Source organism: Mytilus galloprovincialis, chromosome 7, assembly GCF_965363235.1.
Source record: "Mytilus galloprovincialis chromosome 7, xbMytGall1.hap1.1, whole genome shotgun sequence".
NCBI classification, from domain to species: Eukaryota; Metazoa; Mollusca; class Bivalvia; order Mytilida; family Mytilidae; genus Mytilus; species Mytilus galloprovincialis.
The window spans coordinates 82,714,788-82,851,095 of record NC_134844.1 but is presented as its reverse complement, the minus strand read 5'-3'; the positions used below and the strand labels follow the sequence as shown (position 1 = coordinate 82,851,095).

The 136,308-nt window shown below is 31.7% G+C and overlaps 3 protein-coding genes and 1 long non-coding RNA gene across 10 annotated transcripts; 2 read left to right on the top strand and 2 right to left on the bottom strand.

The window, feature by feature from the left end:
• Positions 1 to 6,718: 6,718 nt before the first annotated feature.
• On the bottom strand, positions 6,719 to 8,281 carry LOC143083815 (chitin deacetylase 7-like). The gene has a single exon (XM_076260188.1). It carries the CDS (start codon positions 7,871 to 7,873, stop codon positions 6,737 to 6,739), a length of 1,137 nt encoding a protein of 378 aa, XP_076116303.1. The 5' UTR covers positions 7,874 to 8,281; the 3' UTR covers positions 6,719 to 6,736.
• A 59,783-nt stretch (positions 8,282 to 68,064) lies between these two features.
• Positions 68,065 to 96,437, bottom strand: LOC143083806 (tectonic-1-like). 4 transcript variants are annotated; one of them, XM_076260176.1, is made up of 15 exons: positions 96,163 to 96,437; positions 94,405 to 94,525; positions 92,196 to 92,302; positions 83,503 to 83,639; positions 82,227 to 82,326; positions 80,766 to 80,884; positions 79,746 to 79,839; positions 78,574 to 78,645; positions 77,357 to 77,410; positions 74,252 to 74,427; positions 73,715 to 73,840; positions 72,703 to 72,938; positions 71,468 to 71,678; positions 70,694 to 70,840; positions 68,065 to 70,278 (listed from the first exon to the last, which is right to left on the bottom strand). In XM_076260176.1, the coding sequence occupies exons 1-15, from the start codon at positions 96,413 to 96,415 to the stop codon at positions 70,024 to 70,026; spliced, it is 2,208 nt and encodes a 735-aa protein (XP_076116291.1). In that variant the 5' UTR covers positions 96,416 to 96,437; the 3' UTR covers positions 68,065 to 70,023. The 4 variants fall into 4 exon arrangements, with proteins under 4 accessions (XP_076116291.1, XP_076116292.1, XP_076116293.1 ...); XM_076260177.1 differs by lacking the exon at positions 77,357 to 77,410; XM_076260178.1 differs by lacking the exon at positions 78,574 to 78,645.
• A 208-nt stretch (positions 96,438 to 96,645) lies between these two features.
• On the top strand, positions 96,646 to 110,885 carry LOC143083804 (uncharacterized). 3 transcript variants are annotated; one of them, XM_076260175.1, is made up of 7 exons: positions 96,737 to 96,876; positions 101,869 to 101,961; positions 102,831 to 102,947; positions 103,490 to 103,807; positions 104,778 to 104,914; positions 107,521 to 107,549; positions 109,764 to 110,885. In XM_076260175.1, the coding sequence occupies exons 1-6, from the start codon at positions 96,874 to 96,876 to the stop codon at positions 107,531 to 107,533; spliced, it is 681 nt and encodes a 226-aa protein (XP_076116290.1). In that variant the 5' UTR covers positions 96,737 to 96,873; the 3' UTR covers positions 107,534 to 107,549; positions 109,764 to 110,885. The 3 variants fall into 3 exon arrangements, with proteins under 3 accessions (XP_076116289.1, XP_076116290.1, XP_076116288.1); XM_076260174.1 differs by lacking the exons at positions 96,737 to 96,876; positions 107,521 to 107,549 and adding an exon at positions 96,646 to 96,729; XM_076260173.1 differs by lacking the exon at positions 107,521 to 107,549.
• A 7,529-nt stretch (positions 110,886 to 118,414) lies between these two features.
• LOC143083814 (uncharacterized) lies at positions 118,415 to 133,223 on the top strand. 2 transcript variants are annotated; one of them, XR_012980884.1, is made up of 3 exons: positions 118,415 to 118,517; positions 129,680 to 129,780; positions 132,300 to 133,223. It is a non-coding gene; the product is annotated as an uncharacterized LOC143083814 (long non-coding RNA). The 2 variants fall into 2 exon arrangements; XR_012980885.1 differs by lacking the exon at positions 118,415 to 118,517 and adding an exon at positions 119,394 to 119,513.
• Positions 133,224 to 136,308: the final 3,085 nt, after the last annotated feature.

Here is a 136,308-nt window from a genome sequence, read left to right as displayed (position 1 = left end):
AAAGACAACATTTTCTACAGTAATTCACACTACTTTGATTTGTCTCAATTATAGTGTTAGGAATTATTCTGTAATTGCATGTACCCTCGTTCGCCGACCAAAATATTTCATTTATCTCAATCTGCAAAATTAGTTGGTAAATAGGAAGATAGATGGATAGGTAGAAACGTTGCCCATGGTTAGATCTGTTTTGTTTTCTTTGTCCACACGGTTGTTGTTTTATTGAGAATTCGCCGGTTTGTTGCTGATTGGTGGTGTCAATTGGCACTGTTCAATGTTTTTGGAAATTCTTGTGATCTCCTTTGCTGTACGTAGAATGCGTTTCAGAGTTTAATTTCTAAATGTAAGAAAAAAGAGTGATAGAAGAGAGCTGTAGAGAGAAGTACTTATAATTAATTTTTACTAACCTATTATAATAAAAGCATTCAAATATAAAATTGAAAGCGACACAAATTAGATAATTGTGTTTATGTAAATGCATTTCATAGCACGTGTTTATCTCAATTTTTACACAATGAAGCAGTAAACGAGAAAACTTAAAGTGTTTAAGAGTTTTTCCTGTCACTTTATCAATATTCTGGTGTTTGTCAAAGTAATCCTGATAATTGTATATTGCAGTTACTACTAGGCATGTGCCAAAAAGTCGAAAAAATACAAAGGGAAAATCAAAAGTCATAAGTCGAAGTGATTCAGACATAATCATGGCATCATTAGAATTCAATAGTCTTCAAAACACCACGTAAAAAGATTGGACAATGCACGTACATCATGCACTCAAACTGCAGCAGTCAAAGTCACACGTGTTTTCCTAATTTTTGCACAGTAGACACAAATAAATTAAGCTACTTCAGTAAAAATATCCAATCGTAGTTCTAACTTATCGTAAAACATGTAGAAAACCGTCCGTTTGGAACAAATCTTAACATAAGATATATGCACACGGTCCCTGTATCATAGGTAGATATACGAATATCGTGTAAATATGTCAGTTAAAATATCAAAATGGAAAGGAAAACAGATGGAAAAGCAAGCATTTCAAGCATATTTGAAAAGATATACAACAGTCTACAAAAGACTGGGCAACACGAACATCACTCAACCAGCAGAAGTCTATATAGCAAGTGTTTCCCTATGTTTTGTGCAGCAGACAGCTGTATCATAGATATATAGATTATATGGAGACTGTGTATCGGTGTTAGTTTAAAAAATATTAAAGTGGAAAGGAAAACAGTTCAAACAATAAGCAAGAATTCCAAACATACGGTGAGGTACACGTATTCCATGATACATGTAACCCCCGTCATGAAATTTTAAAGTCACATTTCCTATTTTTCGCTTATTTCATTGATATGATTGCCAATGCGACAACTCTCCATCAGGGACCAAATGACACAAAAATTAACAACTTTAGATCACTGTACGGTATAAGTCGCCCATCACTTCATTTTCAATAATATTTTCTAAATATGAAGTGCACTATATTGCCTAATACTTCAAGTTCGTCTACATATCAACTTGATACAATTTGTGTTGTGAATTATATTGTAACTGTACAATTTGGATTGTGAATTCAATAATAAACTCGTTAAAAAAAATTCAAGTAAATAAATATAGCCAATAAATCTGGAAAAAAAAACTAAACGATTTTGTTATAGGTGCAATTATGTCTTTACGGCCACGGTAAGTAGGATGTCTTCCTCCATCTTGGATTTAGAAAGAGCAGATAACAATCGGTCTAGATCTTTAGTGCAATGTGCAAATTTCGAGATAAGTATGTAATTCATGCTTATAATTTTCATGTGCAAAAATAAAATTGTGTGCATTATCATTTTTACCCGCTGAATGCGTCGATTTATAGGAGTGCGTAATTAGTACCCATTGAATTGCCAACTATACATCTGCTCAATAAGAATTCAATCACTCTCCACAAATTGTTGTCGATTATACGGTTTACTGATTTATTTTCTACTTCGACACCATTTGCAATTTGAATAATGTACAAAGAATAATGTCTTTCCGCTTCGATTTCTTTCTGCCTAAGGTCAACCAACTGATATCTGAGTTCTTCATCTTCTTCCGGTAAGCAGCCATCGTCAACTGGTTGACCATTCTGCTAAATTTTGGAGTGAGCGCAAGAATTTAATAAACAAATATTGGTGCAATTTAATATTTATACAGGTACAATAAAACATGTCATTTAAATTTAATGACGGAGCAGGCCTTGTAAGATTCAGGACTCGGGGCAGAGACAGTACAGTTGGGCAAGGTATTCCACTCTCTAATTGTTCTAGGAAAGAACGACTTCTTCCGTACATGCAGTTGTTTTCATGATGGAATTCTAAGTGCCTTTCGTTGTTTTTTCTAGAAGGCCGTTTATTTGGTATAGCTTACTGGCTGTATCAATTTTGACATTGTTGTTCTGTAGCTTATACATCATTAATAAGTTTACAATTCATAAGAGAAAACACTCGTAACGAATAAGATGTAGACTATCATGTACTTTCTAATGAAAAATAAATGTCGACTGTCAAAAAAATGTCAAACGTTTAATAATTAGGACAAACTTTAGTGACTATGATTGATAACTTTCGAGAAAATCTGTAGACTGCATATCGCGTTTTAATCACTGGTTCTCTAAACTATCAACTTTTTTTATATTTGTGTAGGTCTTTTTTGGCTTGTTAGTAATGTTGTAGATTTTTTAGGGTGTGTGATTTCCTTATATATGCAACATTCTTTAGATAAATATAGATATACAGATATAGATAAAATTTTGTATATTATTTTTATCAGTAGATTGGTTGATACTTAACCGTCTACTAACAGGCACTCGTCTAAGATTTTCCCTGCTATATACCTTTAGCTATATATAAAGGTATATAGGAGATTTTTTTTCTGAGACGAGTGCCTGCGCGTCTACTCATGAAAATAAACCGAACTGAATTTTTCAAACAAATACATTTTGTACAAAAAAATACAGATGATATTTATACAATTGAAAGTGACACAAATTATATCATATTGACGATTGTATATTTTAATGCATTCTCAAAGCATGTGTTTCTCTTAACTTTTAAATAATTCTGCAGCAACTGGGAAAACTGAGTGTTTGAGAGGTTTTTATGCCAGATTATCACTTACTGTGGGGTCTGGTAAATGTCAAATTATAATGAAGTGAATTCTCAAATCAAAGTTTGTCATCATATATATACATTGTATCATTGAACTTCTACTGAACTTATTGTAGAAAAATCGAACAATTCTGTGGTATATTATCTAAAACTTACTTATATATAGATGTAGATGTTCAATAATCTGTTACAATTAGTCACAACATTTTAAGACGCCCGTCATATTTCGTTTTATAAAGATGTTATTTTTTGTGTGTCGTTGAGTTGCTGTCTCATTGACGTCCACTTTACAGCTACTGTTATTCAAAGCAAAATCGTTAAATCGTTACGATTAAATCTTACGAAACGAAATCATTAATATTGTAATCTGCATGTTTTATCCATCAATATAGATATGAATGGAACCATGGATGATACGAACATAATCAAAGCGGTATATCACCTACTAGGTTTTTGTAAATATACATTTAACATTTCAATATGAACCTCCGTTTCACTTTGTCTTTTAATCAGTATAAAAACAGTGGTATATGTTTTGTAAATGACTGACTGCTTTTCCATTCATGAGTAAGATCCGGACATAGGAATTGTTGAATGTAACATATATGCAGTTGCATCCGGTAAAATACACGGAAATACACGAGGAGTTTCCGTAGATTAATAGAGGTTCTATGTTCTAAGACTTTTCTGGTCGTACCAAGTGTATATACATTTAGTTTTTTGTGTACAATTTGGAGTTTAGTATGGCGTTCATTATCACTAAACTAGTATATAGTATATATTTGTTTAGGGACCAGATGAAGGACGCCTCCGGGTTCGGGAATTTCTCGCTGCATTGAAGACCTATTGGTGACCTTCTGCTGTTGTCTGATCTATGTTTGGGTTGTTGTCTCTTTGGCACATTCCCCATTTCCATTCTCAATTTTAGTAGTATCCTTGTTTGTAGTGAGTCTTAATTAATACCTTTCTCAATTTTCATCCGTTTTCGATATATATATATTAACCGACCATGATTAGCCAATGAACAACGAATATACATGAAATATTAGCCACTGGACCTATACAACGCCAATAATCAATCAATCAGAAATCCATCAGCAAGACCAATGTCCAAGAACGTACGTTTACAATATTTTTGGAGTAATGCAAGTTCCGAAATTATACTCGTTCATAATTCTAAATAACTTAAAAATGTTCATCGTTAAAAAGAAGTGTTTGTGTATACAAATAGTTATCAAAGGTACAACGGTACCAGGCTTATTATTTGATACGCCGGACGTGCGTTTCGTCTTCATAAGACCAATCAGTTGAATTCAAAGTTGAAGAGCATGGAGGACCAGAAAAAAGTTGTGCCAAATACAAACACCGTCTATTGAAATGTGAATAAAATTAATATATATGCTTAAGCTTAATTCAGAACTAAGAAAAAGTTTTTAAAAAATAGTACACAAGATAGGAAATCGTTAAAAAATGTATTATCATGTCGCTTGTTTTTTTTTCTGACTGGACATTTCAACCATCGACCGCGGGGCACACGAAAAGTGTCGATGAGCATGTGACCTCGCTATAAATTATAATCATAAATATCAAACAGGTACTAAGCTCATGCAGCAGTAAAAACGGTAAAATGTAATTTTTCTTAGTTCTGTCTTGTCGCCTTTGATTGATAAAAATAAATAAATTAAATGCAAATGATCCCCTCATAACCTGAATGTAGAAGACCGATCTTTTGCAGGTCGTTTCAATCATCACAATCGATCTCTCAGCTGAGCACACGTACATCCATACTTCATCAAATGTTAGGCGCAAGAGTCACCAATACATCAGTGGTGTGTTTAGATGTAGTTTGACAAAATTGAACTGACTGCAAATAGCGAAATATTATTTCAATTTTCCACATTTATATAGATGATTGAAAGAAGCAAATCATTTTTTTTTTTTGTCTTCGATTGCCCTTTTAAAAGTCCTCCCAGATAGAGATAAGTCAGGTTTAAAAGTACCATAGAAAATTGGTTTTGTTTCTGTTTCACCCTCAACTAAACTTTGATTATATTCCAGGCTACTTGTTCAGTATATGTCGAGCAAATTTGAATGACACGTTTTTCTCATAAAATGAACATATGTCAAATAATTATTGACAATAAAAACTTACCCAACCCTTATCTGGAGACATATGGCTAGAAGTACAACCACATGCAATCAACTTACAATGGCATTTTTAAGCGAAGTGTATATATGTTTTGTTAGTTTAAATAATGTCGTTGTATTGGGAATAATCGACCAAACAGAAATCTCTCCTCTATAATGATTGCTATTTCATGAACTATGTAAATAACTAAATAAAAATCAACAGTGACTGCTATATATTTAAATGTTTCGAGAAAAAAATGCCAGTACTCTAAGTTTTTTTCTTTTTGTTTTATTCAAAATCCTTATCTTATTTTTTTTAAATTGTATTTTTCCTCGAGTTAAAATGAACGCCACAAAAGCCAATTTAATTCCGTTTTATTCTAGCTTGTCCGAAATGTAAAGAATTTAGAGCAAAATGCAGTAATCTGTTGAAGTCATTGTAAAACTATTGCACTTTTGAGCATTAAAAATATCATTTTTTTTTAATGTATCTAAAATCAAAGACAGTGTTATAATATGCACGAACATTCAATCGTTCTGTTTACTTGTTTACTTGTTTACTTGTGAAATTTTATATTGATACTAACGAACTGTAATGGTTTAAGGTAATCTCGAGAAGGTAATACAGAATATGAAAGTTAGAATACTCCTCTTTGTTAAATAGTTTTTACAGGGTAAATAGTTTGTTAATTGTATCTGGTAAAAAATCTTGGACGTTAATTTTATCAGTTAATGAATATGTTGATAAAGGATTGACTTTTTAACGCAGTAACGTCATTTGTGACATAATACATACGAACGAATAAGATCTCAGTATAGAAGTTTAACAGTAACTTTTGTTTACTTATAATATACATCGAAACCATCGTACACCTTGCAGCAGACTTTCTGTTTGAAAGTATTGGTATTGATCATGACAACAATTTTGAATATGAAAAAAAAAACTTTTTAATTTGATTCCCAAACTAAAAATGTAGTTCAAATGATATCTATCATGTCTATGCGTGAACTAAATGTGCAGTGTTGGTCCCTCCATTTTTTTTTTTAAAGTTCAAAGTACTGGTGAAAGTGTACTATCTGTTTAGTTCAGATGAAAAGACAAAAAATTATATTTGTATCGTTTGTATAGTTCAAAATAAAAAAAAAGAAGTTATACTTGTATTGCTTTTGCTGATTGCAAATGATTGTATGTCACACACCCTACACATGCATTTCAAGATATTAGAAAGACGGAAGCAAAGATGATAAGAAAAATGTCCATACTACCGGATAGCGATGACAATTGTGTTTACCACATAAATAACGTGCCCCCTTATAATATAAAGCAATAAGAAGTGTATGTATTATTGTATATGATTGTAATTGACATTTAGGACAATGCAGAATGTGTTGATTCGATTGTCCAGTTACTTGCCATGGGCGTGATACAGTGACCAGAGAAATAAGAAAATACTTACTATAGAAAACAATTTATATCACAAAAACACAATCAATAACAAACTCAATAAAAATGGAATTCTGATGAAATCATTAGCAGCACTATTGTTAACATTGTTAACATTGTTCGTATCAACAAAAGGTTGCACAAAATTCAAATATCGTTTTGGACAGTGCCATCCTTTAAAGTTGTTTATATCTACAAGCTTCGTTGGGTTTTGCATCCATTCAATTAACTGTTGGTAACTTATTATAAAAACATCAGAATAATAATGTAAAATAGTTAAAAGAAAGTAATTCATTGCGTCGTAATTGTGCTTTTCCCTGAGCCAAGACGAGTGCATAGTGTAAAATAACGGGGCTCTAGAACCTTTGTAAAAACTATGAAAGTTTACCCAGAACAATTGGAATGCTTCTTCTTTATTCTCTGGACGACATGAGTCAAGGTAGAGACAACCTATCGGTGCGAATGGTTTCTCTAACATCATGACTGGTACTTCCCATAATCCCGAATAACTTCCTTTGGGACATGGGCGAACGTTGCAGTCTAGCTGCCATCCAAAGTCTAGTGTGTTTGGCCAGAATTTACTGCTGAATCCGTTTTCGGTAGCTACAGTCATTGTTGAATCGTACTGAAAGTTTTCCTCTTGTAAAATTGAATAAAGCTTGTCCCCTGCTGATTGTAAAAAAGGACTTCTCCATCCTGTAATATTCTGTATTGGAATTCCCGTTTTCTGGGCCAAGTTTTTTCGTTGTTGGACAATTTCGTATCGAAGCTGTTCTGTTGATGCATCTTTCCAGAAGTCTGTCGGTGTTCTGTGGGTGACGCTGTGGACAGCAACCTCCATTCCCTTGCTATAAAGGTCCCGCACCAAATTGTACTCTGTATAATTATGCGAAACAAACATCGTCATAGAAATTGGACATCCATTTGGATTAAAACGATTATTTAGGAATAATTTTTCATACATCTGGTAATTTTCCGAATTCACTGCATCATCAAAAGAAAACACAATTATTTGTGGAATTTCTGAGGGTAAAAGATTTCCTGGGGTATCCCTGCCCCCACAGTAACAATTCGGCAATCGACAATTGTTGTCTTGTAAACATATTTCCGCGCCAACCATTAAGACACATATTAGTAAAATATATTGTAAAATATCAGGCGAAAACATGTCCTTTCTGGTAAAATATGGCAAATGACAAATTTTTGTAATAACCACTAATTAATATAATCCCACGGAATGTAATCTCATACAAACGACTGCTTTTGTTTTTTATGGGTCCGTCCTAAGGCCAATTAGTTTTTGTCCTTTTTTATGAAACATTTGTCATATCACACGCAGTCTGTAGTATACATTGTATAGCAAAACGTAATATATAAGTTAACATCCATTTATAAATTTCTGATCATGTTCACGTATTTCCAGTGTTTTGTATCAGACGCTATTATAGTATGCATCTTAAGTTATCATCTATTTTCTATTGATAACATATGGGATATTATTACCAGCGATAAAAGACGAGAAATTTCACAATAAAATTGCAGTCACTATAAATTTCCCAGTATTGTAGTCGACTGTGTTATCTCTAGTTAATCTTACAAGTTAGCCATTGGCTCAACAAGATAACAACAATCACGCCTCCGTCAAAGTTTTATATATACAATTTATACTATCAAAGGCATTTATCTCCTCAGTACTTTGTGTGTGTCCGTCAATTAGTCAATTTTTGTCAGTTAAATGACGCCCCTTTTCTTCAGAAACATTAATGCATCTACACTGCTTGAAATGCAGAATCCAAGTAAATGTATTGAAGCACGTGATGGGATAAGCTGGTATTGCACAGCGGTTTACTTGTGTTGAATTAATTAGTTTCCTCGCTGACATTTCTTCTCAATTTCAAACGAAATTGACGAACAGCATGAATATTTTTCATTTTAATGTATTTTAATATAAATATTCATACAGATAAACGGCGAAAAGGTTGAAAGTTTTGATAGAAATATTTTATAGAACATGACAGGGCATATTGATTTTGTAACATCGCTAGAAAAATGATACTTGAAAAAGATCTATAAGATCAGTGAAATGAAAATAAATTCAGTGTGTAATAAAGTCGATTTCTGAGAGGTGGATTCTATTAGCATTTCAAGAAAGAAAAAACTAAGATCATTTTTACCAATCATGTAATTTTGCATTGTTTATAGGTTCTACTATTACAAGGATCAGATATATATTCATACAGGTTGGTTCGTTTGCAACGGTGTGTCCAGTAAGACGTGGTGCCCCGGTCTTGTACATGCGAATGAAAAAAAAAGCAAAAGATACCAGAGGGACGTCACAGTCAAACTCATAGATCGAAAATAAACTGACAACACCATGGATAAAATTAAAAAGACATACAGACAAATAATAGTACACAGGACACAACATAGAAAAGTAAAGACTACGCGTCACGAACCCCACCAAAAACTGGGGGTGATCTCAGGTGCTACTGAAGTGTAAGGAATAATCAAACTCACAAGTCGAAAATGAACTTACAATACTACGGAAGTACTTAAATGACAAGAAGCACATATGCGAACTGAACTTATACTACTTAAAATTTTAGTATCATTTATAAATTGAATTTCTTTGCCCTTAAGGATTCATCATTTCAATTTTTTTTTACCGTGGTGAAGTTTTGTAATGTGCCTTTATACTTTATTCTATTTTCATGCTACCCTTGTGCATTGTGATTGGTTCCTTGCTTTTAAAATACTTGTTCTGTCATGTTGCATTCAACAGTTCATAACAGCAATTGTCTTCCAATACAACAAAATTTTCGTATTTTTTTTTATGAATTTTTTTTTAACTAAGTTCCAGTAGTTTACTTAGCTTTTTATGTGACTCATTTAGAAGCTTAAAACATAAAGTTTTTATTGCTTTATAGATTTATAAACTATAATACATGTAAAAGATATAATTGATTTTACAACCTTACAGGATTAAATGCAGTGGCGGATCCAGAGGGGGACGTAGAGGGCGTACGCCCCCCTATGCTTGCACTTTTTTGCCATTTGAAACCAAAATTTTTTTTAGAATTAAATGAACATGATGATTAATAAACGGGCGAAATATTTGGTGGCCTGGGTTTTGCATATCTGACTGGAATGTATGTTCCGCCGAACTGATTTATTGAATACTTTGTTCAAGGCCCGACTGCAACCTGCCTGATGAATGTTGCCTTAATGTCTCCCTTTTTCGACCGTCATTCATAAATTCGTTGTCATTTCAGACTCATTCGTAGCCTTTGGTTGATTTGGAAACCCCTCACTTCCCTTGTTGGCGGAAACATTTCTACCAAACATTTAGATAAAAATTGTCTGTTTGTTTCTTAACTCGTGTCGGTCGTATTGTAAATTTCATCCGGAATAGCCCGGCGTATATCTTGATACTAACTAAACATACAACAAACGAGAATTTTCCATGTCAATTTTTAACTGGCAAGTCCCACATCAAATATATTAGTACATAGCTTTGGATCATCCCATCATTTTACAATAGACAATTAATGTGGAGAATACAGCATAAGAAATGTCCAACCAGTACACTTTACAGCAACCATAGAATATACATGCCCGAAGTCAAGAACCGTTCAAAAAGTGCATTTTACACTTATTTTATGTTTTTAGTCTAAAAAAGGTTCCAAAATTTTTTCGCCTCGCTCCGCTCTGCGATTTTTAGTTACTTTGCCCCCCTTTCCAAAATCCTGGATCCGCCCCAGGATTAAATGACATGCCATGGTGTGTCTCATCAATGTCAGTAGTCTTAGATGTATCAGAAACTTCATTAATACAGTATCAAACCTTCTAAAACATTCTAAAAAGTGATGGTGATCACAATTTCGCTTTACTTCAACTGCGTCCAGTGGAGCTTATTTGGTGAATTTATTTTCAAAGTAAAGTAACAAAATTCATAGTCAAAGAATTTCCAATGCATTTTGGGTAGAAAATTATAATAAATGAATGAAATCTACCCTGTGATTTAATTATAATAGCCACATCTTCTAGGTGTGTGCACAAGTTTTTACTTTAATCTATAGTCTTGTTAATCGGCTTCTGCTCGACATTAATTATTCCGCTGTTATACTCAGCACATATTTATTATAGATAAATGAACAAATAATCCTCTGATTCCATAATTAGTTTTAAGTAAGGAAACACAGACCTGGTATACTCCGCCTTATCCTATACATTTGTTTTAATTGATTAAAGGATTCGTGAAATACTTGCTACTGGAAGTCGATCAATCAATCAATCAATGGATAGTTTGGAATCTTAAAGCGTAACATTGATACGTGTATATGCCAATGGTTTCACATTTCTATACAGTTTATTGTTACAGTATTTAAGTTTCCCTGTTAAGTAACCTTCTATTTTTCTACCCTGTAATTTTTCCCATCTTTTCAAAAGATTAATTACTTTATACGACTTAAAGGTGACGAAGGTCAACGTGCTGTAAAATTTTATTACATAGTTGAAAATAAACTAAGGAGTACTTCAACATTTTCACATACGTGACAATCATTTTCGAACCCCCTCAAAAACAAAACTTTAACGACGCACTTTATTGCAATTCAACATATTTTACAGTCACAAAATTTATTTCTATATGGGACACTAAAAAAAATTTTAGTTTGTCTATACTTAAATCTTTGTAAATAGATACATGCATGATCAAATCACATGTTACACAAAAAGCATTGATTACTATAAAAAAAAAACAAAGAAATTCATCTTTATATCAGTTATGATTTTTTGACGTCTCAGAACTGTTAGACCAAAATGGCTATGCAATACACAGTTTAATTACTTTATAATTTGACTTGATGTATATCTTGGCCGTTCCGTAATCTAACATGCTACATAAGACTTCATTTTTATACTGAACACCATAGACCGTTCACATGTATATTGTTTCTAAACTAAACGACTATCCTACAAATTGGAGGCTTTTAAATTAAGGTAGATCATAAGTATATATTTCTTGAGATAGAATTTTCTTATACTTCGGCAAAATCAAGAATTTACTATGTGTGGCACCGTTAAAGTCCACAATTCCTCTAAAGTCCACAACACCGCTAAAGTCCACAACAAATTTCCGCTAAAGTCCACAACGCCGCTAAAGTCCACAAACTTTCCGCTAAAGTCCACAAAATTACCTCCGCTAAAGTCCACAAGAAAACGCCGTTAAAGTCCACAATAACAAGTTCCGCTAAAGTCCACAAAAAAGCACCGTTAAAGTCCACACCAATTTTTGTATTGTTAAAAACATCTTATTCGTTATTTTTATCCCGTTAGTACAATACAAAGCATTAGCCTTTCTTCTCGATCGGTAGTATATTTTTTTTTATCAGTTTGATACATGAAAAAAGTACAGTATATGATTTTGTTCTATCAATTTTGATCTTGATGGCCAATTTGGACATCATTTCTAAAAAGTTTGTAAAATTCGTTATTTATTATTACTGCATTCAACAAGTAATTTTTTCTCTTATTCTTTGCATATAATCACTTTTTTGACATAATTAATGTACAAAGCAATGTGCCTCCTAATCTATAACATTTGAACGGCATGCAACAATCTTGATTATATCATTAAACAAAAAAATTACTCAGTTTATGAATTCCCAAAGGTCTCCTGTCGCAAAACTTTTAACCAACGTTTAACGTTATTAATTTCTGTTATGATTTTCAGAACGGAAAAATGAAGCCAGTATGATAAATTCCAAATAAAAAAGAAAATAGTCTATGCTTTAAGTTATATTTTTATCAATTAGTATCAGATATCGATGCGTTGAATGGGTTTCTACCAAAATGTCACAACAAAACCTGATTTGATCGATATAGGAAGATGTGGTATGAGTCACAGTGCCAATAAGACAACTCTCTATCCAAGTTAAAATTTATAAAAGACCATTATAGGTCAAGGTACGGTCTTCAACAGGAACCTTGGCTCACACGGAACAGCAAGCTATAAAAGTCCCCAACAATTACAAGTGTAAAACCATTCAAAAGGAAAAACCAATGCCCATAAATGGGGCTTAAGAAAATATACATATACTAGTTGTTTATCTTGATAAAGTGTTTTAATCACATGTAAAATTACTCACAAGATTAATTTCTATAAACTCACAAAACGCTAAATCTGTTTTACAGTATTAAACCAATAAAATTGTATTGAAAAGAACAGAAACATTCTTTGATATTATATAATTCGTAAAAGTTTCAGCTTAAAACTTCATACTAGTCTTCCATTTAGCCTTTTCAAAATACTAAAAAAAAAATATCTTTAAAAGAGAATAAAGAAACGAAATTAACTCTGAAAGCGATACCGTGAACTTTGATGTGACGTACATTTTATCAATCAATATGACTATAGGATAGTTCAACAATTGTTGGTGTTCGGGCTCAATGCAAGATGAATGTTCCTATCGCCTTTATTCTATATCCACATCCTGTCTTTATCCTATATCCACACCCTCCAATGCTCATATTAGTTCTGGATTTCTCAACACACAAATACGTCGGCAAGTTTTTTTTTTATTTGGTCATACTTTTCTTCGATTAGTTTTGTTTTTCATTTTTGGTGTAAATCAAATTTTTGGATAAGATATAAACTTTGTGTTATATCATCAGAAATTGAGAATTAACGCTTCAAAATAGATAAATTACCAAATAAACAAATAAACCTATGAGAGGTCTGCTTCTATTGGTACTAATTTTGATTAAAATCTTACATGAAATAGTTCCTAAATATTTGTTATGAAAAATATCCGTAGATTTCATGATATATATAACAACTAATTATAGGTGACAAATACTTCTGACCATTTTACTCTACTGGCTTATCGGTTTTTGAAGTACAACGTTCCTAAATGTTCTAAAAACTTATCTTCCAAAATATACATGTATGTACTTCCATAACTTCAATTGCAATTTGAGCATTTGAACTTAATTTCATACTAAAAAATGTAGCGTCACTTTTTAGCTCACCTGGCCCGAAGGGCCAAGTGAGCTTTTCTCATCCCTTTGCGTTCGGCGTCGTCCGGCGTCGTCGTCGTCGTCGTTAACTTTTACAAAAATCTTCTCCTCTGAAATTACTTAAACAAAGTGTAACTAAACTTATCCACAATCATCATAAGAGTATATAGTTTAAAAAATGTGTCCGATGACCCTGCCCGCGAACGAAGATGGCAGACATGGCTAAAAATAGAACATTTGGTAAAATCCGTTTTTGGTTAATATCTCTGAAACTGAAGCATTTAGAGCAAATCTGACGGTGGCAAAAATGTTCATTAGATTTAGATATATCTGCCCTGAAATTTTCAGACAACCAGTTGTTGGGTTGCTGTCCCTGAGTTCTTTGCTATTATCTTAGATATTATTACAGTATCTAAATATAAATGATATCTTATACTATAAATTATGATTTTAACCTTATTTTACATGATTTCCAAAGGATCAGTAAATACAGGTGAGCGACACAGGCTCTTTAGAGACTCTATAGTTTATTTGGTTGAAGTTTTTATTTCATTTTCTGACTTTTGATAAATTTGACAAATGCACATGTATGGTCGACCTCATACTAAACCATACGAGTATACTCATACGGTACGAGTATACGTTCAGGTATACTTATATGGTCCACATTGTACGCGTAAGGGTTCAAATCAGATACACTCATATTGTCTGGAACATATATATATATATATACATGTAGCATTGTTGAAAAAAAACTTATACTTGTACTCATCATGGATAATACACGATACAGAACCACATCCGCGTATAATTTATTCAATTCATCTTTCATTCGGAAACAAATTCATTTTCCTTTTTGAAAACAAAACAAACAGTTGTTTATAATGTCTGTGTCATTTTGGTCTCTTGTGGACAGTTGTCTCATTGGCAATCATACCATATCTTTTTTTTTTATATGCAAACCAAAGAGTGATGGAAATCTGCTGAGCACCACAAAATGCATGAATGTGTGGTATTCTTTATCATTATTTTGATTTCAAAAAAGAACATGATGGATCCAAGTCTATTTTTGAGATTTACGGACCGTTTTGGCTGCTGTGGAACCTAACAGACACTGAATGGATATCTTACTTATGTTTTATAGATATTGCAAAGGAAATTTAAATATCAAATATAGGCTCCAAATTATGTCTCCAGCATATACATAAAGAGAACGCTATGTTGGAGTTTCTTGTGGATGAACAAATATTTACTAAAGAATAAAAACAGTATAATAGTTAGATAACTTTTCAGAAATGTTGTCTGTTTGATTGATAGAAAATCGCATAAAAATCGATAAAGCAAATACTATAATTTTTTCATTCATCAAAATAGAATTTATGCTGACAAGAAATACTTTCTAAGAACAAAAGTCCGTGCTTTTAATTAGATCTATAATATCGGGTGTAAAAAACAGAAAATTGTCTTTTGATAATGAAAAAAAAATGTTTGGACTTTAACGGTGCTTTTTTGTGGACTTTAGCGGAACTTGTTGTTGTGGACTTTAACGGTGTTTTCTTGTGGACTTTAGCGGAGGTCATTTTGTGGACTTTAGCGGAAATTTTGTGGACTTTAGCGGCGTTGTGGACTTTAGCGGAAAATTGTTGTGGACTTTAGCGGTGTTGTGGACTTTAGAGGAATTGTGGACTTTAACGGTGCCACAACTATGCTTTTTTCAAAAATTTATTCATGAAAAAGTATGGGTCACCGTGCTATTTTCAGAACAATGAGTCGTTGAAACTTGCCTATATATATTGGTAAGTTTGTTCATGCAAAAAAATTATTCTAAAAACATTTGATTCTTGTATAAATATTTCGAGTTACAAAATTGAGTGAACCAAGTTTTCTATATAAGTCAACAGTCTAACCAATAAATTGCAAATCAGTCTCCAAAATTGCAGATTTGGGAAAATAATAAGGCCGATTTTGTACTGAGATTGTATACTCCATGATGACTGTATACCACGAATTTACCTTAAACCTGGTTGAATACATGTCTTTTCCGTTGAAAATGTCTCTTCAAAGTAAAAAAAACCATAACAACTATACCGCTGTTTCCTCGTATTTTTCGCTGTTCAAATTTGATTATTCCCGTGTTTAAGTTACTTTGAAAATTGCTTTCCATTGACGCTTTACTTTGAATTGAATTAAAAAAGACTATTTTTCCTGACATATTTAACATTTCAAATGACAGCAGAAAAATCATCTAGGATACGAAATTATTGATTATATATTCTTAAAATTTGCAAAATGCCAACAATTGTCTAAATAAATACAAATCGAAGAATGATAAATGTATGATAGAAATCTTATCATATATAATTTTGCTATTTTTTTATTTACCTAAATGCTACCATCTATACATTAACAGAGATGAGCGGTACGGATATGAGACATATGTTTATCTCGAATCAATACAAATAGTTCGCTATTGGCCTCGATCTGATAAGGACATACAAACTTCCCCTCGGAGCTAGAATACCATAATGGTGATCGTTGTCAAAATTATTTAACATATTATTGTATTGGCCAGCGGCTAATGTTTGTGCATTTCGGTAAAAATATTTTTTTGTGGTGACATCTGGTGGCTGTCAGTACGAGGATTCATAGATTGTTATACTTATAGGTTAAACTTTTCAGGGCAATTGGATTCCGTTTGTCAGCATACAGGTCCATGATGATCATATATCTTGATCTTTTTACTTTTTATTATTAAAATCACGAAAAGAACGTCATGTGTCATAGAAACACTCTATTACATCATTTATATATAGCTTATGATATTAAAGTCAAATCTAAACAAAAACTTTGTATTGACATTGGCTATTTAATTCAATTTAGTCGTTCTTTTATATCATTTTAAAACGTCTCAAAAAAATGTCCACACGTTACACATTTCTGCTGTAAAAATTATATGCATACTGCATCTGTTCAAGTTTAGATATAAAACTTTAATATACAACCATTGTCGAAAATACAAAATGTGTAAGAAAGCTCCAGTTAAGCATCGAGCACACTTAAATATATTTCTGACAATATCGTTTTTCTAGTCTCAGTCTGATATTTTTGACAGAAATCTACTCGAATAACGTGTAACGTAAACACCTACAGTTTATACAACTGTTTGCTCAAAACAGAAGATGGTTAATTACTATAGGAGACACTATTTTTTTTACTAAATGTAAAGGTGAATATCCTAAAACAATTTTATTTATAATAGATATATATTCTAAATACGGGTATAATCTATTTTCAAAATGTGTCAACTTAAAGTTAACCCAATGGGTTGAGTGGAATAATATGGTAAATCCCTAAAAATTCTCCTGTTCGGCAGTAAAACTGTCTACAGAAAAGAAGTTTTCATGTAGAACTACAAAGCAACATCCGGTCAGAATGAGAACATTTAGGCTTATACGCATCGCGAAAAGACAGTACCTCGCACTGCGCATGTTGAAGCAACAACTCTTTGGGTTCAGCAGGTGGCATGGTGCAAGAAAAAAATGTGTAATCTTGCATAACCTACCTGTAACAATAAACAAGAATAACACTGCATGCATGGACGTTAAGCAAATATCAATCAATTAATTTATATTGTAAAGCATGTGTCCGTCTTATGCGTATAGTTCTGGATGTCGTAGCCGTCAATAGATCAACCTTATAAAAAATTATAATTCATTTAGTTGAATTTTATAAAATGTGCACATGACAGCACGTCAGTTGAGTGAAATTACTTGATTAAATCCATACTCTTAGCCTTACATCGTTCGAAAACTAATTTCACATGATTTCTGTGTCTTGACACATCCTTCAAAGGGCATTGTTCAAGCTTGAGTGACTTTTCAATCTTCATCCTTTTAGAAACTGTCCACGAAAACCCTGTTTAATCCGATCTGACGACCGATGTTCGAAGTTGAAGTAAATTTACATTAGTATGTTCAATAGGCCGATACTGTGAGGTTCTATCGTTTGATAATGAAATAATTCTAATAGAAACCTATCTAATTAATTCCCTCGGTTAGAGCGGAAGCCTTTTAGTTTTTCCAGAGTGCAAATATTGAGTGGCTGTCGCATGTTGTATTGTTCCTCTCTGTATTCAAATCCCGCAAACCAGCCGCGGACGTTGTTATTGAATGGAGTGACCGCAATCAGATATAGATTGTTAATAATGGCATTTTCATTGAATGTAACAGAAAAATCGGTATCATCGGATTCATATGATCAATACAGAGAATACAGATGAGTTGCGTTCTCTGTATTATTTCCATTAACTTAAATGCGTTAAAAGCATTTCCTTTACAAAAAAATATTCCTAATATCAAAAATCACAACAGTCCGTAAAGTTTGTTTTCTTCAAAGAATTTATTTTTTCTAATATATATTGTTCATTAAAACAGTTATTTCGAAGGTAAAGCATATCGCCGTTATCGACTAGAATTCCGATACAATGTATGAAGGATTAATGTGCTAATGAAATGATTTAAAATCCACCCATTTCAATCACAAATCTACACCACTTAAATTTCTAAAACTACTTAAATTTCTAAAACTGGTACGGTTTTAACAACGATTTAATTCCGCATATCCAGGTATTTCTATATCTTGGTTTAAGATTTAGATGGTTTGCATGACAGTTATAACTTCAAATATGGCCTGCGTTTGCTCAATTCATTATAATTTCCTGTTTTGAAGTAAGAATTATATCATAAATTAATTTTTTGTTCGAATCATCCTGTATTTCGTCAGTTTTACCTTCATATAATTTTCAGTTTGTACCAATATGATTGGTATTACAGTACAAGTGAGCAATGGCTTTTCTCATTTTTCAATAATATACAACAACTATATTATTGCACTGTGTTTGTTTTTCAAATGTTTGTTTTAATTTAGAATTACTTGATTAATATTTTAATTGAACCCATTTTATTGTTCTCCGCAATTTTGTTATTGATAGAGCCTAATAGCGATGTCCAAGTAAAACGCCAAGTGGACAAAATAGCTACACACAAGACTCCTGGTCAAGTGGCGCTGTGCAACCAATACGACAATTACAGCCATGCATATCCCTTTTTCATACTGGTGTTTTGGTCACTTGGAATTTTATTTGAAATACAACGTCAAAACAGCTACCTAATTTGTTCAGAGAAAAACATAAACTAGTTCGTGGACGTAATAATTTAGCGAATTGAGAAATAAAACAATTTTCAAGTGTAATAATAACAACATGCCAAATATGACCAATGATAACTTATACATATTTCTATATCATTCCTTAATATCCATTGACACTGGAAATGAGGGATAATTAAACATTTTACTAACTTCACACGGTTGACTAGAGATAATCCATAAGTTCAAGTTATACTTAATAGTGTATTGAATTTTTATCAAGTGACCACATTGAAAATTGTGTATTAAAGATATGATACCATCAGGTGGCGGACAATAATCTTTTATATTACACGATAAGCAGCAATAACTATCACCTCTTATCATATGTAAACAAAAAGTTGGGCTTATGTTATTAAATAAATGCCAACTTACATTAAAATGACACGGCATGTAAAGATAATACACAGTATACTATAATACTTTCCAGAATATAGATATCGGAAAAATATAAATATGCTAAAAATTGCAGTAAAGTGTTTTTGTATGGTCTTAAATATTTTATGATTTGACTTGGGATCAATTTCTTTCAATTGCATGTCCTGTTGGATTGCTGAAAGAAATGAAAGAAAAATATTTTCTGGATTTGTGGTTTTGTCTCCATTTATTTTTATATATACTTTATTGAAAAGCTCTTTACGGCCATATGGCCCAATGGCTTAAAACATTATACATGATTTCAAGACTACGGAAAAAGCTTTTTCAAATATATTAATTGACATGGATCGTCTTGAAGATGCTTAAAATATTTTGTCACTGGACTTTAAGCAGCAAACAACTATTGATCAGCACATTCGTTAATCAGAACCTTCGCCGGCATACCTCTACCTCTAACGCTATTTGTTGAAAAATTGTATCGAAATCGCTAGATTATCCATTGAAGCAACATTGCTTGTAACAATATGCCCTTTAATCAGATAATCGTTACTAAACAAGTAGTGTCAGCAAGTATGAACTAAACACACTCGGCACGTGCGTAACATGAATGCATGAAATCGATGTCCTTCGGAATTTATCTCGTTACTAAAACATCTGCACGTGATACAGATCGAAATATCGTAATGACAATAACATATAACACACTTGATCTAGCGTGCAGTATACGCAGACCATTGCCTGATTGATTGTTGATTGTTTAACATCCAGTGGCAAATATTTCATGCATATTTAAGATGACAACAAATTAACAACAAATCCAAACTGCAGATGCAGTACAATGAGTCGAGCGAGATGAACATTTTTACTATCATTGAGAAAATATGCCTTGTTATCATTTAAGCCCATTCACGTATAGAGTCTCGATATAAATATATCGTCACTGTATTTTGTTACTGCATCACAACAGTTTATGGTCGATATTTTTTGTATGATAATAGGGTCCATAGAGGTGACCCGGGGACAGAAAGTCTGTAACGTAACGGTACCCAAATTGCACCGAGTACCCAAATTGCACCTATTTAGCAAAACTAGCAGCGAAAATCTTACAAGATTTTCTAGAGACTAAACAATTTGTTTTTTTATGATTTGATACTAAGCACATCTTTCAACATAGGTAAAACTATTTAGATATGCACAAAACGTTCACAGTATCTATCAACAGATGAAGTATTTACTGAAAAAGCAAAATGTATAGAAACGTCGCCATGCGACGTCATCAAAACGTCATCTTTTTAAAATGAGCAAATACAATATGTTACAAGTATCCATTTAAAAAATAATGAAGAGTAAGCATGGACTAATATCCAATTGTTCAAAATATTTAAAGAAATTAAACAAAAGCTCTGTTATTAGACTTTTGACTATGTGAATTTAAGCATGGAAGCAATTTGGGTACTCCTAATTTCAGAATCATATAATTGATGGTTTGGAGGTCAGTTTAGACCAATTTTTCTATGATTCCATATGGAATAAAAATCAAGTTGGTGTACCTTTATAATAAAGAAGGATAGGGCTACAAAATAAACACAGAATGGACATTTTTGTCTTCATCATAAAAAAACGTAGATGAAAAAACTGTCAAAATAGGTGCAATTTGGGTACCGTCACGTTATATAGGCAACATTTTGTTTATGTCCAACTGTTTCTAAGTATAGTCCTTAAAAAACGAAATGTACATAATACCATATACATACACATGCATGTTCACTCAGTTTTTGCGATTAATTGTATTGTATGGCTGCTATGTTTCTCTATGCATGGTGTAGTATAAATAAAGTAACATGCATCAATTATACTCGACTACCATATCTTGTGATCAGATAACGCAAATTTCAACATGAATTAAAACTTTTAAATAAATGCTAAGGCATGTTGTTCAGAATTTACAACCAAACAGATAATCTAAATTCTGAAATTTCCACTTTGTATAAGTTTTAAGCATACACAAATATAAATTAGCCCAGTATAGTCAAGTCCTTCTATACACTTCGTAAATTTTGATTGATTTGCAAATTAATAAAAAGAAACTGTCACACAGCTACTTTTGCATAGGTACTATTTCTGTACTAAAAAAATACAGTACTGGAAATTTACTTTTAATATTTTGTACTATTTCTTTACTTTAAAACTATTGTAATATTTAGGTACTTGTATTTTACAGTACTTGATTTGTACTAAATATTTTGGTACAGAAATAATACAACATTCCATGTTTCAAAATCATAACTTTAAGAGATTTGAAATAGAAAAACTTTCAAAATGTTGAAAATGTAACGGTAGTAACCAAAAATCTGTAGTACCTAAATTTCAAGTACAAATAAAGTACTGTAAAATACAGGTACCTAAATATTACAATAATTTTAGAGTAAAAAACAAGTACTCAATATTAAAAGTAGATTTCCAGTACTACAAATTTTTAGTACAGAAATAGTACCTATGCAAATTAAGTAGCTGTGTAAGGATCCAATTCCCTCAGGCAAAATTACCATCAAGACGGTTTTTGTTAATCTGTGTATATATATGTATCTGTGACCATAAAGCTCCCTGAGCTTGCCGCATCTCCTGATATCAGTTTATAGATATAGGAAGATGTGGTATGAGTGCCAATGAGACAACTCTACATCCAATAGATATAGGAAGATGTGGTATGAGTGCCAATGAGACAACTCTACATCCAAACGACAATTTAAAAAAAGTAAACCATTATAGGTCAAGATACGGCCGTCAAGACGTAGCCTTGGCTCACACCGAACAGCAAGCTATAAAGGGCACCAAAAATTACTAATCTAAAACCATTCAAACGGGGAAATCAACTGTAAATATGTTGTAAAGCGTTCCCATGCAAGAAGGCTGACAAGGAGAAGCGATGCACCAAATGTACTGTTTGGCATCATTTGCTTTTCATCTCAGTGCGAAGCTATAAGTTGCAGCTAATATAAACGTTATCTTGCAATTCTCACAAAAGCTAGTTCTGTTTGGTTGCGTAATGATGGGACAACAATTCTATTAGCATGAATGAGTTATAAATATATGATCATTTCAGGAAGGGGAGAACAAAATTACACACTGGTGATCAGGAATCCTTATTCAGTTTAAATACAATTTATATTACCACCCTTTTTCAAAACCAAAAATAAATAATATAAAACATGGTAAAATTTATTTTATTATTAATCGTGAATTATTAGTTGATACAACAATATACATCAAACTGGTACAATCAATAGCCTATTTCATTGAAGAAATGAAAAGAAAACGCAAGCATCCTAGTCCCCTGTGCTATATGACAACCGTATCCTTCGGATTCTAAACAGACTAATTACAGCGGATTCCATCGAGTGTGTAGCGAAAGGTAATATCTTTGGTTAGCTTGCTTGTTAGCTGAACCGTGAAGTCATTAGAATGAAATTCAAAACAGTGTGGCTGTGGCCATTGATTGACACATTAAATTTATCCATTGACTGGGGCAATTTACGTGAACGTTTGTCTGTAACGACCACTGTTCACGATGTACCTACGATAGACATTTAAACTGTGGGGTCACCAAAGGTTTCTTAACGCCTTTAATTATAAAATAATTCGAAAAATTAATCAGGAATAACCTTTATGTTTTGATTTATATAATTGATATAAATCAAAACATCGTGTTATTTCTGATTAATTTTTCGAATTACTTTATTAAGGTGTTGAGAACCTTTGGTGACCCCATAGTTTAAGTGTCTTTAAAAAGTACATAGTGAGCATTGGTCGTTACATACAAACGTTCACCTAAATTGTCCTAGTCAATGGATGAATAAAATGTGTCAATCAATGGCCACAGCCACACTGTTTTGAATTTCATTCTATTTGGTCAGGTAAAATACCCTCTTTTCGAAGTAGCATAGTCCAACAGACAGATCGATTGGTTTTCTGTCGGACTAGTCTATTTCTAAAATAGGGTAGTTTACCTAATCAACAATGACTTCATGGTTCAGCTAACAAGCAAGCTAACTAAAGATAATGACGCAACGTCAGATATTGCTACCATTTAGTGTAACAGAAAAATGACGTTAAATTGAAAACGCACACTATCTAATTCTTCCTGCTTTCCTTTTTTGGTAAATGCAAAGTATAACACACAAGTGTAAATGCCGTGAGAATCCGATCCAATATGATTTTATAATCAACATAGGAAATGCAATTTTACTGCTAGTAATCATGTGTTTTTGGAGGAATATTGCTGCATTATATATTCAACCCAAGTATGATTTTATTCAACCAGCAATGTACAATAGCTTATAATACTGAAGTTTTCTTACTTTTTGATCGTCTTATAGATGTGTATTTTTGTAATGTGTGCATCATTTCGTCTTGTTGAAAGCAGGACATTTATTATATTTAGTGGAGGAAGGAACACGCGAATGCAGTTTATGCCGTCCCTATAGCTAGCATAACGCTTCTGGCGACGTCAAATTATGATAACGGACAGACTTGCAAGACATTTTCATTAATCCGTATTTTTTATAGATAACCCTGTAATGTTAATGCTATTTGGTGTACCAACTTCAACTTTAAAAGTACTTTTTATTGGTATTGTTATAAAAGCCGAAAAATAATCTTCACAAAATCAAATCTCTGTGTTTTTGGCCATAAAAGTTTTGTGAAGGCATAAAAGTTTAACTCGGACATTTCCGCAAGACATTGCAAATCTATTGTTTTGAATTGAACATGTAGCTCAATTTATTTTTCAATTCGAATTTTGGAAGCTTACACTTAGTACAAAACGATCGTGCTTACAATTTAATGAATTTTCTGTCAAAATTTTATTTTTGAACTGAAATGTTTGAAGTTTCCAAATTAAATTTCCGATGGGACATTTCCGTACATCATATTCTTTAGAAAATATGTATGCATATTTTAAATGGAGACAGCCATGTTGACCAATACTGAAATATATCACGTCATAGAATGTCCATGCACAATTTCGAAGGGTTGCGTAAATATTTCGTGAATTGTGCGAGTTTTATGTCCCGAGTTTGTTACATGGGACAACGCTAAGTAAACGTTTTTCGGATAATCTGTGTCTTCCTAAGCCTATGAATATTATATTTTTATTCTTTCTCTATCATAATGTGAAAATTTAAGAATCAATCTTTATTTTCATGTATAATTTGAAATATTTATTTCAGCATTTCTATAAAAATTTTCCGGTCAAATATTTACTTAACGCTATTTTTCGTGATAGTAGCAATATCTAACGTTGCGTCATTACCTTTGGCTACACACTCAATGGAATCCGCGGTAAATCAGATGTACGTTTTGATTTGTCAGTAGATTCAGAACAACATGACAACATTTGAAAATGTCTGAATAAAATTAATTATATATAGAGAAAAGAGTTAATGATGTCACAAATCTGCATAGATATATCTTAGGGCTTGTTTTGAGCTAAATGTAGACCGGATATTCTCAGTAGTGAGATTTACCACAAATCGTTTGATTCAACGTCAGGACTGTTTACATTGTGACTAGATAAAAAGACGATATTGTCTTGCATGCAGTGATCAGAAATATGTCAGCAGTTCTATTGATGTTATTGATGTCTGTTTATTTGACGAGAGAGTAAAATCTTAATCGATCTGATGATTCTATTAACAAGGTTGTGTAAAATGTCTCTTTGCGCACAACACGAGTTTCTACAATAATCTTCAAATGTCAACTCAAAACTAGGAAGCCAAACACATTCAGGTTATCTAAATCATGCATTGTCCGTTCTTGCTTGTTTTATATCTTCATATACCGAAACTACTTGAAACGTCTCGAAAAAAATAGTTTAAAAAACATCAAACTGAAAATTAACTTATAAATATCATTGAAATCATGGCAATACTGATGCAGCGGCTACTGTACGATTGGTGCTCTCGGGGGACTGATAGTCCATCACCAGCAGCACCAACCTGCATTATAGAAGTATTTACATTCATGCTCCAGTAAAAAAGTTGGACCAATTCTACTGTTCGTTCTAGATGCAAACTGTGCTCCCTAAACCACCTACAGAGTGTCACGAACACCTTTAGGTTACTTCTTCAAGCTATTACTTCTGAAGTAAACATTGCTCAGGAATTTTAAAAGGATATCCAATATTCTTGTTAAACTTAATGCTTTGTTTTATGGTTTGTTAAGAAATGGTGAAAATGTGAACAATTTACGACAGTCGATAAAACCAGGTGTTAGAACCCATTATGATGTGCTGTTACATCAGAGAAACAAAACATTAAAAATAATAATGTAACGTTATTAAGATGTTTCATGTGATACACGTTTTTGAAGTATGAACTCAATCAACTTCTTCCTAAAACAGGAAAGATTAAAGAAAATGCTGATTCTCCAATATTACTTCAACGGGTTCATTATATAGCAAATGCCTGATCGAATAGCAATTAAGGCTATTTCGAAGAGACGAATGAGGAAGTAAAGAACCTTATACCGCATAAATAACGTATCAAACAGGCAGGGATTTACATTTCTGTGACTGTAATAGAACTTACTGTCGTTCTTGTGCAGTATGTATAATGGGTAGTATATAGGGGTTTTTTTTGTTAATTTTTATCAAAGGTACCAGGATTATAATTTAATACGCCAGACGCGCGTTTCGTCTACATAACACTCATCAGTGATGATCAAATTCCAAAAAGTTATGCCAAATACGACTAAGGTAATCTATTCCTGGGATAAAAACATCCTTATTTTTTCGAAAATTAAACGTTTCCATGCTGAAACCAGCTGATAATTGAATATTTCAATATATACATTGAATGTCTCTTCATATATGGTAAAGATATTATTTTGCACCTATAGTTAGACTTTTATGTGATGCCAAGAATTTACACAAGCCACGAACGTTAAATAGCAATGAAATCTCTCTGTGTAATTGTACTTCTCTGATTTCAATTAAGCACTTTCGTTCAGCTGTATCACTTACAGTAAAAATAGTATATTCCATTCTCATAATTTGGAAATCAATTATAAAACATGGCTCAATTATAGCCTTCAAGTTTATTAACATGCATAACGATATTTTTTTAATTATAAAATGTATATATTGCGTATGACATTCATATAGAACATATATATAGTGTTTGCTTCTGGATTAAATTTAAAGCAGAAGTATTTTTGCCTTGAACACCAAATGCATTGTCACTTTTAAATGCTTTAATTTATAATTTGTCTACCGGATTGTTCGGACAAAAACACTTTCTAATTTCATTTGTTTTACATCTTTTTTATATTTGACAGACTTTTGCTGTTACAGACATTCTCGTAAGTTTAGACATGTGTGTTTTACACATCTTAGAATTGTCATAATCCTTGACAAAGGACTATAATAGTTTGATAATTTTACTCATTGAATTATTTATCATATGTGGGTAATAATTCACAGATAATTTATATAGATGTGATAATGTAATTCGAAACTAAGTATATAGTTATGAAATGATGTAAATTATTGTGTTTAAATTAGTTATTTGTTTAATGGTCAGTCATAATTTTGAACATGTATGCAACATTTGCGACAAGACGTTGAGCAACCACCAATCAATGAACTAATTTATGTTGTAAAGTGATGAGACTTTGACATTATATTGAATATGAATCCATATATATACTGGTATAATATTGCAATTGGCACTGATTATTTATAAATGGAATCCGTTACTTTTTCCCAAGCCAAATCCTTTAATCATATATTTTGTCGCTTCTGTTCTGTTGCTCACTCTTGTCGGACTGTTGAAATAACATTTATCGAAGCATTATACATATATTTTATTTTAGATAGCCGGTACGCCAATACTAATATTTAAATATTTTCATACAATAGGAACGGAACTGATGTCTTCCGCATAATAAGCGGTTACATGGTTATAGTATTTAATATTCATGAGCTGAAATTCTTCAGATAAAAATTGCATTATTATCTTATTTCATAAGATAACAATAATTATATATTTCATGTACGAAATTGTCCATTCGACTTAGTCAAGGAGACTTTGATAGGCTACGAAAACCTTTCTCCGTGTAAGATTAGATATAAGCACATGCAAGTCAAACAACAAGTTCACGCCTGGTGGGTCGTACAAAATTGGTTTACATTGTAAATCCAAATTCGACTTAAAAATCGAAAATATGACTCGACTATAGTGGGAAGATTGTTTTAACTTTAAACAAAAATAAAACGATGAATAATTTAACCACTAAGATATACACTTAAACGGCTACACTGCTTATCACTTTTTAAAATGATTCATCTGTATATATATATATATATATATATAGGGAGAGAGAGAGAGAGAATTCATAAAACATAACCAAACACGAACTTTTGATACATCCTTTCTCTGCATTAAATAAAATCAGGTCTATGAAGAATTAAAACAATAAACAAGTCGTGCAATGGATTAACTCATAGGAGAATTTTGAAATGCGTTTATTAGCAAGCAAATCGAAATACAAAATTCTGTGTAAATTTTGTAAATGTTTTTGGTTTTATATCATATAAACTTCAAATTGTTACAAAAAACAAAAGTCACGACTATAACACTAATACTGATGCATCAACCTTATCTTTCATGGTTAATTTACATGTATCTATTGGCATATAATAACTGTTGTTTGTCATCTATATGCATGGTTACTGGTGGTTGTCATATTTGGTTGGCTGAACAAATAGCCTTCTTTAAGCTGAAGTGTTTGGTCCGAGACCACCATTGTCGTCCCTTGATTTTCGTTGTTCCAAATATAGTCCCTAGTGTTGACAGTGGGTTACTTGCCATTAATTTTTATACCCCTTCCAAATTTATTTTTCCATGTTTAATGCCTCAAATTGCAAGTAGGGGGTGAAATTAGACTGTAAAAAAATTTGGGTCCAGAATTTTAAAGGAAAGTAGTGATTTGGTCCAGCTGAAAAAGGCTTAAAATTAGCACTTCGGAAACTGTCAAAAGATTTCAAGACGCCCTAAACATAAAATTGTCCATATTTTGAGTTAGAGACGATGAAGTTTTCTATAATTTTGATATGATTTGTCCCAAAAGTAGTACAACACACTGTAAAAGTTTCTTTGAGAAAGCGCAGGTGGGATTTTTTTTTTATTTTCATTTAGGGAGCTACCATTTGATTTTTATGGGGGGGGGGGGGGGGGGCTAGGATGAAATTTGAAAAAAATAGGCAGGACAGGAATTTTGAGTAAAAAAAAAAGGCAGGATGAGACACTTGCAAAAAAAAAAAGTCAGGATGACAATTTAGGTAAAAAAAAGTGAGGATAAACTAAAAAAAAAAAAGGCAGGACCGAATAGAGTGAAAAATAAAAAGGCAGGACAGAGATTACAATTAAAAAAAAATGCAGGACAAAATTTTTCATCCTAGCCCCCCATAAAAATCAAATGGTAGCTCCCTTATGTTCTAAAAGAAATGCACTACGAAATAATTGTGGTCTCGGACCATTTGTCAACACAATTTTATAACATTATCTTTGTATATTTCCATCATATATATAAGTACAGTGATGCAAATATCTAGACTTAATTTAGATAATAACGGCCAATATTAAAATTCTTGCAAATTACAGTTAATGTAAAATACACAGAAAGAAGATTGAAGTCCATTTCCGTATGATACACTATTTCATAATTTATGTAATATATATGTTGTGTACAAGCATAATTGGTACAAGTTATCATTATGTACAACTTATAATTTGTACAAAAAAATCGTACAAATTATAATTTGTATTTTAACTTTGTACAATTTGTAATTTGTACAAAAAGTGTTTGTACAAATTACAATGTGTACAAGATTTGACTAAAATTCACTTTTAACTTTTACAATAAATCATGGACTTTCACTCTATCCAAAAGTCAAAACATTTATGCATTCTTAATTATACCCCACGCAACGGGTTGCGGAGGGTATAATGTTTGACCCGTCCGTCCGTCCGTCAGTCCTGTTTCTTGTCATCGCAACTCCTCTCAAACCACACAACAGAATTTCACGAAACCTTTTCAGATAATAAGGACATACTATGTGTTGTGCATATCGACGGGAAATTGCGATTCAATTTTTTTCTAGGAGTTACGCCCCTTTGAACTTATTTACTTTAATGTACTACTGCAACAGTTTGTCATCGCAACTCCTCTCAAACCACACAACAGAATTTCACGAAACCATTTCAGATAATAAGGACATACTATGAAGTTGTGCATATCGACGGGAAATTGCGATTCAATTTTTTTCTAGGAGTTACGCCCCTTTGAACTTATTTGCCTCACTATACCGAAGTGAGATTTTGTTTCTGCAGTGACAATATGAAGACGTGGGGTATGTGAGCGTGCTCACAAAGGTTCTTTAATTCTTAATGTATCTCTTTGAATATGAAACAATTTCAATTGTGGATACTTGAATTTGTTTTTCAACACTTAAAGTGACGGTTCCGAATTCCACGTTCAATGAAGAGTTTTGACGGAAGTACTTATTCCATGTAATTGAAACGTATCACTTTGATGATATTTTTTTTTTTTATAAATTATGTTCAACTAATAGGTTCCCACTCGGTTAATGAAACTTTTCATTATTCTTTGTTGTTTTTTTTTTTTGGGGGTCAATTAGCTCTTGAAATATTTGCATTTATACATAATCGTTTTTTTTTTTATGCGGGGTCATTTGTCATAAAATAATTTTGATGAAGGTAAATTTAGAAAAAGCGTTCCAGAAGCACAATATCTATCAATATTACATTTGGTGTAAAATTACAAAAATATTGAAATCCGAGAAAAATTCAAAACAAAAAGTTTCTAATCAAATGACAAAACCAATAGCTTAAACACATCAAACGAGTGGATAACAACCGTCATATTCCTGACTTGGTACAGGCCTTTTTTTTATGTAGAAAATGAAATGGTGAATTGAACCTGGTTTTATAGCTAGCTAAACCTCTAACTTGTATCACAGACACGTCAAATTCCATGATATTGACAACGATGTGTGAACAAAACAAACAAACATAATAGTTAAAAATGTCAAAAATACAGCAGTCAACATTGTGTTATACCCTTAATTACTAGGCCATATAGACGAAGCATATTAGCAAACATTAAAGACAAGAATACACAAACTTACCATAGTACAATAACACAATGACGAGTACAAAGCCACGTCATATATGTTACAAAGAAACAAGTTTTACAATAGCACATACAGCAACGGAATGCATAAGTACAGAGAAACGCTATATAAGCATCGAAGTAACACCAAAAGGTATATAAACAAAGCACATTAGCTGAAAGACAAGAATACGTGAATATCATAAACAATAATGACAGGATGTACAAGTACCACAAGTATCTTAATCACAATAAAAACAAACAAATATTCATATAGTTTTAAGGAATTTATATATTTCAGTTGTACTACTTATATACTGCATATGAAGATAAGAATCACTTGAAACCTTACTGATGAATGATATTCGTTATCCAAGATATTTAAAAAAAAATTCATGATTTTACTGAAAAAAAAAGTGATTTACCATTTTTTAGACTTGCTAACTATATATTATATTTTGTAGTGTATTGTATCATATTTATATGAGCCATCGCCTCGTAAGGTTTATCGTTGGCTGTTATTCAGAAATTGTATATATAAACCTATAAATAAGTCTAAAGATTTGCACAAATGTAAAAATCTACTATCGAAGTAAATGTGTTAAGCTGAAATAATTGTCATCACGACCATCTTATATTAACACAGCTATCCAAATTTTTAGACTTATATATATTTTTCCCTATCTGCAAAGTATTGCCTATTCTAGACAATCCGATACGTATTAGATTTGATGGTTGCCAACTTGGTCCCTCATATAGACATCTATATATAAAGAAAAAAAAAACTATGGAACTGTAGTTGGTTGTTTTAATATACATTTTTTTTTGGTTGCCACACCACAAATGTTAGTTATAAAACTATTTTTCAGATAACTCCCAATTCCCGTGCATTACATAACGGACTGCGCACGGTTATATACTATGAGGGGGAAGAAGATTAGTGATTGGATTCATATGAAAAGTTTTAACAAAGTTTGTTATACGATCGAAACGGGATCTTGGATTTTGAAAGGAATTTCATACTAATTCGGTAAATAATAAGGACGATGATATGGATTTCGTGATTAATTAATCTTCAAGAATCATACCCATTGAAAGAATAAGGGAAATTCCAGTGAGATAAAATATAATTTCTTATACTGAAAAATGTATAGCATATATAACTGATAAACTTCAAAGTACCTTACGCAAACTATACATTTGGGATTTCTCATGGTTTTAGTCTACTGTCTAATACAATTAATTATAAACCCGTTATATAAAACTTTTTACAAGATATGATCGTTTATATTACATTTTGAAAAATATTGAGCCGTTGTTTGCTCTTGCTGTCAATTAATTTGATGATTTATTGGTCTTAGTTACAAAATGTTATCACAAACATTTATATCAACAGAAACTGTTCAATGCACAAGAAAATATGATTCATAAATTTCGGCATTAAAAATTTATGTTAACAAATACTGCGCGAAGAAAAAGAATCGTTTCCTTGTATTTCATAATTCTTTGCTCTCAATATCACTTTGGCCATTCGTATGCTTGTATTTCATAATTCTTTGTTCTCATTATCGCTTTAGACATTCGTATAATGATTTTGTTTTTATTACGTGAAAGATCCCCTCTTCTTGTATGACAACTGTATGTTTTCTGTGCCTATTGAAAAAGTTGGTCCTCATAAGAAGCAATCATCAGTCTTCAAGTTATTATGTTGCGCCTTACAGATTTGGTTGTCTTTAAGCGTCGTCTTTTGTTCTTGTCATTTCGTTTTCATTTTTTCTTTAAATTGTAAACTTTAAATAGTCCAATGGCATTTTACGCCTCTTTCTGCATTGTGGTTTACTTGCGTTCCTTCTGAGATTGAAGCGGACTAATTGACCGGTAGTTTCGGAGGAGAAAGACGTCATGTAAAAAAATTCCGACATACGATAGACGTTAAAAAATACAATAACTGAGCTGATATGTATTTTAAACCAGGTGTGAACCATTATAGAGTAAGACAAAATTAAAACATAAAAATGATTAAAACTAAAGTTATGACGTTACATCAATATAAGTACATATATCAGTTCTTTTAAGTATGCGTTAAATCGATCTTGTGATGTTTATATGAGAAGCGATCAAACAAAGTATGCTAATTTGACAGAGGTGTGAAGATTTCGCTGTTGGGTATAAGTAAGCAAATATCACAATCATTGAAGCAACTACGGATTTTGTATTGAGATAACCTAATAACTGGCGAAGTTTGTAGCTTATAGATCTGATAAACTTCAAAGAAGCTTACGTAAAGAACCCAATGGGGTTTAACACGTCTCCATTCTACTGTTAGATCGTGACTTAGGTAGAGTCAAGATTGTGTCTCTTTGAGAGATTTATAATAGACATACTTTCAAGATATACATGTCCGCCGGAACTACTTCTTATTGTCACTTACTATGGTGATTTATTATATTTAGAGGCTAAATAATATTGATAAAAACCATACCACCTACTCGGTATGTCAGCCTTGAACACTCATAATAATCCCTCACTTTATCATTTTCTATTGTATATTATATAGTTTGTTATGAATGGTCCAGATTTGTTACCATGGATTCAGTTTTGTTATAAATGGAGATAAAGTTTTTGTTTCATTGAGAAATACCGAGGTACCCAACCCACTGTAAAATTTCATGACTTCATTATTTATAGCTTTTTATACATTTTGATTTGATATCAGAGGGGTTAACTTAACCAGTATTGTGACATCAATTTTAAACAAACAAAAAAAAACAAAAAAACGAGAGTCAGTTATACATTTCTGCTTTATTTGATTATGACATTTTTATTATTTCCACCGAAGCTAAAAAAAAATGAATTAATTATTGAGGTATATGTTAGAATCTTAAAGAAATCCGAACTTAAGGGTAGACTATCAACTGACAGTAAAGTTTTATTGTTACATTTTATTTTCAAATATGAATAATTTCATAAATCATAATTGTCCTAGTAATGGACCTCTGTATAACTCAAACTTAGAATCATTTAACCCTGGATCCTGGCTCACTGCTCATTAAAAAAAAATATGTGTTATAACAACGATACAGATATATCTCCATGTCAAAGCCTTCTTGCACTATAAGGTGGCGTAAAGCAAACATCAATCAATCATGCAGAAACAGCAATAACGTACAAGTAGATACATGTATTTCTTCTATCAAAGAACTCTTCGTTAACATTTCAACATAAATCATATACAATGAAGTGGTACGTGCTGTTTTAAATATAAAATTTCTAATAATCACAATATTTTATCAAGAATTTCAAAACTCAAAAATATACGAGATACCACAGACCATTTATTGTGATAAAAATAATTAAATCATTATAAAAATGATAAGCCGTTCTTCGTCATGTTGTTTTAAATACTTTTTGTTATGATTTATGGGTGATTTTCTATCCTTAAACTTAAATAAAACTTGACAAGCTTCTGAAACAAGAATAAAGAAAACCCAGGTGTACGCACAAAATATTAGACTGGTAAAAGGTACTAAAGGTTTTATAAATACAGATATGAAAATAGACAGGTTCTCAAAATTAGAATGAAGTTTGAAAAGTGGAATGCATCGAGATTTTAATCAGTATATTGAGTATAGTTGTGTATACTGTATTTTTTAGAAGTTGCGCATTATTGTAGTATTGACTAATTGTACATTACTGCAGTATTTGCTAATTGTACTCATTGCAGTATCGACTAATCAAAACGGATAAACATGGGTGGGAGTATAAGCAGTTTACATATATGTGTCCCAATCCATACTCTTTACGTTGCAGTTGATATTTCATTCTGATGAGTTGTTCCTAAAGTTCATCGTTTAGGAATTATAGACTGTGACTCTTTTAAAAGCAACTGTTTCGAAAACATTATGATAAATACATGCTAAACGAAAAACATGTTCATCTGAATACGTAAATGTTATAATGTTTGACTTTTACAATGAAAGAGGTTATTAAGAAGCTCTTGTGTAATTATATTCCATTTCACTGTTGTTGACAAACAACCGTTAAAGTGGCGGATGAAGTTATGGTGGATTTATGGTCCTTATAATCTATTCATTGTCACTTTCTGTAAAATATTATAAGTAATTGGTCCTAGTTAAATATATATATAACTGTCAAGAGTTAAATTGTCCGTTCAAAACAATCAAGTTTAATCCATTTTATATTTGTGTTGCTGTTCAACAGTCATCAAATAGCGATATAAATAGTATCATATTTAAACACAAGTCCACACAATATTGATCTGCTGTTAAAGTTTGGATACATTCAGTCATAAATCGTTTACTGAATACTACGCGCTTGATGATTTTGTTACTTTTATGTTAAATGGTTTCATACGAGTTAGTAGCTATATTTGAATACATGTTGAACCACTTTCGGTTTTAATGGTTTTTTTGTTTTGTTTTCCGTATTGTGGTTTGAGGTCTGTAAATTTCGTGTTATTGTTTTTTTTCTTTCATTTGGTACTGCTCTGATTTTCATCAAATTGTGGTGTTTTTTTATGTTGCAACTTTTTTCTTTTTTCCACCCTTATTATTCATTATACCTAACAGTGTATCGCTGAATACTGACATTGGACATCTGTTCTATTTTTCTTTGAAAAAAATGAAATATACAATTACACACAATCATACATGTATCTTCCATTAGAGATGTCAATGTGACAATTGTGGACAATAATAAAAAAACATTTTTTCATTAATTATTTCTATATAAGAACATAGAATTATATTGTATTGTGGGATTTCAAGTACATTCATTTAATTAAAATGTTTGTCCTGAATTAAGGCGATTTCATACAAAGGAGCATATTTTTAGTCTGTACTGTTTTATCCTTTCCAGAAATATAAGAATGCCGTCCATCCTTGTAGGCAAAATTATATCCAATAAAAAACATCGACACAACACAAAAAATATATTATATCCAATAAAAAACATCGACATTACACAAGAAATATGTTATATCCAATAAAAAACATTGACATTACACAAGAAACATGTTATATCCAATAAAAAACATCGACATTACACAAGAAATATGTTTTATCCAATAAAAAACATGGACATTACACAAGAAACATGCTACATCCAATAAAAAACATGGACATTACAGAAATATGTTATATCCAATAAAAACATGCACATTACACAAGAAATATGTTATATCCAACAAAAAACATCAACATTACACAAGAAATATGTTCTATCCAATAAAAAACATGGACTTTACACACGAAATATGTTATATCCAATAAAAGACATAGACATTACACAAGACATATGTTTTAGTGTCTTCCTTGTATCAACAGTTATAAATGTCTTTCTCTATAATGACCCCAGTAGGGAGCATCTTGTAACGTCAGAATATGACATAAGGGAGCTACCATTTGATTGTTATGGGGCTAGGATGAAAAATTTTGTCCTGCATTTTTTTTTTAGCTGTAATCTCTGTCCTACCTTTTTATTTTTCACTCTGTTCGGTCCTGCCTTTTTTTTTTTTTTTTTTTTTTTTTAGTTTATCCTGACTTTTTTTTACCTAAATTGTCGTTCTGGCTTTTTTGTGCAAGTGTCTCATCCTGCCTTTTTTTTTACTCAAAAATCCTGTCCTGCCTATTTTTTTAAAATTTCATTCTAGCCCCCCGCCCCCCCTAAAAATCAAATGGTAGCTCCCTAACATTAAAGGACAAGCACTTGTTTTGTATCAATACCGACCTTGTAACAATATTAAATTTTTACACTGATACTAAAGGATTTCAAAGCTGGTACATCTTGCTTCTATTTGCATAGCTAAATCTAATCATTGTGTCGGTTGATTAAAACATTTACTAATTTTACAAGATTTATACATTTTATTTGAGTATTATTCCTCTGTCAAAGATCTTTTCAAGAGAGATATTTTATTGCATAAAGCCCACTATTCATTGTCATAGCTAAAGTATTAAAATTGAAGGAATGAACTTCTTAACTTGTTCTTATTCAGAAAATGTAAAAGTAAATCATGTTTAAATTAATTCGTGCAATTTGTTAATTTCTTGCTCTAATGAAATCTCTTTATTATGTAACAGGTTTGTATTAAATCACGAGCTGTTTTAAATCTAACAGGAACAGTGGAACATACTTGTTTATATTTAGATAAAACGAAACATTTAGTGTGTTTTCAAAGACCATAGTCAATAAATGTTGATTTCGGGTGATACTTAAAATATATGTGTTCCGCTCATAATGTCAACATGGCAGCCATTCCTGTCATCAAATTTGATAAACGTCTCTTAATTTAAACCACACATCGTAATTTCACTGTTTTATTCACACGGTTATAACACATGAAGCTGGTTCTGTTTACCCTTCCGGAGCACCTGAGATCATCCACAGTCTTAAGTTTTTTATGTGTTGTTTTGTAGACTTGTTTGTCTTTTAGTCGTGTTTTGTCATGACGTTGTCACTTTGTCTACGTTTTATGAGTGTGAATATCCTTATGTTATATACCGCATCTCTTGTGTTTAATCGTGTTCTAATTATTTGCTTTCTTTTTAAGCAGCAGTTTTTTTCCTGTATACAAGGTATGAAAAACAGATCACTATACTGTATATTTTTAAAGTAAGAAATTGTTTTGCTTAATGCATGTTAACGGGTTTGACTTTGATTGATCCGTGTTTATATTATCATGTATATCCAACCTATGACATGTTAATTGCACAACTGTAAAAGTAGATCCTGCAAATTAAAAAAGTTGCAAATTACAAAAAAATTCTCACAAAACCATACATAAATCTGAATCCAAGATGTGTAAAAATAACAAAACCATAGGTCTAATTGTTTTCTTTTTTGATGCGTCATTTGTGAAGATCAATACAGAATGAAAACACGCGGTAAATCATCAGCTTCGCCGGGGTAAAGTTCTGCATCGTTTCTTCTAATACATGCAAGGATTCCTTTCAATTAAAAACAACACCCGTAATTCTAATTAGTATTCTAGTCACCTACAGATTTTTGTGTAAATGACAAAACAGTATGGACCGAAAAGCGTTTACATGGAAAGGGTCAGAGGTTTTTCGAATTATATATTAGACCAAGGACGTACCGTTACCATGAATAGATAACAAAGTGGTAAATAAGATACTTTATTTCAAACTTAAACTTTGTTTTTCTAAAGACATTTACCCATCTCTAAACAACTTTTAAGTGGGAACCGCAATATTACGGTAAATTGAGAATGAATGTTCAAGATATCAAAATAAAAAGAGAAACATAAAACTTCATACTTGTAAAAACTGAAAAAAACTTTTCTCTGTGTGTGCATGGTAAATTAACAACATTTTATTATTATTTAGTTGTCCAGCATACAATTATGATAGATAGTGATTTCAAAGAGTTAATTAAAACAGTGTTTCAGATCTCTCAAATAAGGAAAAATGTAACTTCTTAATTCGATAATGAAAATCTGTCAGTACTGAAATATTAAGGTGAAAGTCAAGATGATAGACGAAGTATTAATTATAATACAGCTATAACCATTATTATGATTTTGTAACTAGATTTATGGTTTCTGGTCCTGTTTTGAATCACATCTTGCTGATTTATATGATATATTAAAAGAAATCGAGGTTTGAAATCATAGTGTAATGTTTTTAATGTGAATGTCATATTGCCCTTTATGGGCACTTAATTGAAATAATAGATATTCTTATTTTAAGATTGTAATTTACGTTCTTACTGTGACATTTTTTGCCATCACTAGCTGCTAAATATTTATATGTATTTGAACCGAGAGAACTTGTGATTTAATTTGTATTTTAAGCGTTATAGTTAAGCAGGTGGTCAATAATGCATAAACTGTTAACCTGCGCAAGAAATAAACCCGGACAGCAACTTTTGTTATTAGGTCATTTGTTTCATGACACAGCAAGGTTTAACATATTTTTTTTTTAAATATACAATATATTTAACATATTTTATCTGGAAGACTCTTTTATTTAATTTCTCATGCATAAACGTTATAGGGTTTACACTTATTGACTGATAGGCATTGATGAATTGAAACTGAAAATGACTAGTGGGAGGCCAGACCTGCTTTCATTGAAAGCATGTCTGTGTATAAACTTAAATCAGTAGAATGATAGAATTCTTTAATTTTTTATATATAGAATATATGGATGCTGTTACAGAAGCCCCAGTTTTCAAACTGTATATAAGCACTCTCCGGACAAACCATGTGTTTCCTATTTGCCAGTGATCTGTTGAAAGCTTGCTTCAATTTTTGTTTAAATCGTTTCATTTACAATTGCCGTTTCTTTTGAGAAAATTAGAATACAACACAACTTTTTATTAGTTCAAATGAAACCCCTCACTATAAGGAAACTTAATTGTTTTTCACCAACAGTGGCATTCCAAGAAAATCGAATCGTAACTTATATGTTTCTTGTCAATGCTTTTATGCTTGAAAATCAATTTTAATCTATAACGGTCGAGTGGTAAGTTTGTAGCATAAATTTAAATAAACGAATGACATTCAAAACCAAAAGCATAAAGGGTATATATATATATGCGTTAATGTCTCTGCTACCTATTTAAGCGGTAATGTGGGGTTTGGATGAAACTAAAATATTTATTACTTTACACAAACGTCTAAAACGGGGTCACATCACTTCAAGCGTACTTTATGAAAAACAGGTGATTTGATTTAACTTGTATTTATTCTTTACAACACCTTCTAGTCTTAATTATGAATAATCACATTTTTAAGATACAAAATATCACACGCATGCTAGACTTTATTCAGTTGTTTCCCCAAAAGCACCGTTATTAGCATATATGTCTACAAAAACGTGTTACCATTCCCAGACGAGATAATATGTAAGAACAGTACTCCCCTTGGCAAATATAACTGATTTATATTCAGGAACATGCATATGTATAAAATTAAACTGAAAGACAAGCAATGATCCAAGAAAACAGTAATGAATCACGAAATATAATGAAATGCTATACGACATGCGGACACAAGGGGTATAAATATTTCTGATTCAAGACATTTTCCTACAATGTTTTCCACCGCTTCATTTCCAATTATATTGTCTTTTCACGGTACCTCCAACTTTTAAATCAATTTTATCACCCCACACTAGAACACAAACCTACACTGGTTTTGCCTGTTGTGGCTTATTAACATATAACTTTAGTAACACATTGAACTATTCCATTAGTATTTCCATGTTTAAAGTATTATTTTTCCAAAATATACTTGATAAAATACAATGTAGATCGACAGTATTTAAACCGAGTATAGCATTATTCTGAACGGCGCATGTCTATACCTATAGGTATCATATTTTCCTGAAACTATCACTTACTACTAAAAACAAACCAAAGACATTTGTAAGCAGTGTTGCCAATCTATCATGATTTATCATTATCCCACACGAGAAACATAAAACTTCATATACACAAAGATCTCTTGTAAAGACTGAAACAAACTTTTCTCTTTGTGTAGGACATTAGCAACATTTCATCATTGTTCATATGCAATCATGATATATTGTGCTTTTGAAAGACATGAAAGAGATAGATAGTGTTTCAGATCTCTAACATATTTGGAAAAATATAACTTCTTAATTCGATAACGATAATGAAAATCTGTCAGTACTGAAATATTTAGCTGAAAGTCTAGATGATAGTATTAATTATTGCTTTTAGGCTTGAACATCAATTTTAACCTGTAACGGTCGAGTAGTAAGTTTGTGACATATATTTTAATATGCAATGGACATTCAAAACCAAAAGCATAAATGGTATATGCATTGATCTCTCTGCTAATTATTTAAGCGGTGATGTGGGGTTTGGATGAAACTAAAATATTTATTACCTCACACAAACGTCTAAAACGGGGTCACAGCACTTCAAGCGTACTTTATGAAACAGGTGATTTGATTTAACTTGTATTTATTCTTTACAACACCTTCTAGTCTTAATTATGAATAATCACATTTTTAAGATACAAAATATCACACACATGCTTGCCCTTATTCGGTTGTTTCCCCTAAAGCATCGTTATTAACATATATGTCTACAAAAACGTTTTGCTATTCCCAGACAAGATAATAATAAGAACAGTACTCCCCATGGCAAATAGAACTGATTTAAATTCAGGAACATGCATATGTATAAAATTAAACTAAAAGACAATCAATGATCCAAGAAAACAGTAATGAATCACGAAATATAATGAAATGCTATACGACATGCGGACACAAGGGGCATAAATATTTCTGAATCAAAACATTTTCCCACAATATTTTCAACGGCTTCCATTCTAATTATATTGTCTTTTTCGCCGTCTCTCCAACTTTTAATATCATTAAACTTATCATCCATCACAATCCTTTACTATGGATAAAAAAAGTAAATTCCCAAAAATACTGAACTTAGAGGAAAATCAATTCGGAAAGTCCATAATCACATGGCAAAATCAAATAACAAAACGCACCAAAAACTAATGGACAAGAATTGTCATATTCCTGACTTGGAACATCCATTTTCAAATGTAGAAAATGGTGGATTATGGATATGACTATTGTAGCTTAACATATAACTTCATTTACGCATTGTAATATTACATTAGTATTTCAATGTTAAGAGAAAAGTATTATCTCTCCAAAATATACCTGATAAAATGCAATGTAGAAAATATACCTGATAAAATGCAATGTAGAAAATATACCTGATAAAATGCAATGTAGATCTCCAGTATCTAAAGAAACCGTAGCATTATTCTGAACTGTGAATCAAAGTGTACAGTAGTTGTCATCTCTTTATGTAGTTTATATGTGTTTCTCGTTTCTCGTTTTCATATAGATTAGACCGCTGGTTTTCCTGTTTGAATGGTTTTACAGAAGTAATTTTGGGGCCCTTTATAACTTGCTATTCGGTGTGAGCCAAGGCTCCGTGATGAAGTCCGTACCTTGACCTATAATGGTTTACTTTTATAAATTGTTATTCGGATGGAGAGTTGTCTCATTGGCACTCATACCACATCTTCCTATATCTACGTCTATACATAGGTATCATATTTTCCTGAAACTATCACTTACTAAATAAAAACAAAAACATTTTTATGTAGCGTTGCCAATCTATCATGATTTATCATTATCCCACACGTGCTTGAATATTGTGAGTATGTTGAGGTGTTAAATCCAGTGTTTCTTTGACAATTCAGAATGACTTATGTTAATCAACAGACTTCTATATATACAAGATGGAATATGTACTTTCTATATGTACATATCCAATGTCTGCCTCCTATATATACAAGATGGAATATGTACTTTCTATATGTACATATGCAATGTCTGCCTCCTATATATACAAGATGGAATATGTACTTTCTATATGTACATATCCAATGTCTGCCTCCTATATATACAAGATGGAATATGTACTTTCTATATGTACATATCCAATGTCTGTACTTCGAACCAAAAGAAAATGCATGTATATCACGAAGAACTCCAGAAGGAAAATAGTAACCGAATCGGAAAGACGGAATTATATGAACAATAATGAACATTTGTAACAACTGGAACTTAAAAGTTACAAAAAATTTCAAAATATGATAACTTAATCAAATCAATCCAGACCGTTCCATATATTCACGGTATACATATGACATGCAGCATTATATGCATTACAAGGAAAACAATGGCCATAAAAGCAACACTTAACAAATCACTAATATAATTCTTATTACTAAACAACATAGATGATTGGCAAAATAAAAGTTTTGGACAAGTGTATCTTGACTTTGGTTCCATAAATTCGTATTATTCAAGAAGATTATTCCGATATATATAAAGGGCAAACACATGTATAAAGTGGTCGTTTGTTACCCCATTACTATCGTTCCAATGGCTGGGCTTGTAATAAATATGTTTTTTTTTCACTTTTACAGTAGAACATTAATAGGTGCATTTTCTGTGCTAGATTTATAAGGGACATAAAGAGTCAGTACGGATATTTTTTTGCATAGAATCGCTGTAAAAAAAGCCTTGCTACAGTCCCTAACATTTTACCACTACGGACAATTACGACTATTTTATGATACTGAATTATATTCCAAAATAAAAAAAAAGTCATTCATCAGTTAGAAGAATAATTGAAACAGAAATAATGCTGCTCCCTGAAAAAATCAGTTTGAAATACTTGAAATAAACAAAAAAAAAATCCTTAACATTTGCTTTCAAGTTCTCAAATATCTTAAAACACCCATTTTTCTGCGATAATCATAATAATGTGATCAGCCCTTTCAAGATTATGTCATAATATCACTTTTAGATGACAGTGCTGTTAATTCGTGCGAAATTATGATCATTAAATAAAGCCACGCTTGTCTAGTAACGACACTAATGCAAAATTTACTTAAATGAATGTGTGTGGTAATCTGGATCATTCTTAACGAATAAAACATTCAAGAATAAATTCAAGGAGGAAAAATAGGAGAAAATGTTGAAATGTGCGTATCGCCGTAACGCTGTGAAGCCGTTTCAACTTTCAATCAATAATCACAAAACTTGGAATGGTTTATACATAAACAGATAAATGTTTCATACATAAACAGATAAATGTTTGATTTTATCATGTTGTTAAGTTTAAAAAAATAAAATCTTGCAGAAATCTGTGACATTGCCCAATATTTGTTGCTTGACGTTCGATAGTCTGTTTTTTACTACAATATTTGAAATCAACTAATATACGTTTAATTTACCCAGAAGTAACATCAATAATGTTTTAGACATAGATTTCAGTGTTTTGGATCCAGACTCGTGCCAAAATACACAAGCCACCAACCATGCAAACCAGGAAATATCCATTGAATGCACAAACAATCTAGTCTTAGATGCATGATTTTTTTATTAGTTGTTAGCGGCTTTGAACTAGCTATCAGTTATCTGCGAGTACTCTCGGAAATGTACCCAGGCCTTACCTATAGTGTCTTTTTGTTGTTGGGATGTACAAGTACCCGGCCACGTCAACTTGTATTTTTGTCCATCTGGTGAGTTAAGCCTTTTCCAACTGACTTTTATAGTTCGTTAATTTTTTGTGCATAAATAAGGCCGTTAGTTTTCTCGTTTGAATTGTTTTACGTTGTCATTTCGGGGCCTTTTATAGAAGACTATGCGGTATGGGCTTTGTTGAAGGCAGTACTGGGACCTTTAATTGTTATTTTCTGTGTCATGTTGGTCTCTTGTGGAGATTTATCTCATTGGCAATCATACCACATCTTCTTTTTTATAATTAGAATATTGAATATTACGAAATAAGAGTTCTATATTTTCATTAGATTGACGCACAAACTAATGTAAATAACATGCACAAGATATATACTGTGAGTCAAAACTATGCTTTTACTGGACTTAATGATATGGATTCGTGACAATATGTGAAATCCTAACTACAATATACAATTGCTGCGTTAAGGCAGGTTTGTAGATAAAATGTTAATCAAGGTTGCTCCACTTAATGAATCAATTAGTGTCTTCCTATCTTTTATCTATATAATGAAAATTCTCGTGTGTATTCATTAGGTGCACCGGTTATTTACTCTATGGAGGTTGTATCTATAAATTAGATATTGGTTTCTACTTAAACAAGGTGGATGGTGTAATTAAAATTCTTACGAATAAATAAACTAATGTAATCAATTAGGGATTCTGGCGATCCGTCATCTTTAGCAATTCGTCTTTGAGTAGTTTTTGATGAATTCCCATTGATATTGTAACTGATTTAACAGAAAATCGATATCTAATACAGGTTTATACAGATTAGTCACTTTGGCGGGAGATCGAGGGTTATTCTGAAGCGAAAGAGATGAAAATCTGAAACAAAATCATTTCTGTGATTGACATGTTTGTGATAGATCATTGATTAATATCTAACGTGTTACGTTTTTAGCCAGACAGTGAGCTAAGACCATTCTGCATCATCTAACTGGTTTTTACAAATTCAAATCAACTTTTCATTAGGACTTCTTCCAAACCGTTATATTTCAAATAAGATATTTTCTCCAACATTCAACAGGGTTGCGTTCAATGTCGTAGCGGCTACACAGGGGCTACGATTTAATGACTATTGAACGTGTAGCTAGCCAAGTTTCTACATAGATATTCATAGCAGCTACTATTGAACACGACCTAAGATCGCTATTTTGTGCATTTTTCCTATGATCTTTTTTGTCACGAATATTTTTTCATATCATGCTACTCGCTTGAGATACAAAATTATTGCTAGAATTGGCGTTGCTAATGAAAGTGACACCATCGTCATAGGTAAAATAGCGATAAACAGATTATCATTGGTCATCTCAACTCGATTGCTTTTATCGCTTTCGCCATACCGTCTCAAGCGAGAAAAATCAATCTCGTTGAGATGATCAGCGATAATCTATAATTACATGTGTTTTAAGAGTCCCTGAGACTTCAATCAACACTTTTAATTTCTAAGCAAAACATTCCTTGCGCATACAAGTTACAAGAAAGTTTTGCTCTTCTTGTCAATCTATAAAGATTGTTTTCCTGTGTCAAAGTCTTGGCTTTAATTTTGATGCAAAAACAATTGAGGGTACCATAATTAAAACATTTTCAAATCATATATTGAATCTGAATATCACGTACTATAGACAATAACAATCAAAACCAAGGAGTAAACAAAGACTCACAAAACCAAAGGACATTTACATCAACAGTTATAAATAATAATTAAGAAACAACACGAACTCCACTAAAAACTTGGAGTGAAATCAGGTGCTCCGGAAGGGTAAGCATTTCCCGCACCGTATACGGCACCCGTCGTGTTATTTCTTTGTTCAGTTTACGATGATGGTCAGAATAAGAGCTCATAAACTAAGAAACATCCATATATATGTAGGACTCTAAAGTGCGATGGTCACGCTAAAGTGCGATGGTATACGCTAAAGTACGATGGATAAGTGTTTGCTAAAATACGATAGTATAGCACGCTAAAGTGCAATGGAACAATGGGGTTAGCTTCGAGGGCTTGCAAAATTTAATACATGGATGTTAAAAAAACAAGTCTTTTGCAAAACTTAGTATGCTAAGTTATACCTGTGCATGTGATAGGATTCATCTTGTGGAGAGTAGTCTAATTGACAACCATACCCCATCTTCTTGTTTTTTTATATTTATGATTTACTGGTAGGCTTATGTGATTGTTTCTAAATTTAGAAGACTGACCACGCAAATAATAGCTAAAAGTGTAATTTAGATGTCACAAAATAATGTATTTCCTGTAAATGAATTTTTATATTGGATTTTAATTTACATGTAGTTTGCCTTTCACACAGTTTTTTCTATAAATATAAATGTAAACACCTCACCGTACAGTCGTCAGTTGAAAATAGATAATTAGGTCATTTTCGGAATAAGTAAAATGTATTTGTAGAAAGCTTTAATTAGTAGGATGCGAGAGAAAGGCGGAGTTCATTGAGCTTTCTTTTATTTTTCGTAGCGAGTACAAAAACATGAAATATTTTCCAACAATGTACAAATTGATGTATTAGTCGACAATTTATAATTTACGCTTCAAACTTTATTTAACCGACGTTACTTTCCAATATAAATCGACATTACTTTCAATGGGACGACCACAAAGTAAACTGCAAACGGTCAACACTTAATTTTACCTTCCGGCATGCTACACATATTGTACGTATTTGGTTTGTGTAAACGACTGTTAACGTCATAATCAAACTATGTTTTTTACGTCTATACTTTCGCGGACAATCGGACTTTAGCGTATAGAGGCATCGCACTTTAGCGCAGACCATCGCACTTTAGCGTGGTCATCGTACTTTAGTGTCCCCATCGCACTTTATAGTCCTACAAACTTATTGGTCCTTTGTTAAAATCAACCATTCCCAAAAACGATGTAGATCTTTTAATTTGTCTTTATCGGTCTCAGTTATCGGTACTAGAACTGATCAGAACTAGTGACGTATTATAAATAAACACGTATACAGTTACATCGTTTTGTATAGTTGGTCTTTTGACAGATAGTTGTCTATTTGGACTGAAGTTTCATTATTATATGCTTAATAAAGTCGAAGACATCAGGACAAGGTTAAATTAATGCTTAGGATTCCATGTATTTGTACATTTTGACAAATCATCTCTTATTTCATTTTTTTTCAAAGTTCTTTGAATAAATTATATCTTTTAATTATTTATTAGAATAACGATGAAGGGAGAAAGCTTAAGATATTGATATAATTCATCTTCATTACAACTATTTAATTGATTGTATTCTTCTGGAATGCTATTTATCGCTCTAAATCTATGTTCGAGTTATTGTCACGGATATGAAATGCTTTGAATAATAGTCTCTTTTGATAAATTGTGTCTAGCTTTTTTTCAGATTTCAAAAAGCGTTATACAAAAAGTAGTTTAGATTTATTGTCCAAGTTGGAAAGTTTGAGAAATATTCTGTACGCATATCTTTCTTAGACAATTGTTCTGATATATTTTCGTCTAATAAGAAAGTTTCTTTTGTGAATTCGCATTTTGTAAAAAAAGAAATCTATATCTTATTTATCAAACTTTTTAAAGGAAAGTGTATACTATATACACTTGCCATCATTACAAAAAGTCTCACTTATATTAATGTCGTCTGGGTTGATATGATAAAAGAAACCACACAAATGTTCATAGATTTTAGTTTTCATAAAAAAAGATAATTGGAAGAAATCCGTGTTCAGATTTAGCAGCAATTTAACATACAGTTATTTCAGACCTAAATCAGCTTTCTGGTAATAATGTAGTCTTTTCATATGATTTTGTTTTCTCGAAAAGTATGATTTATATTTTGCTCGCTCTGTAACTTGCCATCACGTGATTGTCATCCAGAAACCACACTTCAAAGTGCAATTCATCTCAGAGATTACATTTTAAATTAAAAGTTGAAATTTTATGTCAACGAGCAAATAGAGAAAATTTGTAAATCTTTCTCTCAAATTTCCTTCGCATTTTTTATGTTTCCTAAGAATTTCTTCAAGTAATACCTTTCCCTGCATGTGTCAGGTTTACTCCAAAGAAGCCCATTTTGTTTTGTTTTGTATTTGCCAGTTTTATCGTTTGTTAGTTTCTTGCATTTTTATTTTGCATCATTTGTTGTATCTCTTGCTTTTGTATGTATATTCTATTTTATTTACAGCGATTTATAATCTAAATACTAAATTCAGTCATACACCCTTTATCTTGATATATCAATAAAAAAGAATTAAAGCAGTATATAATCTATCAGTCCAAAACAAGGAATGTCAAATGGCACACCAGAACGAACAATCGTGGTTAAAACTAAGACGAAAAGAAGCTCTAGTAATACTTGTCTTCTATCTTCAATATTTTTATTATCTTAAAGCATAATTATAATAATGTCTCGTCTATATACTATGTAACATGTGGCATTGAAACAGGCTATAGCAATGTGAGAGTTTCTCGCTCTTAATCGAATGCTTGTCTTGAATTCTTGATTCACAGCTGAAAGTCCTTGACGAGTTCAAAAAAGTTAATTGCCTGTTCAATACACTTAAAGATGACAACAGATAAAATATGTGATAATGTTCTTACCTAAGAAATGGCATGCACATAGCAGAAAATATGGTGTTTAGGTTAAAATAGACGTGAATTATTAAATTTGTATTTATAAATGATAACTGACCCATTTGTTGGCGTTATGTAAATAGTAATATACTAATTGGTTTGTTCACAACAGAAAAAGAAAAAACGGAGCAATTATTGGAGAAACAATTAACTATTGCGTGTGTTTAGCCCTTTGTGTCGTAGGAAGGGCCGAATAAAGTTGAAAGTGTCGAACTGTGCATACAAGATTATCTTCAATTATGCTACAATTCTATACGACTGTGTCGGTAAAATACATCCCCATGGCATAACCAATGGTTACATCACAAATTGAAAATATACTTCGTCTCAATGATTTAGCTGAACAATTTGTAAGATTTGCAAATTTGCGTTGGCGTTTTTTCTGTCCGCTGCAGATATGAACTATATTGCTTCTGTTATATCGTAGCATCGCTTGCATGCACTGAGTGACTGTCCAACCACTTAAACCTCCCTGTTAACTAGGCTATGTATGTAAGATATATATCTTTCCAGAGTCGAGTGATCCCTTTTCTCGCCAGATTTACCTATAAAAAAGAAGATGTGGTACGATTGCCAATGAGACAACTATCCACAAAAGACCAATATGACACAGACATTAACAACTAGTAGGTTAACAATACAATTCAATACATGATATATATAAACTGTGGCATTCAGTGTTTTGTTTTTTAAACATATATCTTGATAAAAGTAAAAGTAAATCATCGCATATCTGTTGCCTTGAAGACATTTTATACAAAATTTCATTTTTTTTAATGTTTTTTGTCAAATTATGCATCGTAGTACATTGCTAACCAAAAGTATTATTGTGTATCAGAACTTCTTTTTTTGGGAGGGTGGATAACATACTCAAAATTTGTCAAATTATCTCAAAATTGTTATTTCGGATATTCAGCATTCTTCAAGACTTGTTTAGAAAAAAAAAACGTTTGTAAGACTTTTAAGTAAACACGAATTTTAATAGCTATGTATTTCAGTTAAGATTGAAAATAAACTCAGAGTAAAAAATGTTCATTATGTAAATACATTTAGTATCAAACAACGTGGAAAAGACAATTTAAATCCAATAATTAGACAGCAACCATACAACACAAAAACCCAAAAGAAATCCAGACGTGAAGTGTTTTTTTTTTTTTTTTTTTATTCTCTTACCGCTCCGAGTCTATACATTATAATGGTGTAAATCTTCTTTGGCAACATTGAAACAGTTCGTTTTATAATAGTCCTTTGTCTATAAGTGCCATTGAGACAACTCTCCATCCAATTAACATTTTATAAAAGTAAACTATTATAGGTCTATTTTAAGTATGATTTTTTTAACTGGATTGACGGTGGTATCATTTGATACAGTTCCTCCCTAATAGCCACTAGTCTTGTATATAACTAAAGGAAAGAACTTTTTACTGCTTTAACGGCGGTATCATTTGATACAGTTTTTCCATAATCGCCCGAGTCAAGTTTATAAAAGGTATGACTTTTTTACTGGAGTGACGGCAGTATCATTTGATAGTTTTTTCCTAATCGCCCGAGTCAAGTCTATAAAAGGTATGATTTTTTTATTGGAGTGACGGCAGTATCATTTTATACTGTTTGTTCATAAGCGCACCTAGTCTTGTATACAAAGCTATGAATGTTCTTTTTACACTGACACTGTCATTATAGATATATAGTTCTTAAATGCTTCATATATTCGGATGATTGAAACAACTTAAATTACATAGCCATTTCTATATTTTGTGGTTCAGTTTCTTCCTTTTTTAAATCACTTATGGAAATATATGATGTGTTTTTCTACAGCTTAATTTTAGGAATCGTTGTCATGGAAGCATTAGTAACATCCATAAAATTCTTTATTCAGTGTAAATTTCGATCAGTTTCTTTTCCAATGTATTAATTTTGCATCATTCTATTTCCATAAATCAAGTCTTTAGGCAATTCATCACACAGAATTTAGCGTGAATGACTTATTGGAACACGGTGTCTTGGGCATGTTAGCAGGCAATTAATCATCTTCAGTTTGTCTATGTAATGGACGTACATGTTTTCAAAACAGAGAATTTACAGCTCGTTTGTCTTTTTTTAAATAGAAGTACACCATTCATTATCAAGCTGACTGATATGACTGTTACATGTTGGGAAAAATCAGAAAGGAAGATGTATAGAGCATAAAATGAAAAAGGAGATGTGGTATGATTGCCAATGAGACAACTACATCCACCAAAGTAAGACTGTTTCCGTCTGTTTCGCACTAACAGTTGAAGACTTCTTGTCCAGTGAATGTTTTGGAAACTTTTATGAAATAATTTAAATTACTAAATGTCGTAGTTGGCATATGGTAAAGATGTGTTGTAGAATAATCTCCTTCAAAATTGAATTGCAAAGTATTTGTATAGCTCTTCACCAAACTCTTTAAGTCTTAACTGTAAGAAATAGTGTTGATACAGGTAAACCACACTCAATAACTTATCAAAGAAGTTGCGAAATTAGAAATTGAATGTCAGTTCCAGCGATAGACAAAGAAATTTCTAGTAATAGACTTAACAGATTCTTCTTATAAACTACATGGTTGGCTTTCATGAGAATCATTATTAATTTGCGAAATTGTAATAACGAGGGTTTTTTTTAAGTTCTATTTAACAAAATTAATACCTCAATTAATAAATAAGAATTTGGAATCATTTATTCAAACCATATATAGATATCGGAAATAACAAATTTCAGAATGAGTTCTCATATATCCCTTTTTATTGTCAGAATAGTATAAATATCGCTTTCAAGGCGCCAAAATCTTGCATAATTGAAAAGATTTGTCCTTTACAATAACAAATAAGGATTTTTAACCCATGCAGGAATAGATTACCTTAGTTGTATTTGACAAAATCTTTTCGGAATTGTTGTCCTTGAAGACTCTTCAACTTCGTACATTATTTGACTTCTTATTTTTTTTTTTATTCAAGTGAGCCTTTTGTGTAGACGAAACGCACGACTATAGTTTACACATTTTTTGTTTGGTCTGGTATCACAAATTATACGTCTGGTATCTTTAATGAGTGTTTTCTATGTACTGAAATGTCACAGGATCCTTTTTGGCTACCAGTCTATTTAATGAAGGACCGATATCTAAGTCTCAAACAAGGATTATAATTTTTTCAAATCTGTCGTCAACACCAAATCTCAAAAGAACAAAACAAAAAGACAAGAAGTTGTGACATTAAAACACCGTACTGACAGACAGGCACATGCATATAGTTTAAACATACAAAAATTGGGAAATGATATTCATTTGATGGTTTCTGTTGTACCTTTAACTATATTCCAAATGATAAAATTATTTTTGACAGTCAGAATATATATAGGTTAGCCTTTGCAGTAAATTCCGTCTTACACCTTTATATGCACACGTAGCGGCACGCCATATTTTTGTTGTTTTTCTATAGTCTCTATCTTTTGGAGTTATATAAAATTAGAAGTACCAGCATATGCCTATATTTGTTATTTTCCCTTTATAGAAATTAGGAGATGTGGTATCATTGCCAATTGCCCGAGTTCGAATGAATTGAATGTAAGCAATTGTTATTCACGACCTTTAAACAATGAGAAAATTCCATACCATAAAGAGAAATATAAAAGATCCCTAAATGTTAGAGCCCCTCCCTTAAAGCTAACTGTATAACATTGTTAAATATGGGCATTATAGTTCTATTTCAATATAGAATTCATACATTACTAAACCCCTGGGTCGATTGACTTGACATTCTTATGACTTCCGACTGAAATGGTATATTCACATATCGCACAACAACACAATAACAATTTCTCTGTTCAATCAAAACAAACGAGATTTTAATACTTCTTTGCATTTATAACACTATTAGGATCCAATATCATACTTGACATTAGATTCTGTCATATCATTGTTTTTACTGGTCGTTAAGGACTCATACGGTTATGACAAGTGCAATTTCTATTCATGCAATATCAATATAGAAATGTCTTTTTCTTTCTCATTTGACATTACGTTTTTCTGAAATTGAGGAAGATCGCGACCAATTAAAGAGGAGTATTAGTAAAGTCATTCAATATTGTTTTATTGTCAAACATCAATGAGATCGTTTTTAATATCAAGTTGCAATAAGTCACGTTTTTTACCTTAGGTAATGAAGTAATGTGGTCGTAATGGGTACGTTTTATATGTAAACTCCTTGAAATCGAATATGGAAATTAGAGAACGAATGAACCGGGAAATTATTATTCACGTCATTCAAACGCGATTTGTCGACCAAGAGTATATAGCACGTGTTATATCTGCACTACAATACAAAAAAAAAGTAGTTGTGGTGGGATTGCCAATGAGACAACCCTTCTGCAGAGACGAAAATGACGTAGAAATTAACAAATATTTTACTGTACGACCTTCAACAATGACAAAACCTATACCGCATAGGAAGCATTAAACGACACCAAGAAGACGAATGTGAAACAATTAAAACAAAATAAATAATGGCATGATTTATGTACAAAAGTAAACGAAAAAAAAAATATGATTTATAGATTTTACCACTGCATCGAGAGGGGTAATCTCGTCGGGATACTTATGTCTCCACTCGATACGGTGAAATTTTCATTTTTAAGCGAGGCTCGTCGTTTCAACTTTAAAACGCGAGGACCACTAACGCTGTACCTATCCAATAAGTCACAGAAAAACAAAACAATTTGACACCAGAATTCAAACGAAATACACATTGATTAAATAAAAAAATAATCAACAGGTCAGAAAAATGATAAATCGGCTACATAAATCGGCTACAAATAAGAGAAATAGCAACAAACAATAACCACTGAATACCAGAATACAAGCGTTGGGCAGGCAAATACAGATTATAGAGGTGTTAAGATTTTTTAGATTTTTTTTTTGGGGGGGGGGGCGCACAATCCTCTCCTATAGTTGTGTAACAGCACAACATAGAACAAACTGCTGGTATAAAATTCAGTTGAAAAACAAAGCACACTGACACAAAATACAGATCTGAGAGTACTCGCAGTTACTGAAAGCTAATATATAATGCAGAACCAATATCAATTAATAAAACAATCATGTATCTAAGACAAAACTGTTGTATAAAGAAGACAAGAACAAGAACATTTTTTTTTTATTACCATTTACAATATTTTTTTTCATTTGAGAGACAATAAATTTTAATTTTGAAAATATAAACCTTCATAAAAATAAGACTACCAGGGTTGTACCCTTCCGAAAAAATAGTTTCTTTATACCAAGTATTAATTACTTTATCAAAGAGTCAGTGTTCTCTCCAGGACCTTTTAGCATCATGATAATGTGATGCTATCTGATTTGATTTGATTTTTTTCTAGATGATGTTATGGATGTGATGCTATAATTTTAAGAAACATGATGGTATTTGAAATTTCCTTTTTTAACAGGATGCTATATATAATATGTGGGGTGAAGCAAATGTGTAGAGTGGGTCTGTGAGGCGCATCTATAAATACATTTTGAGAGCAAATATGTAGAGTGGGTCTGTGAGGCGCATCTATAAAAATGATACATTTCTTGGGCACTGCATCTTTGCTTTCGGGTTGATATGACCTTATTTATATCAGTTGTATGTCGCGTCCAGTTATGTGGTGTTGTTACTCAGGAGTGTGCCTCTAGTTTTTTTTTATGTAAAACTATTTTTTATGTAAAAATAGAACTACACACTCCGTTTGAAAGTAAAGCAACTCCATCACGCTTTGCTTTAATTGTATTTTTCAAAATAGATATTCTTGCCTTTAGTCGATGTTTCTCGTGTCAACCTCACAAAGAAGCTTTGATTGTGAAATAATTATATTCATTTCACAAATCTTTTTCCAACATTAGTTCTGCTTCTTCCTAGACTAAAAATAGTGTATTTAGGCTATCTTAACTTGAAAGGTATTCACATTTTTATTCAACATTTCATCAACTTCTAACCAATCACTTCAAAGATAGTTAGCCAAAGAAATTCAACAAAATATTAGCATAAAAATTTGTCAACAAGTCTTTTTGAATGATATAGTAATCAAAGTAAACTGCCTTGATTATAATTATATAACGACTAGAACAAGTATACACAGTTTGTTCGCTAGAGCGTATGTTAGCGACTTGGTGTGATGTTTATAAGGGTTACATGCAGAATATGAAATTACAAAAATACCGAACTCCCAGGAAAATTCAAAACAGAAAGTACCTAATCAAAAGGCAAAATCAAAAGCTCAAACACATCAAACGAATGAATAAAAACTCTCATATTCGTGACTGAAATTGGCAGCGATATTTTCTATGTATACATACATTGGTAGAATGAACCTGGTTTAATAGCTAGCTAAATCTCTCACTTGTATAGGACTGTCGCATGAAATTCCATTATACTGACAACAATGTGTGAAGTAAGAAAAACAGACATAATAATAATCAAAAAAGTCAGAAAAAGGGGTACAGCATTAACATTGTATTATAACCCATATGGTATTCATGGAACTTACTTATGACTTGTTGTTACAGGCATCTATATTTTATTTATATGTTGTTTTAATATTATTATTGTCTGTATTTGGATCACGTCTCTATATATATATTGTGCTCTTTCCAATAAAATATTGAATTGAGTTGAATTGAAAATAATCTTAATAACTTTGCCTATATCAAAACAAAATATATATATATATCCCTTTTTGTTTCTATTTGTTGACATATTTGTTTTTGTTTAAATATAGACCAAGTTAAAAGCTAAAAGCACATTAGCAAAAACGAAAGATAAAAATAAATATAAAAATGTTCCATAGCACATGCAATAACACAATGACGGGATGTATAACTACCGAGCCACATCAAATGGATATCACCAAAAATATACTTTAAAAACAGTAAAAGTAATAATTTACAAAAACAAATAAAAGAACACTATAATCTGCACGTATAACACTTCAAGACCATCGTGTATTATTTGTGAAGTTGCTACGAAATGTTTGTCGACAGGGTGTTGGTATATTCTGATGAATATTTTTTTTAAAGAAAAATGACGCGACGATCTTTGATACAACCCTTCATCAACTTTCTGCTCAGACCCTGGTAACGTGTTTTTTTTTTTTAAGTCTGAGTGTCAGCTACAAGCTCTTTAATCTTTAATACCGAATGAAGCCGTGTCTGATGTTTTTTTTCTTCATTTTTAGTTCTTTGGGATATATCAATGGAACCCAATCAGAAAAGTCTGAAATGTTAATGGAAAGAACATCATCAATATATCCAGTGAATGTAAAATTGGATGTTTTTGGCAAGTATCTGAAGGAACTCTGACTCGTATGAAAATAAGAAGAGGCCGACAAGGAGAGAAGAAAAAGTCGTTCCAATAGGAAAGCCGACAATTGGTTGAAAAAAGCCTACCTCCAAATTAAACAAATATGTTGTCAATAAGAAACTCCATCGTGTATTGATCACTTGTTCCTTTGTTTTATTTTACTATTACAGTATGGTATCCCAAAGTAATGAATGTAAAAACATGTGATACCATTTTTATGTAACAATGCATTGGGTTACTAGTATATATACTGGACGATTTTTCAATTTCACATGGAAAATTGTGGTATCTATGATAAGTTTATCGGAGTGGCTATTTGTCCGGCTAGCCGGACGAATAGTGTCAGGGCTATTTGTCCGGCCATTGTAATGCGCATGTCATATAATGTGCGTTCGGAAGTGCGTGTAACATTATCTTCAGTAGCACCCAGGGGGCGCGCGTGTAATCTGATCACTGATTTTCAATTTTAAGATAATGGCTGAAATATTTGTGATAAATTTTTACAGTTTTCGGAATTTGACAATGGAACACGATATTATGAACTTCCAAGAATGGTTTAATCTTAAGAAAAGGACTATAAAAAATTGAAATCACAAGGAAAATGGGATATAAAAGATAAATATATATAATTGATTGGAGAATTAGTTTTACAAAATTATTCGATTCGCTACAGCTGTGTACAGGTGGAAAAGATGTTCAAAGCAAGTGTAGTTGAAAAAGGCCTTTACAATTGCAGGTCTAACTGAATGAAATTTAGCTTAGTTATAATCCAAAAATGAGTCTTGCAAGACAAGAAAAGAAAAGAGAAATTTGGGAAAAGGAGCACACTATGACACCCGATCCCCTCACGTAAATAAAATAAAAAAAACAGTGTTTTTACTCTTTGGGGCATTATAGAAAAATCTCTCACCTTTCACTCAAAATATGGATAACTTTTTGTCAAGAGGTCTATAATTCTCTTTGACAGCTACAGACATAATAATTTTGTATCTTTTTCAGCTAGACAAAATCCTTTACTTTAACTTAAAATGCACGAGTCAAACACTACCCAAGTTTGTTTTACAAGTAAATTCTTCTCTCTTCTTATATACAAAATTATGGGATATATATGATTTTATTCTAATTATTCGTTATCCACATTGGACTATATACTAGTATGAAGAAAACAACAATTTCAATTACCAGTAACAAGATTAGGCCCTAACACTAAAGATTTCAAAGATGTGCTACCCCCTGGTGATGCTGAAGATAATATTACACGCACACACAAATATTATAGTGACATGCGCATTGTATTGGCCGGATAAATAGTCCTGGTACTATTCGTCCGGCTAGCCGGACAAATAGCAACTGCCTAAGTTTATTTACAACCACTGGGTCGATGCCACTGTTGGTGGAGTTTTAATTCCCCGAGGGTATCACCAGCCCAGTAGTCAGTACTTCTGTGCTGACATGAATTATCTTTGATATAGTCATATTTATAAATTAACTGTTTATAAAACTTTTGAAATTTTGAAATACTTTTTGTAGACGAAACCTGCGTCTGGTGTAAATACAAAATTTAATCCTGGTATCTATAATGAGTTTATATACATGGTTTAAAAGTAAAAGTTTGGATAGAACAAGAATTTAATCTATAACGCATAATTTCCTTTTTGTAATTAAGTTGTATACCCAAATATATGTCACATTTTATATGTACATTCAATTTTTACTCTGATAGTTCTCAGTACTCATTTCAAAATATATGTTTGTAAATTATGTATCACGTCTCGAGTTATAATAGAATTATTACCGCATATACATAACTGTACCAGTACTAATGGCATTTTATACAGTTATAGAAATGCTTTCAGTCAGTTTAATGGCCGTGGTATAGTTGCCATTTAAATTATATTAGTGGTTCAGTTTTCCTGTCAAGATTTATTATTGTTGTTTTATTTTATCGGTGTTATAAATCATATTAATCTTGAAAGCTTTCAGATTAAGACCCGTTTACCGTTATCCGTCGAAAACTGTGTCAAAAATTTCTATGACAAAGTTGTTATAATACATGTCAAGCTGCATCAGAAGCAAACATTATGGCAGACTTTAATGGAATAATACTCCGTCTTTTTTTCTCTAAAAAATCCCGTTGATTGACTTTGAGAGGAACTGGCCTATCAGAAAGAGTTTTGGAATTCAAGGTATAAATAAAAGCACATAACAAATTCAAAAAAGCACAGTAAACTTTCAAATTTGAACAAAATGACAAGACATGTAACTGGACTAAAGTACCGATTTATAAGGATTTGTTATTTCTGATTCGTCCTATTTATCACGATTAAGACCAAAGAAATTTTGTTATCTACATAAACGCAACAGTAGTATATCGCTGTTCAAAATTCATAAATCGATAGAGAAAAAAACAAATCCGGGTTACAAGCTAAAACTGTGGGAAACGTATCAAATATAAGAGAACTACGACACAACAGAGACACTACACCGAAATGTGACACACACAGAAACGAACTATAATGTAACAATGGCCATTTTCCAAAAATGGTGGTGTGAACCTGGTTTTGTGGCATGCCAAACCTCCCGCAAATTGCTCCATTTTTGTAAACGTTATATTTTCCTTAAAATAAAAACAACATACTTGACGTTTTTACCTTGTAATGTACTTCTCAGGAAAGTACTATGTAGTATGGAGGGACACTTGACGTTTTTACCTTATAATGTACTTCTCAGGAGAGTCGACGTTGGTGTATGGGTGAAAACCAGACTTATGTACCTTGTTATATACTTCTTAGGAGAGCTGACGTTGTATTATGGAGGAACACTTTACGTGTGTACCTTGTATTGACCTTCTTAGAAGAGCAGACGTTTGGATAAAGAGGAACACCAGACGTGTTAACCTTGTGGTGTACTTCTTAAGAGAGTCGACGTTGATGTAAGGTTGGAAACCAGAGGTGTTTACCCTGTAATGTACTTCTCAGGAGAGCCAACCTTGGGGTATAGAGGAACATAAGACGTGTTTATCTTGTTATTGTACTTCTCAGGAGAGCCAACGTTCGGGGTATAGAGGAACACTAGACGTTTTTACCTTGCAATGTACTTCTTAAGAGAGTCGACGTTGGTGTAAGGTTGAAAACTAAAAGTGGTTACCTTGTAATGCACTTTTCATTGCTGTCATTATATAAACACAATGTAGAAAATACAAGTCTGATAGATCTAAGAATTTTAATTCCAATGTATCATATTGTTTTGGGCGAATGATTTTTAAGTCATAGCTCTTGTCAAATTGATGTATTACTTATATTTATATAAGGAAACACAAGTAAACTAATTCATTGTACCAATCATGTAAACATAACAAGTTAATTAAATTCTTGTCAGACTACCACAGTTATATATTGACAGACATAAAAATACTCATTTTCAATTCTGTCGAAGTACAAAAAAAACCCATGGAATTGATTTTGACTAAAAGGAATACGAGACCATTCGAAGCTATTTTGTGGTAATTCATAATTTGATTGACAGGCCAAAAAAAAATCCATTTCTACCAACAAAACGCAAACTTCTTAAGATCATAGAGAATTGAGTTACATAAATTCAGCATAAAAATATATAAGTTTACCTCGTAAAATTGTTGCTTTCTGTTAAGAATTTGTTTTGTTATTTACTAAATCTTGTTAGATAATTAACTTCAAGTGACTAAGAATAAAATTATGTAATTAGTAAGAAAATATTACATAATTGTACATATATACTTAAGTCTTGCTTCACGTGCATTGATTTCTCTCAAGTTGAATTACGAATGCAAATGTTTTGAAACATTCCAGCATCGACTTTAAATTCCAGAAATCTACATGTACCTTTGTGTATTCCCTTTGATTGTAATTATCATGACGTCTGAAATATACATTCACTTTGTCTAACAATTACATAAAACATAAATAGATAAACAAGTAGATAATATATATCCTCCCTGCCGATACATGAATTATGGTTTGTGTGTTTATCATGCATAATTACACACTGTAATGTGTTTGGGAAATTAGCTATAAAACTCTTTTCACTAATTATGTTAATAAAATAATAAAAGGATAAATAATCACCTGTTAATTTCTCATTTGCCTCTTTTTATTATTTTTTGACGACCTTAAGATTCGTATCAATAAGGACATTGGACCCATTAACCGGTAGGATTTTGTACCCATTGAAATGATGGGTTACATATGTATACGAATTTATGTACATGTTGTGATGTAAGAAAAACTTCTCAAAACTCAAGACTCCAAACAGTAGAATTAAAACATCTTCTTCAATCAAAACGTACTCAGAGTTCTCTGTTTTAATTGCACATTAGCCATGTTTGCATAAAATGCTGGCAAGCTGAGCTCTGACGTGCAATGCAAAACAAGTTTCTTGTATAGGATTCGAGGAACATACTCATTAACACGAAGGTACTACAGCAATCAATGTGAACATATAAGCTAATTTTCATAAATCAGTGAAATGTATTGATATTTGCATTTAAAAAAATAAGTTGTCAGTTTTTGCGTTAAAACATACATAGGCTTTCCGATAAATGAATATTTAAGACCAATTCCGAATCTGGACCTGCGTTGCTGCATGTAATTGAAGTTGATGTTGCATGTATAGTGAAGAATCACCTTTCATTGAAAACTAGAAAACTTGGATGAATATTTCCCTTGCACAATGAGTGTTGAATATTTCAAACTATCGACAAACAGAAAGTGGCTGCACGGCATATGTACAAATGGATTACATTATTAGCTAACCACATACCAAATAGGAGTTCACTCCCTAGCTTCCATACAAGCCAAGGAAACTTTGACATAATTTTTTCTTGTACAATGAGTATTGTAAAATTTCAAACTATCGGAACACATAAATTTGCTGCACAGCAGATGTAAATAATGCTTTTAGTCTTTAACTCATTATTATCAAGTTGCAGACCAAATATAAAATAGTTCCTTCAAAGGAAGCCGAGGAAAAATTCAGGTCTTTTGAACAGAAGGGGTCGGAGGGTAATTTAACCTGGATTCATATAAAAATGCATAAACTATTTGTTTTCTGTTTCCCTTCCTTTCGATCTTATGCTGAGATAAAGACATCTCATACGTCTATCTTGTTTTCAAAGATGGAACATAAAAGGAAAAATTAAATAACGTCTCTTACACTTTTCGTTCAAACCTTTTCACCAATCAATATGTTCGGGACGGACAGTTGTTAGTATAATAGTCCCTGATATGCCTTAGTAAAGTTCAAGTGTACTTTAAAAGAAAAGGTGGTTTGAAAAGAGGATTTGTAGCACTTTTGTAATTGCCAAAAAATTGTGATACATTATGTATGTACTGTTTCATTGTCATTTTGATCTATTGTGTGTTTCACAAAAGTGACAGCGACATATGTATAACTCATGTAAGAACTGCCGATTTATAATTTGCTTCTTGCTTCAAATATATGACGATTATATAATGTTGGCATCGTGAAAGGGGTCTACTTCCTTTCCTTTTGACAATAAAAATGATAATAGATCAGATAGTTCCTCATTTGCCAACATTGATTTTTTTTAAACTGGTGATAAAGTAATTGTATTAACTGTCCTTGTATATATTCTTATCACGCTTAAACAGGATAGACGCAATGATACACACGATTCTTGTTATCTCCTAAATGAGAGTCAACCTTGTGTCGTCATGTTTGAGCCGGGGAACAATCATGACATACCAGAAACTCTAAGTCTTAAATCTGAATATTGCTTTTGGCATGTAAATTAAGGTGGTACCAAACACCTTGACTAAAATTATTTTGGCTCGTTTAATTTTCATAAAATTTTGATAAAATATTAACTTTGACCCTATGATAAAAATATGAAAAATTCAAAAGAATTGAACCCCACACTTTATGGGAACAATGTTCATTTGGGTATAACAGTTTGACAAACACTAATTTTGATCATTGAGGAGCCCTGTAATGGAACGTGCCACTTTAACGAACAATTCAAACCAGTGTGCTTGGTATATTTTATAAATCGTGTCGAGTTGATTAATAAAACTCTGCAAACTGACATTATAAAGATGCTTGATTTCATGATTGACAACATGTTTGTTACGTTTGGAGGACGTGTTTTCAATAAGCTATCGGCATTCCCATGATAATTAATTGGGCCCCTCTTGTTGCCAACTTGTTCCTTTATTCTTATGAGACTGAGTTCATACAGTAACTTCGTAGGAAGAAAGAAAAGAAGTAAGCCATATCCTTTAACTTTACTTTCCACTACAAAGATGCTGTTCTTTAACTTAATAATTAAAAATTTGGTGACTATGTTGAACGCATCTATCCCATCGAGCTAGAGTTGAAGGATAACCAGACACAGTTAAGTCTCATATCTTGACTTTCATCTAGAAATTGACAACGATGGTCGGTTGAAAACAAAACTTAAAAAGAAGAGAAAGGGTTAAAAAAATATACGACAAAAGAGATGATTTTAGCTTCTCAATTGTGAACTTTCCATTTCTATGTAGCAACATTCCAGCAGAGCCCGCATACGGAGTATATATCTCCCAATTGATATGAAATTCCTGGTCTTGTATTTCCTATCATGCATGATTTCCTTGATAGAAGGTTGAGAAATTTCGAATTGAGGAAAGATAGACAGAGTTTTATTGTTTTAGTGATTTGGAACCCCACAAAATGTAATACAGCTAGTTCTGATTTGTAGAGAAGAATACTAGGTGTTTTCTCTGTGGTGTTCAGCGACCACCGTAGGTGAGTTTGGGGATAAGTATTTAGTTGACAATTCTCAGTTTCCTCTCCTAAGTATATGTTGCCGTGGCAATAGATTCAACTGTGAAAGGTTTCGGGCAGGTCCCAGCAACTTCTGTTACCAGTCAACTTGATCCCCTCAACGGCTCAAAAAACTTATTTAGGTCACAATTGAGTTTGATTCGTCTCCAGACCACTCATACATTTAGTAGACCTGTAGACAGAAGTGTGGTAAGTAGTTAGACATCCCCTTCATGTTGAGGAGAGATGCTTTTACAGATCCAGGTAGTTGTTTAGTTATTCCTACCAACCTAACCCAGCCATGCCTCATTGTGACTCTTATAGTATACCACCATATTGGTAAGGTGACGAGGTTATTTTGTTCAAGTCAATACTTTATAATTTTGTATCAATGAAGAGATAAAGCCATTGGATAATTCTATGGTACAATTTCAGGCAACTACTATGGCAAAATACCTGCATGGAATGCAGCAATCGTTTTTATTTTATTAAAAAGAAAGACCATCACTATTGTATAGCACCAGTGCCAGCGTAGTGGCAATACTAGGAAATATGACGAGGAGTATAATATATCTCTTGCACATACAAAGAAGCAAAGAGGACAATTGTTTTATCTATAATTAGAAGGCTAATTCTTTCTAGTGCTTTGGTTGTTCCATCCATTTCTTCTGTCGTTCAAGGGAATGTCAATGACTCTACGTTGAGCCACTAGGAGACTCTCAGTGGTATGGTTTGACTAAATTAAAATGACCTAAAAACTATATATTGTAGGGTATTCTTAGTGCTCCACGAAACTTCTTTCTAAGTTATTAACAACAATTCCATTAGCAATCAACATAATTAAATCAGGGCTTCAAAGTTATTGTGAAACTATCTACTAGTATTCTAGAGGTGGTTGGCGTGAATCAGATGAAGATACTAAAAAAAATCCAAAGATTTATCATTATCAGTATACATATAATCTAAGACTCTGTCATCTTGCAATTATATTATAAAATTATACTTTTTAACGCTTTACACGGGTAGTCCCTCCAAAAGGGCTAAGTGAAAAATTTGGTCCTGCTTTGCTTAGAAAACACTGAGGAAAACGTAGTTAAAAGTCGCCGTGTATCATCAGTACACCGAATATAGGTACTAACCAAGCGGGCATGATCGATTTTGACCTTACACGGTAACGAAAATCTTTGTTTTGCTTTATCAATATTCAATGTAAAATTGAGAAAGGAAATGGGGAATGTGTCAAAGCGACAAAAACCCGACCATAGAGCAGGCAACAGCCGAAGGCCACCAATGGGTCTTCAATGTAGCGAGAATTCCTGCACCCGTAGGTGTCCTTCAGCTGGCCCCTAAAAGTATGTATACTAGTACAGTGATAATGGACGTCATACTAAACTCCGAATTATACACAAGAAACTAAAATTAAAAATCATACAAGACTAACAATGGCCAGAGGCTCCTGACTTGGGACAGGCGCAAAATTGCGACGGGGTTAAACATGTTTATAAGATCTCAACCCTCCCCCTATACATCTAGCCAATGTACAAAAGTAAACGCATAACAATAAGCACATTAAAATTCAGTTCAAGAGAAGTCCGAGTCCGATGTCAAAAGATGTAACAAAAGAAAATAAATAAAATGACAATAATACATAAATAACAACAGACTACTAGCAGTTAACTGACATGCCAGCTCCAGACCTCAATTAAACTGACTGAAAGATTATGTCTTCATCATATGAATATCAGGCACAATCCCTCCCGTTAGGGGTTTAGTATTATACTATCATAAAATATATGAGAAGAACATAACCCGTGTCATGCCAACAACTGTTTTTTTTTTAAATAAATGTGTTTAGTTCCGATGCAAAGACCCTATAAGTGAATCAATATTAAAGCCAAAATATGCAATCTTTAATGACCTGACAACGATATCGTAACTATATCCCTTCTTAATAAGTCTGTTTAAAGGTTTTGTAAGCTTTTGAGGTAAATACTGACATTTTTGTGCTTTGTAAAGAATATTACCATAAAAAAATGGATGTGAAATACCTGAACGTATAAGATGTCTGCATGTTGAGTTATATTTACGAATTATTTCCTTATACCGGTGATAAAATTTAGTAAATGTTTTGACTACATTCTCAACATTTGAAATTCCTGCTCCCAAATAATTTTCGCATCGATTTTTTCCTATTTATAAAACAACTTTGATATTCTAATAAGAACAATTAACTTGTACATGAGAATTTTTTATCTGAAAGAAACCTAATACAGGGCTAAAGTAATAGTTACCAATCAAAAACCTACCTGTGATTACTCATTCCTTGAAACTTTTTGGGTATTAAACGAATATGAAAATAAAGTTTTTGTGTACGGTGTACAACAACTTAACTATACACCGTACATAAGGATTTATGTGGTCAGCTAAACACCGTACATAACGCTTCTTTAGGGATAAAATATCGAAAAATAACATATGTATGAAAGATTTCAATGCCAATTATTGAAACAGATATACTTATTACACACACACATTGACCTTCTATCAGAAAAAGAGTTGCAATGAATATAGAATTATATCGGATGAGACGTCGGCCAACCTCTTTAACAAGTATTTGCAAATGCTTTTAGCTGTCCCTCTTGTTTTGGGAAAATAATGAGACATCTCTAATCATCATCTTACGACCAAATCATTTCTTAAAACAGCAATTATGCTTAAATTGAAGTACACATTGATATTATGTGAACAAAACATAGATTTTTCGTTACCGTATTAGATCAAAATCGCTCACGCCGCTTGGTTAATACCTATATCCACTGTACGATGATACACGTTGAAAGTATCTTATCATAAATCTTCTGATTCAAACCATAAAAATCTCTGAATTTGACTTATCAAGATGCTTGACTTTTTTATTGACCATATATTTGTTACTTTGGAGGAAGTGCTTTTCAACAAACAATCGACATTCCCTTCGGAACCAGCTGTGTTCCTCTTCTTGCCGACTTCTCACTTTTCATATTAGACTGACTTCATATAGAGAATGAATAGAAGCTAGCATTATACTCATACTTCACTTTTCGCCATATAGATGATGTCCTCTCACTAAATACATGTACTTCTAAATTCGGTTACTATGTTGAACGCATCTATCCCGTCGAACTTGAGATACAGTTAAGTCTGTCTCATGTATTGACTTACATCTAGAAATTGACAACAAGGGTCGGTTTAAAAGAGAAACTATTTTATCTTCCAAATTTTTAAATTTCCATTTCTATGTCGCAACATGCAAGCAGCGCCTGCGTATGGAGTATATCTCTCTCAGTTATTCTAGGGCTTATAATTTCTATCATGATTTCCTTGAAGGGGGTTGCTGATCACCTCACAAGGAAGCTAATAAATCAAGAATTCAAAGAAATCATTCCTTAATTAATTTTACAGACGACATCACGAGTTGTTGTCTTAGGTGACGAAACATAATGTTCCAATTAACTTTAACTACAATTCTATAATTATTTTATTTTTTTTTTAACATGAATACGTCATTTCATTTTGTACTAATGAGTTTGGATGTTCCTCTGGTAACTTTCGCATCTCTTTTACGTTTTACCTATCCTCCTTGGCCCAACTGGCTTTTTGGCTTGCACATGTTTGGTAAAGGAGAAAACCAAATGGTACAATCCCTTTCCAGAGTCTGGTCATACCAAATAAACATATCATAAATACCAGGATTACATTTTGTATTTACGCCAGACGCGCGTTTCGTCTACAAGAGGATTATCAGTGACGCTCGAATCCAAAAAAGTCAAAAAGGCCGAATAAAGTGCGAACTTTTGTACTGAGTATTGAGGACCAAAATTCCTAAAAGTTTTGCCAAATACAGCTTTATGGGTTATCTATTATCTATTCCTGAGGTAGAAAAGACTTAGTATTTAAAAAATCAGTCCTTGATTTATGATGCAGACCATTTCTGAGTTCCATACCACCAAGGGTGAAACGATTTTGGTCAATCCACTTTACCATCTAAGATAGGTACATGGTTGATCATATTCACGAGTCTTCTGCAGGGAGAGGATACCCATACTGTGTATATACTACCTTTTTAGGGAATAAACATGTAGAGGGCAACAGGTGCTAAGTGCGAAAGTAATCTTTGACATACGTCTGGGGTACAACAGAACATCTTATAACTGTTGCTGGATCTCTATTTTAGCAAAGGACAACAGTTTGAAAGTGACCACAACTTCTTTAAATGGACTTATTGTCCAACCTTACTCTTACAAAGCAACAGGAGTTGTTGGATACCGGTAATGCACTCATTTCAGTGCCTCTCAAGGAGACTGTTGTTCTTTCAATTAGCAAAGGTAAGTTGCTTGTTCCTCCTTTGGGAAAACTTCAAGAAGACGGGCTTTGTGTACAAGTGACTTTTCACTCCTAAACAGGTTATTCCGCTACATAAAAGGCTCTTATCAACCTTCAAAAGATTAAAACAAGAGTTCAGCTGGTGGTTCTAACAATTCTTCCTTTTATACAGTTGAAAAACCTTAAGTGGTCAAGAGGAAGCAGTCATATAAATGATGTTCCGCCCCTCCTCCATTAATGTTTTCCCAGGAGGAGGAGGAGACGATTCCTCATACTCACATGTCAATGACGAGGGATCCAGACAGAAATCTCTTGCTGAGACTGAGAGAAGAATGTCACAATTTCAACTGAAATATTATAGAGTGCTGAATTATTCTTTGGCTCCACTTTTCTATTCTCACGTTTTTCTTCCGTGTAATATACCTCTCCTTCCTGTATAGGCATATGATAGTAGTGTAAAATTTCAAGAAAGAAACCAACAGATCTTTTATTGATTAAATTCATTTTTGGTATTGAGGACCAAAATTCCTAAGTTTTGTCAAATACAACTAAGGTAATCTAATCCTGAGGTTCAGAAGCCTTAGTATTTCAAAAATTCAAAAGTTTGTTTATTTAAGTAATGGCAGCCATGTGAGCTTGTTGACAGATTGGGGAAAAAATATATTAGAAACCCTAAGGTCGATCAGGATAACTTATATAAATAGATCCTTTGGTAATATTTCAGTGGTGTCAGACTTTTTCTAGATTACAAAAGAAAAGTGATGGAAATGGCTGAAATATTGATGGCATTCCCGATAAATGAAAGTGTCCTACCCTGAAAATTTAACATTTAAGCTATGCAAAAGTTTCAAAATATATTGCATTAACCACATTGGCTAGAGGTATAGGGAGATGTTTGAGATCTCAAAAATAATTTTTAACCCTTCACATTTTTGTGTCTGTTCCAAGCCAGAAACATCTAACCTTTTCATATTTTGTATCATGTTCATAATCCATTCAATTCTCAGTTCTTTTTAAATTACATTGTTATGGGCTGAATCACTTAGTTCTCATTTTATAAATATCTGTTTCCAAGTCTTGTTGCTTTAGATGTTTAGATAAACATAGACAATATACTTTGTAGGCAGTTAAGAATTTATAAATACTGGATTTGTGTTTATTGATATTTAGACTACTGAAGATCTCAATTTCCATTCTTTTATGGTTATGATAGTCCAATTCTTTCTTTGGTCTAACTAATGCTCTTCATTATTGCAGGAAATAAAGGTATATATCAACATTGTTATCTCCTTTTGTATGTTGTTTTACATGTCTTTGTGATTCAAAAATAAAAGAAACCATTTATACAAAATATAAAATATATTTATTCATTCATTAATATATCATCTACAAATATGGACGGATTACACATTACACATTTGCAATATATAACATTATTCACCATTCATCTTACACAATAATGACAATGAAAAGAATACTTTTAAAACATTTCTTAATATTTCTAAATGTTCTTATTTTATCTATGCCATAACTTAGCCTTAACCTCTGTAATATTTAATGGATCATACAATCTCTCAGTTTTAAACAGTTTGTGGGAAAAGAAATGGTTTAAGGGGAATACCAAATACCATTTATAACTTGATAATAAGCATAACAAATTTAAATGATATGTCATGGAACATTATGACTATAGTAATTAAGTTAGAAGATGCGAAATAACATACACATCCACAAAAAAATATTAAACATTGACATTGTTTTAATAACTTAAAAAAAACTTGGAGCAGATCAATAAATAAAAACACTTACAAAATGCTGCATTAAATATATAAAGAATAAATATAAATGTATATGTACAATTATTAACATTTTCACAAGGCACTCACTCACATTATATACACATACATATATGCAAATTATACATTTCTGCTGCTTTTTTAAATATCTGTGATAAAAACAGTACTAAAATTAAAAATAAAAAAAATAAATAGAGGTAATAATTTATTCAAAAAAAATATTTTTAATACAAGATTCTATTTTCTCATTTATATTCACTTATATTCTTTCCATTTCAAGTTTACAATATTTAAATTCAATATTCAAATTTATATTCAAAAAATAAAATATGTTAAGAAGAGTTTCTTCACTAAACTAAAAAAAAGTTTTGTTGAGGCAGAAACAAAAAATTGTCATGTCTTTAAACCCTAGATGTATAATAACATAAAAATGGTAAATTCAAACACTTTTGAAATATTATAATCGATGTTAAAATAGCAAAAAAAGAATTTTATTTAAACTAACAAAAAGGCATTTTTTTCTGAAATTAAGTTTTGCATAATATAAGTTTTAAAACCCATTAATTTATCTGACATTGAAGATGTCTTTTGGGATTCACCATTATACATGAATGCTTTCATTTTGAATTTATAGTATCACAAGTTGTCAAAAATTATCCCAGAAGAAGTAACGGCAATTGGTACGTCGAATCACTGTCAGAACATCTGAATACCAAACAGTCAAATCATTAAAAAGTCATCTAACACATTTATGCTTATATATTTAAAATTTATTAATTGGTATTTAAAATCAAAACTGTCCATTTATGACAATCATTCTTTATTGGTAAATTAGTCATTATAAGTTCTTAAAGGTTGTTACAAAACATTTTCACAGGACATAATTTAGGACATCACTTCAACAATGCTTTCGTACCTTCATACTAGTACTGTAATTTCATATGTAGGTATACTTAAATCTAACATTTGTACCTTCATACTAGTACTGTAATTCATATGTAGGTATACTTAAATCTAACATTTGTACCTTCATACTAGTACTGTAATTCATATGTAGGTATACTTAAATCTAAAGTTTTTATTGACAACAATTCCATATTATACACAGATATAACCCCTTCTTATAATACACAGATATAACCCCTCATAATAATACAGATATTTTGTCTTAAGTTTTGCTGAAAAAAGCACCAACATATATGTTCACTATATTTTCTGATAGATGATCTATGAACAGAACAAAATTTGGATTCATTAATATTCGTTGGATACTAATTTTCATGGATTTCGTGGGTACAGGGGAATTACAAATTTTCTAAAGGAATGTATGCTGACTTTGCCAAAACCACGAAATTAAATATCCATGAATATGCAAGTTTTCCTCAATCAATGAAAATAAGTACCTACAAAAATACCTGAATCCACAGTATCCAGCACTATAATGGTTAAATTCATGATATCACAGATCAATACGGAAACAGAAAAACCTAAAATCTATTTATGCTACACAAACACTGTATTGACAATAATTGTAAGTAAAGCTATACAAAACAAGTATGGTCCAGCAAGTCTAATGGAGCTTCCAGTACCAGTACCAAAAGGATAGAAGAAGTCATTTGGTATTTTAGCAATAAATATAGGGGCATCACCAACAGCTCCAGTGGCTGGGGCTGATACGTCTACAAAAGAGACAGACTGACTGATCTCAAACGACTGATCTACATTGGCATTTCCTGGCTGGCAGGTACTTCCTGAACACTGTCAAGTATAAAAATCACATTATAAACAATAGCTGCACAAAGAAAATTAACAAAAAATTATATTCCTGAAATGCCAAGTCACTTTTTTAAGACTATCTTGACTATAGATAAATCACAAAATTCTTTTATTCATATTTAATTTAAAAACCAGATTTTTAATAGGTCCCACTGGCCAAAAAAGTCTCCAATTTAAGATTTTTCTTATTATCAAACTCATCTACAGTTTTCACACCATAAAATTGCATGTTTTGTTAAAATGTATCAATTAACAATTTAAAAGTCTTTTGAATATTGCTACCGGACAGCTTCCAGCAATCAAGGTCTACTACTACAAGATCACCAAGACAGATTGTAAAGATTAAATGAAAGTAAGGAGAAATATCTGATGACTAATGGGAAGTTATAATACTTACAGTGTAGGTAATTGTTTGTAATTTCTCATAGATGAAAGCCACTCCGAGTATCTTTGCCTGAGGATTAGCTTTAGAACCAAGACTTGAATACACTACCTGGATGTGCATTCCCATAGATAACTGACATGATGGACCATCCAAATTTTGCTGGAAAAAATGAGTACAATATTAGTACAATATAAGTGTGTTAACAAACACATAGGTCATCAGGACATTCATGTCCAGCATACTACAAAATCTCAGTATATCACTACTTTGCACATGTTCTTTTAAGGACTAATTTATGCATTGATTCATAAGGCATAATCCTTGTCAGTTTACAAGACTTGACAATAAGTTTTTGTAATGAACTATGAATAACACATTTGCTAAGGCCAAATAAAAAAGTATGTGTGGTTCCAGTTACATCTGAAAAAAAGTTAGGGTAGATACCGTAGATAAGGATTTTTTTTTATTTCATGTTTTTTTTTTTACATTGAGTCTATGGGAGCAACATTCTGACTTTAACAGTGCTTAATGAAAAATGACAATAAAATCTTTAGGGTAGGCTAATTTTAAGCTGAAAAAGTAGGGACGGTAGGGTTACTGGAACCACACATATATTTTTATTTGGCCTAAATACGTTAACACCAAAAAATAGCCACTTTAAATTAGAGTGGACTCTATTTAATACTGATACATAAATTCTAAGCTTTATGCTAAAGATGTCATTCCTCCTGGAATCTAAAATAGGAACCCAGTCAGCAGTCATTTCTGGTTACCCATTATACTTACTACTGGTGAAGCTCCTGTTGTTCCAGCTGGAAACTGTAAAATAGGAACCCAGTCTCCAGTCTGTTCTGGTTCCGAGTTCCCAAACGTAGCTACATATCTATTTTTAATAGGTTCTACATTGACATAATCATCACTTCCTTCTAAAGCAACGTTGATCATTTGCTGCATAGCAATACAATCGTCTGCCATAGTTGTCGGACCTAGGTTAAAACTAAAAGAAGAATTGGTTCATTTCAGTTTACATTTGTTTTTGAAAATATATACTGTAACACTGTAAGTGAGCTAGCTACATACATTATTTTATCATTTACATTTTCCCCAAGAAATAGCTGTATACCTGTACATAAATAATAAAATAATGAAAAGATTTTCTGATTTTTATTTGTATTATACTCATACAAAATCAAGATACATAACGATCAAAATGTTAGGATTAAAAGAAAGACAACTCCGATGGTTAAAGTTAACAGATCTAGTGGACATGTATGTAAAGACTTAGTTTATTTTAGTCTGGCATTGAAAATAATAAAAAGGCAGAGGATATAATATGGAAAGTCAACAAGAGACCCATAATGCTAGAAACTGCTAAAATCCATCTTCTGTAAAAAATTATCTTTTATGGGTCATTTAATGGCAAAAAAGGTCTTTTTTGTTATGGTACTTCTTTTCTGTTGAACTTGTAGGAGAAATATAGGTTGTATCGAAATGAAAAAAGAACTAAATTGCAGAAATCCCCTAAATTTTACAATTGTTTAGTTTAAGTACAGCTTATTTGAAAATAACAATAAAAGATATATGTCACTGATTAATTAAAAAAGATATTTCAATTTTAATGCTACACAATGGCATTTTTGCATCAAAGGGAGATAATTTGGAGCTTTTTCAATGAAAAAATGTCATCTGAGGCCAAAAGGAATTGATTTTTTTGGGTTGATTTTTGTACCATATCAGCAACAAGTAACAATTAATAGTGTAATAAATAAAATTTATAAGAAAAAAAAAATATTTAAAATTTTTCCAAAATTTTTGGACCCTCCTTAAAAACTTAAAAATATTGTCAACATGCTTTTTTTTTTATTATCAAAGTGTATTTTCTATATCAAAATTGGAATAGTTCAATTTTAAATTAGTACAAATGTTTGTAGGTTGAAAATGAAATAATTGATTTGTTCAATAATTAATGAATTTAAAAGAATTCTGCACGAACAAACATGACGGAATGTTGAAATGTTTACCTTATAAGACATCCAGATCTCATCTCCTGGCCAAAGTTCACTTGTACTCTATTACCAACATCTGTCAGACATGTCCCTGTAGCAGACGACTTAACTAACGACAAGTCATACCCATTCTCAACAATGATATTCCTGTTACCAAATGATTCATTGATATACCGGATACCAGCTCTAACTGGTTTACCAACAATGTAACCAGGGTTACCACTTCTTTCTGTAACATTAACATCATTTACCTAAAAAAAATGTTGTCTTAAAATTTTAACAAGAGTACACACACTGAAAAGTGTCATTTGTATGAACAAACCATTGATGTTATGTAGAAAGTCTTAAAGATCAAGGTTCAACTAAAAAGATTACAGAAACCCAACATTTTTAAAGATCCATGACAATGAGATGATAACGTTCCTTATGTTTGTTCTACCTGGATAAACTATTGTAAATATAAATATTCGAAATAGCTGCATAACCTTGTTTCAAAAGATTTTTTTAAGAGGACATTGTCCATAAAGTATTAAATAATGATCTAAATGTCTTATACAAAGAAAGGCTATGGCATTAAAGGTCTAGAACAGGCAGTGAACACAAGAACATTACCGGTACTGGACTTGCATAGCTGCATGTAATTAATGTATACCAACATATTACTGATCATTCCTTTTCATTGAAGCAAAGAAAACATTGATGAAAATTTTCCTTGAACAATGAATGGTAAGTAAAACCAGAAATGGCTGCACAGCAGATGTAACAATTGCTTACATGCTTCAAAGTTAATTCATCAACATCAAGTTTCAGACCAAATATAAAACCATTCCCTTCCAAAAAGCTAAAGGTCATTCTAACTTACAGATTGACAGAGGAAGTCATGTTGATACTAGATAATTATGCTTTCTATGTAGGTAACACAGGTAAAAACATAGACTTTGATGAACGTTTGTTATATACACCTAGCTCAGCTATGACCTCAAATTCTTGGAAAGTGAATATCTGTGTAAACTTAAGTTATACATACCCCTGTAAACTTTGATGTAAAGGTCTGAGAGAGTGGTAGATTAGTAGTAGTAATATCTTGTAGTACAAATTTCACATCGGCTGTAGATATACCATTAGTCCCATCATAAGTCATTTCATATTCAACCTAGTAATAACAGTAAACATTTGTGCATGTACTACAATTAAAACAAAAATCGCCTCTTTTAAAGATACTACTGAACATTCAATAATTAATTCAAGCGATAGAAATATATTACTGAAACTTCAATTAAGTCAATCAAGCATTTAAAGATACTACTGAAACTTCAATTAAGTCATTTAACCAGTAGAAAGAAATTACTGAAACATTAGCTATTCAACATTTTGTCACCTATTATACTAATTTTACTAGTACAAAAAGTATTTTACTGGATATGTCTGTCAATACCAAGTGTCCTTGTGAACCCTTGCGAATTTATTGCATATTATTCAAAATCTTTCTGCATATTGCTGCACTTAGGGCATTTTTTAAAACAAGACAGTTGAAGACACAGATATCAGACATATTATATATTACCTGTGTAACAACATTTTGACAAGTTGATGTAACTGTATTGTATGTTGGAGCTGGTACCGACCCTGTGGGGAAGGTACATGTGATGTTGTTGCCAGCGCTGTCTCTACACTGTACTGTAGATAGTCCTATATCTATTGTGTACGTGTTATTGTACAGGTCAATTGGAGATGGAGCCACTGAAATCATACAAAGACATAATCAGGGTATTGATAAAAAAATGTTGCCAGACTCATTTCTATAGCCACAAAGAGCCCAAAACAAAATTCTGATTTTATTGAAAGACATCAAACCTGGAATTAAAATGCATGTAAATATTTTGAAATCAGTCCTGCAGAAAGCTTTTATAAATTGTTAAACATTAAATTTAAAAGGTGAAAACAATGTACAGATAGAACACTATAACAAAAAAACAATAAAGTATAATAAGCCATGAATTTTGTGTATATTATTTTCCATATAGAAATAACTAACATTTATCACCTTTTTCACATGTACTTAAATTGAAATAAGGCATATACCATTGATAGCCATTTGTTACTACTACTCTTCTCAAAAGTTTCAGGTTAAATACAGATTTTAGTCCCTAATGTCAGTACAGAGAAATTCTAATTACAGTTCAAAAGTCAAACTGAAAGTGTAGTAATTATGGATTCTAGAAACGAGACATTATTATATATATATATATTATAGTCAAAAGTCTTAGAAAAGAGAATTAAAGGCTTTAGCCAAAAGACATAATACAATCAAATATAACAGATTAAAGTCCCAAGTTTAAGCACAGAGAATCAAAATACTGATTAGTTCAAAGTCTTAGTGGAGAGAAAAACAAAGATTAACAATTTTTAGTAGAGAAATACAGAATAAAGTCCATTTTTAGTAGTGAGAAATACATAGTATTACCCTTATAGATATAAGAAAATGTGGTATGAGTTCCAAAGTCTGAGTACAGAAAAATACAGATAATACCGGTAGTCCAAAGTCGTATGTCCAGAGAAATATAGAACATAGTCCATTTCTAGTAGAGAGAAATACAGAATATAGTCCATTTCTAGTAGAGAGAAATATGGATTATAATCTAAGTCTTAATACAAAGTAGCAATGTCTTATTCCCACACCTACTAACAATGCAATAGTATTACCAGAACAAGTTAAACTCTGTAACATGTTGTTTAATTAACCGGTTTCATATCTCAGGTTGTTACAATGCAATAGTATTACCAGAACAAGTTAAACTCTGTAACATGTTGTGTAATAAACTGGTTTCATATCTCAGGTTGTTACAATGCAATAGTATTACCAGAACAAGTTAAACTCTGTAACATGTTGTGTAATAAACTGGTTTCATATCTCAGGTTGTTACAATGCAATAGTATTACCAGAACAAGTTAAACTCTGTAACATGTTGTTTAATAAACCGGTTTCATATCTCAGGTTGTTACAATGCAATAGTATTACCAGAACAAGTTAAACTCTGTAACATGTTGTGTAATAAACTGGTTTCATATCTCAGGTTGTTACAATGCAATAGTATTACCAGAACAAGTTAAACTCTGTAACATGTTGTGTAATAAACTGGTTTCATATCTCAGGTTGTTACAATGCAATAGTATTACCAGAACAAGTTAAACTCTGTAACATGTTGTGTAATAAACCAGTTTCATATCTCAGGTTGTTACAATGCAATAGTATTACCAGAACAAGTTAAACTCTGTAACATGTTGTGTAATAAACTGGTTTCATATCTCAGGTTGTTACAATGCAATAGTATTACCAGAACAAGTTAAACTCTGTAACATGTTGTTTAATTAACCGGTTTCATATCTCAGGTTGTTACAATGCAATAGTATTACCAGAACAAGTTAAACTCTGTAACATGTTGTGTAATAAACTGGTTTCATATCTCAGGTTGTTACAATGCAATAGTATTACCAGAACAAGTTAAACTCTGTAACATGTTGTGTAATAAACTGGTTTCATATCTCAGGTTGTTACAATGCAATAGTATTACCAGAACAAGTTAAACTCTGTAACATGTTGTTTAATAAACCGGTTTCATATCTCAGGTTGTTACAATGCAATAGTATTACCAGAACAAGTTAAACTCTGTAACATGTTGTGTAATAAACTGGTTTCATATCTCAGGTTGTTACAATGCAATAGTATTACCAGAACAAGTTAAACTCTGTAACATGTTGTGTAATAAACTGGTTTCATATCTCAGGTTGTTACAATGCAATAGTATTACCAGAACAAGTTAAACTCTGTAACATGTTGTGTAATAAACCGGTTTCATATCTCAGGTTGTTGTTCTTTCTTTACAAACAATCAGAATTAATTGCAGATTTCTTGTAGTTTTTGTTGAATTTATCCTAGTTTGATAAGTCAAATGATTGTCTTTGATGTATGTGTTGATCTGTTTATCTCTTGGTGTCTTCAGTTTGGTTGTGTTGTTGGGTTGCTCCCTCAGAAAGCTTAGCACACATCTCTTTTTATTCTCAATTATGGTGGTATCATTTTTTAAGTGTACTGTTAATCCATTTTTTTTTAAAATGTTCAATCAATTATTTTCTGGGTATAGATTTTTTTTTTAAATGGAAATTTTATATGAATACAGCAAGGAAATTATAATCAAAATTACTTTCCATTTTATGTTCTCATTATACAAAATAAAGGGCTAACATAAATATTCCACAAAACAACAGTTCATACAAGCCACACACACTAAACTGATCTTCTAACAAAGACAAGCAACATTAAAAACTCATGGCCAAGATACTCAGATAGCTGTTCATTGTACAGGCACAAAAGGCTAAGTGATTAAACCAGTTGAACCTAAAATTAATTGTTTAAACTGAACATACATATGTCGCTGAAATAAAGATATTAATTAGTGCTTTTCATAGTGGATTGTAAATTAGTACATTTGATGGTGGAATGTAAATTAGTACATTTGATGGTGGAATGTAAATTAGTACATTTGATGGTGGAATGTAAATTAGTGCATTTGATGGTGGAATGTAAATTAGTACATTTGATGGTGGATAATAAGCTTTGGGTTAGGCAAGGTAAGGACAAGCATGCTAGCGATCTACTGTCCTTACAAACCTGTTGTTGGTAGTTCTGTGGTTACTATAGTTACAGTAGTCGTAATGTTAGTATCTGCAAAGGTTAAAGGGCATAAATAATTAGTTTTATTACTGCTCCCACTAGTTAATCATATGTAAACACTTCTTGCATGCAATTAGACTGATGTTAAAAATAAAATTAAAATCAGCATAAAACAATGAATAATTTAGACATTTTGTTGGAAGCTTCCCTGTCCAAAAGTCTTATTATTATTTTGTCAGTAATATCAGGGAAATTTCATTCATTTCAATAAATAAACAAGCTGTGCTAGAGATTTCGAAGATCACAATGTCACCATTTGTGGCAGACTTAAGACTGTATCTCAAAAGATTCTAAAAGAACACAGTGATATAGGGATATTGTTATCTCTGTTACTATATAGAGAAGGTTGCATATCTCTCCTGGTAATGGACTTCTATATCTATGAAACTATGCAAGCAAATTTATAATATGTACTATTTGTGCATGTATTCCCATACATTTTCACTTTTTCAGTGGATATATTTAGTTGCTTTTACAAAACCTTAACATTGCTTAACTCCTTTATGCAATGACAAAAAGTTATTGATCTTAAAGATTCATTTGGCTCCTATGTAAAACAATTAAATTTATACTTCTAATCTTAGTACATTGTATTATTGAAAAAGATAAAAATCATAAATGGTTCATGCAGTATTACTGAAACTTTGTTATGTATGTACACCTAATGTAAGAGGACTAAAAATCTACAATTTAACTATGCTAAATATTAAAATAGGCTGTGTCATATTACACAAAAACAAAAACTAGCCTAGCACATGCATGTGATTATATTTGTAGTTACTGGTCTGCTGAAAATAGATTTTAACTTAGGATAATATCAAAATTATGAGTGTTGTTTGCTTATTGTCCAGTGTTTTAAGAGGAGAAAACTCTGTTAACATCCTGTTCTTTTGGTAGAAATTTCATAAACTTATTTGTAGCTACCCTACTGTAATTCTTTCAATAGCAGATGTTTGTACCCAGATGTTTTAAAAGACCAGATTAACATCAAATTTCATACAGTTTATCTGAAACATGCCTTCACCATGGATTATGCACATGGACTGACTTCAATCGATTAAATCAGCTGAATTTGAGCATAAACATCGTATTAGGTAGATTATCATTGTTAAGTGCAGAGTTCACTCATGTGTGTTTTTTTAGAGTGCTGTTACCTGTTGTAGTTGTGGCAGCAGTAGTCGTGGTTGTAGGAACCGTCACAGCTGCTGTTGAATTATCGGTTGAAACTGAAAATCACCACAATATAAAATACAGAATAGCAAAACAACATACACTAAATACACAGGACTACTGTTTGGTTTCACACCCCAAACAATATGTACACAGAACTATTGTTTGGATTCGCACCAACAAAAAAACACACACAAAATGCACACAGATTTCTTGTTTGGATACACACCAAACATATAAAACCACACACTACTGTTTGGATACACACCAACCAAGTAATTAGCATAAAGAACACACAACTTTTTATTTAATTCAATTACTTTATTGTTTGTTGGGATGTAAATTTTTGACTATCCCCCTATTCATTCCATGAAATAACTATTAACATTTTTTTGTGTTCAAATTAAAAATTTTAAAAGTTCATTGTCATCTTTTTCATGGAATTCATGTGAAATTACATCATTTTGGATCCTAATTTCACTTTTGTTAGGAAAAGCTATTAAATTTTAAAACATGCAAATCTGAATCATGCACTGTGTTATAATTATATATATATAAATATATATATATATACATATATACATGTAAATAATAGCTAAAGCTCTATTTTGCATACAAACACATGCATTGTACATCCTTAAAATAAATGCTCAAATATTTAAACTTCATTTTTTTTTAATTTTTACATTGATTTTTTGCTGACATAATGAATTTAGATCGAGTTAGTATTTATTTCTTTGTCTAGCATCAGTATTATATAATATATTTAAACATGCTTATATGTTTATCATTGTTATCCTAATATTCTGAATAAACTTCCCTTTTTCCGTTTGTTAATTAAACACTGTGTAAATATTAAACACTTTGTCAATTTTCCATATTTCAAATATATGAAGCAAAATAACTTTAGAAGATAAAAATTCAATTATGAGACTTATAGTTATCATATATATCAATTAGTTTTAAAAAATAAATGCAAAGTATTTGAACTGAAGTATGAGTGAAATAAAACTTTGAAACATGCAAATTTGTCATAAAGAATATAATATAGTCTAACAAATAAACAAATGAGTTATTATTTGTTGTGTATCTACACATACCTGGTGTAACAAATACACAAAAAAACAGATGTTATGTGTTGTGTAATTACACGTACCTGGTGGTGACGGGGTGGTGGTTGTCACGGTTGTAGATTGTGTTGTTGTTGTAATAACTGTTCCATTAACAATATACGTAAATAAATAAGGAGTCTGAAAACACATAAACAGATAACATATGTGAACAACATCCCCCAAGATTGGAGAGTGATCAATTTCGTAACAGAAAACATTGTTTTTTTTGGTTTTTTTTTTTCATTTTTTGTTGGAAATACTGATTAAAATGATGCCTTAAAACAAATAAAAATTTCAACACCGATTTTTAAGAGAAATAAAATCCTAATTGAGAAGTTCTTACTAAACATGCAGAGTTTGTGTTATTCTATTTCTAAAATACATCAAAACTTTTTTACTTTTAACATGAATGAGAACTTAATGTATTACAAAGCAGTCAGTTTGATTTTGGTCCACAAAGCACAGGTGACCTTTGGAAAATAAAACTCTTATCACACATACGAGGAAACATGGTGAATCTTTCCTATTTTTCAAATGAAAGCAGAATTTAAATTTGTTTCAATAGGCTAAAAAGATGAGGAAAAACAAGAATGTGTCCATAGTACACGGATGCCCCACTCCCACTATCATTTTCTATGTTCAGTGGACCGTGAAATTGTGGTCAAAACTTTAATTTGGAATTAAAATTAGAAAGATCATATCATAGGGAACATGTGTACTAAGTTTCAAGTTGATGTAACTTTAACTTCATCAAAAACTATCTTGACCAAAAACTTTAACCTGAACTTTGCACTATCATTTTCTATGTTCAGTGGACCATGAAATTGGGGTCAAAACTATAATTTGGCATTAAAATTAGAAAGATCATATCATGGGGAACATGTGTATTAAGTTTCAAGTTGATTGGACTTCAGCTTCATCAAAAACTACCTCGACCAAAAACTTTAACCGGACGGACGAACGGAGGCACAGACGGACGGACGAACAGAGGCACAGACCAGAAAACATAATGCCCCTCTACTATTGTAGGTGGGGCATAAAAACACCAGCAGATGTGGACTTACTGTTACAAGCCTGAATCCTGTATAATACGACAGAGCACTCAATGATGTACTTTCACAGGTAGTCTGGTCTAATGTGGTAAACTGTCTAACACATGAAGATGTCTCATCTTTCAAATAGGCTGAAATGAGTGAATAATACATTGTTATCCCAAATTAGCGTCAATTTACATGATTTGTCAAACTACTATTACCAAGTGACATTCATATTCTGGCAACCAAAATATAATGCACTTGCTAAATAACAAAATATAAAAATAAAAGAGACATATATATAGTATAAGGTGATCACAAATACATTTTAAATGTATAGAGTCAAATCTAACATGATCTGTCATGGTCCTTTTCAGATTGCATAATACAATTCTAATGAATGGAACATTTACTATTATTCTAAAACTTGGGTAACAAAGAAATTTAACTCTTGAACGATTAAATTCAAAAAGGTTCAAGATATTCCCTATGGTTACATTTTTTTTGTACCTTACAAAATGTGTTTTGTCTGTGATAAATTAAATTCAATATCACAAAATATGTTTCAACTTTATCAATATGGTATATATCATACAGTCACGTAAGTTACGCTAATTACAGATCACTTCAAAATATTGGTGAATAAGAATGTACAAAATCAGATATCTCATTCGAATATACAAGAAATATAGAATAGCTAATAGAAGAATTCAAATAGAAATTACTTTTTTTACGAGTGACAGAACAACACATTAATTTGTGTATGCCTATATGAGTTAATTTCAGTGTAGTTTGTCACAAGTTAAATACTTTTCGATATTTAAATTCTTTGATAAGTAATACTTTTTATTACATTGGCAAATGGCTTTTTTTTATGAAAATTAAAGTAGAAAATGTAAGGAACTATATCTTTTTCTTCATGTTTACAATTTGCTTTGATCCAACTTTGACAATGCATATTGTTGTATGAAATCAGAGGAGTGAAATAACCACTTTTATTACACATGTGAAATTATCGATTTTTATTTCACTGGGAAATCAATGTAATTCATTGCAACCAATGTAATAATTGAAAATATTTAATAACTGTGGAAAAAAAATCTTTGCAAAGGAAAATTGAAAAGATATATCAAACTATTATGGACTAGATAAGTGTTTCTCGTTTTTTTATATAGATTAGACTGCTGGTTTTCCCATTTGAATGGTTTTACAATAATCATTTTTGGGAGCCTATATAGGTTGCTATTCTGTGTTTGCCAAGGCTCCTTGTTGAAGACCATACTTTGACCTATAATGGTTAACTTTTACAAATTGTGACTTGGATGGAGAGTTGTCTCTTCGGCACTCTTCTTCATATATCTATCTAGATGAAGATCTCTTGCCAGGAGACTAATTTACTGTTAGTTGATTAACCTACTGGACTATTATAATAATCTGCAACGCTGGACTTACATACTGGACTATTATTACTATCTGCAACGCTGGACTTACCTAATGGACTATTAGAACAACCTGTTGATGTAAGAGAGCTAGGAAGTCCAAGAAAACCAGTGGTGAGACTCTGATAAACAATGTACACTGGATCCCCAACCTGTGAAACACAAAATATCATTTTTATGAGGAACATTTTTTTTATGGTAGAGATCATCAGAATCTTTAACCTGTAAACTATGCACAAATTGAGTATGACTTGCAGCAAGAGGCTTAGTGTAAAAATGAGACTTATTTCTGAGTGAACAATTAAATATATATACCACAAGATCCAAGAGATTACCCGATATTTATTGAAATTATTAACTGATTTTATTCCTGTCAGAAAAATAATGTTTTGGCATCTGAAAGGTCATACAAATGCATTAAATCCTTATAGAACCTTCTTTCCTTTTCACCATAACTAGCTACACCTTTTATTTTTAAGTATTCATAAAACAAAACTATTGAAAACAAACATGTCCAGGGTTTCTGCTGGCTATCGCCATTTTAGCACTTTGAGAAAGAAAACAAACTGTTGTGATCTAATTCATTATCGTCGAAAGAAATATAACAATTCATTCATTACAAAACAGATTAAAACAAGAATGTGTCCATAGTACATGGATGCCCCACTTGCACTATCATTTTACATGTTCAGTGGACCGTAAAATAGGGGTCAATACTTTAATTTGGCATTTAAATTATAAAGATCATATCATAGGGAACATGTGTACTAAGTTTCAAGTTGATTGGACTTCAACTTCATCAAAAACTACCTTAACCAAAACTTTAACCTGAGCTTCGCACCCTTTTTTTCTTTGTTCAGTGGACCGTGAAATTGGGGTCAAAACTTTAATTTGGCAATAAAATTAGAAAAATCATATCATGAAGAACCTGTGTACTAAGTTTCAAGTTGATTGGACTTCAACTTCATCAAAAACTACCTTGACCAAAAACTTTAACCAGAAGCAGGACGAACGGATGGAGGTACAGACCAGAAAACATAATGCCCCTCTACTATCGTAGGTGGGGCATAAAAAGGATATGTAAAATTATCATAGACAACAATGGCGCAAACTAATTATTTTTTTTGCTAGAAAGAAGGAAAATTTTAAAGTAAAATATGTTGATGTTAGTTGTTAGTTGGTGAAAAATAAAAGTGAAAGTGGCAAAACATATTTTGATTTGGGAATAAAGGTGACGAAAAAAAGAAAATTGCCCCCGGGGAAACCCTGAACATGTCACATGATGTCATATGTCCTTCAGCACCTAAGCTGTACAGTACATTAAATACCTTGTAAAAGTTATTAATAGTTGACTGTCCAGTTTGTTGAGTGGCATAGTTATATCCAGCATATTTACTGACATAGTTTCCAAATATTGTTGTGTCTGTGATTAAACTTGGTATGTTGTAATAATTCCTCTCATCATCTGAAATATAAATTATTTCAATTCTGTTAAATATTAATAAAGAGCAAGGGCGATTCTATTGAAACATCCATGGTACCCAGGGAAGGCACTTATACAACAGGTGAATTATCTGAAGTCATTTAAGAATTTCTTTTACATTTTCACTTGAAAAAAATATACGAAATTATGAGATGATCCTTATGTATGTTTGTATGGAACGGCCCCTAATCTATAAGCAGATTCATATATGTGAAGGTCAAATGTTTGTGATCTCTCAGAGTTGTGTTTTGTTCATTTTCTTACATAACAAGTTTGAAGGTCCTATCATATGCTCAAATAATAGTGATGATCCTGATTTAGAGTAATTTCTCGCAATTTGATTGGCTGATATTGTCCTAATAAAAAGTAAAATCACAAAAATACCGAACTCAGAGGAAAATCAATTCGGAAAGTCCACAATCACATGGCAAAATCAAACAACAAAACGCATCAAAAACGAATGGACAAGAACTGTCATATTTCTGACTTGGTACAGGCATTTTCAAAATAAATTTCAGTACAATTTTTTATTACATCAATTGGAATTATCTCCCTTATTTATTTCGTCAATTGGAATTACCTCCCTTATACCATTGACCTAATAAAAAAATAAAATTTGAGTTGCTTTATAGTTCTAATATTTTTTTTAATTTTTCACAGTTTTAGATTAAATATCTAAAATATATTTGGTTGATATTGTCCTAATATTGAATTTGAATATAATAATATGTAATATAACAAAATCAGGATAAATTCATTACACAGTGTTCAATTGTACTAATACAGAATTTATCTGGTCAATAAAATTCATATTGGGTTTGGCTTCACCTCACCCGATATGAATTTTATTGACCCGATAAATTCTCGAATTAGGACAATTGCACACTGTGTAACTAATAATACATGCATAACAATTCATTTTATGTTTAACAACCTATTAAAAATATTTCAGCCAATCCAAACAATAGGATTGTTACTAAAATACAAAACAAAAACAAAAACAAACAGACAGACAGGCATATTAATTACACTTGAAACGATAGACATTAAATAAAATTGAGAATGGAAATGGGGAATGTGCCAAAGAGACAACAACCCGACCATTGAAAAAAACAACAGCAGAAGGTCACCAACAGGTCTTCAATGTAGCGAGAAATTCCCGCACCCAGAGGCGTCCTTCAGCTGGCCCCTAAACAAATATATACTAGTTCAGTGATAATGAACGCCATACTAATTTCCAAATTGTACACAAGAAACTAAAATTAAAATAATACAAGACTAACAAAGGCCAGAGGCTCCTGACTTGCGACAGGCGCAAAAATGCGGCGGGGTTAAACATGTTTGTGAGATCTCAACCCTCCCCCTATACCTCTAGCCAATGTAGAAAAGTAAACGCATAACAATACGCACATTAAAATTCAGTCCAAGAGAAGTCCGAGTCTGATGTCAGAAGATGTAACCAAAGAAAATAAACAAAATGACAATAATACATAAATAATAACAGACTACTAGCAGTTAACTGACATGCCAGCTCCAGACTTCAATTAACACTACAAACATGTAGCATTGAAAGAATTTTTTTTTATAGATTATTAATTCTAATTATAATACTATTTTTGACATCATGCCTCCTCTTTAAAATTATTAATTCAAATATCATGCTTATATATAATATTATAAGTTGAGACGTCAATTACACAGTTCATATAATGACATTATAATTGTTTCTCTCATTATACATTTCACTTATATAATTAACAATAATAAGTAAAATATCACAATCTTCACAGGAAAATATAAAATCAAATTTGTTTTCTTCACTCATTGAATTAAAACTGGGAACAATACTATAAATTTCATTAAACATTTTGATCCTAGTTTTATTAATTTCTGAACATGTTATGACAAAATGAAATTCATCTTCCACCTCTTTATGGCATAAAGGACATATTCTATTTTCTAAAGCTGTTTTGTTGTATCTACCGCGTTCAACAGCCAGCATACTATTACTTATTCTTATTTTAGCATAATTTTTTGTAACATTTTTATCTAAATTCAATAAAAGGTACTTTTCTAGTTCATACTTCACTTTAAATTTTCTGTAGGTTCTTAGTTTATTTCCATTTATTGAATTATCATCATTAAAGAGACATTTTTCCAAAATATAATGTAATTTTCATTGAGTTTCTGCATGAGGGCTAAAGGTAATCGTTTTTTAGAAAAGGTACATTGATTTTCCCAAACATGAGTGAAATTCAATTTTGAAAGTAGCATTTTAACTTTTGAAGCAAATCCATCATTTAACTGCTTGTTAGCTTTATAAACATTATATAATAAAGACTCATTTTCATTTGACTTTAAAATATGTAACCAAAATCCTACAGAAGACTTAAGGGCCTGTATACCAATAGGGTACATTCCCAATTCAGCTAATACAGCTGTATTTACTGCCTTTGAATTAACATTTAGAAGACCTTTCGCAAATTTGATCTGGATTTTTACTGATTCCATAGATAAGTATTGAGATTCAAGAGTTTTGTTGTTCTTCACAATATTTAGTGACCACATCTCACTACAATACAGTAATATTGGGCTAACACAGGAATTAAACAGTTTCATATGGGAAAAAACATCCATCTTATCTGAGTAGAGTATTTTTTTAATACAAAGCAATGCCTTAGAAGCTTTTTTACAGAGGAGATTTACAGCATTAGTGAAAATTCCTGATGGCTTGAACAGTATACCTAAATATTTATATTCTATGCAACATTCAATTACTTCATTATTCAATACAAACTTGTCTTTAGTAAGTTTTTTACCACTTTTATTAAATATCATTGTTTTTGTCTTGTCAAGATTGACAGTCAAGTTCCATTTTTCACAATAAGTATTTAACTTGTTTAGACAATTTTGTAAACCTTCTGAAAATTCTGATATTAATACTAAGTCATCAGCATATAAAAGACTAGACAATTTTATGTCATGCAATGTTACAGGATCACATGTGTTATCAAACATTGAGGTTAAATCATTTATATACAAAGAAAATAAGGTAGGGCTTAGAATGCAGCTTTGTTTTACTCCAACTGTGGAAGGGAACATATTAGTAATGCCTTCAGTGACTTTAACTGCAAATAAAACTTCTTTGTACATATCTTTCAGAATGTTAAAGAATGGTCCATTTATGTTATATTCAGCAAGTTTGTGCAACAGAGCCTCTCTATTTATAGTGTCAAAAGCTTTTTTAAAATCAATAAAACATGCATATATTCTTTTGTTTGATTTAAAAGCTTTATCAATAATAGTTTTTAAAGTAAAGATGTGATCCCTAGTTCTGCATCCTTTTTTGAATCCAATCTGTTCACGACAAATAATATTATTAGTTTCTGAATACTTTTCTAAACGGTTATATAAAACTCTTGAGAAAAATTTTCCTAAGCAGCTAGAAAGTGCTATACCTCTGTAGTTTGAGGGGTTATTAAAACACCCTCCTTTGAATACTGGTTTAATGTAATTTTCTCTCCATTTAGAAGGATATATACCAGTAAAAAGAATTAAGTTAAATGTTTTACATACATGTTGACGTTCATAGTACAAGATATTTTCAACATTTCATTTGTTAATCCATCAGAACCACACGATTTCTTATTTTCCAAGGCTTTCATATCAAGAAGCACTTCCTCTGCAGTTATCCTAACATTTAAATTTTTGTTACAATTATTCAAAAAATTATCATCAGTACATGATTTGAAATCAGAATTTTTGTCATGGGTAGTATTCATTAGATTTTTGAAGTATTCAAACCATTCTTTAGCTTGAATGTTTGAACTAGGATCGTTCAATTCTTTTTTCTTTAAAGTTTTAACAGTTTTCCAAAACTCATCTGAAGAATTATTTGATTCCAAAATTTTTGTCGGCATTTTATTTCTAAATTGTCTATAGTTTTTCCGTATCAATTTATTTAGTACCTTTTTTTTGGACATAACTTCTAATCTTAGTTGCTTGTTCCATGGTTCTTTACACAATTTCCTAGTATGGTGTTTTAAAGCTCTAAATTGTGCTTCACATTCATTATTATAGTAGGGTTTTTTGACTTTTCGGAATTTACTTTTGTTATTACTGCACATGGATCGTTTTGGGCCAAGAAAAGCAGCATTATACAATAAAGATGATATATTAGAAACATTTTCATTAATTTTTTCTTCCACACTGGATACCAAGTTATTTTGAACTTGGATTTCAGTTAAGCTTTCTATTTCAGAAATAATTGGTTGGAAGTCAGTTTTTAATAAGTTTAATTTAAATGTATTTTCATATTTATTATTCCATTTTATGCACTTTAAAGGAGTTTTTAAGTTTTCTGGGGGTTGCTTATTTATTTGAGACATGATATTAACTGTTATTGGACAATGATCTGATACTGTTGGGTCAAATTTATTTATTGAAAAATTTATGATACTTGGCAAGAACCCAGAGCTGCAAATACAATAGTCATCAATAGAAGTTCCATTATGATTAAAAAATGTAACTTTTCCCTTGGAGTCTCCTAAAGTTCTACCATTTAAAATTCTTAATTGAGCAGAAATGCATAACTTTATTAATTGTTTAGCATAACTGTTGGTGTTTTGTGAAATTTCAGTACTTCTTGATTTAAGCACAGCATCTGCTATGTAATTTATAGGTAAAAAATCATCTAGGCTGTCATCAATTTCATTTGTAATATAATCAGACTCACTAACATTGATATGGGCATTCAAATCTCCAATTAAAGCAATATTACTATCTAAAGAAAATTTGGTAATATCTTGCTCTAGTTTTTCAAACATTTGTTTATCACAATTAGTTCTCATAGTGTATGATGAATTACTGGGTGGTATATACATGGAGCAGATGAATAGATTTTTCTCAAAGCCAAAATAATTTTTGTCAAGTTTAAACCACATCATGTCGTTCATTGTTTTATCAATTAACTTAACACCTTGAAAAATTTCCTTTTTAATAAAAGTGGCTAAACCACCCCATACTCTATTAGTTTTAGACTGTCTGCAGTTAGTAAAACATTTGTATCCATTATAAAATAAAATATCCTTTGAGGAGGCATGTGTCTCTGATAAGCAAACAATATCAGATGTCATTACATTACTTAAATTTTCATCATCTAGTTTACATAACCTGTCTCCACTTAATTTTCTAAATAAACCATTAACATTCCATGAAGTAATTGATAAATTTCTTGACACTTTAATACACATATTTTTGAGTTACAAAAAACAAACAAACATCAAGAACAAGGATAGGATTCTTATTAACCTAATTATCTAATGCAATTAGCAAATGTATAATTCTTTTAAAAATGTATCACCGTTCATTGTTGTACCACAATGAAATATGTTTTGTATTAGTTAGAACATAGCAAAATTTCAGATTAAAGCTTTCCAAATAAACAGCTAGAGTTGTCCCTCTTTAACTAGCAAATAGATTAATGATTAAGAGAGAAAAACAAAAATAATGAAAAAAATTTTACTAAGAAATCTAGTATTTACATTTTTTTTTTAATTCCTCTATCTATGTTAAAAGAAAATGAGACTTTAAAGTATTTTTTCTCTTACTTAAAGTACACAAGACCCTCTGGTCTGAATCAACAATATGTATATATTCACATTTATCTTAAATTTAAAAGGAAAAAAAAAAAAAAAAATAAAAAAAAAAAACATATTCTTTTTAAGGATAACTATTATAATTGTCTTCACACTTTTTGTGCAATGATTGAGAATTTAATGACATTTAAGTACATTTGCAAATGCGGATGCAATACTGGTCGCTAAGTCAGAAATCTGACTTTGGCTAAGGTCTCTATCCATTTCATGTCTGTATGGTTGATTGTATTCAGATGTACTGTTGTCATAATTCCTGTAGTGGTTAACTTCTCCATCAGTATTGTATGAATTGTCGTAATCAAGTGATTTTCTTATACTATCATTTCTGTAATGGCCAAGTTCAGTCTTATCATCATGAGTATACCAATTATTGTTATACACTGGTCTCCTACTGTTATCACCCTTGTATTTGTGACTTTTATTGTAGCCTGTATTACTGAATCTGTGGTTGTAATTGTACTTAGTACGTCCTCTATAGTTTGTACTATGATCAGTCTGACTCACTCTCTTTTCTCCCATTGCCTGTGTGGAAACATAGTTTTCCTTATATTTCCAGCAAGAACCCCAATGCCTTGATATATAGACAAACGAATGGAGTCAGAGTATAAATTTTCCATTACATCTCCGTTGTCAGCTGTGAAATTATTATTTTCACATATAAGTAATGTAGGTGTTGTTGCAAATTTTAATTTTATCATTTCATTCAATGCTTGACTCTTTTTATTTAACAAGGTGTATTCAGTTGGGATTACTAAAGAAAGCACAACACTATTTGCTTTACCTAAAGCTTTGTTTACCATTTCTTCGTATCTAGGGAATATATCTTCTGCCGAATCATCTCTCACTTTGATGTCATTAATTCCGACATGAATAATAATTGATCTTGCCGAGAAATATCATCTAATGCTTCAATTACGTTTTCTATTCTGTATGTTGTTTGTTTGAGACCTGATTGTCCAGATCCTGATAACAATCTTTTAATGTCTACCCTGTGGCCAATAGAATTGTGATAGAAAATAATATCAAGTTTTGCATTATTTAAATATGCACCATTTACTGCAGATTTTTGTGTTGTATAGGGTATGTCCCCATCATTCTTGATATTGTGTGAATTACTTTTGTTTGTATCTAAATATTGTTGGGTTGATGTCTTTCTCTCATCAGTTGTGGGAGACATTCTGTCAGGGCTGTTTTGGTGTTCAGCTGTTAGATCAAGATTAGATGCAGAATCTTCTTCTTGTTGATCATTGTTGAAGGAAGAGTTACCCTTTTTGTTTTTTTCCATGGTTCTCCATCACGATCATACAGAAATGATTGAAATCTATCTTGAAGGTTGTGAATTGTTTGTCTTTGTCATCTATTCGCTCTTTGAAGGTCATTTTCAAGTTTTCTTTATCATTTTGTATCTGTTCAAGTTTTAGGGAAAGTTGCTCAGTTTCAATATTTGATTGAATTCTTTCTTCTCTGATTACACTGATCTGATTTTGAAGTTCAGTTTTTGTGTTTTTAAGTTCTTTTGCATTCTTCTTTTGGTTTGTATCTTGTAATTCATTAAGTTGTTGAACTTCTTTTCTTAATGATCTAATCATATCATCTTTTTCTTTTATTTGATTTTCAAAAAGTTTTATTTCAGGTTGGAGTGTCTCAGATGGACCTTTTGATTTTTTTATTTTCCTGCAGAATATCTGTGTGATTTGTTCCTAAAATGTCTATTGTGTTGGCCAGAGTTGAAGTGATTTTGACTAAAGATTCTTCAAAAATGTCTAGCCTGTTGTTAATCATCAGGAATTCATTTGAATCAACCTGTTCTGGTAAATTTATATAATTTTCATCTTTGTTTGTAGCATTTGTTACAGGACCATGTTTTTCACTTTTATTCAGGGTTTTATCTTTATTTTTAGTCTTGTGATTTTCATTATCTTTCTCTGAATTTGTCATTGAACTGGTACATGTAAGAAGAATTTTTGGATTAGTTTCTTCAGTCGTGTCAAGATTGTCTAGTTTACTCATTAACTGATCTACTACTTCTTTACAGGCATCAAATATTTTATCGCAAAATGACTCCCAATCTTTACCTTGGATCAAAATTTTCCCAGTTGTAAGATATATGATGACTTTGTAAAGAAAGTCATCATCAGAGTCTAAGCTATCTTTATTGGACACAACAAATTCAGTTTGTATAATTTTCTCACTTTCAGATTTCTTATCAATCCATACCACATCAAAACCTGTGCCTTCCTGGTTATATATAAGATCTCCGAGAGCTGATATCCAAGCATGAATTCTTGTATTTGATGTTATAAAGCTGGCACAGTTTCCTTTTTGTTTGTAGAACGACTTATCAATATATTCGAAGGGAATTATCTTTCCGTTTGAAGATTTCTGACTATTTTTATATGTTTCTGTTACATTAAAAAACTTAACAAGGCTCTCTACGTCAGTGTTTATTTCAGATCGGGTTGTTTTGGCGGCCATTGTTGTTTTGTTTTGGTTATCGCAGTATTGGTATTCAGATATACGTGTACCTTTTAAACTCAAATATTTAGTTAATTTAGGTAAATTTTTTATCCCTCCTTGGACATGATGTTTTAACTACTCAAGCTTTCATTGATTGACAAGTTTGTGTCACTTTAGTTCATATTTCTGTTAGTTTAGAGAAAAACATTTGCGTACTCAAATATGGTGGCTGCTATCGAGGTGCGTTCGAATGTACCAGACTCTGTATGATTTATGTACTTGCAGAGAAAAGGGCACGCCCAAAAACCAAAATAGAACTTATTTAAGAATTTTGTCCTGAATAAGCATGATATATTTGCAGCTATTTACTAGCTTAATAATATTGGGTTGTATTTACTTTTTTTCTACTAAATTGAAAACTTACAATTATCGAAATATATACAAAACAATCCATCTTGTGTATAGTTCTTTGGAAATGGTGCATTCTCCAACAGCAAAATTTCTTTCTGTACACAGATTCTGTCGTCAACACTGTCAAACACAATACATGCAATAATATGGTCAACAACCAGATAATTAATAGCATTTTGACAAATATAGATTCCAGCCACTATCATAAATGTATTTTCTATTTCCCCTGTTAGAGTGCATTGGCACTTATCAGGAAATTTCACATTGTGTAATACAATAATATACAATGTAATATTGATTATATAGCATTGTTGATACAGCCATTGACAGCTGTATTTGTGTTTTTCTACTTTTGACTGTTAATTATTTTTTTGTCCTTTTTGTTATACTTTTCCAGCAGTCTACAGGAAAGAGTTGAGGTTTTTGTAGTTAAATGTAGTTCATCCCTGTATCCCTAACAATTTGACATTGACTCTGGTTTTTTATCATTGGATAGCTGTCATGTACGTACTGTGTACCATAAAATGCTTTTTTCGTTTCAGCTTTGTATATGCAGAAACCAGACAGCTAAAAATTTGCTTCATTTTTCAATTTTTGCAAACATAGCATTACACCTGCCTGTCTCAAATTTCTAACCCATAAATAAACGTAAAACTGAGTAAGGCCAAATAAAAATATATGTGTGGTTCCAATTACATACTTTTAAACAAGAGTGCACACGCTGAAATGTCTCGCCTTCTATACTAATCATTGATATTATGTTGATAGTCCTAAGTATAAAGCTTAGTTTTATTACAACTGTCTCATAAACTTAACATTAACCAAGATAACTAAACAAAGACCAATGAACCTTGAAAATGAGGTCAAGGTCAGATGAACCATGCCAGGCAGACATGTACAGCTAACAATGCTTCTATACAACATATATAGTTGACCCATTACTTATAATTTAAGAAAAATAGACCAAAACACAAAAACTTAACACTGTGCAATGAACCGTGAAAATGAGGTCACCGTCAAATAAAACCTGCGCGACTGACATAAAGATCATAAAATATTTCCATACACCAAATATAGTTGACCTATGGCATACAGTATTAGATAAAAAGACCAAAACTCAAAAACTTAACTTTGACCACTGAACCATGAAAATGAGGTCAAGGTCAGATGACATCTGCCCGCTAGACATGAACACCTTACCATCATTCCATACAACAAATATAGTAGACCTATTGCATATAGTATGAGAAAAACAGACCAAAACACAAAAATTTAACTATAACCACTGAACCATGAAAATGAGGTCAAGGTCAGATGACACCTGCCAGTTGGACATGTACACCTTACAGTCCTTCCATACACAGAATATACTAGCCCTATTGCTTATAGTATCTGAGATATGGACTTGACCACCAAAACTTAACCTTGATCACTGATCCATGAAATGAGGTCGAGGTCAAGTGAAAACTGTCTGACAGACATGAGGACCTTGCAAGGTACGCACATACCAAATATAGTTATCCTATTACTTAAAATAAGAGAGAATTCAACATTACAAAAAATTTGAACTTTTTTTTCAAGTGGTCACTGAACCATGAAAATGAGGTCAAGGACATTGGACATGTGACTGACGGAAACTTCATAACATGAAGCATCTATATACAAAGTATGAAGCATCCAGGTCTTCCACCTTCTGAAATATAAAGCTTTTAAGAAGTGAGCTAACACCGCCGCCGCCGCCGGATCACTATCCCTATGTCGAGCTTTCTGCAACAAAAGTTGCAGGCTCGACAAAAATAGGGTCGATAGGTCGGCAAATTTTAGTTATTTTTTTTCTAAATTTTATTTTGGATAGTCAAAATCCGGAAAAAATCGTGTTTACCGAAATTGTTTCCGGTATTATACACGTCAATACCGGAAGTCAGCCATTTTAAAAGTGTTTGGTTTCAAAATAAAGACAGTATTTACCTTTTTAGTTAATTTTGTTGCATTTTGACAACAAATTGTTATGAATTCTTGCATTTTATCAATAACAGATACTTCTGATGGAAATTCAAATGACAGAAATCTACAAATTTTATTATTTTAATTCACAATCTTCAAAATTTGATCGTTTGAAAAATTATTTTTCCGAAATGAAAAAAAAGTTCTAGGGTCGGGAGGTTACTGGAACCACACATATATTTTTATTTGGCCTAACCAATAAATGTCTTAATACTTACTTCCCTGAGCTTTCCACACAGCCAGAAAATACTTCTCTATCATCTGATGTACAGTCCAAATCACAGCAACAATTAACATCACAAGCATTCCCAGTCAGATCACATGGACAAGGCGCGATATCTACAAAAAATAATAACCAGAAGTTATATCACATTAAATACTGATCTGTTGGATCTTCTTAACTTAGTTACTAAATATATCATTGAATTTCTGTTACATAACAAGTCCTAATTTCAATTTTGAGAATCTCATATTTTTATTGACCAGTCAAAGTAGGAGTTAATAATGGACTTTTGGTGGGTTGCAAGCCTACAATGTTGAATGGAATATATAATTCTTCATAGTATAAGATGACTATAATTTGATAATTGATGTATTTCTACTGGTGTGACACTGTGCTGGGAGAGATGTCACTAATACAATAAACAAAAGGTAGCTGATTTACACGGAATTCAGAGGGAATACAATCTGAACAGTTGAAACAGAATTGTAGAGCAAATGGAGGAACCAAGTTTGCTAGTTTCATGGTAATTATTTATTTTAATTTAATAGTGATAATTAGTTAAATAACAGTTAGTTAATTTAGTTAGGGGTCTCTTTTTCTGAGAATTTTAGTGAGGGATATAGTTTCTTGGTGTGACTCCTTGAATAATAAAAAGGCATGAAAGGCTGGTAATTTAATGATTTTAAATGTCTTGGACAAATTAAAAAAAAATATTATTTTGACAATCATTTGAGAGATCCATACTTATTTTCAATGCTTTAATTGAAATTTACAAGTATTGTCATGATTGTATTTATATATAAATTAATGACACCAAATTTGACAGTTCTAAATCTGGCTAAAATATACAGTCATAATCTAGCATGTGTCGCTCACTGTATGGGCAAATCAAACATTAAGCACACTCTCCAACATTGTAGATGAGAAAATAGACTTCATGACAAAAATCATTAATCACTATTTTGTTGATCTTATATTACTGATCTTTCAGCCTGTTAGTTTCTTTGACTTATTTATAATAAATCTTGCCTTGTTGATCATTTTTTTATTTAAAGTGTTTATTTTTCTATAATAATGTAAATCATATGAGACATAACAATAAATATTTTTAAATAAATGTTTTCCTCTAAAAATCATAGTTTTCATGAAAATAGCGGGGCCTGATGGGTTAGTTTTGTTCTTCCTGATCGGTGTCAAAATGTCTGAATCAATGGGTCACTGTGAAAAATGTCTAAATATGAGAGAATAAAGAGTGGCAGGTAGGTGAAACTTACATAAATGAAGAGATAAATGAAAAATAAACAAAAATTGATACCCGATTTATATAATTCCAAGGCCGTTTGTCGGCACCAGAAGCAACGAAGCAGCGTAACTATTTTGGACAGACAAAAATGCACTTTTTGATATGGACCAAGCTCTGACATCCCACGGCCCCAGCTTGTCTGGCTAAACAGTCGTTGGACGTCAGAGTAATCTCGGACTATCAAGATAATAACCATAAACTGCAAAATTTCATTAAAATTACAAATTATGGATTGATGTGAGATGGATTGACTTGGGGCCGGATCAGTTTGGAATGAAAAAACTGATACCGTTCAGCTGTGTTCAGTGGTGAAAAGACCAACCCAAAGTATAATCATGGCAAACATGAATTCTCCCCCCCCCCCAAGATTTCGGATACGAAAAGATTAGACACCAGTGAAGATCTTGTAGTACATTATGATCAATATATCTGTTTAAAACAAGAGAACACCTGTGACAGATGCAACTACAGTTGGTGGTAATGTGGGTAACTGTGTGGTGGTAGTTGTTGGGGCCTGTGTCGTGGCTGCTTCTGTAGTAACTGTCGTTTCTTCGATAGTAGTCTGGGCTCCAGTTGTTGTAACATCATTAGTTGTTGTTTCGGTGCTAAGTGGAGAAGTCTGACAGGAAACAAATATGGAATGGTTTAGAAAAATTGCCAGAAGACAAGCCAAGACAAGAACCTGTTCGCCTTTTACCGCCATGATATATACAAACAATGAATTGTGGGTATGAGGTGTAACTAAAAGTCGACACAATAGTCCGAACAACCACTCTAAAAAATGTTTCTGTTGTGAGTAATTAAAGGCAAATATTATTATAAATATAACATTATCTATGCTTTCTAATCATTTTAATGGTTTTGACAATCTCAAAAATCATTTAAATGTTAAATAAAATGTGAGATTGGTACTGTAGTACATCTTTTAAACTACTCTTACGGAAATTACCGAACTCTTACGATCATCGGCGCGTGAAATCAAAAGAAACCGACAGACTACTCAAACTGTAAACAAAGGTGGTATTTTATTTGTATAATTGCGTGTTAAATGACATTGCATTTTATGTAAACATCAAGTCAATTAAAAAATAAAACATTTGGAACCTGCCAAGTTACTTTTAGATGTCATCCTATCTACTGCTATTTTCGATTTAGAAATGCATGGTAGGTACCTAGGTCGCTACAAATTTGCCGGGTATTAATTAAAGAACCCCGATATACAATTTGGTGACAAGATTTAACTCTTACAGTTATAGCTTATAGTGTCATGTATAGAAACGAATTTGAAACAACCATAAATTTGGCTTAAATTTATAAGAAACCTCAAATTAAAAAAAAAATCGTACATATGTTTTTTATAACTAAATGGATAGTTTTCAGTTTACAACTTATGTAATCAGGTGTGTTGATAAGTCATTATCCTAAGGCTATTTTTTTCTTATTTTTTCTGCAGACTTAGCTTTCATTTTTTTTATTACCATGCACTGTCAAGCTTGGTAACTCATAATTGTTTCTCAGTAACTCAATGTAGGATGCTGTCCCATACTGAACCTTCTGACCTTGTTTGTTTACATTCAAATTTCAATGGTGTCAAAATCATGTGATGTCAAATCGTTCTACCCAATCAGTTTGCTCTACTGTCAATGAAGGGGTTTTGTAGTCTACGGCAATTACATTATTTCTTTGTAGGATATTGCTTTAAACTAGTTTGCAATAACTTGGGGTTTTATTCAACAGGAAACCTCATTTTTTGCCATCCCTTTCGACAATAATGGAATTTTGTATGAATATTTACCTACAGTCATGATGGTCAGAATATCGATCTTTTTATAATGAATAAAAAAAAAATTCTATGAAAAATAAATGTAAATTGTTTTTTTATTAACCTTCTCTATATTCCTGTACAAAATTATGGCATGGACATCGTTTTTTCATACAATGTATAGTTTTCGTTGGGCTTTTTTTGCGGAAAATCACAAAAGACGTAAGGAGCATGTCATTTTAAAATTTCTAAAAATACGATTTGCTTGACCTGTATTGCCTGCCACAAGACTGATGACGCTGAATGGAATGTACACAAAGCAATGGAGGCCGGAAGTGGGATTTTGTGAAGTTCTAGAATGTTTTTAGACATTCAGAAGTCGGGATTGAAACAGGCATTAGAAAATTGGCATTTTTTAGCAATAATTGAGAACAACAATGAAAACTTACCTTTAGAAATGTTTTTTATTGAAAAGTGCAGAAAAAACGTATTCTGCACTGTTTTTCTACGCCAGAGGTAGCGAAGTGACGTCAATGCATAGTTTCCCTGTGTGTTAAGTTCAAACACAAATACCTAACAAACTCGCAAGATGACCGATTTTAGACTACGGTAGGATACATATACTTTTTTCTGAGGAAAATTCTTTAATTTGTCCACATTTAGAAGAAGTTTATTTGTTTTTAATTGCTTGCTTCCGGAAGCAATTCGCCAACATATTTTCCGTATGCATAGTGACCTGAGCGTAACCCTCCTCGTAAAAATCCGGCGATCGCAATACGCATGGATCAGTCATTAAAATAAACAATTTTCTGATTGTACATGTTAAACACGTGCTCAATACCCATGCTTTTTGTTATTTATTTACTATAAGCTGACAATCGGTAAACTTAGGCTTTAAAACACGGCATTTAATGAGCAGCCATATTTGTTAAATCATAACAGACAGAGAAAAAAAAAAATTGACGATTATACAATATATTTGCGTTAAAAGTGACAAAATCGGCACAGAGTTCTAAGTTCATGATATATACATGCATTGGTTCAAGAATTGGATAAACATTATTTTTCACCACTCACTGGTTTCATGACTTTAATAACTACTAAATTTAGTCTATTCCATACAGCACCAGATAATATATCCTACCATAGTATAAAATCGGTCATCTTGTCAGTTCGTTACAGTAGGTATTTGTATTTGAACTTAACACACTGAGAAACTACGCATTGACGTCACTACGCTACTTCCAGCGTAGAAAACAGTGCAGAATACGTTTTTTTCTGCACTTTTGAAGATTTCTTAAGGATGTACTTAGGTGAGGTTAGGTGAAAATTAATAAATCAAGAATTTAAAATTGATACTGTAAGCTTGTAGAGCATTCTTTAAGGATAAAAATAAACTAAAAATATTGAAAGGTCATGGACCTCCTTTTCGAGATATTTGAGATTTAAAATATGGCAGGAAAAGGCTGACTCGGACTTTTACCTTCTGTTTGCATTGGTATCATTTGGGTCCCAAAATAAAAGAAAGAAAATTAAGAATCTTCTAAAATTTTGGTAAATGACCTTTCATGAGCTATTTAGTCTTATATGAAAAAATAAATGGGTGTTATGGGGCAAAATATTTTACCTTGTTTTGTATGGAAAAACACCAAGGAGTCCGAAAATTTGACACAAATATCAAAACCTCACCTAAGTACATCCTTAAGGTAAGTTTTCATTGTTGTTCTCAATTATTGTTAAAAAATGCCAATTTCCTAATGCCCGTTTCAATCCTGACTTCCGAATGTCTAAAAACAATCTAGAACTTCACAATATCCCACTTCCGGTCTCCATTGCTTTGTGTACATTCCATTCAGCGTCATCAATCTTGTGGCAGGCAATACAGGTCAAACAAATCGTGTTTTTAGGAATTTAAAATGACATGCTCCTTACGTCTTTCGCGATTTTCCAGCGAAAAAGCCCAACCAAAATGAAAGGAAAACTATATGAAAAAACGATGTCCATGTCATAATTTTGTACAGGAATATAGAGTAGGTTAATAAAAAACAATTTACATTTATTTTTCATAGAATTTTTTTTTTATTCATTATAAAAAGATCGATATTCTGACCATCATGACTGTAGGTAAATATTCATACAAAATTCCATTGATGTCGAAAGGGATGGCAAAAAATGAGGTTTCCTGTTGAATTAAACCCCAAATTTTTGCAAACTATTTTAAAACTATATCCCACAAAGAAATAACATAATTGCCGTAGACTGAAAAATCCCCTAATTGACAGTAGAGCAATTTGATTGGGTAGAACGCATTGACATCACTTGATTTTGACGCCATTGAAATTTGAAGTAAACAAACAAGGTCTGAAGGTTCTGTATGGGACAGCATCGTACATTGAGTTACTGAGAAACAATTATGAGTTACCAAGCTTGACAATGCATGGTAATAAAAAATGAAAGCTAAGTCTACAGAAAAAATAAGAAAAAAATAGCCTTAGGATAACGACTTATCAACACACCTGGATAAAGCAGATACATGTCATTGTGTACCTTGAACACCTCACCAACTTGCACTTGCAATCATACCTTAACTAAGTTGTCATGATATTCTAAATGTCATTAACAAATGCACGTAAACCAGGTTGGGAAGAAATTAAAGCCTACATATGGTATTTATACCTATATAGTCAGAGAAATAATTATATAATCCTTCTATCAAGATAGACATGATAGAGGGATAAAATGGTGTCACTATCACTATCAGGTCCAATTGCACCCAAAACACTTTCGCACCCTAAATGTTTGTACTTCACATTTTCGTCCCCTAAGTCCGTTGGCACCCAATTTATATTCAAATACTTGTTCATGAAAAGTCCATTTGCCAATTACCGATTTGATTCTGTTATTACACACTTTTTAAACAAATTACTTACCTTTGTCATTCATAGACTGGTTCTATACTGGACAAAATTGGCTTGATAAGTTTAAAGTGATGTATTGGCAGTTTATCTTATTTTTCATGAAACATAACTTATGGTGACAAAAGTATATATAGCTACATGTAAACAACAAATTAATATAATTAAAAGATTTGAAAAGCTCAAAGGTTACTCACATTACACACAGGTAAGTTTGCTCTTTCCCCTAGCTCTCTATCATGTCTATTGTCAATACAAATTTATGTCCCTCATAAGGAAGACAACAAAAAAGGGATCTCACATTACAGGATCAATTAAGGGAATTGGCAAATGGACTGTTATTAGATATTTTCCTGAATAAAAATTGGGGAACTATTATGTGAAATCTTTATTTTCTTTCAATTTTGATGATTAAATGTATGATTACTGTTAATTGGTACTGTTATAATTGTTTGTGTTTGAAAATCATGATTGTTGTTTCAACATGCATTGGTGTAAATACTGCATGGATGAGTAAAATATTGACGAATTTAGATGAAAAACACAAAAGATAATTGTTTTTAACAGCTTAGCCCCTTTCATCTCGCTTTGTTTTGAAACAATGAAAAAAAAATATATTTCTAGCTATACACTTACCTGCAAAACCAAACATTATTTGATATACAGGGCAAAAAAAATTGTTGTCAGAATCTCACTTTATTGAGAAACAGCGATTTTTCATATATCCCACAATACACTAATTAACCAAAACAAAATTAAGAGTTATCCATCACAAAAAGAAAAGTCAGAGTCTCACTTTTTTTTAACAATTGAAAAACAAATGTTTATAACAATACACTTAAAACTTGAATACAAAACAAAACCAATAAAAACAAAAGGTTGTGAACGTGTAGGATGTGAATGGACTTTGGGTGCAAATGTGAAAGGGGGGTGAATGGATATGCCACAGATTCAATAAAATATCCCTCTATAGAGGAATATATTTGTTCAAAATGGATTCAAAGCAGGAAAATTGCAATATGTCATTTACCACTTGTAATGGCTATAATCTAGAAAATTATATATTATTTGTAACAATTTTTGCACTTTACTGAAAATGAGATGCCCAGTTTTCTGCTAAAGTAACAGAACTTGCATTCTATTGTGAACCCATCTGGATATCTGATCAACATCAAAAAAAACAATTGACCTTTAAATTATTATATTAAAGCTAACAATAAAAATGAGTTCATTGAGGTACGTATAACTGAGTGGAATTTGCCTGATCATCACCATGATCACAGCTTTGAATTATGATGAAAAAACATCACAGTTGGCAATATCAAATTAAATTCATTTATGTTCCTATAAAGGTGGTCAGAATTTCATTTTATGTGTATGGCATAAGAATTTTAATATATTTATGCTTATTTCATAGATTTTTGTCCCTTCAAAGATTCTATATGAGTTAATCAATGTATATAGTTTATCTGCTTACAGATGCCTTTATCAGACTTTATATGGTCAGTGCAGACACACACCAATGGAATTAAAAGAAAGATCTCTGGTGATGCCTGTTCTCAAGAATCTTTGGTAAATTCACATTAGTGAGAAAACCTTTTAAATTCTTTAAAACATATGCAAGTACATGTATATGTGTCATACTGTCATATTATCTCATATACATGTAGCTTGCATTTTTAAAGGGAACATTTTAAGTCAGATTTCTAGAGGACAAATCAGGTTAATGAAATGGTGAAATACTGCTAGAGGGAGGTTGCCAACAGTTTCTGTGCAATAACTATTACTAATGCTCTAATCAACAAATGCTTTTTCAAATATTTTATATATTGTTATTGATGAGAAAATGAGAAAACAGAGAATGATATCTACTGTTAAGGAGTTATGGTCCTTGATCTGTTAGAAAGGTTGGAAAACCAAATTAGTTTTGATTACAATACAAAGATATCATAAGTTAATCATGTTAATGTACAACTATTGTTTGTAGTGAAATAGCTTAATGCCTTGAGTCCCAAGTCAATTCAATATATCTTTTAGTATTAAAATTTAAAGAGAACAAAGTTTCTTTTTGAACACAGTGAAAAGGACTGAATGTTGGTCACTTTGCATAACATCAGTTTATTGTACATAGACAGAACATTTCTGTTTACAACTTTTTAGCAGGAATTAGTCTTAGTCCCCTTAGTAGACAATGAAATTGTCAGATCACCATTTGGACCTTGCTTCTGCCATTTAAAAACAACTAAATATGTATGATATGAAAATAAGAAGATGTGGTATTCTAAAATAGAATGCATACAATTACAAATCTCAGATTTTGTATTTTCAAGCAAATGAATTTCTTACATATTCCCTTTAGTGATATTCACCTTCATTATTTTGTTCTTTTGCATGTATCTAAAAAATAAATCCTAATAATAATCTCATTATTTTCCTTTCAGGAACAACAGAGTAAAAAATGCAGAGTTATTTCCCCTGCTGGTGATTTCAATGTATGTGAAATGGATGATGAAAATCATAACGAGATGTCATCTCAGAACTTCAACAGCCAACGACAAGTAAACATCAAAGATATAGCATGATACTTAATGAATTCTTGTCAAGCTCATATTTAATTTTATAAAAAATAAATGGCAGGATCTCTTTTCTTATCATGTGTTTAGAACATAATAGTTTTTGACAGGTTATATATTCACTTGAAAAAAAAAAATTCAAAAAGGGTAAATGCAATGCTAAGCCTGAACAATGATCTAGTTATACACCTTACCGCTATTTGTCCGCCATTACTGGATATCACACTGGTTCCCGCAAAATTTTAATGTCATAAAACAAAACATTGGACGCCACAATGGAAAAGTGATTGTTGTATTCATCAAAAGTTCAAGCAGCCGGGATTAGCGATCAGGTGTATTCATATAAACATGTATGTCTCAAAGGAGATGACCAGGAATATGCTCACTTGTAATCACAATCCTGTACTCCTATTCCGGATTTGGAAATTATACAGTTTTTGTACATTGTCTAATTTAAGTGCTTCAAACTCTGAACTCGAGGAAAACTTGATTCTCAAATCATACATGAATATTTTATTACCTTTCAGAACCACAGATCTGAGTCAGAATCTCAAACTATACTTAGGCTACAGGGACAACAGCAATTAACATGTCCTAGTCTGCTAGCATCTCAACCAGATGGTCAAGGATTTTTATCTCAACAACCAACTGGTCAAGAATTTTTATCTCAACAACCAACTGGTCAAGGATTTTTATCTCAACCTTCTGGTCAAGGTTTTTTAACTCAACAACCATCACACCAGGGACTTTTATTACAACAGTCTAGTTCTAGCATTTTGCCACATCAATCAAATCCTGATTATTTAAGTCAAACTGGACCATGTCTATCACTGCATGACCAACAGGTTAGAAATTTATATTTTAGAATCTCAATACATAGATGTTTTGTGTAAAAGTTCAGATGAAATTGTATTTACATAACATAAGTTTATTTCCTCTACATTAATGTTCCTGTGGTCGCCTTTCTTCAAAAAAAGAATTAAGGTGGTACCTAACACTACAGGGAGATAACTCTGTAAAATCAGCTAAACGTTTTAATTATGTTGTGTTGTGAAGGGGATATTAAGCTTCTCAATGATCAAAATAAGTGTTTATCAAACTCCTATATAACCAGTGTAATTTTTTGGATAAAAAAGTTGGTTCAAATTTTTTGATTTTTTCACATTTTTGTCAAAGAGTCAAAGTAAATATTTTGTCAAAATGTTATGAAAAATTAAACTAGCCAAATTAATTTTAGTTAAAGTGTTGGGTACCACCTTAAGCTAAAACTTTTAAAACAAAATTCAAAGACATGAAATATATGATGTTCCAAGCCATAAAAATTGTTTCTGTAATTAATGTGGCATCCATTTTGCTGAAGAAGTAAACATTATTGTTTCAGGGCCAGCGTTAAAGACCCATTTGATGTTGGTCCAGTTTCCTCTTTGTCACATTCCCCATTTCCATTCTCTAAAATCTATTCTATATATGAACATGATGAATGTGCATAATTTTGTCAATCCATACATTTCAAAAGGTTTTTTTTTGTGCTGTTAAAAATCCTCAAAGATACTATTTTTTATGTCAAAAGACAAACCAGTGACACTTGAATTAAAAAAGTTCAAAGGCCAAATCCATTACAAAGTTGGGGAGCATATATGTAGAAGACCCAAAATTTCTTAAAGGTTTTCCAAAAAACAACTGACATATTCAATGTTTTATTTATGTAGCATTTTAAAAAACTAGTTATTAACATTTATGGCAATCTGTATCAACACTATATATTAACTCAGAAAGATCATTAGATTATGTACTATTGTTAATTGTTAATTACAGAACAATATGATCATGAATATAAACGAAGAGCTTTATTCTTGTACAAGTCTGTTGTCTGAGGAAGAAATGGCATGTACCTTCATGGAATCAGACTTTGTACCTAATCAACAACAGTATAATGCTAGAGACAATTCTGTGTAAGTAAACATCATACCATTATGATTTATTATCTACCTATATCGAGAAAAGTGTGGGGTGGTCTCCATTTCTCATTCTCCTAAAAAGTTATCATGATTATAGTTTTGAAAGAGTGAAATGAAAGTTGCTGTTCATAATTTATTTCTCTATGGGAATAAGGGATAAACAGGTGGTACTTTGAAATAAGAGGTCAGACAGAGCTTCCTTTTCCATTTGTCTCTTACTCTACAGATGCCCTTTATTTAGTGTATTTTGGTATTATCTTTGGTGTTTAATCATTGTCCTTGAGAAACTTTGATGCTATTGCTTAGTGTCCTAAAATTGAGATTAATATTTGAGAATAAATCAATTTTGAAAAAGACAAAAATATTCTTCGAATGGGAAAATCCTCCTGTATTTTAGGACTAAAGACTGTGGATTCAACTTTTATCGTTGGTACCAATATTTTACCCAAAATAGCACAAAATTAGTACCCAACAGATTCAATCAAAACAGATGTGCATGGTAAGGGGACTTCACAAAATCACAAAATCCAACATTTTTATACGACCGCAAAATTTGAAAATTTTTTCGTCGTATATTGCTATCACGTTGGCGTCGTCTGCGTCGTCGTCGTCCGAATACTTTTAGTTTTCGCACTCTAACTTTAGTAAAAGTGAATGGAAATCTATGAAATTTTAACACAAGGTTTATGACCACAAAAGGAAGGTTGGTATATATTGATTTTGGGAGTTTTGGTCCCAACATTTTAGGAATTAGGGGCCAAAAAGGGCCCAAATAAGCATTTTCTTGGTTTTCGCACTATAACTTTAGTTTAAGTTAATAGAAATCTATGAAATTTTGACACAAGGTTTATGACCACAAAAGAACGGTTGGGATTGATTTTGGGAGTTTTGGTTTCAACAGTTTAGGAATTAGGGGCCAAAAAAGGGCCCAAATAAGCATTATTCTTGGTTTTCGCACCATAACGTTAGTATAAGTAAATAGAAATCTATGAAATTTAAACACAAGGTTTATGACCATAAAAGGAAGGTTGGTATTGATTTTGGGAGTTTTGGTCCCAACAGAATAAGGGGCCCAAAGGGTCCAAAATTAAACTTTGTTTGATTTCATCAAAATTGAATAATTGGGGTTCTTTGATATGCCGAATCTAACTGTCATGACTGTGTATGTAGATTCTTAACTTTTGGTCCCGTTTTCAAATTGGTCTACATTAAGGTCCAAAGGGTCCAAATATTAAACTTAGTTTGATTTTGACAAAAAATGAATCAGTTAGGTTCTTTGATATGCTGAATCTAAAAATGTACTTAGATTCTTGATTATTGGCCCAGTTTTCAAGTTGGTCCAAATCGGGGTCCAAAATTAAACTTTGTTTGATTTCATCAAAAATTGAATAAATGGGGTTCTTTGATATACCAAATCTAACTGTGTATGTAGATTCTTCATTTTTGGTCCTGTTTTCAAATTGGTCTACACTAAAGTCCAAAGGGTCCAAAATTAAACTAAGTCTGATTTTAACAAAAATTGAAATCTTGGGGTTCTTTGATATGCTGAATCCAAAAATGTACTTAGATTTTTTATTATGGGCCCAGTTTTCAAGTTGGTCCAAATCAGGATCTTAAATTATTATATTAAGTATTGTGCAATAGCAAGTCTTTTCAATTGCACAGTATTGCGCAATGGCAAGAAATATCTAATTGCACAATATTGTGAAATAGCAAATTTTTTTTTAATTAGAGTTATCTTTCTTTGTCCAGAATAGTAAGCAAGAAATATCTAATTGCAAAATATTGTGCAATAGCAAGATTTTTTTTTAATTGGAGTTATCTTTCTTTGTCCAGAATCAACTTAAATCTTTGTTATATACAATATACAATGTATATTCACTTTTTACTACCAACTAATAAATTAAAATAATCTTTACCATTCAGTGATAACAAGCAGTTTTTTTACATCTTAATATTTTATGATGTATTTAAATGAGTAGTTATTGTTGCAAACTCCATTAGAAATTTTAATTGAGATTAGTTTTGGAATAAGGGAAAGGGGGATGTGATTAAAAAAATTGGGTTCAATTTTTCTCATTTGAAATTTCATAAATAAAAAAGAAAATTTCTTCAAACATTTTTTTGAGAGGATTAATATTCAACAGCATAGTGAATTGCTCTAAGAGAAAACAAAAATTTTAAGTTCATTAGAACACATTCATTCTGTGTCAGAAACCTATGCTGTGTCAACTATTTAATCACAATTCAAATTTAGAGCTGAATCCAGCTTGAATATTGTGTCCATACTTGCCCCAACCGTTCAGGGTTCAACCTCTGCGGTCGTATAAAGCTACGCCCTGCGGAGCATCTGGTTTCTTTATGTAATTTATGAACATTGAATAAGTTGCTATAAAAGATTACCGTACACACAAGCTTAAGCTGTGTCAAAAAATCTTGATCTTTCTCTTGGAATAGCACTTAAATACACAAGTAAGTGTGTTTGTATGAAATATTTTTATATTTTAATTTTAATGCACATTGACTAAGAAGCAAATAAAACAATATTTTTGGTCATATTATTAAGTAGATTTTCTATCAAATAAGTTGTTTAATTTCAGTCATGGTTTGTGACGGCTCATTTCCTGTTGTAAGTCGTCTTATATCTTATAACCAGAGCAGTGTTCTCTCCAGACTGAAAGCATGGCACAAATCTATTTTTAGATAAAATGTTCAAAAATTGCACCACGTTTTTTAATTTCATCCAGCATTACTTATATGCATTCATTTCTCTTAACAGATGAGCTAGCAATTTGTCACATTTTTTTCCAGGATTTGCAATTTTATGAACTTGTGTAGAAGAGACATATTAAACAAAGCTAAGTCTTATCCCCACCAAATTAGCCTGTAGAAAGATATTAATAAGAAGAATGCTCTATTCAATATTGTTACTGTTGCTTAATTCATAGTAAAACTAAGATAATGCAGACTTAATCTTTTTACCCTTTTAAACCAATTAAAAAGTCCCAAGAATATAAGTACCTCATGTAGCTTGGTGACTTACATTTCTGGGGAGGACACTGCTATTTCTAAATCAGTTGGAGTGGTTTTGATTTTAATATGTAATCAATTCATCTCCATGCTAGCCATAGATTCTGTTTACAGGGATATATATATACAGATTTATAATATATATCTACACCTATATGCATACTATCTCTATAGTTAAAAAGTTTTACCAACAAGAAATCCTCCTAATCTTAATGTTCTAGATAGGCTTATTATACTAAATTGAAAGGTTGTTATTGTTCTATTGGGTTGCGTCATGGTTGGCTTGATTTTAGAGCTATTGTGTTAAATGTATTGGTGTTTATTAAGCAGTATTATAAGAACATTACAGGCTGTGTGGTGGCATTTAATTTATTCATCTTTTTAACTTTTGATTGGTAGACAGATATTTCATTGTCAATAACAGTTTCTCTCTTGTTCATTTCATTGCCAAATGGCGTATGTTTCTTTTTCTTTAATTACTTTGAAATCAAGACTTTAACAATAATTAGTAATCTGATATTGTGTGCCTTTTAATCTTTGTACTTCCTAAGTAAAAATTGAGAACCTGAAGTTTTCTGTGAACTTCCAACCATTACCATTGCAAACATATAGAAATATTTTGCCCATCTTGGATCGTACATAGATTAAAGTTAATAATTTTTCAAATCCACTGTCAATAATAACTAAAAACCATGGAAAATTTAGCAATCTTAGCCAATACTTTTAAAATTTGTCATACTATCACCCATTGTAAGATTAAATTATATATAGTTTGTATTATTTTGCCACCCTTTGCCTGTAGCATGCAGCCTGTTCCAGTTTATCTGATTATCCAGCACCTGTTTTGATAAATATTGACTACAACCAGTCATGTTATTAAATTGAAGCACTAGCAAAAACTAATCAAACCAATCTTATATGAGTATTATATGTTATAATGGAGGATTAGGCCAGACATGTGTTTTGTCTTCATTAGACACATCAGTGGCACTTGTGTCAACTTAAAATTATAGTCAAGTATTATTAAGCAACAGCAAACATATTTCCATTTTATTCATGTTTCAGTTATGGTCAATTACAATTTTTTTAGGATAACTTCTGGGTTATTTCAATCCATTCAGGCATTTGATACTTGAAGAACCTCAATTTGACCTTTAGTATTTAGAAGTTAAATATTTGATGATAAAGAGAAGTTAATAAAAGATAAAAGAATTTGACGTATCTATTAAATTTTAATAGTGGAAAAGAGAGTTCTTGACAAAATCTGCATATGGAAAACCATATAGCAAAGATTGAGTACTTTTATTGCCATTTTTCATCTGAAAGTCATACCAAGGACTTCAACATGGAGCATAAAATCTTATATCATTGGAATTTCCTGCTTATGAAGTAAATACACACCTGAAAATCTTTGTAAAACAAAAAGTAAAATAAAAAACTACCGAACTCCATTGAAGGAAAAGTCCCTTATAAGCAAATGGAAAAAATCAAAAGCTCATACACATCAAACAAATGGATAACAACTGACTAAGTACAGACAAAATCTAGCTGAACATAGCTTTTTTTTTGGTAATTATATGTTTTCAATGAATTCAGAAAAAAATTGTTGCAGTTGGTCTTATCTGCAATTTGAGAAATTACATACAGTATGAAATGGTTAAATATCAAAATACATTGTAACTATTCCAATAGTATTGATAAAATGAAATAATGCAATAGTGTTGATACAATGAAATAATGCAATAGTGTTGATACAATGAAATAATGCAGTAGGGTTTGGATTTTGTGGTTTATTCTTTTTGTGTTTTTACAGGGTAGGAGATTCCACACCTACTATAGATCGTGTGAAGTGTTACTGTCGTCCATCATGGGAAGGCACCTTTGACATGAAACCATATGTGTCAGACTATTATTAATGAAGTTACCGTGGAAACACAGCTGAATGTGACAGTCAACTATTGATGATCACATGTTCATGATTTACTCCATACTTAAGTCTCATTTGCCATTATATATTCACAATATTCTTGTTGCCAATATTTTGGTCATTTTTTATTCAAAATAAAAAAATTGTATTGGGCCAAAGGCCAAGTCTATGGAAGCCTTCTCCAGTATACGTATTGTTAAGACTATTTTGTTGCAGGTTTATATTAGTTATTTTTAAAGTATTTTATTTTATACATATATCAACAATGTTTTTTCTTTGGTGAGGTTTAAATAATCTTTTAAAGTTGATAGAAGTACTTTACATAATAAAGATCACTGTCCTAATATTTTTTTAAGCTAAAAAAGGGATAGTTGCTCAAACTTAAGGAACATAATAGAATTTTAAGTAATACCATAAATTCTAGTTCTCATTGAGTAAATTTTCAATAGATACTTGTACCTAGGTATTTTTATCAGATTGTTTTAATGCAACAACTGTATTTTATCAGGATATTTCTGGTATTATGTTTCAGAAAATTTTTTTAACTTTTTTTTATTCATGTTTTTTTTTAAATTGAAAAGTTTTAATTATTTTTAATTTACGAATGAATGGTATAAAAGGGAATTTTATACATGATAACATTGTAACTAAATTTTATATGTTTCCTGTCATTTAATAATGTCTTCTTCAAGGGAACACAGCTTTTGATATGTTCTAGTTGTCACATCCAATGAAGCTGTTCTATACTGAATCTTTATTTGCACTAAGCCATATTCATAGGGGCAGCTATATTTATAAATCAGTGCTACATTGTGTTTAACATTATAATTATTGCTCATTTAAGCCTGATAGATTGAAGTTATATATTCGTAGTGTGGTGAACAACAGATTTTATACATTTTCTTGTTGATTAAGAATTTCGTAAAGTTTGTTATGTCTTAATGTTAGATCTGTATATTGTTAGTGTTCTCATTGTAATTTTTTACGAAGTAAAGTTTTATATTGTCAGCCGTTTTAGTTGTTTTTGAGAGAGCATTTGTCAGGCTGTATACTCAATTATGATTGATAAATAAAAATGTCAGAACATAGCAGAAAAAAGTAAAATTGACATGGATTAGTCTTAGGGTAGCACAATACAAAGATTTTTCATCCCCATTCAGACATCTTTAAACTGATGTAATTCCACTCATCTTTCTTTAAATTTTATAAGTGAGGTACCAAAAGAAAGAAGAAGGAATAATCTTTCAAATTGTGATAATTTCATTATGACATAATTATTACATAATTAATTGTTATGTAATTAGTTGCCATATTGTGATGTACACACTTGAATGAATTTAGCTTCTTTGTTATTCATAGCATCCCAAAATATTTTATAGATTCTTTCACAACACAGTTTCACACATAGAAATCAAAAAGTTAAGGTAGGTTTAGAAGGGATGATTCAATTTTGATATTTTGATATTTGGAAAATTCTGTTTTGTAAATCTTCTTCACAAAAAGTCACAACAAGCTTTTGTCATCATAAACTATTTCACTTACCATATATATTTTTCTCCCGATTTGATGACAATATGGGCTGGTATAATTATTTGCTAAATGGGACAATACATGCAAAAAATAACTGTTTTAATGACAAATAAGATTTATACTTTTCTATTGCTGCCTTGAAAGTGATAAAAAATATAAGGTATATGTAACCTGTAATCTTAACCTATTACTTCACATGAGTGATAATAAGGGTGTTTAGTTTATACTTTGTCAATTGTTTTTAATTTCTTCCTTGAAAAATCCCCTTTTTCAACCAGAATCATCTTAACTATAAAAAACAAGAATGTATTCATAGTACACAAATGCCTCATCCACACTTTCATTTTCTATGTTAAGTGAACCATGAAAATGGGGTAAAAACTGTGACTGTCAATGATGGAACATGTCAAAGGTATCAGAATAAAATGTGACATGACTGTCAATGATGGAACATGTCAAAGGTATCAGAATAAGATGTGGTATGACTGCCAATGATGGAACATGTCAAAGGTATCAGAATAAGATGTGGTATGACTGTCAATGATGGAACATGTCAAAGGTATCAGAATAAGATGTGGTATGACTGCCAATGATGGAACATGTCAAAGGTATCAGAATAAGATGTGGTATGACTGTCAATGATGGAACATGTCAAAGGTATCAAAATAAGATGTGGTATGACTGTCAATGATGGAACATGTCAAAGGTATCAGAATAAGATGTGGTATGCTGCCAATGATGGAACATGTCAAAGGTATCAGAATAAGATGTGGTATGACTGTCAATGATGGAACATGTCAAAGGTATCAGAATAAGATGTGGTATGACTGTCAATGATGGAACATGTCAAAGGTATCAGAATAAGATGTGGTATGACTGTCAATGATGGAACATGTCAAAGGTATCAGAATAAGATGTGGTATGACTGTCAATGATAAAACATGTCAAAGGTATCAGAATAAGATGTGGTATGACTGTCAATGATGGAACATGTCAAAGGTATCAGAATAAGATTTGGTATGACTGCCAATGAGACCGATGGAACATGTCAAAGGTATCAAAATAAGATGTGGTATGACTGCCAATGATGGAACATGTCAAAGGTATCAGAATAAGATGTGACATGACTGCCAATGATGGAACATGTCAAAGGTATCAGAATAAGATGTGGTATGACTGCCAATGATGGAACATGTCAAAGGTATCAGAATAAGATGTGGTATGACTGTCAATGAGACCGATGGAACATGTCAAAGGTATCAAAATAAGATGTGGTATGACTGCCAATGATGGAACATGTCAAAGGTATCAGAATAAGATGTGGTATGACTGCCAATGATGGAACATGTCAAAGGTATCAGAATAAGATGTGGTATGACTGTCAATGATGGAACATGTCAAAGGTATCAGAATAAGATGTGGTATGACTGTCAATGATGGAACATGTCAAAGGTATCAGAATAAGATGTGGTATGACTGCCAATGATGGAACATGTCAAAGGTATCAGAATAAGATGTGACATGACTGTCAATGATAAAACATGTCAAAGGTATCAGAATAAGATGTGGTATGACTGCCAATGATGGAACATGTGAAAGGTATCAGAATAAGATGTGGTATGACTGCCAATGATGGAACATGTGAAAGGTATCAAAATAAGATGTGACATGACTGCCAATGATGAAACATATCAAAGGTATTAGAATAAGATGTGGTATGACTGCCAATGATGGAACATGTGAAAGGTATCAAAATAAGATGTGGTATGACTGCCAATGATAAAACATGTCAAAGGTATCAGAATAAGATGTGGTATGACTGTCAATGATGGAACATGTCAAAGGTATCAGAATAAGATGTGACATGACTGTCAATGATGGAACACATCAAAGGTATCAGAATAAGATGTGGTATGACTGCCAATGATGGAACATATCAAAGGTATTAGAATAAGATGTGGTATGACTGCCAATGATAAAACATGTCAAAGGTATCAGAATAAGATGTGGTATGACTGCCAATGATGGAACATATCAAAGGTATTAGAATAAGATGTGGTATGACTGCCAATGATGGAACACATCAAAGGTATCAGAATAAGATGTGGTATGACTGCCAATGACACCTATGGAACATGTCAAGGGTATCAGAAGAAGATGTGGTACGACTGTCAATGATGGAACATATCAAAGGTATCAGAATAAGATGTAGTACGACTGCCAATGATGGAACATATCAAAGGTATCAGAATACGATGTGGTATGACTGCTAATATATGGGACAAATCAAAGGTATCAAAATAAGATGTGGTATGACTGCAAATGATGGAACATATCAAAGGTATCAGAATACGATGTGGTATGACTGCCAATGAGACCGATGGAACATGTCAAAGGTATCAAAATAAGATGTGGTATGACTGCAAATGATGGGACATATCAAAGGTATCAGAATACGATGTGGTATGACTGCCAATGATGGAACATGTCAAAGGTATCAGAATAAGATGTGGTATGACTGCTAATATATGGGACAAATCAAAGGTATCAAAATAAGATGTGGTATGACTGCCTATGAGACCGATGAAACATGTCAAAGGTATCAGAATAAAATGTTACATGACTGCCAATGATGGAACATGTCAAAGGTATCAGAATAAGACGTGGTATGACTGCCGATGATGGAACGTGTGATAGGTATCAGAATAAGATGTGGTATTACTTCCAATGATGGAAAATGTCAAAGGTATCAGAATAAGATGTGGTATTACTTCCAATGATGGAAAATGTCAAAGGTATCAGAATAAGATGTTGTATAACTGCCAATATTAGAACATATCAAAGGTATCAGAATAAAATGTAGTATGACTGCCAATGATGGAACATATAAAAAATATCAGAATAAAATGTGGTATGACTGCCAATGATGGAACATATAAAAGATATCAGAATAAAATTTGGTATGACTGCCAATGAGACTGATAGGAACATATCAAAGGTATCAGAATAAGATGTGGACTGTCAATGAGACAACTCTCCATCAGAGACAAAATAACATTGTTATTGATGTTGATGACTGTAGGTCATTGCTTTCAACAACGAGCTTAACACATACCACCTTATGGCATAGAGAAAGCCCTTAAAGGCCCAAAATTTAAAACAAGTTAAATAGAAAAAATAACAAAGACTAGTTTTTTATCAGATAAAAAAAAAGTTCAATGGTGTGTAATGCAGTGTAAATCTGTAAATACCAATGCATCAAGTCTTACACAACACATGTAAATAAAGCTAAACCACTACGACAGGATAATCTTCACTAGAGATATCAATGTACAAAGAAGCTACATGAGGTATATTTTACTAAAGTTTCAGAAAAGCTTTAAAACTATCAGCAGTATAAACTTTCAACTGAGAGTGTACAATGTTATTAAAAATCTGACATCTATAAGCAGTTACACGAACAAACTTTTTGTCACGATGGTTTATTGACTTGTATTAGGCAAAATTAAACCAAACTCTGCCTGAATTATCTAATTTAGAAATTGGTAACAATTCTCATCAGATCAAGATCTATCTGCCCTGAAATTTTCAGACACACCAGACAATCTGTTGTTTGGGGACTGCCCCTGAATTGGTTATTTTAAGGAAATTTTGCAGTTTGGGATTGAAATATGATTATAGAAATCATTTGTAAACAGAAATAAGGTTCAGATCTACAAATAAATCAAATGCTCAAAATTGACTCCTTTACGAGTTATTGTCCTGTCTAGTAAATTTTTCAGTGACACTCAGCTCAAAATAGTTATAAAGCCAAACCAAAACAAAGTTGAAGAGCATTGAGGACCCAAAGTTCCAAAAATTTGTGCCAAATACAGCTAAGGTAATCTATACCTGGGATAAGAAAATCCTCAGTATTTCGAAAAAATCATACTTTGGTAAACAGGAAATTTATAAAAATGACCATTTAATTGATATATATGTCAACACCGAAGTGCTGACTACTTGGCTGGTGATACCATCGGGGACGAAACGCCAACCAATAGTAGCATCGACCGAGATGTGTAAATGGTTATCAAAGATACCAGGCTTATAACTTAATACGGCAGAACACATTTTAACAGAATCGTTCAGTAATCATGGACACATAGTGTTTCCTCCAAACAGTATTGAACATTAATACTAAATTGAATAAACGACACTGCTTATTTTTATTTTTGGTACAAGTCTGATATTCCGAATGGCTGTCACAGTTGAACATAGTTTAAACATATAAACCTAAAAGAGAAAAAAAAAAACAACAAAAGAAAATTGTTTTTGTCAGAAAACACTGTCATTCTTCCAAACGCATACTAACCACACTCATCGGTACTCACACTTGTATAATAACACATAAAGAAAGAGAGTACTCTCTTTATATGATATGCATGTATGTGGTTTTTTTTTAACTTGTACATTTTTATTAAACATATACATGATAATATTAACATAAGTCTTTTTAAACGTTTGTACATAGAAGTAACCACATAATATATTTGTTTAATGTACTCATTATTCCTTGCAATGTTTTGTCATTATTATTTTTTTATTGTGAATGTTAAAGTTTTGTAACGTTTTGTGTTTTCATTACTTTTGTGATTTTCTGAACTAAATCAAACTTGCAACAATTCAAAAGATTTAATAAGTAGAGCCGGATTCTATATGTCTTCTTTGTACTGGACCAATGAACTTACATCAAAAATGATTTTTTTATAGAGCCAGCACATTGAAATAACTGTCACCACTGAGTAAGATGGAAATTTTGACAATTCTTATTGGTGTGTGCGTATGTGCGTGCTTGTAGTGAAAATAATGTATTCGGTGCTCTGGGTGGGATTATTGCTGGTTTGCTAGTGATTATTGCACTTGATTCACATTTTATTTTGACTCTCTTTGTATTAAACCCTGTCACTCTTTGGCTTAACTATAACCCACACTCTTTGTATTAAACCCTGTCACTCTTTGGCTTAACTATAACCCATACTCTTTGTATTAAACCCTGTCACTCTTTGGCTTAACTATAACCCATACTCTTTGTATTAAACCCTGTCACTCTTTGACTTTACTATAACCCATACTCTTTGTATTAAACCCTGTCACTCTTTGGCTTAACTATAACCCATACTCTTTGTATTAAACCCTGTCACTCTTTGGCTTAACTATAACCCATACTCTTTGTATTAAACCCTGTCACTCTTTGGCTTAACTATAACCCATACTCTTTGTATTAAACCCTGTCACTCTTTGATTTTACTATAACCCATACTCTTTGTATTAAACCCTGTCACTCTTTGACTTTACTATAACCCATACTCTTTGTATTAAACCCTGTCACTCTTTGACTTAACTATAACCCATACTCTTTGTATTTAACCCTGTCACTCTTTGACTTTACTATAACCCATACTCTTTGTATTAAACCCTGTCACTCTTTGACTTTACTATAACCCACACTCTTTGTATTAAACCCTGTCACTCTTTGGCTTAACTATAACCCATACTCTTTGTATTAAACCCTGTCACTCTTTGACTTTACTATAACCCATACTCTTTGTATTTAACCCTGTCACTCTTTGACTTTACTATAACCCATACTCTTTGTATTAAACCCTGTCACTCTTTGACTTTACTATAACCCACACTCTTTGTATTAAACCCTGTCACTCTTTGACTTTAATATAATCCATACTCTTTGTATTAAACCCTGTCACTCTTTGACTTTACTATAACCCATACTCTTTGTATTAAACCCTGTCACTCTTTGACTTTACTATAACCCGCACTCTTTGTATTAAACCCTGTCACTCTTTGACTTTACTATAACCCACACTCTTTGTATTAAACCCTGTCACTCTTTGACTTTACTATAACCCATACTCTTTGTATTAAACCCTGTCACTCTTTGACTTTACTATAACCCATACTCTTTGTATTAAACCCTGTCACTCTTTGACTTTACTATAACCCATACTCTTTGTATTAAACCCTGTCACTCTTTGACTTTACTATAACCCGCACTCTTTGTATTAAACCCTGTCACTCTTTGACTTTACTATAACCCACACTCTTTGTATTAAACCCTGTCACTCTTTGACTTTACTATAACCCATACTCTTTGTATTAAACCCTGTCACTCTTTGACTTTACTATAACCCATACTCTTTGTATTTAACCCTGTCACTCTTTGACTTTACTATAACCCATACTCTTTGTATTAAACCCTGTCACTCTTTGACTTTACTATAACCCATACTCTTTGTATTAAACCCTGTCACTCTTTGACTTTACTATAACCCACACTCTTTGTATTAAACCCTGTCACTCTTTGACTTTACTATAACCCACACTCTTTGTATTAAACCCTGTCACTCTTTGACTTTACTATAACCCACACTCTTTGTATTAAACCCTGTCACTCTTTGACTTTACTATAACCCATACTCTTTGTATTAAACCCTGTCACTCTTTGACTTTACTATAACCCATACTCTTTGTATTAAACCCTGTCACTCTTTGACTTTACTATAACCCACACTCTTTGTATTTAACCCTGTCACTCTTTGACTTTACTATAACCCATACTCTTTGTATTAAACCCTGTCACTCTTTGACTTTATTATAACCCATACTCTTTGTATTAAACCCTGTCACTCTTTGACTTTACTATAACCCATACTCTTTGTATTTAACCCTGTCACTCTTTGACTTTACTATAACCCATACTCTTTGTATTACACCCTGTCACTCTATGACTTTATTATAACCCATACTCTTTGTATTAAACCCTGTCACTCTTTGACTTTACTATAACCCATATATCGTAGAATTTAGAGGTCATAAATATCAACACTTTTCACATAACTAGAACATTTCGTCTCATTAATGCGAAACTACATGTACGTTGTATCAATACTTACATGTATCGGAAATTATCTGCCAGTGATAGGACAATGATAGGAAGCTGCTACTACATACGGTAGCCTGTATTTATAACGCAATATCAAATGTTAAGGTCAACATCATTATATATAGGCTTTTTATTTACTAAAACGATCACAGTTCAACCATTTGAAGGTAAGCGGGGTTTTTTTTACTTATAAATAAACAAATAATCTTTATTTCAAAAGGATAATCCCATTAGTTAAACAAATCTTCATAAGAGTCATCAAAATAATAATAATAATATATATTTATAGAGCACAATATTATAAATTTTATCATGATATATACACAAAATACAATTGTTTATAGATATTAATGATTATGTTGAGCATAGAAAGCATAAAGTACTCCTATACTTTATGGTATTTCACACCCACACATGAAATGAAAATTAACTGCTGAAAACATTAATTATAAACGAAATAAGATTCCATTATTCTTTAAATATCTAAATGAACTGTTTATCAAGAAGTCACCTGTTTTACTCAGAGGTACCTTGGATAATGAATGCTCTTCTTTTTCTTTTATCATTTTTTTTTTTAAATATTTCAAATTATTTTTAGTAGTAGCTTATATTTTTAAGAACTTGCAATGATATGTAAATCGTATGAATAACAGAAGGAACACAATAATATATGAAATCAATTTGAAATAAGAAGAAGTTTGATTTCAAAAATTATAATTCAAACTCAAAGAAAAAAGTAAAAAGGTGTATGCCAAAACCGCCTATGTTTTTTTTCACTTTCGAACAAAAAATAATAAATGATGAAATACCGATATGGTCATATGGTCAAGCATATGTTTAAATTTAATTAATTTCACCTTGATTTTGGGCCATACAATGCAGTAATTCAGGAGCAGATCAGAGACTAATTTCACAAAAATATTACAAGAAAAAATACTCGTAAGTCATGACCTCTTCAGTTTTACTTTCGAACAATTTTTGTGGTAAGAGTCTTTATTAAAATAGCCACAGAACAGTACGAATCTTATTCCTGAGCGTAAACTCATTTTGTAGCTGAATGTAATTGCTGACTCAGGATGTAAATCGTTATTACCTGCTGACCTTGAGCTTAGAGGTGTATGTGTAAATAACATCTACATTGTGTTATAATTTGATATAAACAGGTACTTAGAAAAATAGGAAAGAGAAACGAGAAAGGAGAACTTTAAATCGCGTTCTTAATTTCTTATTCACGGAGACGAATATTAATCAAGCTGTCTCCAAATCGAGGTGATGTTAATTAATTAGCTAAGGAAGTGAAATTCATATGGAAAATTAAATACTGTACAATGTTTTTATACAGCTTAATAAGTCTTCATTTGTATTGAATTATATTTTGTACACGGTGGGTATGGTTGTCCTGCGAGAGAACGTACTGTGTTGGTGATTTGGTCCTGACGGGTGCTGGTGATCAATGAAAAAATGTAAACAAAGACGAAAATAATGATTTTTGACGTTTTCACTCATAAAAAATGGAAGAAAACGGTTGAGATTTTTCAATTTTGTTTCTTATGGGTTCATATGTAAACCATTAAAAAGTTGACCCTCTAAACTTTTTCAGTAAGCGTAACACAGAAATGCTCATTTTCAGAAAATCTCGAACTGAAAAAATAAAACAAAAATTCTCATAGAGTCCGCTTTCTATACCGCAATCCACGCGACAAAACTATTTTGTGAAAAAACATTGCAATTTATTAACATTTAGCATTTTCTCAATTTATTCATGTCCTGATACTGTGCTGGTGGGTCCTGTCATTGTGCTGGTGGGGGTTGATACGGTGCTGGTGATTTTGGATAAGAAGTTGGTCATATTTGAAACAAATGTTACAAAATCAATAAAATTGGGCAGATAATTGTTGTCAATAGGATCTATGACTCCTATTTTAGCTCTTGTGCATCCATTTGGCTGTTTAATATGTGTTTTGAAATGATCGTAACTTGTATTAAATAATTACATAAAAGGGCAACATCTTTCGTCCAATATCAGATAACAATATATAGTATCTAAAATAAGAATAGTTTTATTAAGATATTTTAAATGCCCCTTACATTGATGCTTCAACAATGATCAAAGCCAATGCCGCATAGACATGTTTGTTAGCGCTCCGCATACCCCTCCCCACTTCCACCCAACCAACCCTCCTCATTTCCTCCTTCATTGTTACAGTGGTGTACCAAAACAACAATTTATTACATAAAATAATAACACAAAGACACACATTATTGAATAACGAATGCTTGCAGGTACTGAAAGCTAGTTCAAAGCCGCATTTTCAACTAATAGATAAACCATGTTCTCATATACAAAAATCCCAATCGTGTAGATTAAAAAAGTCTCAAAACTTAAGTTCACATTTTAATGTTTGATGAAGCAGAACTTTAAAAGTGTGCAGTGAATCTTGTTCTCACAACAGTTATTGTCATAATTATGTTTACATAAGACTCATAAAGGAATTAAGAAGGTACCAAGCAATATTTTACAGTTCAATTTAATGATCATGAATGGAAGGAAATGGTACGTAAGTTTACATAGGACAAAAAGAAATTGATAGTATTTTTTGGCGAAAGACTTAAACGCTTCCTTGCATTATATAGTACAGCTCTTCTATAAAAGCATGCAAAAAAATATTTGATTGACTTGCTTGCTATGTTTGCTTGGATGTTTTCAAACAATAGGTAGGCGGAGTTTCAATACATACTGGGATTTGATTGGACAAATACAAACTGACAGGAATTGAAGTTAATGTTTATTTTCCAAATAAATTGTAGTATATAGTAAACAGACTACTTACCTGTCGTTTACAAACATCCAAACAATCATAGCAAGCAATTTAATCAATCATGGTTTGCTTTGCATATATTTATAGAAGAGCTGTAAATTCTAAAAAAAAAAAAGAAATTTTGTTGTCGTAGATGGTTAAATCCTCAACAAAATCACAATATCTTTGTTGGAACGAATAAAGGTTTTAAATCATATTTTCGTGGACTTTTTAGCTTCCACCCTGACGAGACATGTTAGCTGTTCGTATGCTGTTGCACCTGACGCACGGAAACTTTCACATTTCCATCTTCTTTTCTGAAATATTTTACCCAGCTCATACTTGACAGGACTGTTATCCTAGTAAAAGGTGTAACCAATGAATTGAACACAAGTTAAAAATTCCATAATACTATATAATTCATTTTATGTGTCAATTTGTTCGAAAAAAGTCGAAAAGAAGAGAGTTTTTTTAATGCCATGATTATCTGCCGCTTTCTAGATCTATGCTTAGCATTTATTTCAGATGACATGGACTCCTCACCCTGGTGACCCTGCTGCCTTTCATAACTTTATCCGTATACATATATTAATAGATAAACAAAAGGCTGCAACTGGTATTTGATTCGTTGTAACGAGAATATTTGTGGTGAATGGAAACTGTGAGGGTCAAAATCTTAAATTGCTTATAAATGTTGCTGGACCCAGTTTCGTTATCTGATCTGAATTTTCTGAAATGTGCAAGGTGATAGACATTTCGATTTTTTTTACTCGGTAAGTTTTGCCCTAATTGCTTGAACATTTGCAATATTAAAGCCGATTTCAATGAATGTGTAGACAAAGGGAATATCTTTGGTTATCTTGCTTGCTGAACAGAAAAGTCATTGTTAGGTTATGTAAACTACCCTACTTTAAGAGTAGACTAGTCCGACAAATGACACATCTTTCTGTCTGTAGGACCAGGCTAATTCGAAAGGAGGGTATAGACCTTACCTAACAATGACTTCACGGTTTAGCTAACAAGCAAGCTAACCAAAGATATAACATTTGCCTACATACTCAATGGAATCGGCTGTAACTAAAAACTCGAATACATTTTAACAGACAGTGGTCTGGTTTGTTGATGAATATTGTTTTTCCTGGATTCACTCTTGAAAAAATCATTTGGTAACATTTGGTCATTGTAATACGGACGCCAAGACAATAAATGAACCTCACACGATCCCTCGACACAGGAGCTTATATATGATCTTATAGCGATTCGGGTTGAAAATCAGTTGAAATTAAGCCAGTTATTTGTGTGTGTAGATTTGTATTGTTTTAAACTGTTATGACTTTTTAAAGTTAAATCTAGGTGTTTAATCTAAGAGTTTCTTTTTTAAACTTATTTACTTGTTTTATACTCAATTGGTAGTATGAAGTTACGAGATATTTTAATTTTTGAAATTGAAGGCACAATTAACAAAGCAAACGTTAGTTTCAAATACTTTTAAATAGATTTTTAAGGATAATGTACCCTTGTGTTGATCCCATGCTAAACATAACAAAAATTTCTGTACAAAGGTCTGTGAATTTTCTACAAAAAAAGTGATTTTATTTTCACCAAATTCTCTTTTTCTACTAAATACAATAATGAACTATAAATAATAATGCTTTGCAAGAAGTTTCCCCTTGATACATGTATATGTACAAAATTATATCTCTATTATTCATTGTCTGTGCTGTTTTGATACTATTGCAGTTTGCACATTTTCGTAATTGACAGGCCACAGGAGGGGGTGATAAACCATACACGAAAATATAAAATATTGATCTAAGTACTTAATTTGCATCTCTGAACCCCCACCCCGGCTTGTTTTTTAGGAGGGTGTCTAAAAATGGTCGATTACAGACAGCACAGTACGCATTTTACTTTCCAGGCGTGTTTACGTTGATTGTTAAAGTCCTGAAAACGGATAGATAGAAACAAAAATGTTTGATTTATCTGGCTTTAGATTCAGTTTTTTTAAATATAAATTAAGTCTACATTTTAATATAATAATACTAAGAATTCACAATATAAAAAAATGCAGAAAAAAAATGGAGATGTGAAATATCTTAATAAGGAGTCATTACTACAGAGATGGTGTGTTTGACACACAAAACTTAAAAGCTTAGTGATATTACCAATATTAAAATAAAAATGTATTTTAGTTTGGTAGTTTTTCCATTTACTCATTTTCAATCATAATTAAGGCACATTTGATTTTTTATTCATAAAAATATTTAAATATAGAAAAGTAGGACACATTGTTCACTTCCTCCCCTGTAATTCTTTATCAAAAATATTTATTTATTTTGGAATTTTGAAATGAAAAAGCTAAGAAATCTTAGTTTCTCTCGTCTTTATTCTCTGACATATTCTCTGACATATTCTAGTCTGCCCTTTCATAAAATAGTGATTTTTTTTTAGTGTTCTATCGAACTTTCGAAAAAAATACCTGATAACCGTTCAGACAAAAAAAATATGTTGAAAAAATCTTACAGATACAGCAAGTGATTCTTAATAGCTGTAAGATACATTTTTCTTTTAAAGTAGAGATAATAGAGATAGAGATAGTTAAACATTATAAATACCTTGGTGTTATTTTTTCTAGAAATTCATCTTTTTTTCGAAACTAGAAAATATTTACGAGACCAAGCAACTAAGGCTATGTATAGTGTTATCAAGAAGAGCAGATTGAATCACTTATCGATTGAATGCCAACTAGAAATGTTTGATAAAGCTGTTGTACCCATTCTTCTATACGGGGCTGAAATTTGGGGATACGAAAATTTTGATATACTTGAGCGAGTTCATTTGAAATTCTGTAAGCACATTTTAAAACTTAAAAACTCGACTCCAAATTTTATGATTTATGGAGAACTTGGGAGATACCCCATTTCTTTATATGCAAAATTACGAATGATCAATTTTTGGTGTCGCCTTCTTGATAATACAAATGAAAATAAATTAATCTGTATACTATATAAATTACTATACATTAATTATAACAATTATGGTATTGGAAATAAATGGATTTTATGTAGGGAAACTTCGCAAAAAAATCAAAAATTGATATTATGTCCATTCTGTATAAAAAGGCTCAAATTTATAGATATTAAAGTTTTATTCCGCTAGATAAGAGATCAACATCGATTTTAAAAGTTGAGTATCAATTTTCTACGCTCCGCCATCTTGTCATCTTCTACGATTATAATCACGATATGTCTATAAAACACAAAGGACCAAAACTACAGTAACCGATGTAGTCGTAATTGCGTGTCGATATCTTGTCAATCGTACGATTGTTTTATCTGACTAACTATAAACTTGATACGGAAAATGTTCTTATTTTTTTTTAAATGACCATTATTACATATCTGTTATTTTGAAACTGTTAATATTGGAATTAGTTAAAGAGTCACAGTTCAAATAATAAATAAGTGTTCCGTGAAAATTGTTTTCAAAAATCTAATTCGTTCATAATTCTTTAAAGTAATAAACTTTATTCAAATAAATTCGGATCTTTCCTCATCTGATCACCAGCATGGCTAAAGGTATTACTCCCAAAGGTATTGTGAGGGGTGTGAGGACTCAGGTGACACGTCCGGGTATTCAAGCGATTTCCTGTCGGGCTTGCAAGTTCATGCATCGTTTCACTTCTGTAGGTATTGATCAGTGTACACGGCAGACTTATAACTTTCCATTTTGAACTATCAGGTGTATAATACACATCTCTGTCTTGTGTGTCCGAAAGTGATATGATGCCAATAATTTAACTCGTACGCTTGTTTATAAATAACATTTCTGGTGTAAAGAATATTATTTATGAAAATATAAAAAATACCACAAAAAAAAAACAGATTTGAAGAAATAAAAATCTATATACATATTTTTTCCGAGGGTTAATTTGGGAAAATGTAATTTGTCAATTATAGTAAAGGACAGACTGGTACATACCAAAAATATTGATTTAAAAAATGTACGCACTTGCCGATGTTGGCTTATACGCCTGGATAGAAAGTTACGGAACTATAGTGCAATTTAAAATATATACATGTATCAGACTATATTGTATACCAAAAGAAGAAGAAGAAGAAGAAGAGAACCAGTTTGATTTAAATACAGGTCGATATATATCTTGCTGTGGTTCATCGAAGTTATGAACATAGTAAAACCCCAGTTTTATGTATCAATTAGATTGTTCTCGAATAAAGGAAGAAATTCGTCATCATCACAATTGTTCCGACATTCATGTAAAATATATGCAACTGGACGTACACTAATAATCCCAAAGGGGTGTGAGTATTTTCTAGGAAAACTATTGAGTATTAAAGTTTCAAATCAATTTCGGGATTTATTTTCTTTCTTGCCGTGATATGATAGCAATTTAAAGAATAAACTGCTTGTTCGCTTTAGCGGTATCAGAGACATGTATATATGTCTCTGGCGGTATTCTTGCCAGTTGAACAGCCTTATAAGTTACATTCAAAAATAGGGAAAGATGACATAAAATTCGCTGTCTTTTGTTTTTGAACATCGTTGGTCAAATAGATAGAGTATTATACGTTGTGAGACGAGGACTATTTCAACAAATACTATAAATACAAGTGGAAGTTTTCGTTTTTTGCAATTTGAGAGTAAATGATGTATCAAACGTTCAAGAATACGCATGTAAAATGTGTCACTGGATATAAAAAAAAAATCAATCTCAAAACCTACTTCCGTATGGAACTTCCCCTTTCAGTGACCTGCAAATTTAACAGATGATACACTTTATAAGATTTGCATGTCCAACAACGACCCACTACTCTACATGTGTTACTGACAGCCTAAGATAGTAAATCTTCTGTTAGGTCAATTCTCTTTCGAACAATACCAGAAAACATGGAAAATAAGTTCTTTAAATTTTGACTCTGGAATTAACACCATTTTTTCGTGCGACAAACTTTATTTCTGGCGATGAGCAGACATGGACGGAAAACAATAAACAGATAGGTTTAATATTTGTTCATTCATTTAACATGTATAATATGAATACGATTGTACTTAAAAAAAACTTATATAGTTAGTTTCAAGAACAACCGGGTTCAGACAAACTGTTATAAAATCGATGCTGTTACTTATGCATTCACCCAATTCAATATTACGATCAAAGAGAGTAAATTAGTGGCAACATAGACATTCCGTTAATAACGGCATAAGTATGCAGTTAGTACACGAACACCAATCTGTGTTTTAAAAACTAGCGATGGTTGCTAAGGATATCTTGATTTCGGGAACTTTCTGCGGCTTCCATTTTATGGAACTCTTCTTCGGTATACCCTGGCTCTAGTGCGTACCCAATATGACCATACTCGTCAAAATCTGACTCTTTTGACTGACTGGAACCACTGTTATAGTACTATCATTCTCCGAACAAGATATTTTTATTTATGATTTTATGATAAATTTTTGGACCATATATAAACTGTTCTATAAAAACAAGCACGCAAAAATCATAAGATAGAAATATAAGTAATATGTGAGTAAAGTTAATTGAATCATTTAAGTTAATATCCTTTGGGCTCGAATGTAGTTAACTAATAAATGTGTTTTATAGGATAGCTCAAATCCTCATCCAAATAATATAATCTAGTATATGTAATAAAACCCTTCATACTACACCGAGTTTTAATGCCAAGCGGTAGACATATTTTAGGTACCAATTAAGTAATTGAATGAGTAATAAGATAACAATAATTAATCATGAATGTGCAAAGATTTAAAAACAAAAGTATTTTTCTTTGTTCGTACATATTATACTCCGCTTCGGTAGATTTATCTACTTATCTTCAGATAGTTTCAGATATACATTAATACATGGCTTTCAAAAGTCTAAATGTAAGTGTTCTCGTACATTTTTTGCCTAATAAAGAAAATCAAAATGCTTTGGTAAAGCTATTTCTAATTCCCCTTTTTAATGAGACATACATCAAGGACAAGAGGTGTATATCATTTCATTCTGACACATGAATTAAGTTTCCCGTCTTAACCGAAAATTGTTTAAATTTTATTACTTAGTAAATTAATTTATTTGAATTGAAATAAATGATACAGCAAATATAATTAAATAATTCCACGGCGATCTATTTTTATTTGTAACAAACTTGAAACTTGAATTAGTATTATAGATGTGTATATTGAATGCTCCCTTGTTTTATAATCCACTGATCCGAATAGACAGTCACACCTGGCAAGGTGTGCCCTAGAGGCGTGGTTAAATACCGAAGTGCAAATAACAATTTACCTTTCAACAAGCCATCTAAGAGTATTCAATTTGCCACAGAACCGTGAATACACACATCGTATAAATCTAGTCAAAGCAGAGATAGTAAAAGGTCAATAAGAGTACACCAACATATTGTACTTTATTTTGTTCACCTCATATATCAGTCCGAAAATGCATTAATTAATAAATTTATAACTTTTTTGGTTGTCTACTAAAATAATTCGAATATATACGTTTAACATAGAAAATTTATCTCATGAATGTGTACAATTGCACGTCTGTGCGTCTTATCTTCTTATTATCGGATGTTTATTAGATAAACCATAAGTCATCGGCGCGCTTACGATTAAGTTTAAATATCATTAAAAACCAAGACTTTTACTGATTGTATTTTAAATCCCGGCATGCAAAAACCAGGAGAAAACGTCACGACCTACAGGAAGTAGTTAAAAAATTTCATTAATTGTTGAATTTCTCCTTTATTACTGGACATATAGCGATAAAACTTTGTGAATATATATATTTTGTCATAATGAACATATTTAAACCATAAGTAAAAAATCGCGAATTTTCCCTTTAAGAAAATTTTTGATGAATGTGGCATGTCAAATGTATGGCATTGCCAAGATTATTTTAACAAAAAATGGATAAAATTAAGTATTGAGCAAAAGCTTAAAGACCAATTTCGACAAGAGTGGTGTGCAGATTTACACCAATCTTCAAAAGGTTTATGTTATAGAATTTTCAAGACTGAATTTAAATTTGAAAAGTATTTGTCGACTTTGCCTTTTAATTTTTTATATACTTTGTGTAAATTTAGATGCGGAAATCATCTTTTGCAAGTGGAGACAGGAAGGTGGCAAACTATTCCGAGATCGGAAAGGTCTTGTAATCTCTGTAGCTCTAAAGATATTGGCGATGAATTTCACTACATTTTGTCATGCAATTGTTTTAACATAGAAAGAGAAAAATATTTACCACACTATTGTAACAAAAATGCAAACATTATTAAATTTAAAAATGTATTCTCATCTGAAAATGTTGTAGAACTAGAAAAATTGTGTAGATTTATAAGATATATATCATTGAAAGTCTGTCCTCCTGGTTAGAGGAACTGTAATAATATTATTATAATGTTATTTATTTTCACACATGCGAAACAAAGATATGTATTATATATGAACTGTTATTATCTCTGTAGCTATGTACTAGTTTATGAGAATAAAATCATTCATTCATTCATTCATTCATTCATTCATTCAAAATACAGCTTTTAAATCTTAAGGGAAACTATTCCAAGCTTAACACTTTCACTGTAACCTCTCTCTAACTTATCCCCCATCCCCCCCCCCCCAAAAAAAAACCAAACAAACAAACCCGCAATACTATTGTCATTCTTATAGTCACCACTCAATTTTTCACAAACAAATGTGTTTTAAGCTGCTAAAGACATATGATTCAAACGCGCTCAGAAAGTCCTTTCTTCTATATTTTTGCTCTCCATTTTTATACAAAACCTTTTACATTTTTATTTTATGGGTTATTGTTGAAGGTCGTACAATGACGTATGGTTGTTAACACATACTTTCTTTGGTTTCTTATGGAAATTTGTCCATTGACAACAAACATACAACATCATCTACTTTATATAAGTATTGTATAAATTACAACGTATTTTGGCGATCTTGCAAAATGATCGTAATCCCGAAAATCGTAAACATATTTTCTTATCTTAAAAGTGGGCAAGAAGGGTTCCATTAACAGATTATAAAAAGAATAAAAATAGGTTTTTTTTTCTCTCATAATAACAGTAAACAGATTCATAACAATGCCAATTTCAAGAAAGCAGACAACAGTTAATTACTAGTAGTCAATAACAGTACAGCATCAATGATCTTGACTGAATATTTGCCACTTTTAACTAAAATATAAAGGCACAGAACCAGGACATAGGAGCACAGAACCAGGACCGTTTTTCTTATCACCAGCACATCGTCAGTACAATTCCGTTTAACGAACTTGCACGACTTTTGCAATTTTATATTGTTGTAATATACTTTGCATGGTACTTATGACGCATCAGAGAAAAATTAAGCAACAAAACAGTCGTTTTATTGCCGTTCTGATACAATGTAAACAAACCCACCAGCACAGAATCAGGACCCACCAGCACCCGTCAGGACCAAATCACCAGCACAGTACGTTCTCTCGCCGGACAACCATACCCACCGTGTTGTAGATTTTTTTTAAAAGCAAAGAAAGACGAAAACATGGTTTCTACAACTCTTTTGATAATGTCAATTACTTTGGTATTTCTTGGAGTCAGTGAAGCACTTAAAGGTTCGTAGAATCATCATTTTTCAAACAATTTATGTCCTTTGTAGAAAGATAGATATCAAAATTGTCTAACAATGAGAACAATTCGAGATATACAAAAATATGTTCAAAACCTGTTTTTTGGCGGTTTTTTTTGGATGTTTTTGCAAACTTCAGATAAGGATTATTCGTTTCGATTCACGTTGTTACATTATATGACGATTTTAAGATTAAACACATTTTGTAGTTTAAGTAAATGATTTCCTAATCAGCTTTTTCTGTAATTGTTTTAATTCTAGCATTTGTCATGCTTAAAACCGAACGCAAGTCTACGAGGGAACTAAAATTCGAAATATTACAACGTCTAGATATAATTTAAACTTGTCTTCCTTAATATATTGATGTAGAATCGTTAATCCGAATATAATACAGCACTTTTGGGAAACTCATTTTATAGAACTGATAGGACATTTGCATGTTGTAATTCTCGTTCATTTATAGGGCATATGTATTTTCTGTTATGTTAACTACGAATGTTTGTGAACAGCTTGATATCTTTGATATAAAACAGTCCGGATGCCGAGGCTATATGAAACAACAATACTTCTTTAATATTCTTTAGTGATTCAAATCTCCCCAAATTGCTCTCGAAAGAAACATATAAGTGTAAAACCATGTCGTAGAATAATTCCTTTGAAAATCATTTTAAGGAACCAAAGACTAATCAAACAACAGGTAAAGGATTCAATGATCAACGGTTTTTTTAACTGATGAATACACTCAAATATAATCAATTTCGATATTGCAGAAAGAACTTAGTAAATTCAACGTCATTGACTTTGTGACGATAATAACTATACTATTAAACGAGAAGACCTCATTTTGTGTGTCGCTTCTTTTCTTTCCACAATAAATCATTCATCATGCGCATGTGTTCTATAGGCACCATGCATAGTCGCATTTGTCATCCTCGCTTGTGAATATTCAGTTTGGGTTATTTTGTGAGAAAACCGAAAATAAAGGCGTCCGAGTATTGTATCCGTCATTGGACGAACTTTTAAGACAGACAGGAGTGTTTGAAATTAGTGAGCTACCATTTGAATTTTATGAGGGGTTATAGGATGAAATTTGAGTAGAACAAAAGTATTGAGTAAAAACGGCATGATGAGCAACTTGGCAAAAATAGGCAGGATGACAATTTTATTTTAAAAAAGGCAGGCTAAAATGATAAAAAAGAGGCATGACCGAATAATATTTTTCATCCTACCCCCACCCCCAAATAAAAAAAACAATAAAATTAAATGGTAGCTTCCTTACACAGAATTTATATAATCATAATTGACTTATTCTGTGTAATTTCAATCAATCCTACACAGAAGTATCGCAATATTCCAAGATATAGAATTATAAGGATTAAACTTTTTTCTTAAAACTCACAAACTAACTGAAAAATGTTTAATCCTATATATAATATATGACCTTTTATACCCCCATTACGCATATATAAATGTGTTCTCGGTTACCAGACCAACTCTATTTAAGGCATACTAACTTAAACTTAAATTTAAATTTAAATGTGTGTTTACAGTTACCCCATCAACTCTTTCTTAGATAGTTCTAGTATATGTATATTTATTTATATTAATGCTCATCAGTTAATGCTGATTAGATGTCCTACTTGAAAATATATATACGTTGGCTCGAAATCGGTTGATAACAATATAAATACATGAACATATATAGATGTTTAATTCAATATATAGATGTTTAATTCAATATTATCGGTTGATAACAATATAAATACATGAACATATATAGATGTTTAATTCAATATTAATGTTCGAGTTTGTTGCAAAACAAGCAAAGATCGGTAATTTACCAGTTTGTGTAGCATACTGATAACAGTTACAACAGCGAAATTGGCAAATTTGAACTAATGGCAGTAAACGGAAGTTCGAACTGACGTAACTGACAACACGATACCCCAAAAGATTACGTCCAGAGGCCCTTACGTGTGGCATAATGTGTTCATGAGTTGATAACACTGGTAATGAATTTCATAAAATTAGCTTTAATTGGGAATGCGATGAACTCGAAAGAACCGTTGTTCTTCTTGTATTCTTGAACTAGAATCACTCCATTAAATTAATTCACTCCATTAAGTCAACACTTCTGTGTTGAATTGAGTTATCATTGATATGTTCATAATTATAAATTAACTGTTAAAACTTTGAATTTTTGAAAAACTAAGGCTTTTTTACCTCAGGAATAGATTACCTTGGCTGTATTTGGCATAACATTTAGGAATTGTTGGTACACAATGCTCTTCAACTTCGTTATGTATTTGGCCTTTTAAACATTTTTTGATTCGAGCGTCACTGTCCTGGGTCGGGACCCCCCCCCCCCCCCCATTTTAAAATGGCTGGATCCGCCCCTGTGATGAGTCTTTTGTAGACGAAACGCGCGTCTGGCGTAGAAATAAATTTTAATCCTGATATCTATGAATGAGTTTATTTACATGTCAAGTTTTTTTTACTAATTAGGTAATGAAGCAATGGCGCAGGACTTGTCAAGTCTTAAGTTAGAAAAGAAGAAGGCGATAGAGTTTCTCCGAAGATCCAAACGTTATGGTTCGTCAGAGTATTTTAGAGAAGGAAGGGAAACTAACCGTGAGGTCGAAGAGAGAAATGATGAAGGTCGCGTACACAAATGGTAAAATGAAACACTTTAAAGCATTAACTATTTATTTATCTGTTAAAATTGTAAAAAGACTAAGCTATGTGTAGTTATTCGGGCAAACCATTTTTTTTTTTATTAATTCCTGTATTTTTCAATGTTTTTTGTGTATGTTAAAATCTTTGCATAGGTAAGAGAACACTTAAGATGGTTTATTATATGTTTCATATATTTGTAATAAAGAGTTACATGTATAAAAGATTACTACTGGCTTTTAAGTATCGATTTTTAAATGAAAATAAACTAGACTAATCAAACTTACATGCAAGTGTTGACCAATTATGTACTTAACTAATCATGTAAAAGTTTTCTAAATTATTGGAAAGATTATAGGAAAAAAAATCAGATAAAGATAAACTCTTGACTTATTTTGCAATTGATAAAGAAAATTGTTAGGAAGTAAAATATTGTTTAGACACACAGGCACTTTGCAAGATCAGAATAATTTCGAAATGTTAAACACAATTTTTAAGTGTCAATTTCAATAGCCTTTTTCAAAGGGTATTAAAAAATATTGCAATTTATAGAACAATACGTTTTAAACTCAAAAAACTATTTATATAGTACAGCTATGAAGAATATATGTAACATACTAAGAATATTTGCCTGTTTATATTCTATGTAATATGTTTTACATTCTTTAAATTTAGTTGATTTTATTCATATGTATGATCAACAAAGTTATTCGTGTCAAATATACAAATTATTGTAATAAATTACTTTGCTCTTCATCTTTGTTCTTCATTGTCCGTTTAACTGGAATAACAATATCTTATCTTATGTTATCTTATCTTATATTTTCAAAGTGTAATAAATAAAAATGACGAACACCACAGAACAAATGCATGTTCGTTTAATATAAAATTAACAAATACATTTTTTGTTCGAATAACATGAACTATCACACATGCTGTTATGGAATCATGTTCTCCTCTAATCGAGGTATTAAAAATAGAAAATTGGAAATCATTCAACAATTGATAAAGGAAGAAGTAGGAAGATATCAGAGAGTAGAAAAATGAAAGATACGATCAAGTAATTATTTGTGACTTTCCTTGTTTTTTTGGTTATGTTGGAGTGGTGTGTCTTTTTTTTCTACAGTTTTTGACTGGTGATATAGATTCCCAAAAGGTGCTAAAATTCAACGTTGTTTTAAAGTAGGTTTGTAATATTTCTGCAGGAAGATATTGAATTGTATATTTAAGCTGTATGTAAAGGTGTCAAATATGATAAACATCAAGTGATCTATCCATATGTTCTTACATTAAACACTTGTGGGATTTCTAGAATTTTACATCGAGCTCTTTTTTATGTGATATAAAAAAAAAGATGTGGTATGATTGCCAATGAGACAACTATCCACAAAAAACCAAAATGACACAGACATTAACAACTATAGGTCACCGTACGACCTTCAAGACCTTTTCGTGCCATTCACAAGTATATCACATTAATTGGAAAACGGTATATGTGCAGTCTATTCAATCATTATAAATGTATGATTTAAGCACGATTTACGCGTAGATAATATTGTCTTAAGGTTAAGGAACAGTAAACTCGATTTGATTTCAACAAAAAAAATATTTATTGGATTTTCTGAAATACTGAATTTAACCATGTATTCAGTTTTGGATTTAGGACTCAGTTATCAAATTGGTCAACATTGAGGTCCAAAGGGTCCTAAATTAAAAATTCCAGCTGAAATGAATTTCAACCTTCCTATTTTTTATGGAACCGTGTACTTAAATCTAATAGAGATCCATACCATATACTCAAGATATTGTCTTAAAACCTGGTAAGAATTGTTTTTGTTATACACTTTTGGCCTTTAATTCCTTCAAAACTGTGACAATAACCCTAAAAATTAATCCAAACCTTCTAATTGTGGTTTGAAACTTTTTGCAAAAATATTGATGATATAATTTTTTCTTATACTTAAGTTATTGTCTTAAAACCAGAGGGATAATTGTTTATGCCCCTTTCTGGTCCCTAATTACAAAATCACTAGGACAGTATACCCCAAAACCAAACAGAAACTTCCTATTGTGGGATGGAACCTTGTACTAAACTTCTAACACATCTATAAACTTACACTAAAGTTATTCTCTGCGAACCAATTTGTTTTCCATCAGTTATTTGTTTTGAAAACTTTATTTTAATTATATTTAACATTGCCATAAAAGCGGAAGGTTTGGATAGCCACAAAATCAGGATCAACCCATCATTTGTTTTTCTTAAAATGTCCTGTACCAAGTCAGGAAAATGCTCATTGTTATATTATATATTGTTTCTGTGTGTTTTACTTTTAAGTGTTGTGTTTCTGTTGTATCGTAGTTTTCCTCATGTATTTGATGTGTTTCCCTCAGTTTTAGTTTATTACCCGGATTTGGTTTTTGCTCTATCGAATTATGAAATTCGAACAGCGTAAACTACTCTTTCCTTTATTTAGTAAGGAAATATAAAACTAAAAACAAACAAAAAAACAAAAAAATCAAATTTAAAATATAGAGAAATCATAATGAAAACATAAAGCTGTTATAGCCAAACTTCTTCCATAGCCATACATGAGTCATAGCTGCATGATTAAATTCCACAATGATGTACAAAGTAAACATAATAATGATACCTTAAAACCATGAAATGTGACATGTTCTAAAATTAAATTGCAAGTATGTTTCATTACAATGCTATATTTTGATTGGCTTATAAAAATCGGAAGTCATTCGGAAATAAACTTCTTTTCAAAATTTAATGTACCATTCATGATGACACGAGCTTTCATAATAAATGCACATGTAAATAGAAGAAACACTTGATAGAAATCGTGTTTTCATGATCCTCGAAAAAAGTGTAATTATAAATATGGAATGCTTCTCTTAGAAGTATATTAGAATGAACCGCTTCCGCTCTTCATTCAACGTGAACTTTGATCAAAGTTTTGACACCCTAATACATTTTAAAAAGGTATCATTTAATTCTTAAATATCCCTACAGATTTAATTCCACATTGTAACATTCAATATGGATATCACAGATAACATAAAAACCATGGAAAACCGAATGTATTATGTTCTAATATCCCTACATATTTAATCCCACATTGATGCATTCATGGTAAATATATCACAGATAACATTAAAACCATGGAATGTATTATGTTCTATTATTATACCTTACATATATTTCAAACAATTCTATTGGGTAAAACGTTATCACGTGACATTGAATAATTCCTTTAATTTTCATTCAATTGCAAGGAAGAACGAATAACCCTTAACATTTATATCAGCGTTGAATAACCCTATTATTCACCGGCGAATGACCTTTTTAGTTTGTTAATTTGTACCCATGAAAATGACGTCACAGACGTAAATAAACAAAATGGCAACGTTCAAGTTACAGAAAGTCAATTGAATGATTGATCGAGACAAGAGGAAATGATGATTTTGACGTGCATCTTGTGCTGATGATACTACTTGATTTATTTCACTTAACTGGGCGGAGTTTAACCGGTTCGCTTATCAAAGACCAGTCCATCTATATATAGGAGTTTTGGGATAAACTTATCAATGAAGTGTCCAGTTATTTGTCCCATATTATACACTCAGTTATTTTGTATATCCGTTCGGTGACACTGATAGGTGATTAGAAATCAATAATAATTATAATGTAACGTTTGTGGGTTATCGTAAATTCCCCTTTTTCTATTTTTAGATACTATATATAACTATAGTTGTCCGGTCACTTTTTCGCGGGGATCGTTTATCTCGTGCTTGAACTCAATGTCCAGACTTGGATATTTAAACCTCGTCAGGG

What these genes read in the sequence shown, in the direction of transcription:
- LOC143083804 (XM_076260173.1), top strand. An exon ending in ACTTCAACAGCCAACGACAA is followed by an intron (nt 102,948 to 103,489) that starts GTAAACATCAAA and finishes ATTACCTTTCAG; the next exon opens with AACCACAGATCTGAGTCAGA. An exon ending in AATGCTAGAGACAATTCTGT is followed by an intron (nt 104,915 to 109,763) that starts GTAAGTAAACAT and finishes GTGTTTTTACAG; the next exon opens with GGTAGGAGATTCCACACCTA.
- LOC143083806 (XM_076260176.1), bottom strand. Translation starts at nt 96,415, where the DNA reads ATGGCGGTAAAAGGCGAACAGGTTCTTGTCTTGGCTTGTCTTCTGGCA. An exon ending in CACAGAACTACCAACAACAG is followed by an intron (nt 74,428 to 77,356) that starts GTTTGTAAGGAC and finishes GTATGATTTCAG; the next exon opens with TGGCTCCATCTCCAATTGAC. An exon ending in TACAAACAATTACCTACACT is followed by an intron (nt 70,279 to 70,693) that starts GTAAGTATTATA and finishes TATACTTGACAG; the next exon opens with TGTTCAGGAAGTACCTGCCA.
- LOC143083815 (XM_076260188.1), bottom strand. Translation starts at nt 7,873, where the DNA reads ATGTTTTCGCCTGATATTTTACAATATATTTTACTAATATGTGTCTTA.